The 120,121-nt window shown below is 39.3% G+C and overlaps 8 protein-coding genes and 2 long non-coding RNA genes across 16 annotated transcripts; 5 read left to right on the forward strand and 5 right to left on the reverse strand.

The window, feature by feature from the left end:
- Positions 1-411: 411 nt before the first annotated feature.
- Positions 412-10,982, reverse strand: sufu (suppressor of fused homolog (Drosophila)). 4 transcript variants are annotated; one of them, XM_008429696.2, is made up of 12 exons: positions 10,638-10,982; positions 10,135-10,269; positions 9,738-9,874; positions 8,847-8,989; positions 8,320-8,405; positions 6,967-7,039; positions 5,580-5,733; positions 5,376-5,478; positions 4,820-4,954; positions 1,938-2,076; positions 1,784-1,852; positions 412-1,688 (listed from the first exon to the last, which is right to left on the reverse strand). In XM_008429696.2, exons 1-12 carry the CDS (start codon positions 10,784-10,786, stop codon positions 1,599-1,601), a joined length of 1,413 nt encoding a protein of 470 aa, XP_008427918.1. In that variant the 5' UTR covers positions 10,787-10,982; the 3' UTR covers positions 412-1,598. The 4 variants fall into 4 exon arrangements, with proteins under 4 accessions (XP_008427918.1, XP_008427917.1, XP_008427916.1 ...); XM_008429695.2 differs by having other exon boundaries at positions 5,580-5,736; XM_008429694.3 differs by having other exon boundaries at positions 9,738-9,892; positions 10,638-10,972.
- Positions 10,983-12,044: 1,062 nt separating this feature from the next.
- LOC103476936 (uncharacterized) lies at positions 12,045-15,062 on the reverse strand. The gene is made up of 2 exons (XR_535566.3): positions 14,814-15,062; positions 12,045-13,648 (listed from the first exon to the last, which is right to left on the reverse strand). It is a non-coding gene; the product is annotated as an uncharacterized LOC103476936 (long non-coding RNA).
- Positions 15,063-18,202: 3,140 nt separating this feature from the next.
- mettl18 (methyltransferase 18, RPL3 N3-histidine) lies at positions 18,203-21,850 on the reverse strand. The gene is made up of 2 exons (XM_008429700.3): positions 21,600-21,850; positions 18,203-19,349 (listed from the first exon to the last, which is right to left on the reverse strand). Exons 1-2 carry the CDS (start codon positions 21,702-21,704, stop codon positions 18,387-18,389), a joined length of 1,068 nt encoding a protein of 355 aa, XP_008427922.1. The 5' UTR covers positions 21,705-21,850; the 3' UTR covers positions 18,203-18,386.
- Positions 21,851-22,012: 162 nt separating this feature from the next.
- Positions 22,013-26,539, forward strand: zdhhc16a (zDHHC palmitoyltransferase 16a). 2 transcript variants are annotated; one of them, XM_008429697.2, is made up of 11 exons: positions 22,013-22,160; positions 23,022-23,279; positions 23,491-23,685; positions 23,788-23,876; positions 24,342-24,370; positions 24,480-24,613; positions 24,747-24,830; positions 24,934-25,019; positions 25,242-25,365; positions 25,809-25,879; positions 25,962-26,539. In XM_008429697.2, exons 2-11 carry the CDS (start codon positions 23,046-23,048, stop codon positions 26,062-26,064), a joined length of 1,149 nt encoding a protein of 382 aa, XP_008427919.1. In that variant the 5' UTR covers positions 22,013-22,160; positions 23,022-23,045; the 3' UTR covers positions 26,065-26,539. The 2 variants fall into 2 exon arrangements, with proteins under 2 accessions (XP_008427919.1, XP_081472450.1); XM_081616324.1 differs by lacking the exon at positions 22,013-22,160 and adding an exon at positions 22,183-22,923.
- Positions 26,540-28,184: 1,645 nt separating this feature from the next.
- ubtd1a (ubiquitin domain containing 1a) lies at positions 28,185-37,758 on the forward strand. Of its 3 annotated transcripts, none has more exons than XM_008429701.3 (5): positions 28,185-28,574; positions 28,998-29,084; positions 35,917-36,144; positions 36,456-36,641; positions 36,932-37,758. In XM_008429701.3, the coding sequence occupies exons 1-5, from the start codon at positions 28,523-28,525 to the stop codon at positions 37,144-37,146; spliced, it is 768 nt and encodes a 255-aa protein (XP_008427923.1). In that variant the 5' UTR covers positions 28,185-28,522; the 3' UTR covers positions 37,147-37,758. The 3 variants fall into 3 exon arrangements, with proteins under 3 accessions (XP_008427923.1, XP_081472451.1, XP_008427924.1); XM_081616325.1 differs by lacking the exon at positions 28,185-28,574 and adding an exon at positions 28,595-28,701; XM_008429702.3 differs by lacking the exons at positions 28,185-28,574; positions 28,998-29,084 and adding an exon at positions 31,280-31,895.
- Positions 37,759-38,293: 535 nt separating this feature from the next.
- On the forward strand, positions 38,294-50,493 carry rrp12 (ribosomal RNA processing 12 homolog). Its single transcript, XM_008429703.2, has 34 exons — positions 38,294-38,522; positions 39,422-39,651; positions 39,769-39,852; positions 39,984-40,060; positions 40,148-40,253; positions 40,341-40,457; positions 40,569-40,707; positions 41,297-41,424; positions 41,515-41,613; positions 41,698-41,789; positions 41,874-41,985; positions 42,084-42,184; positions 42,276-42,390; positions 42,474-42,616; positions 42,718-42,839; positions 43,147-43,211; positions 43,807-43,969; positions 44,062-44,216; positions 44,295-44,362; positions 44,470-44,563; positions 45,792-45,950; positions 46,041-46,121; positions 46,205-46,310; positions 46,392-46,499; positions 46,599-46,756; positions 47,375-47,466; positions 47,545-47,703; positions 47,779-47,948; positions 48,037-48,147; positions 48,222-48,268; positions 48,360-48,438; positions 49,730-49,797; positions 49,882-49,964; positions 50,044-50,493. The coding sequence occupies exons 1-34, from the start codon at positions 38,384-38,386 to the stop codon at positions 50,144-50,146; spliced, it is 3,873 nt and encodes a 1,290-aa protein (XP_008427925.2). The 5' UTR covers positions 38,294-38,383; the 3' UTR covers positions 50,147-50,493.
- A 1,445-nt stretch (positions 50,494-51,938) lies between these two features.
- Positions 51,939-81,026, reverse strand: antxr1d (ANTXR cell adhesion molecule 1d). The gene is made up of 18 exons (XM_081616309.1): positions 80,677-81,026; positions 73,371-73,442; positions 73,220-73,291; positions 72,812-72,893; positions 72,307-72,337; positions 72,141-72,214; positions 71,230-71,298; positions 71,067-71,147; positions 70,873-70,933; positions 66,580-66,678; positions 65,573-65,642; positions 61,893-61,971; positions 61,550-61,645; positions 61,390-61,428; positions 60,786-60,884; positions 60,520-60,684; positions 60,350-60,430; positions 51,939-53,802 (listed from the first exon to the last, which is right to left on the reverse strand). The coding sequence occupies exons 1-18, from the start codon at positions 80,838-80,840 to the stop codon at positions 53,500-53,502; spliced, it is 1,737 nt and encodes a 578-aa protein (XP_081472435.1). The 5' UTR covers positions 80,841-81,026; the 3' UTR covers positions 51,939-53,499.
- Positions 80,724-81,323, forward strand: LOC103476941 (uncharacterized). Its single transcript, XR_535567.2, has 2 exons — positions 80,724-80,848; positions 80,969-81,323. It is a non-coding gene; the product is annotated as an uncharacterized LOC103476941 (long non-coding RNA).
- Positions 81,324-82,670: 1,347 nt separating this feature from the next.
- On the forward strand, positions 82,671-87,814 carry znf488 (zinc finger protein 488). Its single transcript, XM_008429704.3, has 4 exons — positions 82,671-83,172; positions 83,756-83,975; positions 84,131-84,359; positions 85,583-87,814. The coding sequence occupies exons 1-4, from the start codon at positions 83,162-83,164 to the stop codon at positions 86,674-86,676; spliced, it is 1,554 nt and encodes a 517-aa protein (XP_008427926.1). The 5' UTR covers positions 82,671-83,161; the 3' UTR covers positions 86,677-87,814.
- A 2,402-nt stretch (positions 87,815-90,216) lies between these two features.
- Positions 90,217-97,426, reverse strand: gdf10a (growth differentiation factor 10a). The gene is made up of 3 exons (XM_008429705.3): positions 96,683-97,426; positions 92,437-93,539; positions 90,217-92,337 (listed from the first exon to the last, which is right to left on the reverse strand). Exons 1-3 carry the CDS (start codon positions 96,885-96,887, stop codon positions 92,146-92,148), a joined length of 1,500 nt encoding a protein of 499 aa, XP_008427927.1. The 5' UTR covers positions 96,888-97,426; the 3' UTR covers positions 90,217-92,145.
- Positions 97,427-120,121: the final 22,695 nt, after the last annotated feature.

Genomic DNA, 120,121 nt, shown 5'->3' on the forward strand with positions numbered 1-120,121 from the left:
TAAACCACTGTAAGAGTTATTCTGTCTGAAGGTTTTCTTTCAAACAATGTAAACAAGAATGAGATCATTTAAAATCCATTAACAGAAGCTAGTTCCTTGTTTCACTTAGTGTCTGGCAATCCCCCTGCAGTCAGTCTGAACCTGAAACCTAATTAAAACTAAACACACAAGTTCATACAGCAGAGCTTAATAAAAAGTGCAAACTAATTTGCACTCATTAATATTCTTCACATCCTCTGTCACTACTAATCCTTCATAATTCAATTACAACCAACACACTTTAACATTTTTCATTTTATTTTCTTGCATACTTAGGATTGCTATTCATAAACTGTTGAAGGCAGTGACAACACTGTGTCCAGCATGAGCATTCAGACACATCCAACCACTCACAAGAACCGAGATGCACAATGCTTTTCAATCAGTGATCCCGATTTATTTGTGTAATAGCTACACTCTTTAATGCACTTAGGATTACAGCCAGCCGGTTCACTCATAAAAAATAACAAAAAAAAGACATTCAGCATCTGAACTTTTCTTTCATTCTGAATGATAAAAAAAAACATAAATATGCCATCACATGCTGCATGAGCGTACTTATACAGTTAAGACATCACCAAAATATGCTGATTTTACTTTACATTTCCGTGTAGATGGGGGAATGAAATATGATACTTGGCAACTTAACCAGTTTTTTTTTCTTTTAATTATCAAGCAATGTGTTTTTTTTTAAACAATCAGGTGCTGTATATAAACGGAAAATAGCTCATAGCTCAAGGCACAGAGGAGGTCCCATGTTATGGGAAACTGATATTTTTTCTTTGACATTTCCTGAAAACCTAATGCATTTCAACTTTTAAAACAACACACCTGGTTGCATGAGGAAAATAAATGTTATATGCAACACTCTGTGGGGTAAGGCTCTTGGCAAAGAGGGAGCTACGACAGCAGCGTAGCTAACCGAAGCTCTGCGGCTCGCTAAGGCAATGCTATTGAAAGATTTGAGACACAGACGGTATTGGCAGCCACAAACTTTGGTGTGAACACAAACACATAAAAGAAAAATGTCCAGCATTTGTAAATACTATACAAAAAAAAAGGAGTAACTGAAAACAAGACCGATAAACTGGTTTGCCATTTTAAGTCCCTTTTCTAAGGCCACTTGAATAAATAGTAGTGTTTCATAAAATGTAACCCAGTTATTGCTTCAGACAGTCTCTGATGATCAAGGATGCCGTGTCAGTGATGTATATTTTAGTTGTTTTGCTTTTTTTTTTTTGTTTAGTTTTTGTTTGAGCAATACAAGCATCCCGTTTGCCTCGCAGCAAAGTTCTCACAGAACAACCATCTGAACGAGCTGGTTTGAGGCTGGGTTGCTAACCTCAAGGTATTCGCACCTCAGAGAGAAGTGGTAAACAATGGGCCTAGTCTGAGAGAAGAACACAGTAACAGTCAGAAATGTGTGGCTGATCCCCAGGATCGTCCTCCGGAGCGAAGCAGTCCCCTTGTGGATGACGGTATATTTCTACATTTTTTCGATTTGCAGCTCGTTCTGGGAGCGATGCTCTTGATAAACACTTGTCTGCATTTTCTCTGCCTCATTGCAACGGGTTATCAAACACGGAGTCTGGCAGGATGGAAATCTTCAGCTTCTTCTCTGGCCAGCTGTATTCCTTGGGTAATTTTGACTGAACACAAGGAAAAGGACACAAGAGGTGAGGCAGCTAAGCAAACCGAAAGTAAAAGATAAAGCACAAGTTGTTTTTTTTTTGTTTTATGTTACCTCATCACGAGAGCCGAGCTCGTGTAAATCCCCCAGCATCTGCTCAACAAATTCTTCAGTCAGCAATATCTATGGGGGCAAAGGACAAACACCAATTAAATGCTTTGAGTGTAAACAAAGCGCACAAAACAACTCAGCCCGTCTTTGTGCGTACCTGGAGCCAGGGCCCATGCGCCGCGTAGGGATGCTCTTCAGTGGCAAAAGCTCCTTCGACTCCAGTGGAGACAAACGTGATGGCCGTGTCTCCGTTGATGCTTTTATACGTGAAGTGTCTCCCGTGGAGTAACCTGCCCCTGCACACGATCATAGACAACGCAGCATGAGTCCTTTAGTTCATCCGATTACACCCGGCTTCATCTGATCCGGCCAAGTAGCAGGGTGTCTGCAAGTTCTGACTTACCTGCAGCATCATCATTATTTGAGTTTCAGGTCTTCAAGATTAAAGAAATAAGTGAAATACAACTTTTTTATTATTTTCCTCTTTCCCTCTGACTGCAGTATTTTTACATGCAGACTGCTGAATGTAGCAACTGTTGGCAGCTTTTAGTGATAGTGATCACTATTTTATTCTGTTTTCAAGTCAAATCTCATAAAAGAAATATTATGGAAGTGAAAAACAATTATTTTGCTTTTGCTTCCTTAACCATTTGTAATGAGACAACATCAAATGCAGAAATTTAGACCATAACAAGCAATGCAAATGTTGATGCATTTATTACTAAAATTAAGATAATTCATTTTTTTTGGACTAGAATAGCGAATTGAAACTATTTCCAGTGATAAAAAGCTCTAGCAAGATTCCATTTGATCCGAGTTTGAACCTGAACGTAGAGCGAACACATCACTGGAAGTGTGCGACGAGAAGCTGAAGATCGAAGAGGTGGAAAGACGAGAGCAGCAATCTGTCAGCAGTCACCGGGTCAGCAGTCTGTTTACTGGTTGCATTTCAGGAGAGCTCTACCTTGTGTGTTCAGCTGCTCCAGCTGAGCAGACGGACACAAAGCTGAAGGGAACAGCTGCTTTGACTCAGACTGGTTAATAGAAACACGTCACAGTAAAGAGTCGAGATATCACATCGTTCCACAGAGAAGCTGTTCTTTTTTTTTTTTATTTTTATTTTTAAGTGGAGCTACATAGCAGTTATCATCGCAATGTCAATACTGGAACTGCAAAAAGCCTGCTTTGTCGCCTTAGTGTCAGGCTAATAAACTGTAATTTGAGGATTATAAGCCTTTACTGTTATCATGCGTGGATTTTTACTGTTGAGTTTCAGAAGGCTGGACTGCTGCGTGATGTAGAGGACGAGATCAAAAGTGAATTTGCCTTGAGACGAAATTGACATTGAGAGTGAAAGAGAGGCTGAGGAAGTGTGTGAGAGGCTGTTCAATGGGGACTGAAATAGACGACCAGTGGTTTTAGTGTGCCTGGAGGAAGATGAAGACGGCGATCGATTGCTTTTATTTTTTTAAGTAGCTGTGCTACAGGTACTGTTTGGAAAAAGTATTCATGGTACACATTTCATTAAAAGTAAAAAAAATATATATATATTATAATAATTTCCAGTTGTGAGCTGAGAACGTTGCTCTGCCACATAGCAGCATCATAAAGGAAAACAATGGCCTGATGTATGTTTTTGTAAACCACCATCCCAAAACTATTTTAAGTGGCATTAAGATGATGTGACCTTAGATGATCTAAGGGATATTATGTAATCTGCTGGGAACTTCTCATAACAGTAAAGCTGGAAGCCATCAGGACCGTCCGCATCAGTTTTTATCCTCATGTATAAACGTCTCATATTTGGGTGCTCTGTTGGGCGAGGGTGCCTCAAGCATCTTGGAAATGTGGCCTTTTAAGACATTTTTTTGTTCTTTTGAGGTCTGCGCCCTTCTCTCTCAGATGCCGTCTTGTGTTTATTGGCCTGCAGTAGGCCAATAAACACAGTGGGAGCCACATTGTTTTGGCTCAACCAGTTTTTGCTCCTGAAGCCACAGGATCTTTTCAAACATTTAAAAATAAAATGACTGCCTGACTGGGTTCAAACGCTGCAGAGAAGTCACTCTGTGAGAGCTGCCACAATCCTGCCATGTTCAAAGACAGAAAGCCTTTTTTACTTTTAGCCATGATGCCCGACCTAAAATGGCAGAAATTGATCGATTTTGATTGTTTAAGCCATTGTCATAAATTGTTGATCAGCTGAAGCTCCTAAGATTAAGATTAAAACCTAAAGTCACAAACTTTTTCAGCAGGAGTTTATGAATTGTTAGTAGCATATTTACTAGAAGGTGCTTAAACAAATATTTTGAGGTCATCTGCATAGAAGATTAAATTTAAAATGTGTGCAAAAACTGTACAAAAACACAATGCTGAAGTGAATATGCGCTTTGACGCTTCCAATTAAAAGGCTCAACTAAAGGACAATTTCACAGCTTTTAAGGAGTCTGGACAGAGTTCAATTCCCTCTAGTTGCAATTCTTAAAGCATCTAATCAGTTTTCAACAATCCTGTCCAAATGTAAGTTTGTGATTTGTGGGACCTTTATGACAAACCCCCCCCCAAAAAAAACTCAGATGGATTCATCTTCCAAAAAATAGTGCTGGAAATCTTGTCTCGACTCACGGATGACATATTAGTTGTGTGTCTATCCAGTGACGCATAACTTTATCTTAGGAAGTCGTTTTAAAAAGACAGCATTGTTTTTATCTTGGCACACTTCAAACTGGCTGCTCTCTGTAAAACTAGTCTCTGGTCTCCCTCTAGTATTAAGAAAGAATCCTACACAGAGAAAAGAATAGTTTATGAACACTCTTTCCAATACATTTATAACAATTCGTCAACAAAAAAAAATTGATAAAAAAAAAAAAAAAAAAAAAAGAAAACTAGGCAACTAGGCACAACTGCACCTTTGATCAATTGAAATTGATGTTATCTATTATCACAGCGTTTCCTTATCCTGAAATGAACCTTCGATCCATTTTTTTCCTACATTTTAAAAATGGTGAATTAAGTGTGTGAGTGGTGGCGTTTCGGCCGTACCGCAGACAGAGGGGCAGCAGCGTGCCGGACTCCTGGTTGAATTTCAGATGGACGCTCTCCAGCTGGCGAGTTCGGACCAACTCATGAGGAACGATGGCTGCTGAGCTTTCACTCTCCAAACTGTCCTTTCGACTTCTAAAAAAAACCCCAAAACAACAACAACAAAAAAAACAAGATAAATTGTAAGCAGGGGTCCCTAAAGTGATAAATTTCCTGATGAAACAGTGGAAAAACTGTAGGGCGCGGGGGGGGGAAGAGTGTAGGAAATGGCAGGGCTTTGTCAGCACACGAGAATGTAGACAGATTGCCTCACAATTCCTGTCATGGAACCCACTCTGCAGGAGAAACCCAGTTCTAGAGAAAGGAGGAAATGAACAGAGACAAGCCAACGTAATATGCCGGTATCTTGGAAACAATGGTGATATCAGCTCAGATGTCAGCGGGGTTCTGAGTCACTGCGCATGAAGGAGGCATCTCTCTCTCTCTCTCTTTCTGGGGCCCGTTGAGCTGAGCAGAGCCCATGCAAGTGTGTTGGTGTGTGGGAGGAGAAACTCACTGAGCTCTGTCGTGGTTCTGCTTCTGACTGCTGATGGGTGGCAAGGCCGCCTTGCTGTTAAACTCCAGTCCTTTTCTCAGGGTCTCTCTGATCTGCTCTGTGTCTGTTGAGTGGAATAAGAAAAGAAGAGCTATGAGCTACTGAAAGCCGCTTCCCGCCTCAGTGTTTTAGATTTGCTCCTCTAGTCTTTAGGAGATGCCGCGCCTTTGTTTGAGAGCCGGCGAGGCTGCGATCCGATGCAGATGGACCGGCTGTCCTCCTCGTCGTCGGGAGGTCGGCTCAGGTCGTCCCACACACACTTGGCACTCACGCCGCTCAAGTTAGAGCCCTCGGTTTCAATACCCTGGTCCACTCTCTCCTGCTTGGATGTGCAACAGACATACGCAAACATTAACACTAGCTTAGGTGAAACTCACACGGGCCAAACATTTTAGAAGTGCATCTCAAGAAATAAAAAAAATATATATATTATCAAAAAGTTAAGATTGATTTTATTCAGGAAGCGTAGCTCATTATCTGGGTTCATTTACACACAGATCGATATCAGTGGTTCATGCCGACTGATAAACTGAACGCCGTCCATGTGAACAATTGTAATTATGAATGTGGCAAACTGACCCGACTGTGCATGTGTGTGATATGTCAGGGAAGCAAAACTGGTCTGCTGATCTCTCATCCTGTAAGATGACATATCAGCAGGAACATCAACAGCACACGGCTTAGCCTGTAGCTTTACCGTCCCAGCTCCACGCTCGAGAAGAGCAAGGCAGGTTTTACAGCAGCCGGCGGGGATGTGAGAGGGGCGTCCCGTCAGGCCGTCAGTTCCCAAAACCACGGGAAAAAAACAAACAAGCAGCTCATAAAGGCGCATGTGGGGTCAGTCTGACCTCTCAGAGAGAGTGGGAGGCTTAATTAAAGTGTGGTAACTTCTCAGGCATTATTAGAAGCTGCATGGGACCATTCTGAAAACACTTCTGTGTTTGTTTTCATGTTTAGCACAGACTGAAAAACAACTTCTTCTGCTTTTTTTTTAGGGAAATATTACAACTCTGCATGTCACTACTTTTATTCAGAATAAAGTCTGTCTTTGGTACCTTTGGCAGTGATCACATGTGCCAACACCTGATTGGATTAATTAATTTTGTGCCCATATGAACGATTCATTCTGAACATTTAATCTGAATAGATTTCAACCCAATCAAGAAATTTTTGCGTACGTAGACACAATTCAGCAGTTTTACCATGATTACAGAGGTTATAGGATTTTCTGAATTAAACATTTGTTGTTGTTTTTTTGCAATATTCTGATTTTCTGAAAATGTCTTTTTCAATTAGATGCAACTAGAAATACTAAAGATTAACTGACGTCAATGCGACTTACAGCGTATCGCTCAATATGAGATGAACGTTTGACTTTTTGAATTAGATAGTGGAAATAAATTAACTTTTTAATGCTATTCTAATTGATGAAGATGCACAAACAATTCCTTAATCTACTCTCAATAAATTTTTAATTCATAATCTTTTAACCTTCAACCAGAAGCAAAATGCAGGAGTAACAGTATGTGTGCAGATTTGAATGAAACCTTACTTGTAGATGTGGATCAATTTCAAAAATGGTTTCCCCTCTCCTCATGTCAGTGATGAGCCAGGGGCCGCCAGCTCTGCAAACCAGACAATCAATACTTTTTTAAAAATTTTACTCAGAACTGTAAATTTGTCCAGCTGTCCGGTCAGTTTTGCAGAGCCAGATGATTTTTATCCATTCCCTCACAAGATGATCTCACCTTGGCACTCACTACATTCAAAGTGTTTCATCACCAATACGGTGCTTCGTTTTGACTCATCAACACCCACGTTACTGAAAGAAGAGCTTCTCTGTCTTTCAACTTTAACCTTTTTAGCTATGAATCAGAACATTAAATTGGCGTCAGATCATATTTTAACTCATTAGCAACGCCGCAGTTATTTTTGTCGGGTTGTTGCGCTCAAATGATCTACCAGCACGATGCGTCAGATTCATCTGAACAGTTATGAGATAAATTAACGCCCACACTCGCTTCACTTCAGCAGCTCAGACTTCTCTAGGTAAATGTTAAAGTTCAGATTAAATATGTAAAGGTCTAATTTATTGATGCAGGAACCTAAAGCTGCAGCACAAAAATGTATGCATACCGAGCACATACCCAGCTGCAATTAGGCTGAATTTATGTTTATAAGGGACAAATTTTTTTTTCATTAATTAATAATGTAGCAACAAATTATTAACCTGAACAGTGCAGCAACTCTGATGTAATGTTTCTCAGGTTCTCTAGAATAAAACATGCATCCCATATTTTCATATTCCTCTAACAGCATCTAGTGTAAAATATTTTTGCAGCCCCAAAAACTGCTTAGGGAGAGTCTACAAAGAGTTCCAGATTTCCATTAAGTGTGCATGCACGCTTCCCAGATCTTCCAATATAATGAGGTCGCATTTAATCTGCAGGAAGCAGGTTCAGTCCTAAAACACCCCGCCCAACAATCCACAGAGACTTAAATATCTACTGCCAAATGTCCTGTAGCAGTTACTTCAAGCCCCCTTTCAATATTATTTCAACAGCTGAACAGATTGCTTTTGCACTTCAATAAGACAGTAACTATTATGCAAACAAAACTCCTTGCTTTCAGCAGCTGCAGTTAATTAGCAATTTCAACCTCAAAAGTATTATTCAAAGATAAAATATATATATATATACCTCAACGTTTGTTTTTGGAAACTGTTCAGAATTATGATACCAACATCCATAATCCTAAGAGCTGATGGTGCTGTTTTCAAGAATCTGTTCTGATTGAAGTTAGACATATGCAAACTGCATCAAATTCTATAAACCAGTCAAAAAGCTATGCAATAAATCAGGATAATGACTGGGATTTTTTTTCCCCCTTCAACAGTTTTACTTACACTTTGATTCCACGCATCAGCTCCAGGATGCCCTGTCCATTCCACTGCTGGGACGCCTGCAGCTCTTCCGCGCACACGCCCACAATCTATAGAGAGCGCAGAATTTCATAAAGTATAGCAGGAACTCATGCAGCATGCAGAATGTTGTTTATCGTTTTCTTCCCCCTTTTGTTTATCAGACTTGATAGACCTGACTTGAGGTAAAAAAAAAAAGCAATTCGAACTGTGCATCTCCACATAACGGTATGAAAGTCTCATGTCAAAACAACTTTTTTGAATGTATTTTTGGGAGCTACAGAGGTTAAATCTGCTGACATTCAACTCTGTCTGGATTCAGGAACCTTGTGTTTCTCAAACTAAGTGCTACCTTTTCTTCTGATGGATAAAAGGAACGGCAGCCAACGTTTGAAAGCACTGAAAGCAATTCGTCCCAATCTCCTAATTAAGTACGACTCCCCAGCCTCTTCTCAAGGCCAACGCTGTACGTATAGTGAAGTTGTTTATTCGTGTGAGGTATTGAAACCCACCTGGAGAAAGCTCACGGTACCAAACGGAGTCTGGATGGGGTGCATCTGTGGGTCTTCAGTAAGCAACATGTGCTGAATGCGAGACTCGCTGTTATCCAGTGGACTGTGCCATGACACATGATCTCCACTACAAAATGTGTTTTCTACAGAAACAAACAAACAAAAAAAAGAGAACATATGTTTCATAAAGTGAGAATTGCACTCATCTCTATTCTTAATTCCCCAAAGGTGATAAAGAAAGAGCAACAATAGAAGAAAAGTGTGAGAAAAAAGAACAAAAAGAAGTGAAAACAGGGATGACACTGGGGTCCAGATGTGGAAACACATTAAAAATGGATTTCCATCTGACTGAATCCATCTACTTGGGAGGTAATAAACACCTTGGGAGGTAATAAACACACTGTCTAGAGAGGAAAGAAAACCAAGGGAGAGAAGATGGCCAAGAATCAGCATTGAGTTAACTTAAGGGCCCACCCACAAGCAAATTGACCCCAGCTGGAAAGCAACGCAAAGAACCTTAGATGTCCTCTCTTTCTGCAAGACTTTATCCAACTTCTCTCTGGTCGATAAATTAAATTTTTGGACATTAAGTCAATAATTGAACTGAAGCATCAAAGGGGGGGAACACAGGCAACAAGACTTCCTGGGAATCTGAGGTGCTGATGACTCTTCCATCCAGGCACATTGAAATATATCAGCCTAAGAACATATTCTGGAAACATGCATATAGAGGCAGTTCTAAAATTAAAATTATCCAGTGAGTCTAATAATGGCTGAGCAAACACAAATTAAAGTCCAGAAGATATCACTGACTACTTCAAAACTGCAGAAACTTTTTTCCCCCCACTGTACTCTTCATCAGAGCCATTTTGTAAGATTTATAAATCTTACCTGACTGGAAGACATAGCGAGCCAAGCCTTGCATGAGTTCTGCAGGCCACGTTGGAGGTGCTGTCTCTCCCACTTCTCTCTTGAGCCTGAAGGTAAGTTCAAACCCAAATCCGCTGGGCCCGTCCGTTCCTGTAAATCTGGGGGGAAAAAGTGGCCTAAGAACAACAACAGTAACTCCATGTTTGTTTAATCTTAAGTGCAAGGGATTGCTAAAGTCACGATGCATGTCAAAATCAATAAACTGCCATAACAATAGGTGGTTATTATGTAAAGTGTTAACCTTTCTAGGTTTTCTCCCCACACAAAATGCATTAGTAAAAAAAAAAAAAAAAAACTCATAAATTAATAGAGATAAATTATGTCAAATGTAGAAAAATAGTACAAAAAATGAACTTACTCGTGGACCCGATTATCTCCATACAGGTCACTGAGTCCAAAGCTTACATAGTGCCAGTGTTCCTGGACGTCCTGAGCCGCACAGCCCATGTTCCTGTACATGCTGATATAGTCTAAGGGGTCTGGTCCACCAAGCCTGGAAAAGGAAAACCACTGACCATGTAAAATTTTCTTTTTGTTGTCAGTGGACTGAGCTTCTACAACAGCCGATTTCTTCTTTCTAAACGCTGTAAACCACAATATAAAACTATAAGTAGGATTAAATAATTAAATATTGCTTATTGCTTTCATATGTAGTGTTTGAATCAAGTTTGTGTCGTTTTGAACTTGTTTTCTAAAGATATTCCTGGATGTTTGTTAGCTTAACTGTAAACGTTAGCATTGTGCGCTAAGCTAACTTAATGATATTTCTTAGCCTTTGACACACAAACTTTTCCTACTATTTTCTAGAATATCTACTTATGAATATAACTCAGACCAGCTACAGCATATCGTGTTACCTACCAATATTTAACAATGGCAGTAACTTGCAGAGGGTTGGCCTGATCGGGGTAAAGTCGCCGACATTCCCCATATATTGCCTGCAGTCCGGGAGGAAACAGTGGCACCAGCCCGTGGGCTTGCGCACCACTGTTAGGCCGTATTTCATCCATACTACGGCCTCGAATAAACCGGGTTGTTCTCTAAAAGTAAAACCAAAGTGTATGGAGTTTGTATCGGTTCTCCCCGATGAACAAAAGTAGTCAAAACTACACCATAAAAGTCCCAGAAACAATAGTGCGACCACTTTGCTAAACTCTTGTTGCTCCTGCTACACAAAAAAAGCTCTAACAATTGGTTGGACAAGGAGATCTACGTCATAATACTGACGGGGAGTTTTAACCAATAAAACATGGAGTATAGGATTAGTGGCTGATTATGATTGACTGATTCGCTGTGAGTGGGCGTGTCCAGTAGCAGGGTTGGGATGGTGGGTTGGGCATTGAACGTGTAGAAGCTTCTCCGGAAACTGTGCGTTGTTATTCGTGGTGGTCGAACTGATGCTTTCATAAAGTATATCAAGCCCTATTTATTAATTGTAAAAAGAAAAACAACTTCCCTTTTTGGAAGTTCAAATTAAACATGAATTAAACGTGTTTGCAAGGAAAATAATATTACGTTATAATATAATTATAATTAATTAATAACTATGTGTAATTATATTATAGGAAATAAAAAGAAGCAGTCATGTTCAGTAAATTGGATTATTTTATATTAACTAACTCAATTCACTAAGTGAAATGCATTAACTATGCATAAGGGTGTTTTCAAACCTTATTTATTTATTTTTCTACAGTCAATAAAAGTACAGTTTAAGATTAGACCAATAAAAAAATATTTTTACAGAAATGTGGCCTTAAAATGAGAAAGTATAATTATTGATTACTACTGTAAATATATTCTAACATCGCAGAATAGTTACGTATAAAATAATTGTCTTAACTGACAATATGATGACAATTGTAAATGGTTTATATGATTAGTAGTTCATGTTATATTAAGAATCTATCACATTTTGTCAATAAAAAATTAATTATGGCATTTGGCTTTTTTAAGTGATGCATTATTATAACTTTTACATTTTTATATGAATTAAATTATTATATATTCAATGTATATTAAATTTTGAATGTATACCTGCAAATTGTCCTGGTTTATTCTTTAGGTGATGTTGTACATATATATATGTGTAAAGAAAAAAAATGTAAAGAAAAAAAATTCTTGAGTCAACATGAGGTTTGCATTCAGTTTAAATAGTACCAGAATGATTAGGACATCTGTTGTGAAAGTCCAGATCTACGCAAAATATTTTTCTGTACTCAGACAGGCCATCGTTTTATTTAAGATAAGTAAAGACAAGAAGGAAATTGATTTTTTTCTTTAAAATATTTTATTTTAAAAATCTCATGTCACAGGGATAAAATTAACAACACATACATAAGTTAAAGAAGCTGTTTCACACCCTTCCTTCCTTGATCAGAGTTGATTGTGGTGTACGTGTTTCACAGAATCTTTTACTAACAATAGCAATTCAACTTTGTGTAAATGAAACATGGGGGGAGGGGGGTCAGACTTTGTGTGAAAAATGCTGCACCAATAAAGATTAGTTGAGTTGCTACCATCCAATTGTTAAAATAAAACCTGAATAAACCCGAAATTAAACTCTAACTATGTTAATTCTTTACAGGTTGTTTACGATAAATTTGGTGTGTTTCCATCATGCAATGATTATGCATGCAGTGGTACAAGAGAAACCACATTTCCTATGCCACATGATAAATGGGGTATTCAAACACAGAGTACAACCCCCATGGCTGACATCCATCTACAGTGTAGCTCGATCTGTGTGAAATAAACTGTATTCAAGTTGTACAGTCACTGTATCCACCTCTGATTTTGTTTAAACTGTGATCAGAATGGTAGAGAATTGTGTAGGTTCACAGTGATGTTTACACGGTTAAACCAAAAGGTCACAATTCCTATGAGTCAAATGCCCTGAGAGAAGTACTGTGTAGTAAATGGCAACAGCTGAAACTGTAGCGACAACTCATTTCGTACGAGCAGGCCTAACTTCTTTGTGGGTGGAAGTGAATAATAAGGTGAAACTACAATTAATAACCTTCCAATGTGAAACATTCAGCTTTGATCTCATGATGTGGCAATCCTTACGTTATGATTCAGGAGGATATTATGAGTATAACATCGATATTTGCTGTTTCAGTTTTCATTGCGGTTGGTTACAAATTAATAACATGAATATTCTTTCCAGCTACGGTGTTTCAGAAACTACATACATTTCTCATTGCTCTTGTTTTTAAGCAGTTTTTGCGTATATTGTTTCATCTGCAAAAACAGCTAGCAAGAGCAATTTTCAATTTACAAACACCTCATAGAGTCCTTTGCGAACTTTGTAAAACTTTGTAAACAACAGATTAAATCAGTTGTAATTTCTGCTTACAGTTTTTACCTGTTGTCACAAATTATAATCATAGTTGTCACAGAATTCAGTCCCAAATACCACAGGAAAAGCAGGAACAACACATATGAGGCAATATTGCATCATAGAATAAAAAAGAAATAAAATGAAATACAATTAAATAAAAACCAAATGTTACACACTTTTCTGAAATGCAACAAAAACATTAATTATTTACAATTATTATTCAATTTCAACTAACTGCCAGGAAAATAACTCAGGATTTTAGGCAACTTGGACTTCCAGTTCAAACACACAAATACAAAAATAGTCTGTATTCAACACTTATAGGCCTACCGGTATTAATCAATTTAGATGATCATGAGAGCTGCTGTCGGACTCCGTACAACGTGCTGGACAAACCAGTACCACGCCAAAAGAACTGGATCCATAGATGACATCTTTACATGCCACCATCTATGGAATTCAGTTCTCACAGCGGAGCACTTATCAGCACGGCGTCCTCAGAGGCGTCCTGATCCTCGAACGGCAAACCTGTCTGAAGAAACTCATATGTCAGTATAAATTTGTTTAGATTACCACTCAGTCAGTCAGTCAAACACAGCAAAAACATCACAGAGTATATATATACTGTTCAAAAAAATAAAGGGAACACTTCAGTGTTCACTTAAATGTTAAAGTGTTCCCTTTATTTTTTTGAGCAGTGTATATAAATAACCGCAACATAACTTCAGAGTTAAGCAAGAAAAAGCTTGCTTACATGGCGAACAGAGTGACAAAGCGCCCATCCCCATTTCTCAAGAACAGCAGTGTGAGGATGAGATGATAACATCAACGCAGCTTCTTCCATGGTAAGATTGAGCAAGAGACGATTACTGTGGTGACTAAACTCAGCCTCACACAGCTAATAATGATTGTTAGTGGAGTATTTATAGCAAATATAGACATGCTGTAGCTTCAAAGTTTAGGATATGTTTTATCAACGTGAGGCGCAAAATTGAAATGTGCATGAACAGTTTATGGGCCAGACCTGATTAAATAGATTCCATTCTGGAGTTTGGAACGCCCCATTTCAGGACCTCCAACTTCTGCTAAACTCAAGTGTTCCTGGAAGCTCCGCAAAAACGAAAGTTTGTCCACTAACTGATGAGGGTCATGGTGCTCCGGTCAGGAGATGAAATGAATCATCAGTTACACTGCCAGGAAAGGAACTTGCTGTGGGTCCGTGTTTTACTGACACACACAGTGTAAGTAAATGAGTTTGATATTAACGTGACTGCTCTGGACTAAGCTGAAAAACTTCTCATCCAAGGCCTGGAGTCAATATTGATAGAGACGGTCGAGATAAACGCTAATCTCAAAGCTATTGCATTGATGATGGTTTATGTATTAAAGTCTGTGCTCTCTGAGGGTGCAGTACAGTATAGAAATCCCCCTAAGGAAAACCACACCTGAGCACATTTGGGAAATTCAAACCTTCCTGGCAGTTAAACAAGGAAGCAACCGGTTCTGCGGGCCGGCTACTTGACAAGAAACATCCATTCATTAAGAAATAAACAAGAATTAATCGACGAAACGATAAGAGTTCCTGATGGCATTCAAAAACTGTTGCATTTGGTTTCGTTTTTTAAAATTTTTTTTATAGAAACTCTACACTAATATCCACATCAAAATTTAACAATGTTGGATGTTTTACCACGTACCTTAAGAATATCTTCCCAAATCCTGGCTGTATCAGAAAAGTATTTCTTCATTAAAGCCAGATTTTTTCCCGTGTGTACACACACACACACTTCAGGAGTCCTTGTTTGTTCCACACACACATCCCTTCAAAGATTCACCTGCCTTTCCGGCTCTCCCTGCCATGACCTCCAACTCTCGAGAAAATATGAAACACAGTGCCTGACATTCGCAGCAAAAGTGCTTAAATACGGACCTTTCACTTCACCCATCAAAACCTCCCTCCTCTCTGTTTTTCATACACTCCCTCTGTACGGTAAGCCTGACAGTCACTTCCCAGTAAGAAGGAAGCAGTGGGTGTGAACAGCACGCCCCCTCACCATGAATCAACACATAATAGTTTCTGAGGAAAACCATCTGACTTGCCCTGCCCCCTGTTCCCATAAAGTAAGCAGGGGAAAGGCTGTGTCTACTCGACGAACCAGGAATTCCCCCGCAGGCCACAGAACAGCTGTCAAGATGAGAGGAGATGACGAAGTGGACACACTGGAAGTTTGTCGGTCAGTTCATGCAAACAGAAACTGTGCTAGGACAACCCTATGTAACATACTTGTTGAGTGCCATTTAACGCATAAATGTATTTGCACAATAGGGAACTGGAAAGTCTGCTCATACTCTCGTGGGTGTTTAACAGTACAGTCATGTAAGAGCTGCTGACATAATGTTTCCAAAAGATTACTGTAGTTCTTTGAGCAATAGCTGCACGGATGAATGTGAAAATGCCTATACTCGGATGGATTTCTACCAAACTGTAAGAAAAACTAGGTCTCCTATAACTTTGTTTGCTGCTCAGACAAAGTCAAACATGATAGTTTGACTTTGTCTGAGCTCTATGACTTCTTCATAGAGTCCTATTGTTCAGCTTAGTAATGGGGGAAAAAATAGTTGATTTCCTCATCCTCCTCACCTGCCTATCTTAAGTACAAGCAACTAGTCTGGACTTGGTGTGTTCTTCCTCAGAAAAATCCCTCTGAGATTTATTCACTGGATTTCCTTGTTCTGCACCAAAAGGGGATTCCAGAGAGTTGGGAAACTATCACGTAGTTCCCTACCCCATGCTTGGCTACACGTCTATGCACATTTCCTGGATCCTATACATGCCTGAAACGTGTCAAGACTCATTGTTTTGGAGCAGGACCCATTAGGGTCATATATCCTGAAGAAGAAAAAAAAAAAGGCAGTACAGAGACCCCAAAGAGATCCCCCTCGCTATTGATGCGCTGTGACGCCAGCATCCACTTTCAAACTCTGTCCCTAGGCCTGCGGGATAAGTTGCAATTGACATTTTGCGCTGGATGGCCGAAACAAGCTGGGCTTTCATGCTGGTGTTTGAACACTGGGGAAAACACTTGCAAAGGTCACTGAGCCCATTTCCTTTCTGTCTTCCCCATGCATCTAAAGACCTGGAACACCACCTTTTAACATCACTTTAGTTCCTGGCATATTCAAATTTCTTTGTAGGAAGTAAAAAGTCGAAAGAGAAACCCAAGAATGCATTTTTTTTAAAGTTTTTTTTCCTATTTCTTATTGAAATTCTAAAAAAAATTATATTTCTAAAAATAAAAGATGCAACGAGAAATCGGCCGGTGACTGGAATGGGCAGAGTTTTTTGCTTGAGTGGCTCTCATTGGTGTTGTTAGTTGGAAGCTAAAATTCAGATTTTTCTTTTTTCAAGGTTTTGTTGACTCTAGTGCCTTTATTTGAAAGTAGTTTGACAGGAAGGAGGGTTATGAGAGACGAGAGGGGGAAGACATGCAGAGAATGTCACCAGGCTTGGAATTGAACCTGCAACCACCAGCATGAGGACTATGGCCTCAATACATGGGTTGTGCGTTGCCCCTGCACCACCACAGCACCCCTATAAAATTCAGATTTTTCTATACGTTTTTCTGAAAGTTAACGCACAACACCTAACCCCCTAACAGGTCGCACTTATAACACTCCTCTGTGTGGATGTTGATACTGAGGGAAAATGATTTTGCTGGAGGTTTTTGTCGGTATCAGTTAAGATGTTTCAAAATGTCGTTAGAGGAAGCACAACAGGAGAAACAAGCTACTAGGAAGGAAACCATTTTCTGCAGAGGCATGCCGGCTGTTCATTCATGCAAATACTTTCAAGCTTTGGGGGCTGGGAGCATTTCAATAAACAGCAGGAAACTGACGTATTACAGCACATATACACCAATTGACCCTTTTAAAAAAACCAACTATGCTTGTCAGGGAACTTGGTGGAATAGTTGGCAAACTTTTGGGAATTTTACACTCTACAGGAAATACACGCTAATGTCTTCAGTTACTATCGCTAACAGCACTAGCAATACTGAGCATTAAAATATGATGCTAACGAGAATTTAAAGTATTACCTACATAACCGTAGCACATTGAGGTTTGTTTTTATTGTCAAACGCTGCAGTTTTACATTTAAGCTCTCTTAAGTACAAAGTGTAATGTCTTTTGGTCTAAATATAATTATTGGTTGTTCACAAGGGCTGCTATAAATTTCTCATGGTAAAAACACCAATTTCGGTGCATAACATAAAGATTTTACACCAACATGTTTACAATGACCTGATGACTTTTATTGAAAAGTGAATGCAAACCAAACTCCCCCATATTCAGGTTTACCAGAATAGGAAAAATAGATTCCCCTCCTTTAGTTACAACACCATGACTGTCCGTATTGTCGGGAATATTTCGAAACAGGCACTTTGTTTTGTTCTGTAAGTAAAAGAAACGCCTTCTTTCAGCCAGCTGACTGGCTTACTCATTCTACATGGGTCATCCCTGGGATTTGAGGAAGTTTGTTTGAGCCTCATGACATAAGGCGTATTTCTAAAATCTCATTTTAAATGGTCCAATGGTAATGGTAAATGGCAAATTTCGAATTATTCTTCTTGGAAAAAGTTCAATGGAAACATTTTTAGAATTTTAAAACGGTTTTTTATAACCTCTGTATAAAAAGATGTGTAGCCATGCAGTGTCTGTTTGTAACAAAAGTCTGCTTCATGTTCCTGTCAAGTTACAATAAGTAACTCTAGCTCATAATTGTAAATCAGAGCTTTCTTCCAACTTGTACCTTGTAAAATAAAATAAAAAATTAAAAAAACTATGCTAAATTTAAAAGGATTTGGTACACGTCTACATATTGAGTTTGGCAAAAAAACCCAAAAAAAACAAAGTTAGTAAACTATATCTGGACTTCTACAGGAAATTCTAATGTTTTTTTTCTTTTTATTGCAGAGAAACTTCTCCGCCACAACCAGTTGTACCACGATGCAGACAGCCTTGAAACATTGGGCTGCAATATTATTATCCAACATGTTACTACAAAAGACTTCAATGTATTCAAAAAGGTTTTTAAAAAGGTTTTATTTTTTATAGTCTGCAGAGACAAAACTGTATCAGTCAGCCACAGCCAGAGCTTCACAAAATCTGTGACTGGAAATCGGCTATGAAGACTCTGATTAGTGCATCTCTAACACACTCATTTAACAGTTTGTCCATTAATAATTTCAAAACCAGCTGACGTTTCCTTGTCAGTTGTCATTTTGCTTTTTAAAACGCAGCACCACTACATGTCTCTGCAGGCCTTCGGCCCCATCCCACAGGTGATCCAGGGAGAAAACGCCCCTCTGCTCCACAAATGTCTCAAACAGATGTAGCCCACCACCGACACCAAAGTAATGTGATTTGGTGGCCAGGTAAACCAGACCGCTGGGTGCCAGCAGTTTGTGCAGCGTTTCATGTAGGGCAGGGTAGTAGCAAGTGTTGTAGATTGTTTCTGATGTGAATATAATGTCAAATTTGGGCGGTGGTTCTTTCTTTAAGACCAAAGGAAGAAATGTCCTCCAGTCCCCAGAGTAAAAGAGGCACTTCCTCATTAATGGGTGCTTGGATAGATCTGTTGCTCTTTTCTTAGGAGGGGGGCTGCCAGACTTCAAATCCTCTTTCCCTTTCTCTACACAACCGTCTTCTTGTTTTTTTCCCTCACCCTTCCCCTTTTTCTCACCATCACCCTCTACCTCATCATCCTCTTCACAGTTTAGAATTACGTTTGGCACAGTGAGCTGTTCGATGACTGTGCTGTTATAGTCTTGAAAAAGGATCTGCCTGGCTCCTCGCTTCAAGGCCAGTATTCCCAACAGCCCCGCTCCACAACCCAAATCCAGCACTGTTTTCCCACTGAACGTTTCTCCCTCTTTTTCCATTATCTCCAGAATGTCATAAGTGCACTCCCACACCTTCAGGCCGCCCTCGTACACACCAGAGATGAGATCAGAGTTCTTCTCCTCCCTGCGAGACAGGATTTTCTCCCTGTCCTCTCGCTCTGAGGCCGTCCTCTCGAAAACGGTTTCGTTGAGGAAGTGCAGAGGAGGAAGGGTTCCGATGGTAATTGTTTCAAAGACTCCATCAGTGAGGAGGAACTCGGGGTCAGATGGAGGAAGGTGCTCTTTAGCCTCTTTTACTGGACCGGCTGGTGTATTATCATCAACTTCTGCCTGCAACAGAAAGCAGCATGCTTTAGGGAATGAAAGAGCCGACCGCGAGTTTCAGTCAGAGACAATGTGTTTGAAATTCAAATGAAAACTCTAAAGAGAACATGAAAGAAAAACTGATTGAGATTTTGACTTGAGTAATGGTCTAGATGTTTTCCATTTTGTCCAAAGGCCCTTTTAGAAGCCTCTGTGAAATCATGGCAGCACATTATGACAGAAAGTTAAGAAAGCCAACGCTTTGCGGCTTTGGCTAACACCAAATTCCTCTTAGGTGGTTAAAAACTTTACATAAACAAACACAGAGTAGAGATCCATCACCACAATTGATCAAAACTAAGAACTCATTTTTAGTGTACAACTATTACAACCAACTTTGATGTGTTTTTTCAGCGATGTGTTTTTTCATAGCATGACAGCGGACAACCTTTGATTTTTAATTCAGTACTATTTTCCCTTTGTCGTAATCTATAAATTAATCAAAATTAGAATTGACAGGTCAAAGAAAACCGATAATCAGTATCGTTCAGGAAAAGCCTCACAGCAAAAATGTTTTAGATTTCTAACAAGAAACCCTAAATACTAAAGAGGGCATTTATGTAAGCTGTGTTTTAGCTTTAATGTTACAGGTAAAGCTAAAAGCACATCTAATAGATATACTAATTTAATTTACAACATTGACCAGTGAACGTGTTAGCCCAAATTCGTGAGTTTTTCTCTGTCAGCTTTCTTTCCTACTAATAATAATACTAATCTAATGATGACATAGTGAGCTGGCTGACTGGTTGCTAAACTATGACATGAGATTGCTGATCAGCCTTGTGATTCATTATGTGACTTAAAAACACTTTGCATATGTCATGTGGATCACACCCACAGCCACAGAACAATTCTGGTAACAAAAAAAAACACAAAAGCTTCCATCATGCCTTAGTAGTTTAGTGTCTGCACAGCTAATAATGATTCATAGAGTCTACCATCAGTAAGAACGCCAACGCAAACTGATTTTTTTTCTCTTTAACCTTTCGGTGTTACGGGTCTCCTATTGGAAAATAAATGAACTAACGCTCTCTAGTGGTCAACAGCTGACATTTCATTACAACTTTCCTTTTTCTGTAGCGCAAAAACAAGAACGGTTTCACTAAAATGTCTGAATTGCAAGCTTTTGTTGTCTTTTTTCTATTACTAAGATACATGGCTTTAATTTAAATAGCGTGTTATAAATAACTAAGGTGGAGAAAGTATGTAAAAGATTTTGCTATATCAATAATGTGAAACCACTAAGAGGTTCAATGTAAACTGACAGCTACTGGTGGAAAGTAAGCCAAAGGACTTTTAAATGCTCCTTCCCTCATCAAAATAGTTTAAAAGTCAAGAAGGGCTCAAAGCATTTGATGTAAAAAGAATAGATACTTTCCATCCATATAAATCCTGTCCCTCACTTTTGACTGATTTCTAAAATATTAAGATACACATCGTCATGTAAGAAAAAAACAGAATGAGAGTGAATACTGCAATCAAAAGAGTAGCCTACAGAAAGAAGACTGCAATCAATAATTTTTTTATGTTTTTATTTGGCCTTTATTTATGAGTCTGGTAAAAATATTTAAAGAAGTATTAATGAATTTGGGACCTCCAAATTTTAAACACAAATGATCTGGGTGAAAATTTAAACATGGAGAGGCCTGGGCCAAGATGAAAAAAATAAATAGTAATAATTAAATGAATTTCCAAGTTTATATGCTTTTAAAAACTACATTATTCTGCAAAATGACCAGTAGGCAAAACATTACTAAAATAGTCCTAAATTTGATATATATGTTTTTTTAATATAGTCTAGAAATATATTTTCATCTAAAAAAGTTTAAATGTATACCATATGTATTTTTTAAAAATATGGCATTTCATATATTCTGTTATAAAAAAAAACAGCTTAAATTTGATAATTTTTTTGATTTCCAAACACAGCAGTAGCTGACTCGCCAGTAGAGGGGGCAAGCAGAAACCGTGGGTAAGTTCTATTTATACAGCTTTTATTGTGGAAGTAGACTACCAAAACAAAAGCTGAATAACAATCTTATTTCCATGCTAGCTGGTACGTCGTGAATAAAATTAGAAATAAGTTTTCAAATGCAACTTAATAATCTGTTAGCCCAGTGCTATCATTATCTTTCCAGCAAATTAGACTTCTGCTACTCTCCCGGGCAACTAAAATAGGCTGTAAGAACGTAAGATTAAGAAACAAACATTACTCACATATTTAGCTCCATCGTCTTTGCCTCCGCTTTGCACTTTATTTCCATCCACTTCTTGAGAGGCGTTAGTTTGCCCTGAAATGTCGAAGTTAAAACAAAACGACATAATGACAAATCAACCACGACAGACTGCCGCTAGCTAGGTAGAGAGACAACTGCACATGTTGACCACTCGGGAAGACTTCAATTCCCACAATTCCTGAAGCAAATGACCAGTTTTTAGATTATTCGTTGATTTGACAAACTTGTTGTATGATTTTTTTTGAATTATATTGGATTTATAGTGATAAAAAGATAAAGGACAACATTCAAAAATAAAAATTAGAAACGAAAATTAAAATCTGATGTGAGTTTAATGCGCAGTTCCTGACTCAGATAACCATGATGCATCGAAATAAGTCTACAGAGCATGCGCAGTAGTTCCAGGTCAGGATTCAGCGGCGTTTACTGACAGGTCCGATAACCCACTCTGGCACTTAAATAGCAACAAACCCGCTTTATCTTCACTTTAACTATGACGTTCTTAAAGGTTAATTCGACTTATTCCTCTTCACCATAACAGGTAAGTTCTGCAAATTTCTATTAACGTTGTCGTCAAATGTCAGTGTGAGCCGCAGTAAACACTGGTATTCAAAAGCTGTCTATGACATTCAGACAAAAGGGATTTGGTAGTATTTTATGTCGCAGGGAGACAGTTAACTGGCAGCATGAATTACGCACAACATACTGTTATTTCATAAAGAAACAATTAAATGTGATTTGTTGGTCATTGTTGAATATCCTGCCATTGATGGATGAAGTGAGTGTGTTGGTGACAGAAATCTGCTGTCCAATAGACCACTAACTCTCCCTTTCACCTGCGCAGCCACAACAACCTCCACCCAGAAACCACCCTGTGGGAATGCAGTCAAGCCGGACTGCCTATCCCGTTTTTTTGAGATGTTATACAAATATTTGCTTTATACTCTATTGAGAATTATTTTTAGTTAACTTTATGTCACTTGTCTTTCTCATCTCCGACTTTAAAATGTTTTAATGTGCCTAATTATGGTCAGTTGGGCTCTGAATGAAATTGTGAAATAAATTTAACAAGGTTCAAATTGATTCTAAGACAGGTTTCATGACATGATCAAAAAGATGATCCTTTTCAGATATTTATTAAACTGCAAAAGTATGTTGTTTGATGCTTTTATGGACTAAAATGCTGGGCGTTTTTATTTTTTATTTATTTATTTCATGAATATAAAGTTAAACAAATCTAGTTGATCCTCCAATCGTTAATCAAAGCCATGATGGGACAATTGACCAATTTACAATAGTTTTGTGTAAGTATCACAGCTTTAATGGCTTTAAGGTTTTGATTTCTTTATAAAACGTAAGTTTTAAAGACTGTTAACTCTGCATCTTTATTTTTTCTCTGCAGGTATCTCCTCATCACAAATGCAGAATGCGGTGCAGTCCTGGTTCCGTGCTCCACCTGCTTTTCAGCGGGCGTATACGATTCTGCAGCAGGCGAGGGAAGAGCAGACTCCCCCCGTGGCTCAGGAAAATATGGGCCTACGTGAGGCTGCTGGCGCAGTCGCTTTGTTTCAACACCCTCACAGACTCTGATGTAGTGTTTGACTCCATCTTTGAACCAGTGTTTTGGACTGTGGATTATGTCACACGCTGGTTTGGCTTGGTGAGTGAGGCTGTAAATTTAACTGTGTGTGAAGACTTCTCTTGAAAGAGTATCTCATTCTTTTCTCTTGTTTTGGACAATGGAGATGGTAGATTTAATTATTACTGAATCAGGAATCTGGGAGGCCGCTTTTAGGACGGCTTTTCAAAGGTCAAAATTATCCTTAAAGGCAGAATTTTGCATTCATTATTGTGCTTTTTTTTTTTTTTAGGTGTTCGTTTGTCTGGTTGTGATACTGACCAGTTCCATTTTGGTGATAGCCTACATAGTGCTTCTTCCTCTCATCTTAAACACTTACTCCCCTGCATGGATTGCTTGGCACATTTGTTATGGACACTGGAATCTCATCATGATCGCTTTTCACTACTACAAAGCAGCTAAGACCTCCCCAGGGTATCCCCCCACAGTAAGCTCTCAAAATCTGCTTCTCTGCAGAACAACCAGTTTAGCTGTGCTGCCTTTTTTTTTTTGCTCTTTAAAGATGCACAATGCTTTCTCTTTCTCGTAGGAAAAAAATGACAGGCCGTTTGTGTCGGTCTGTAAAAAGTGCATCATGCCTAAACCAGCAAGAACACACCACTGTGGTATCTGTAACAGGTGAGTGAATGTCTTTACTCCTTAGTGGTTGATGTTTTTTCTGTTTTGTTCAAGTTATTCATGTGTATGGCTAAATGTTTGAAGGAAAATTTTGTTTTGTTGTTCCACTTTGTCTTATTTAAAGTGTCTGGTGCTGCAGTTCAATTTTATTTTTAATTGTTTTTATTTTAAATTGGTTAAAAAAAACAGATTTAGATTATATTAGTTTATAGTTATTATTATTAATTATATTTATTATTTTCCATAATTTGTATTCATTTTTTCTTATGCGAGTTTTTTTATTTGCTTAGTTTTTATTTGTTCAACTTGGTAACCAAACTTGTATAAAACTTTATTTATATTTTTTTTTCTGGAATTGTGCTTCAGACCATTATCTGTGGAAGAGGCTGATTTTGAATACACTTGGAATAAAGAACTTGCCACCGCTGACTGCTAGTAAAAGTACCTTTTTTGTTGTCCTTGCAGGTGCATTCTGAAAATGGACCATCATTGCCGTATCCTTTGTCGTTTTTAGCTCCATTGATTGTATAAGCTTTTTCAGAAAGTTTATTTAGAGCCTGAAAGCATTTTTTGTTCTCGTTTTCCTCAATTTCCACCTGCTAGCTTGGTTAAATAATTGCGTGGGTCATTTGAACCACCGCTACTTCTTCTCTTTCTGCCTCTTCATGAGCCTGGGCTGTGTCTACTGTAGCATCAGCGGCAGAAACCTGTTCCTAGACGCATACAGCGCTCTTGAGGTCAGACAGCTGGCCTGCTGCTTTCTCCTTGTGGTCCTTGCACTTTTTAAAATTTGTTGTTGTTTTTTTTTTCAATGAGGTAAATTTTTTGCTGCCTTTTTGTCTTTCACACCTGGGCGGGCTGCTCTTTCAGCGGTTTAAGCATTTGGATTTGGAAAAGCCAGGCATTCCTGTAACAGGGATGGGACTTCTAATAGGGCTTCTCCCGTCTGGCCAGGTATTAGCTCAATAACAAAGAACAGTCATGTGATTAAGCTAAGGAGTGGTTCCTTTATTCATTTGATTGGTGATTCATTTGTACTTTTTTCTGTTTTGATAAGACCAACTTCCACACGCCTGCACCTTCATACACCTTTAAGGACAGGATGATTCATAAGAGCATCATCTACATGTGGGTTCTCACCAGGTAAAAAGTGTTTTCGTTTATCAATAATTATAACCTACTCTGAATGTAGGGAAAAGCCTCAAAACAGACTAAAGTCTTTGCTCTAACTGGTTCCACTCTTCTAATACAACACCGCTGTCACTTTGAGATTGATGGCAGGCTGTGGTTTTACTTAGATTACAAGAAGATCTTGTCTTGTTGTTTTTTGCAGTAGATGAACTAAAAGGTATTTTGTTTCTGCAGCACAGTGGGTGTGGCTCTGGGAGCTCTGACTGTTTGGCACGCAGTTCTCATATCCAGAGGGGAGACGAGCATTGACAGACACATTAACAAGAAGGAAAGACAGAGACTGGCAGCATGGGGAAAGGTATTCAAGTAATCAGAATTTAAAAATATATGCCCTATATTTGCCTCTTGATTTCTTATGTTTTATCATTTTTGTCACATGCAGTTTTTTCCCATTGTCAAGCTAATTTGAATTTCACACAAGATAACCTAAGTTAATACAAAATGCTGAACCTGAACTCTAATTTAACTAATTAGTTAATGGTAATTGGCTACATTTTTGTAGCAGCAACAGTATTTGTACTTTTCTGTGGAAAAGTACAAATACTTTTCCACAGAACTGTTCCTAATAAGAATTCCTAGAAATGTGCTTGAGTTAATCTGATAATAAAACACAATTTAAACCCCATAACGCCAATGGTTACAAGTGGTTTCTTTTCAAACTGGATGAAACCGTGTTTTTATTTTATTTTATTTTATTTTTTTAACTACTACTTTTGTTTGTTTTTTTTTCTAATTTGGCAGGTTTACAGAAACCCTTTCAACTATGGCAAGCTGAACAACTGGAAAGTATTCTTAGGAGTGGAGAAAAGAAGGTGTGTTTTCATTGTTTGTATAAACTCGCCGCTCAAGTTTTTATCTTAGATGTGATGTTTGCTTTGTCTCTCTCGTGTTTAGTCACTGGGTGACACGCGTCCTGCTCCCATCCGGCCACCCACCACATGGTGACGGTTTGACGTGGGACATCTTCCCAGTTAGAAAGGACTTGATACCTGTATGATGGACTGCTTCAGCAAACCTGTAGCCTGAAATCATTGCTATATCAACCCATTTTTATCCAGCTGGCTCGCATGGTGGCTCCACTGGGCACCATTGACCTCCATTACCTCAATAAGACAGGGACTGCATATGAATTATGCAATATAAATATTTCTTGCAAGCTGATGCTTCTTGAGTTGGAGCTACAATGATGCTGACTGAATTATTTGTTAAAATGTCTTTAAGGTAAAATATTTAAACTCCCCCCCTTCCCCCCAATTTGTTCAGTGTTTTAAAGAATGTCAAAGAAACGCACTAAAGTTGAAAATGAAGTGGGTTGTTTTTGTTTTTCTATTCCTGTATTTTCCATGTTAACTTATGAAAAGCCACTCAAATGATAACCCATGCTTAAAGCATTCAATTTCATCCAAACACTACCCTGATAATGTTCTCTGTACTTTGCATATCTTAATAAAATTTTATTACTTTTTTAGAAACCTTTTGTCATTTTTTTAATATTGTTTGATATGATCACTTTTTTTTTAAAATTTTTTTTTAGAAATGTACCTTTTAGCTCTGCTACGCCATGTTTCAGCTCCAGTTGCGTCATTGTTTTGATCGGAAGCCAGACTGGGTACGAGCATGAGGGGGAGATTACAAGAGATGCACTCTGCGTTTTTATTTATTTATTATGTCTGAGATCAGCAATGAAATACTGTAGCTCCCTTTCCAATTTAGATTGGTTTATTTTGTGGATTTAGTGTATTTCAGTTTGTAATTTGTGAATGTTTAGGGCTTGCTGTTGGAGGGGGAAAAAAAGTGCAGGCCTTGGTTTTAAAATAAAGATGAGAAGGCTTTGGGCTGATGCTATCACTCTCATCCTGTGTATCTCAGCTGCACATCTGCCTGTAAACTGCAAGGATGAGATGATTTAATCTTCCAGCAGATGTCAGTCTTTCAAGCCATAAATTCGTCCAAAATCTTAATGAGGTGAACTTGGAACAAATTGTGAACCTGCTGTTTTTTTTCCTCCCACTTGTCCTGTTTCACTATTTACGTTTGTGTTATATTTGATTTGAGCAATTGGCTGGAGTTGAATGTTGACTGAAATTTTTGGCTCGGTTTCATTTCACCACACCAAACAACTTGCCACATTTTCAAATTGAAATTGAAAAATACTTTATTAATCCCAAAGGAAAATTAAATAAGCAAACGAACCCTCCATGTGCGTATGAGTGCAGAGCCCTGAAGCTGCAGACTAACCCCTCATTATCCACCTTCTAATGTTATTTATAGTGTCAGGTGTTTTCATCTTCACCCAATCCGCACCTTACAGGACCTTTTACTATCTTGGAGACCACACAGTTTAAATGAAGCAGCATATAAGCTCCACTGAGCTGACTGACTGTCTGTGCCAAGGGTAAGTTTGGTGGGATTACTCTGTTCCCAGACCAAGATACAACATAAGCCTCTTCAAATGTAAACGCAAGTTATTTTTTCCTTGAGGATTTGAAATAAACCTGAGTGCATTTTTATCTGACAGCATAGAATCTTACAAGTAGCCAAAAGGTTCATCTTGTTTGTGTCTGATAAAAGCGTCTTAGTTTGTTGTGTCTCTTACACCAGTAGTTTACTAAGTTAGGGCTGAGATTTCACTTAGGCTCACTAATATGTCAGTCATGAGATCTGCCTCAGAAATACTTGAATAGTAAAAAAAAAAAATATAAGAAACTTATTCCTTTTAGAAATGATTAAGATTTCGTTGCTTGCTCTCAGCAGTGACTTTCTTTTTGCTACCTTTCCATTGAGGTAGGATTCTTCTAGCTGAGCCATGGATCACTGTAGCTCCTCCAATGTTGCCATAGAGTTATTGACTGCGTTTCTGGTCATTTTTCACATTGTCTGCCATTCAGTTGAGGTGGCCACACATATGCCTTTGCACATTTGGAGTTGTGGCATAGTAGCTCTTATTTTGATGGGTTAAAGCTTCCTTCAACTTGACAATTATTAATCGTGTTGGTCTACTAAATAAAACACCTACAGATACAGTACAGTTTATAGTTGTATCATAACGAATTGTGCAAAAGCTTGAGAGGGTGAATGCTTTTGCAGTGACTATATTTTCCTCAACAGATGCTGTTATTCTGAAGGAGTCCCTACTCCGTTTCCGCTGTGTTACTGAGCCTGTTTCACGCATGCGTGCGGGGCTTTAGAGCATTAATTCTGAGTTAGATCGGAAACGGACTACCCGAGTGGGCTTGCCTCATTTTCAGCTGAGAAAATTTCGCTTTTGTTTGTTGCATTCTTGTAAAGAGAAAAGTAATTTTTTGTTTGGACTCTCTCAGCGCGCCCATCCATCACCGGAGTTGCACCGACACTCTTCCCACTGTGGTCTGTCATCCTGCAGACTCGCAGCTTCAGCTGACCCGTCACGTCACGTCAAGATCCGGAGATAAACTTCTGTTTGCCAACAAGTTCTGATGTGGCAAGCAAACTGCAGACGGATGCATAATATAGCAGACTGGATTTCAGGTGATTTGTCTTTTATTTTAAATCTATAGTAGGGTAAATATTCTGCGATTTATACAACAATATTTCGACTGAATGAAAAGCGCATCTGTTAATTTAGCACGGCTAACAACAAGAACAGTGGACTAAAGTGAGTTTTCTTTTTTTTTTCGAAATTATGAATGAAAGATGGGAAGCATGGAGACATGATGCTGTGCGTGTTCCCATCAGCTGGCACTACACGTGACACAAACATAGCAGCTTGTCTGACCTCACAGGAACATGCAGTGCTGAGCTGTCATTTTATCTCAAAATCATTACTCGTTTCTTGCACTCTTCCCTCTCATTTTAAAGCTCAATGAAAAACATATCTATTGTAAAAAAAAGTAAAAACAAAGTTAAACATGATTTAAATAGTTACATTTTCCTTCTTGTTCTGGGACACAGGTACAGTGATGGGAGGCTGCGTGGGGAGGAGCAGGATGGATGGACCAGGGAGTGCCCATGGCTCCACAAGGACTAAAAAACGTGGAGGTAAGAAGCTGGAATACATTCAAATGCTTTATTTAAAGTGATGTGGAGCCTGGGATAATGCTCTTCCTAATGCATATTTAATTCTGCTGGATGATGTTGTAACTAAGATAGAATATATGTCCGCATTATGGTGAAGAAGGGCTTCTCAGATCTAGAGAATCTTCTTATGCTGCTGGAACTATTATTATAATTAACATCATTCATTAGCATTCAGTTCATGGATTGAGATAAAATAAAAAAAATTCAATAAGATATATGACATGGGTATGGTCCGTAGTTTATGATTCACATGGCTTTTTCATTCTTAGACCTTATATGAAGGAAGGCCTGAATGATTACGCACTGGCTAAACTGTATGAAAATAAAATAAATTCCAGTAGAATAAAAATTTAGCTTAAGTATTTGACAGTTTTTGGCATTAAAACCTTTTGCCAGAACAATTTACTTCAGTTGTTTGCAGAGGATAAATAGCAGTAGTGGTATTAATGCCTTTCAACCTATGTTTGTTTTTATGGATCAGTTTTCAAAATGTGTTAAACACTAAGCCGTTAGTAATCAGATTTGTGTAACAAATGAAACATTAGTAATAAGTTATATTAAGTGAATCTTTACACAAACCAATGTATTAAAATCAGTTTTTTTTTATCTATTTGCTCTGCACATTTAGTTGAAGGTTGCAGTTCAAATATGCATTTTTTTTTGTTACTTATGAGTTGAGTTTTTTGCTTCCAGGTTAGAAAAATAAAAACATATTGTCATTCAAAGTTAGAAATTTTCACTGACCTCAAACACTGACCTAAAAATCCAACATGGCTGTTGCAATTAAAACTTACTTCTAACTACAAAAACAAACAAAACAAAAGGCAATTGAACAATTGAATCATATTTGAACCTCCTGAAAATGTACATTTTATGAGTATAGTCTAAAATGCTGTGAAAGGAATTGTAATTAGCTTATTTTTTGTAATTTTAGTTAGCCAAACATATAAGCTAGCAGATCCCGATGATTTTCTGACTTGCTGCTGGAGCACAGTTATGATGGGTGTAACGTTATTCTCTTACATCAGTTTCCCAACTTCAGAGGTATATGAAACACAGCATTACATTTTATGTTTTCTTTGTAAGTTATTTTTGGGTGATGCAGAAATCAACTTGTTTCAATGACAACAAATTGGTTTTGCTGTTTGAACTCATTATCCCTACATCACAGTTTATGCGTTGTTCATTGATTTATAAAATAAATCAATGATTCTAACATTTCCTTAGCATACCACTAATGAGAGTCCTAGTGCTTCTTGTACAGTAGTTTGAAAACCACTGGAAAACATGTTTATTTGTTGTAATTCTTATCTCAAATGTTGTTTTTGGGTGTCGACCAAGCACAATACTCAAATTCTTGCTTTTTGACCTTGTGCAGCTTGATTATTGTGCTCAAATTTCCTTTTCATTTTTTGCTACCGTACAGCTAAAAAATGAATAAGTAATATTTTAATAAATCTATGTGAATTATTTAATATTTTAATACCTCCTAGAAACCAAATAGCTAGAGCTGCACAATATATCACATTGCAGCTGCGTGTGCAATATTGCAATTGCAAAGGACTGCTTAAATGCAGTATTGGCTGGAGTACTATATTTCAACTTTCTGCATATTAATGATGTATTTGACTTCTTGGACAGACACTATCAGCCCTTCATGCCAACAGCTGTTGTCTGTTGTTAGTGGCTGATATTTCAAAGCTGGTGACTAAAGAAAATACTATTATGCTGCGTATTTTCCTTATGTGGTGCAGATCTACATGTAAACATCACTCAAAGCCACAGAACCTTTTGAAAATGGCCTCACACTTTTAACATTCGTGCAGCTCTTCTTAACAGTTAGTGTGACGAGGTCTTTTCATCCCGCTGCTGTTTGGAGGTCATTTTCAGTCTGCAGATATCTCTCGAACCTCTTAAGCCTTATCTTTTAGTCCTGTATCTAATCTGTACCGATGACCTGACAGATTATTTCGACACTCGTTAATCTAGTATTTTTGAAATATCAACCTATGTGGCGGGGAAGATGGACGTGCAGGACACGTTTAACTGCAATAGCAGCAGAGAATTTTCCCACTCTCTGCCCGAATTGTATGTTAAAAAGGTATTTGCACGTCAGGCTTTCTTGAATTGATTTATCAACTTGAATTTTGGATACACACGCTGTGTGATGAGCCACCTCGCTGTCCTTTCTGTGAATGAAGCCACTTGGAGAAATTCCGGGTAGCACAACATCTTTTTCTTCCAGCAGACTGGAGTTTATAGCTTGCTAATAGCTTTAGTATGTTGCCTTGGGTATTTCCATCCTGTCTTTAAATAGAGCTCAGAGGATTAGGCCTCTTGTGTAAAGGCAAAGCAGCTACCCGCTTGTGAGGACACAAGACTCTTTCTCTGAATACACTGAACGAGTTTCAATTAATTGCTCACCTGGTATTTATGGGGTCATGTGTTTTTATTAGAAGTGTTAAAACAGGAGAAGGTGGTGACATTTTTTAAGCAACTGGAGAAGTGTACCTGCAGGCAAATGAGCTCTGAATCTCAGTTGGCTCTTTGAGATGAACTAGATCAGGCGGATCAGCATTATTCAGCGGACGCAGAAGGGATTCTCCACCTTCTTTGAGGTCAAGCTCTGTGGCTCATTTTGTGAAGTTTTTGATGAACAGAAGCTTGATTCTCAGCAAAGCGCAGACAAAAACACAGCAATGGGAGTTCCTAACTCCAGGGAATGCAACTACTATCATGCTCCAAATGCACCCTTTAAGATTTTGCTCAGAAGTAAGTATGGATTATTTTATCTTCAGGTCAGTCCGGCTAGTGGGACATATGTGATTGTTGCTGCTGCTTTTGGGATCAGTTTTATAGGAAGCCTCATTGGTTTGTTGTGTGTTTTTTGTATGTTCCATACATTAAAACACACCGATGCACGAATCTGACTTTTCCTTACAGATTTCCAGTTTCCTTTGAGGTTTCACCTCTTGTCTCTCATTTTAACCATTTAACTGACTAAAACTCATGAAAAAAGGAAATGAATTGCATGTTCTTTAACTGAATTAGATTTAATTCAATCTGTATTAGTTTTAGCTTTTTGGAAAAAAAAATCCCCATAGTATATTGAATTATTAAATGCATACCCTCATAGGAATATCCAACACATTCATGGATTATTAATTTAAAGGATCACTGTGATGGTTACAAAACTGTCTATCCCAGTTGCTAAAACATAAATATATCCAGGTGTGTTTTCAGTATTTTCAGCATTTATGTTTCATAAAATTCTTCAAATCTGAAATTGTGCGTCAGTATTGAGATTTAAGTTAGAAAGCTTTATTTATACCACAGCTGTCCCACAAAATAGCTATATGTAGCTAACATCACAACTTTAAAGTCATATCTATATATTTTTATTCATAAATTACAAGCATTTTTCTTTTGTAATTTTGCAATATTTGTAATTTCTAAAATTACAAATATTTTTACATATATTTTTCACCAGACTTCAGATGCTGTTATAGGCTTGCAGTTCAATAGACAATATTAATTTGTTTTCAGGACCTCGAGACCCAACATCTGGCTCTGACAGGTTACTACGTCCCTCTACTAATTTAAATAAACCAAAGCCAAAGTTAGACTGCACCACATCAGGAACACATTTATCTTTATGGTTAGATATTGTACCGAGATAAATTACTATTCACCCACATTTTCCTTGTGAGCTTTAGCATCTCAGCCACTAAAAATACCCATCTGCTAAAAATGTCCATCCAACAGTCCTGATGTGTTAACGGGAAGCATAATTTGCATGCGTGGCTCTTGAAACATGACATCCTACCACATATTGGATCCTCCGATATTACAAATGGTGATATTTTTGATGATGTCCTCAATTTGAGATAAATTGCATACTTATGTGGCTCTCCCAATCGACAAATGTGTGCACCTCGAGTAAAAATATAATTTGAGTTAGATAATAATTTAAAAAAAATGTTGGTTATTCAGCTAAGAGAAGATTCCTTTTTCCTTCTATGCTAATTTTAAAGCTGCTTCTCATTGGATGTTTAAGGTATAACTATCATCACCATGTGATAATTACTCAGTAAAATGATTTGCACTTGCATTTAATTTTGGCTGTGTTTGCATTAAAAGAAGCCAAATTGAAAATAGACTCATTAATTTAATGAAACTCTGTATAAAAGGTATGGATTGGTCTTCATGATCAATATATACTAAAACAGTTGATTGTGCGTTTAAATAAATTTGCAAACTGAATCCTGTGATTTCTGCACCCTTCACTGACACCTTTACCATGCCACATACTTTGTGATAGAAGCAGAGCTAAATACTGCAGTAGAATATGAATTAGATTAGAAGTGCACACATTTCATGTAAGATGCAATCAGACGATTTATTTAGGCTAGACATTGTTGTATAAATGTCTGCTTTCACTCATTAAATTCATCCATAAAAATAAACCATCTTTGTTCTTAGGCATTCATATGAGAACAGAGCATAAGTAAAGTTTTACAGAAGTGTGAAGTCATTTTAAACGGAAAGGCTGTTGATTAGTTTTGTTTCCAACAAAATATGTGTATGAATTCAATCCTAAAAGCAGTCATTTTACTGCTGTAAAAATGTAGTAACAAAACCTTAAAGAATGATTGCTGTGTTACAATTACACTTCTGTACTTCCCTCCATGTAACGTTAGGACAAATATTTGCAAGCCGGTCTTGTTTCAAGTGTCACAAAGAGTATCTTTGGTGTCCATACTGGTGAATTTGGAAGTTAGTGTGTTACATAAATATATGTTATGTAAGGTTTTAAATTCCGCTCTACTAGAGAAAAACAATCTAAAACAAACAAAAAACAGTCTCAGAGCAGATAAAACATGTTTTTATATATCTAAAAAAGTCAACAGATTAAAACATATTTTTTTCCCTTCCTAGCTCTTTCTAGTGGGTTTGCGTTTCTATGCAGGCTGTTGGAAAGGTGTTTTTTTTTGTTTCTCTGGTTCTCATTGGTCAGAGAATGCTCATCTCCTCTGATGCCCAATGGGATAGTGGCAGATAAATCCTGTTATGTGGAACCTGATTACAGCCTATAATCCATTGCCGTGTGTCTGTGTGTGTCCATGCACATGTACAGTACAGTCTCTGTTACTAGCGACTGCAATAATCCACTGTGCTATAAATAACAAGTTTGATTTTCGTCTAGCAGTGAATCAAACCGACTTTGTGGGTAATTCTGTATAACAGATATGCTTTATATTAAGGTGTCGCAATCCTGCATAAGCTGCACTAACAATTCCAGATATCTTAATATATCATATCATCATGTGTTAAAATAACCACATAATTATCTTTGCTTGACTATGTATGCATTGTACAATTTTTATACTTCACTTAATCCATTTTGTAATATATCCCCTAATATATCCCCCAGAGCATTTCTCTTTTATGTTATTGCAAAAGTGTTTTCTGGTCATAATATGTTGCTTTAATGCAACATCAGAGATAAATTATATATTTGTGTGGCTCTCCCAATCGGAAACAAAAGCTTAGGACAAACAAGTCTGCATAGGACCTCAGAGCAAAATAAAAACATTACCTAATGCTCAGTGGCCCCAGAGGTAATGGAAAAGAGCTTAGCCGTTTTTAGATCAGCCGTGACGTGGGTCAACGTGGCGGCTATCGCCGCACTAGGCATTTTGTCTAGTTTGTGACTTCATTGCCGTTAAGATTCTTGTTAAGAAGTCCAGAGCTGTGTAAAAGTGTTTATTCTTGTTGATTGTTTTTGTTAAATTACTACCACCAACTCACATACATTTTATTGGGATTTTATGTGACAGAGCAACACAACAAAGTTTATAATTGTAGAGGTGGTGTGCATTTGGATTAATCCCTTCCTGAGTGAATACTTTTTAGATTTAAGTTTCATTGCATTTACTGCTGCTGCTCTTTGGGTTTGTTTCTACCTTTATTAAATTTTTTAAATAATAGTTTTTTGCCCATTCTCTCTTGCAAAATAGTCTTTTGCAGCCTCTTCCTTCTAGGAGCTCCAAGTATCTTCCCATCAACTCAGACCATCTTGTCTGTCTCTGTTGAAGAAAAGCAACTCCTCACCATTATTCTGCCGACACCATGCTTCACTGTGTGGTTGGTGTGTTGAGGATGATGTGCAGGGTTCTGTTTTGCATAGAGCCCAACTGCTTGATTTTGGTCTGAGGTGATTTAAGACCTCTTTCTTCCACATTTTGGCTGCGTCCCAGACAAACTGCAAACGCTTGTGGAAAACTTGAAACTTTCTTTCAACAACAGCTTGGAAGGTTTACAGTTGTGTGATCTTTTTTCGTTTTTCAGATGATGGCTTGAGCAGTACTCCATTAAATGGTCAAAGCTTTGGATATTAATTTCACCTTTTCCACAACTTTATAATCGACTTGTCTGCTGTGTTGCTTGTTAAATATGAACTTTTTCATTTGCTCACTAATGTTTTCGATCAAACCTGTGAGTCAATGGGCGTGTAACTTGATTTATGCCAAGATTAAATCACACACACATGGACTATTTACAAATTTTGAAGGTAGTTTAGGGATATTGAAGGAAACTGTGCTAAACAGATATGTCTGTTAGACTTCTCAGATGTAAAGGATTTTGAAAGATGTGCTTCCACTTCACTACTCACGCACTACTCTTTGTTGGTCTTTAACATGAATCCTCCAAAAAAAAGCACTGTAGATTACAGCCATTTGTAGATAGAAGCAACAATCTTTTCAATCTTTTTGTCATTTCTCTTTTACAGCACGCAATGAGCCTCTCAAGAAAGACCGTCCTAAATGGAAGAGCGAGTACCCGATGACCGAGGGCCAGCTGAGGAGCAAGAGAGACGAGTTTTGGGATACAGCTCCCGCCTTCGACGGACGAAAAGAGATCTGGGATGCGCTGAGAGCAGCAGCCCTGGCTCTGGAGTGCAATGACCTGGAGCTGGCCCAGGCTATAGTGGATGGAGCCTGCATCACTCTGCCACACGGTATAAAATGCTGACACAATCCGTTTCCTACGTGAAAATATATCACACATATCTAAAGCTTTAGACGCGCTGGAACGCCCTTGTTGAATAGTAATTCTCTCAATGCCATAGAGCGGTTTGCAGAATCCAGCGACTGATTTGTAAGAGATTACTGTTGTAATTATGTAATAGTGCTGCGTGACCACTAAAGGCAGATACACCCAAAGCTCTGGGATAAAGCACAGCGTGCTCCCTCAGAGGAGAGTACTAATCTCTAATCTTTGAAGGTTTTTGAGAGGTGGGCACTTACTTGGGTGTCCTTTCCCCTGCAGGGTCTCTCACGGAGAGCTATGACGAACTGGGAAACCGCTACCAGCTGCCAGCATACACCTTAGCGCCACCTGTCAACCTGATCACCGAGACGTCTGGCGAGAGCAAACTGTCTGAAAGTGCACAGAAACAAGCTCAACCTCCACCGTCTAGAGAGGAGTTCCAGCTGCGGGTGCGATTATCAACAGGTAACACCGTTTGTGGACACCCAAAACATCTGACCTCAGTCACAGCTTAATAAAAAGAAAAATACTGGAAATTAAGATAAAATTATGAATTTGAAGTAACTTCAAAATGCTCTCTTTCATTATCATTGTAGTTAGCAAGCAGAAATTATTTTTGGATGATCATAAATTACCAAAAACAAGACGAAATGGAGGAAAAAAAACATTTTTTTTACATAAAATTGACAAACATTTTGCCTCAACTCTGTCCGGAAGCATTTAAATATCTACAACACAGCACATTCCTGTTTCAGGGAATGATGTGCGTCTGACGGCCAGCCTGGCGGACTCCATCGCCGTGCTGAAGAAACAGTTGGAGAAACAGGAGGACATCGAGGTGATCCGCCAGCGGTGGTTCTTCTCTGGGAAACTTCTGACAGACAAGACTCGCCTCCAAGATGCCAAGATCCAAAAGGACTATGTCGTCCAAGTGATCGTCAACATAAATCCTTCAGTCATACCCAACTGAGGGACGGAGGTCAGAAAAGGACGTGCCAGACAAGGCTGCAGAAACAGGAGCAGGTTTCCAGCAGGGAAATTTTATGTACATTTTATATAATAAATTATTGCTTTTATATTGTTCCTTTTTCTATTTTTCCCCTTTTTCCAAATAAAGAGATATTACTGAAAAGCACTGAAACACTTTAGGTGATAATAGAGCCCTGATATGCACCTCCCAGTGTCTGTCTGTTTCTGAAGACCTCGACTTGCAGCTCTATTGTTTACATGGGTTCCTCTCCTCATCTTGTTTGTTTGTACTTATGCTTGTTGATGAATTAAATGCAGCTCACCTAAGGAGAACAAATAAGGAAAATCTACTCTCTTTTTTTTCTCTTATGACAAATAGATGAGTATTTCGAATTGTAAACATCAGATTATTTTTTCCCCCATTTCTCTGTGTGAACAGCACATTTTGACTAGACACTGAATATAATAAAGGAACCTTTTATAAGGTAGAAAAAGATGAACGTATCTGATTTTAGTTCATCCTTTCAAACAACTGTACAAACATGCAATAGCTTTCTGTCTAAAATTATGCACCCTGTAATGTCATTTAATAAATGTTATAAATTTAAACTCATCTCTTGCTTTTGGGAATTCATTTCATACTGATTGAATGTTTTCATCTTTCCTTTTTGTCAGTCCAAAAAATGGGGAAAATCTTGGGTCAGGTGACAGTTTGTGTCATAGATCAGTTTTAATACATTGAAAGGGCCATTCTGCCTGTGCTGAAGAATAAAATACCCTTAAAATTAATATTTCAAGAAAAACAACAACCTCAACAATATAAATAATTCAGCAACATCTTTGTTTCAGATCAACGTTATTAACATTATGAAGCCACCAAGCCTAGTCGCTGCTGCACCTTGGTCAAACCGAAAACTTGCTGGTTGCGATTAAACACAGTGTTTCTGAGGCAAAACCAAGACATTCAGAGAAATTGTGGAATCAATTCTTGCAAAAACCAAGTGGAACTTATTAGCTCGTAAGTTGCCTGTATGGCTATGACAAATCCTAACGGTACAAATAGGACGGAGCACTGTTTTTCCACTGTTGTTTGTAGTGAACAGCGCCATCTACTGGCATACCAACATAACGTCGAGTCGGACTCGCAAGCAAACCTCTGACGTCATCCGATGAGCGACGGAGTCATCTGGAGCTCCACAGTCAGCAGTGGAGAAACGTGATTATTTTCGGCCCTGAAAATGGTGAAATCAGGGAAACTTCGGTCGGGGACCGGGGTCAAGTTGAAGCGCTGGAAGAAGGGACACAGCAGCGACTCCAACCCGCAGACCAGCCGCTTCCGACAGGCGGCGAAAAGCCGCTTTTTCAGCAGACCCAGCGGTAAGAGATACACACGTGGGTCTCGGAGAGCTAACATGAGCCACATTAGCCATTTAACTTGGATAACTTTATCTGTTCCGCTGCTTAGCAAACACTCGGTATCGTCCTCTCAGGAGTAAATCCCTCTGACCTTTCTGTTCAGTCGGTCTGTAAACTCACTAATCCTAAATGGAGTTTGTAAACACTGAGAAACACACTGGTCATTATTTGACATGATTACTTCACTGCTTCAGTTTACAACACAGAGGAATAGCTGTACATAAGTTACAGATATTCATGTATTTTTGCCTTTTTATCACTTGCCAAATGTGAAGGAATGCAGTTTTGAGACATCGGCCTCTAATATAACTCAGGACTCACAGGCCAGTCTGGATAAGCATGAAGCTTTATTAAAGTATTTTCTATGTTTGGATTAGGATGGAAAAATCAATGGAACAAAAATAGTAATAGTTTCACTTCATCCTGTTTTCTGAATGATGTAATCATAGATTGTTTATCCACCCATTGTTTATCCACTCATTCACCAATCCATCTGATTCATCTGTTTATCCATCTAACTATGATTAGATGAATAAACATATCTTTGTAAGAGTTGTTTGTAAAACAACTCTTACAAAGTTGTTTTCTTGCATATTCCATGCTTCTTTTTTTTTAAATGAACCATTATATGTGTGGTGTAAAAACAAAAAAAAAGGAAATGTTAAACTTTCATGGAGAACTTGCATAGAAACTATGGATATAATTGTCTAAACAAGCCTGTAAACACAATAATAAATAATTGTTTTTTATCACATAGTAAATCTGACCCTCTTAGCTCTTTTTGTGAACAAATGTTGAAGTTTAGTTTGGGAGTGACAGCAAAAAATTGATATCTTTCTGTTTTGTTTTTATTTGCACAGCGAAAAGTGACCTGACTGTTGACGCTCTCAAGCTTCACAATGAGCTGCAGGCTGGGCCCCTGGAGCTTAATGCAGGGGCCCGTAAGGATACTCAAATGGAAGAGGAGCCCGATGAGAGGCTGTCGGAGAGAACGTCGGGCACCTTCCTGAGTGGCCTGTCCGATTGCTCCAACCTCACATTCAGAAAGGTGCAGCGCTTCTGGGAGTCCAACTCCGCTGCACATAAGGAGGTAGGACTGCGGGTGTATTGCCTGCCCGCTGCATACTCCCAGTTTGTAAACTTAGCACGTGCGATATTTTGTAGCATATCTGCACCTGCTGTAACTGTGTCTCTTGATGTTTGCCAGATTTGTGCAGTTTTAGCTGCTGTTACTGAAGTGATCCGAAGTCAAGGCGGGAAGGAAACGGAGACGGAGTATTTTGCTGCTTTGGTGAGTGTTTCATTGGTTTACATTTTGTTTAAAGTTTATGGTAAAAAAACCCAACAACAACTAAAAAGCAAGGTTATCCCCTCAGGTTTATTAGCTTTATTTCTAATTAGTCTGTTTTTGATTTTTGCTAGATGACGACCTTGGAAGTTGTGGAATCGGAAGAATCTCAGGCTGCAGTGGCTTATCTTCTCAACCTTGTCATGAAACGGTAGAAATTAGAAAACCTTTGTCTTTTCCATGACTGAACATATTACACCTGATTAATACTAACTGCTCAGCGTTTGGGTCTCACCAGTGTTCCAGCTCCAGTGCTGAAGTCCAAGTTCTCGGACACCACCAAGGCTCTCATGGACGTCATGTCTAAACAGGTTTCCTCTGATGCATCTTCAGCTCTCAGATGGGTGAGAAGATTTTCCGGCTTACCTTTGTCTTCCTCTGTTTTCACTCTGTTTTTAAACTCAGATTGTTTTTTGTGTTTGCATCTTTAGATCTTGTCCTGCTTGGCCACTTTGTTGAGGAAGCAGGATGTTTCTGTCTGGAGCTACCCATCTACTCTGCAGGCTTATCATGGTCTGCTCAGCTTCACGGTGCACAGCAAGCCAAAGGTCACTCCCACAAGTTTAAATAAACAGACACCTTATTTACTTTTCATCCAAAAATTTTAATTCAAGATTTTTCTAACAAGTGACTGTCTATTTTATTTTTTTCCCTCTCAGGTGCGTAAAGCAGCTCAGCAAGGCGTTTGCTCCATTCTGCGAGGCAGCGACTTCCTCTTTACTGATGACGCTCCGAACCATCACCCCGCTGCTGTCACTACAGCCAAGTTTTGCATCAAAGAAGTAGAGCAGGCAGGAGGTGAGGCATCATGCTTGTTAGTTTACTTAACTGATGTAAATAAAATGTTCACTTTCCGGTTAAAGGATGGAAGTTTATATCTAGTAATTAGTTAAAATTTTGTACACAAAGACAGTCAGAAAGTGAATTAAGTAATATAAGGACCTGCGTTTAATGTATATTGTTGGAAGATTACACCATAAACCAACACAATGTATTCATAATAGTGACGCAGACTGCAGACAGGTCAAATATAAAGCTGTAGAGAAGTTTAAAGCTGGGTTAAGCTATAAAAGAACAAACTGTATGCAAATGTATGCCACATTTTAGACACAAACGCAGTTATGATGTATGTAGTTTTCTTAATCCCATTGTGCATTAATGTGACAAAATGCAAACTAGTTCAACTGGTATGAATGCTTATGCAGAGTCTCAACTGGTTATACTGAAGTAAGTTCCTAAATGGCTGCAGAAAGTGTTTGGAAGACCAGGTCTGGTCCAAATGTTTGCTTTTCGAAAGTTGTGGTGAACCAAAGTGAGAACATCCTGTTTAGCAGTGATATTAAAATGTGTCCGATGATCCATGAATCAATCTTTGGCACCTCGTCAGGCAGCAAAGAGGACACCACCACCCTCCATGTGCTCTGCCTCCTGAAGGAGCTGATGGGATCATTTCCTCTGGGATCCGTTAAGTCCTGCTGCGAAACTCTGCTGCGCGTCATGACTCTGAGCCACGTGGTGAGTTCTCCCAGCCGAAGCTACTTTGGTGCTTCTTTGGACTATTTGTTTTTTTAAAGCAATGCTTCTTCTATTTGTCTCGGCTGTAAGATGGTAACAGCCAGCGCCATGCAGGCGTTTCATCGGCTCTTCACTGCGAAGCCGAATGCGTCGTCCCTCTCCGCAGAACTCAACGCCCAGATCATCACGGTGAGACAAAAAAAAAAACCCAATGTGCCCCGTTACTTGTGGCGTAAAATCTGCTAAAATCTCACTCTCGGTTGTTGTCCTCAGGCTCTCTATGACTACCTTCCCAGTGAGAATGACCTGCAGCCTCTGCTGGCCTGGCTTACCGTCATGGAGAAAGCGCACGTTCACTTGGCGAGGTATAGTTGGTCAAGATTGGAGAGCGAGATTAAAAGGACTTTTTTCAGCTGCGTCACTGACCTTCTGTGTGTGTTTCGGTCCAGTTTGCAGAGTTCTCTGAGTTTAGGTCACCTCCCTCGGCTGTTCTCTGCCGCCATGTCCTGCCTGCTGTCGCCACACACACCTGTGGTCTCTGCAGCCACCAACACACTTAAGGTAACAGGCGCCGAAACCGACTGCAATGAAACTTTTCGGTGTTGTTTTTGGTGGCTGCACGGTGCTAAATGGTTATGTACGATGTCTTTATATCTCAGAGTTTGTTGACGGAGTGTGTTGCTCCTCACATGGAGGAAATGGGGATGATCACCGCCACCGCCTCGGCAGGGAACCCCTCATATATCTGTAAAATGTTTCGGTAAGATCGCAGATGGTTGTTTTTTTCTTTTTTACAGTTTTTCCATAAGTCACTACACAACTACTAACTGTCTGTTCTTGCATTTTTCCAGCATTGTGGAGGAAGGATTATCCTATCGCTTTCATGCCTCCTGGCCCTTTGTGCTGCAGATCCTTGGTTGCTTTTACAGAGTTGCAGGAAAACAAGCTCACCCCATCATGACTAAGGTACAACCTTGACGTGCTGAAACCCTTACGTGGATAAAGAATAAAATGAAGCGGACTGACACTTCTTCCCTTGCACTGGGCAGTCCCTGCAGTCCCTGTCAGACCTGCGCTCCATCCCTCAGTTCTCCTTCAGCGGGGAGTTGGACCTGGCTGTGGGAGGCGCTGTGGAAAGCATGGGGCCTGAAGTGGTGCTGGCTGCTGTGCCTCTCAACATCACCGGCTACAAGTACGACGCCAAAATGACAGGATGCTCTGCTGTCTTTGCTGTGATTTTATTAACTTTTGCTTGTGTTTTTGTTGTTGTTTGTTTTTTTGTTATTTTTTTAGTGATGACTTGGAGTTCCCTCGCAGCTGGTTGGTTCCGGTCATCCGAGATCACGTGAAAAACACTCGCCTCGGTTTCTTTGCTTCTTATTTTCTCCCTTTGGCCACAACACTCTGGCAAAGAGGTAAGTTAAATGTTTATTGAGATAAAACTATTAACTAGATTTAGCATCTTGTATTAATGAGCGGTACTATTAACATTGCCAGTAATCAGTTTCCAGATCTATTCCCTACAGAATGTAAATCCTGACCTTAGCTTTGAAGTTTCCAGGTTACTAAAATTTCCAAAATTAGCTTTTTGTTGGAATAAGACCAGACTTCCTGTTATCTGTTGAAAGTCTCGCTCTCTCTCTAGCAGCTTGAATGAATGTGGACTAGGAAATTAAATGTTCTGTTTTTTACATGCTTTAACTGACTAATCCTGTTTTGTAGCTGAAGAGTTAGAGCAACAAGGAAAGAAGCTAGAAGCAAAAGTCTACCAGACATTACAGCTTCAGGTAACAAAAAAAACCCCCAAAAACTTGTCTTGTTGCTTTAGCTTTTCACTTAATTTTGACTGGTGTTATAAGTGTTGAGTTCTGGAGTTATTTATTTAATGTTTTTTGGATCCGGGACAAGAGGTAAAAAAAAAATCTACATTTAGGGGGAAAAACAACTGTTATTCACAGACTCTCTAGCCTAAGACCTCTGACAATGTCAGTTGTGATTAACCTTCATTTTCTGCTCTCTTTGCATTTGCTTCTAATGTTATCAAAGAGGATGCGGTTACAGTGGATAGAAACGGCAGGAACTCCAACAGAGTGGGCTAGGAAGGACAAACAAGAAAAAAGAAAACAATCATTGATCCAGAATTACTTACTCCTGAGGTTAAAAAATGTCCACAGATTAAATGACAATAGAATGACAAGCTAAACACACAACCTCTGGGCCAGGACTTTGTTCAATAGTAAAAAAACAAAACAAAACAAAAAAACAAGGCTAAGAAAGCTAAATGCATAGATAGGTAGAAGAATGACTTCATCCAGGATGTGAGCCTGTAAGGCCAGGTGTACTTTCTATGGTTACGATGCTGATCTAAGTTCCGCATTTCAGATTTGGACCATGCTTCCTGGCTTCTGCACGTGCCCAGTGGACCTGATGGCGTCCTTCAAGGGCGTCGCCCGGACGCTCGGCATGGCCATCAACGAACGGCCAGACCTGCGCCTCACCGTGTGCCAAGCTCTGCGTACGCTGATCAACAAGAGCTGCTCCACAGGTGGCTAAAATGTTCACAGAGGCCGTCTCTTTGTGCAAACCGTTGGCATCGTTGCGGTGTTCTAATCCTTCCTGTATGCGATCATGTTGAAGCGGAAGAAAAGGCAGAATTGGGACGGTTCTCCAAAAACTTCCTGCCCATCCTTTTCAACCTGTACACCCAGCAGCCTGCAGACGGGGACTCCGGTGCTTACAGGATGGCCGTGCTCGACACCATCAAAGTCTACTTGATTGTCACTGATGTGCAGGTAACATTTGAACGCTTCTGTTGTGCTGGAGAGTGTCGAAATGATCCGCTTATGCAATTTAACTTCGCTCATCCGCAGCTGATCTGCACATTGCTGCAAAAAGCCTTTGACCGACTGACCAGCACGGAGAGCGTTGAGTTCACACGGTAGGACATCCAACCGGGATCCACTGGGTTTGATTTCCATCAGAAAACGATTGATGTATCTTCATCAACTGTTTGGTGATCCTGTTCCGGTCCGATCTTCTTCTCAGGCTTGCAGTGATGGACCTTGTGGTTGCCATGGCTCCCTTCGTTGATGAAAGCACTATGGCCAAAACGTTTGAGCTCATAAGACCGTATATGGAGGTATGGTTAATGATGCATCAAAATAAAATTAAATGTCATTGAAAAGTTACTTGAATCAAAAAGTAAAACTCTGACTTTGTCTCATATTGAATAAAAACCCAAAATTCAGTTTCCCAGAAAATTTGAAACAAATTAGACAAATAAAGAAGCATTTGTAAAACAGAAATGTTGACACCCTGAAAATGACTTTCATCTACTGCGTATTAGCCGCCCAGTTAGAGCTTCTTTTTGCTTCAATTACTGCATGAATGCAGAGCGGTTTGGAGCCTGAATGAACGAAGCCCAGGTTCCCTTTATAGAGTCCTGCAGCTCGTCTGCGTTGTTGACTCTGGTACGTCCCATCATCCTCTTGACAACCCGCTGTGGATTCTTTATGGGCTTTAGGTCAGACGAGATTACTGGTCAGCCACATTAATCACGTCCAAAAGAGTAAGCATTGTTGCCTTTGGCAGTGCGTCCAGGAGTCGAATCCTGCATGAGAATCAGATCAGCTGCTTCACAGACTTTGCCAACACAGGGAGGCATGAAGTGCTCTCGAATTTCCGGGCAGACAGCTGTGCTGACTTTGGACTTTATAAAGCACAGCAGGCCAAAAGCAGCAGATGCCACGGCTCCCTAGTAATAACACTGACTGGAAACTTGGTAGTGGTCTCCACTCCTCCAGAATCAGGGATTTCGATTTCCAAATGGAATAAACTTCCTTTATCTGAAGCAGTTGTAGTCTAAGTCATGCTTATGTCTATGTGGGTTTGCTTGGGTGCCTTTTTTTTCCCCCCCACAGTTTTTTTTTTTTTTGGCTAAACTTTCTAATAATGTATACCGCACTTTGGAAGTGCCCGGCTTCTTTATTTCCTTATTTTTGAGTAAACCTGCTTGTGAAGAGGGTCAGTATCAAGTTAGCAGCCTTTCCCATGACTATGTAGGATGTACCGTTTCTGTTTTTAACTACTCTTAGTTGGTCCTAAAAAATTATATTTTAGTTTTCAGAGAAATAATTTATATTTTTATTTTTTTAGTAGTTGTGAGCGAAAAGTGATCAAATTTAACCAAAATGTGTCATTCTGTGTAATGAATTTATTAACAAGATTTTTAACTTTTTAAAAATCACTTTTCACTGATTTCTAGAGAAATGTTGGCTGCCCTTGCAGCTTTTTAGTACAGGCTCTTTTTAGGAAGGTTTCTTAATTTTTTTTGATTCTTAATTTTTTTTGATTGTGTTTGTGTTCAGGTCAAAGAGCCGGGCATGCAGAAGAAGGCGTACCGCGTGTTGGAGGAGTTGTGCGGAGCAGAGAGAGACGAGTGTAAATCCTTTGTCCTGTCCAACTTGGAAACTCTGAAAACTGTCCTGCTCGACACTCTTAAAAACGCTTCTTCACCCGCAAAGAGGGTAAAATCTTTACACACGTAGAGAAACGTCCCGTGCGCCCGACTGTTGTGATTCACTCCCACCTGACTGTTTTGGTTTTGCTTTTCTCAGCCAAGACTCAAGTGTCTGATCCATATCGTGAAAAGGTTGAACGAGGAGCACAAAGGCTTCATCACTGCGCTGCTGCCGGAGGTGCAAATGCAAATCGGAGCTGGTGACAACAGACACAGACGGAGCTGATGTACTTGGTGTTCATGAGGGTTTCTGCCCTGCAGGTGATCATCTGCACCAAGGAGGTTTCAGTTGGAGCTCGTAAGAACGCCTACAGCCTCCTGGTGGAAATAGGAAACGCTTTCGTTCGCTTCTGCGGGAACAAAAAAGGTGTTGCGTCGTTTCTGAATACATGGAGGTTTGAAACATTGGAGTTTACAAAATGGCTGACATCACCTGCCTCGATTATAGATGCGATGGAGGAGTATTTGGCTCTGGTGTATGCAGGACTCACCGGATCTGTCACCATGATCACTTGCACCATTTTGGCATTGACTCGTCTTGTGTTTGAGTACAGAGGTGGGTTTCACTTGTGTGTTTTCACCTGGACTTCTGAAAAAAAAAAAAAAAGGACATTTGTATGGCAGACTCAGTTTTTCTTTTTGCATTTCTTTTCAGACTCGATAGACGTTTCCACCATGGAGCAGCTGCTGCAGAACGTCTGTCTGTTGCTTTCGTCTCGAACCAGGGAGGTCGTCAAAGCGGCTTTGGGCTTCATCAAAGTCATCCTATTCGTCATGGACCCCAAAGCTTTGGGCTCACATGTTACCCTCATGGTATGAACTGTACATTACCAGTGACAAAAGCTTTCACAGGAGCTCTCCACGATAACCAAATAAGTCAGTCCCTCCACAGAGAGTTCATACTCAGAAATGTTCTGGGTTTGTCCTTGGATAATTTTCTTAATTTCAACAGATTAATATGTGTTGTTTTTTGTTTTTTTTTTGCACTAAAAGTATGAGAACGTACTTTCCAACTCATATTTAACTTGATTTAAGGTAACACTTTCTGAATATGGGAACAGTAGATTAAAAGTTTAGTGTGTAAAGTTATGGGTCTGTCTGCTGGTTAAAACTCCAGAATCCTCTTTTTAAAATGTAAAGATTTGTAAATATTTTTATCTGTTTTAATTCTGATTGAAATAAATGACTAAGTTTCCATCACACTTACATAGTTTAAAGGTCACATGTGCACTGCACACACAGGGCATTTTGTCCAAATAGTTGCCCGTTGATGACCAATCAAACACGTAAGACGTAAAGCGTCTTATCTAACAGTAATTGTAAAGATTTTGATGTAATTGACAAAAAAATATTGTTGATATTTAAACGGTAGATTAAAAGTTTAGTGCGTAAACACATTTTCATTTCACATTTTGTTCTCTCTCTGTTCAGATGGAAGGAGTTGGAAACATCAAGGATGACGTCAGGAGGCATTTCAGAACCAAACTCAAGAACATCTTCACTAAATTCATCCGAAAGTTTGGGTGAGTCTTCTTTCCACCGATGTTATCTGTTAGCGTTACGCTTTCCTTCCCCTGAACGCTCTGATTGTGGGTTTCCAGCTTTGAGCTGGTGAAGAGCATGCTGCCTGCAGAGCACCACAAGGTGCTGACAAACATCCGCAAGGCCGAGGCCCGAAACAAGAGGCGGAAACAGGTCGCAGAGGAGCAGGACGCGTCGTCGGAGAGCGAAGACGAGACGCCTAAACGAAAAAGCCAAAGGTACGACAACAACAACCCCCCACACGAAACTCACTTCGGTTTAAATGTTTACCACGTTCCCTGTTTTGTTTCTAGCATCGAAGACATCCTGGCTGAGTCCGACAGCGATTTGTCTGAGGATGAAGGAACGTCTCGCAACACCCAGAAGAAATCAGGCAAACGGAAAGGGAAAGCGTGGCTGAAGGAGGGAGAGGGAGATGATCCTTTGAACTTCTTGGATCCAAAAGTTTCACAAAGAGTTCTAGGTACCACGGCATTGTGAGGCTTCTTGCTTTAGTCGGAGAACAATCGTGAGGTTCAGAGGCGCTAAAATGACGCTTTGCTGTTTCTCAGCCACAAATCCGCAGCTGAAGAAGAGCGCCAAGGTCGAACACGGCTTCAAGGTGACCTCAGACGGACGGCTCATCATCAGAGAGGACGACGAGGACGATGGGAAAAACAAAGGTCAGAGGAGTCCGGCGGTGTCGTTGCAAGAGCTTGATGTGTGAACACACTGACGGCGGTGCTTCTCTTCACAGGTGGAGATGAGATGAACGATATCCTGGAGGAAGCAGGAGTGAAATCTGTGAGTTTTACAGAACCTGGTGTTTGGGAACATTTTGCTGTTTTGCTTACAGTCTGCCTTTTTTTTTTTTTTTTTTTTTTTGCATTTGCAGAAAAAAACCCAGAAAAGAAAGTTTCGAGATGACAATTTAGACGAGGACATGGATGTTGAACCTCAATTGAAATATAAAGGTAATTAAAGAAGATATTCCAATTGATTACTGAACTGCCTTGGATATGAAATCACACTCTTTACCCTTTTTCTCATTTTGTTATGTTGTAACCAGAAATCTCAGTGGTGTTGTTTTATTTGTATTTTAGTGTTGATTTTTTGTGAAATGGAAAGATATTGATATGTGTTTTTAATGTGCTTGCATGCATTCAAGGCCCTGACTCAGCACTTTTAGTTCAGTGTGGTACTAGAGATGCAAGCCTTCTGAGTTAAAGTCTGACCCACTTTTCTTTCACAAAGTGGCTCAGATTGGACGGAGTGGATCTGTGAACATCAAGACTGGCTACAGATTACAAATTTGGTTTTATTATGGTCTTTGGTTATGCCATTCTGACAAATGAATGCACTTTGATTTGATATAAGCCACTCCTTTTAGTTCCGACTGTATGTTTCGAGTTGTTCTGGTGGAAGGCGAGCCTCTGCCTCAATCTCAATCTTGTGCAGATTTTCTTCAAGGATTTCTCCCCTACCAGGCTCCTTTTCCCTGGTGAAGAAAATCATTCCTGCAGCAGACTGCTGCCACAGCCATGCATCACAGTGTGGGTGGTGTGCACAAACCGATGTGCATTGTTAATGTTCAACCACACAAAGTGTTTTGCACATAGGCCAAAAGACTCTTCCACATTTGCTGTATCCTGCACACAGCTTGTGGGAAACTGCAGACAAACAACCGTTTCTACCTTCAGTCCAGCTGAATAAAACTCATTCAGAGTCATAAAAGTTACCTGATCTTTTTGAAGAAAAATTTTTTTTAACACATATATACTTTAGAAAATGTGTCTTTTTTTAAACCACTGCCATTTTTCTATATTTGAAAAACTCAAAACCTTTGCAAAATAAAACAAACAAAAAAAAAACAAAACAGGATGGATACATGTTCTTTCATGGGGTGTAGAAAAAATATGGTGGGAAAAAGACCCAGTTTTCAACCTAATGACCAGAAAAAAAGTTCTACAAAATAATATTACTGGCTCTTTTGGATTATTCAGTGGATATGCAATACAATTATTGCATGAAAAGAACCACAAAATTGCTAAAAACATCGTATCGTATCCAAATCTAAAAACATTAGTTGGTTCTTTATCATTTTTAGCCCAAGTTATGAAGAGCCGTTACGGAAGGGCTACAGGTTGCAGACTCGCATAAAATCCAGTTAAAGTACATTACGGTGTGCATTTGAGTTGTGTCAAGGTTCAAATAGATGCAAACACTTGTACGTAGCACTGTGTGACGATGATGCTTTTTACACAGCCGGCGGCTCTGGTATCCACAGACCTCTGGGACGAAGCCAAGATGTCGGATCCGATTATAAATCAAAGGTGAACAAGAACAACAATCTGCAGCTGCAGTGAAGTTTCTTGGGTCTACGCTGTCATTCTGAGTGTCTTTTTCTAACTTGACAGAAAGGAAAAGGAGATGTGAAGAAAAAAGGAAAGCTGGATCCTTACGCTTACATCCCTCTGAAGAAGGACCAGCTCAATCGCAGGTATGAGCATAAGCTCATGCCACCACGCTGATTTGTAGGCTTAGACTTGGAGCCTAAAGTTTTTGCTTTACACCTACAGGAAGCGAGCCAAAATGCACGGTCAGTTCAAAGGCATGGTGAGAGGTGTCCAGAAGGGGGCGCAGTCTGGAAAGAAAATGCAGAAGAAAAAAAGGAAAGCATGAAGAAGATGACTTATATTGTTTGTTGGACTGCTTTTGTAACGTGTGTATCAAAGTGAGAGCAAACCCTGTATATGTGTGTGTGTGTTTCAAAGATGCTCTGAACATTTATCAGTTTTTACATCATTCAGTGGGATGGAAATGAGCATTTTATGCTGATTCTGCTTCCCCTGCCTTGTTACTCAAGTGGAAGGAAAAAAGAAAATCATATCTGTACTCATTTCGACATGCCTCAAATTGTTCGCATTCATACAAACGCAACAGTTTTGCTGTAATTTCCTCATTTGGCCACTTGAGGGTGCTGCAGTCTTGTGTACTGTAAGTTGTGAATAAAGCATTCACTAATGCTGTGAGGTTCCTTCAAGTGTATTATTAAAGTGAATTATAGAGTGAAAAGTGAACTTGCTTTTCTGTTTTGCCTCATCATAAACCTGAGAAAAATCCCATCTTGAACAGGAAAGTTTTGCAGCTCAGCTTCGAAACTTTGGTTGAACAGTTGTAGGTTGTTTTTCTGACATACCGTAGTGCTGATGTGATTCATTTTCCCGATAGGGTGAAGAAATGCGAGTCATGTAATGACAGGCTGACCTTCGAGTCACTCTTCTGTGTTCAGTATGTCAGCATTTCTTAGGGACCTGAAGTACGAGGCAGGACTTGGGACAAAGATTAAGATTTAACCCTGGATTTCCATTGTTTTGTATGTGGGAAAGCATTGATTTGCAAATACTACTAATAAAAAACGATTAACCAAAGTCATTTACATTTCCCTTGTGTTTTATATTCTACATGGATCAACACACAGCTCTGCCTTTTTGTTTTTACTTTAGTAAAAAAAATAGATAAAGGTCAGAGATATGGTCTTCAATCCATAAATAAGAGTAATGTTTGTAGATTCAAAGCCACTTTTTATCCGTGATTGTTGCTTTTGATTGTGGATTCAAAGCTATTAAAACAAATAGGTTTGTTCTTGCTATTGATATCCAAAGAAAATTAGACTTGTAAAATAATACACTGCTCAAAAAAATAAAGGGAACACTTTAACATTTAAGTGAACACCGAAGTGTTCCCTTTATTTTTTTGAGCAGTATATTTTAGTAATCGAGTACTCTGTAGAATATTTTTACGATTATCCGAGGAATCTGATTTTTCTCTCCGTCAACCTGAATTTAGTCTAAATCAAAGACTAGTTGGTTAATATTATTCTGATTTTTACGCACAAAGTTCGTGTGTGTAAGCATATTCTGAAATTAAAAGGGTTTCTATTTCCCCACAAAATGCTTTATGTATTTACATATGTTTATTTATATATTTCTGCAATGAGATTGAAAGTCCTGGATTCCTAAAATGGTCTGGATGACAAAAAAAAAAAAGTCTCACCAAATATTGCTTTTAATATTGTGTAACTTTATAAAGGGTGCCTCATAGTATGTTGTTCAAAAAGGGAGCTAAAATATCTCTTTCTATTATTATATAACTTTAGGAATATGAGCACTGAACTTTATTACTACAGAAATATATCTCCTGGTAAAGACTTAAAAGTTGCTTCATAATTTTTATAGTTTCCAACATACATTTCCTGTGTGGTTTATAACAGCTCTGACGTTTTGTAATTTGCTTAATTCATCTGATGCGGTTTTAAGGCATTACATCAACAAGTGCTAACAAAATCCAATCAGCTAATGACCATGTAATAAAATCTGTTGACCTGCTTGTTCCTCCGCTGGTTTTGAGTTACACCATCGCGGAAAAGACTCGCCTCTAAATACGTAAAACAAAAACTACGAGAGGCGGCGCATAAAAAAGAAATGTCTTTATTGAAATCAGACGTGTTAATATTGAAGAAATAATACAAATGATTATTTCAGTCAGTAAATGCAGTATACAAAGAGCCCTGAAGATACAATTTTTGTCATTACAATCTTTTACTTGAATGTGTTCAAAAGGATCTCAAGCACATCAGATGCCATGCCACAAAGCTCGCTAATATCTGCCACGGTGCTCCCCACCATGCAATGACTTTGAAAACCTACAACCCTAAGAAGATGCTAAAGAAACGAGGGCCTGTATTACAATAAATAACATACTGAGAAACTGCCCTGCAGTTGCAATAAGACTGATGAACATTAAAACTACACTTTAAGTAGGTTGCAGTAAAGGTTTCTTTGGTTGAAAAGGTATAAAAATGTATGAATTGTTAAAAAAAGCCAACATAAATGACCCTGCTACCACCCTTTTTTGTTTACTACATGATGTATTTCATACCACCTTCTCCTTATGGATTAATATTGTGCTGCATTTATATATATATAAAAAAAACATTTCTGCTTACTTTCATAAGCCATCTGTCACTAGCTCACTTTCAGCATCACTAAAGTTTGATAAGCACTTACAATCACCACCTACTCTACAACACTGTTACTGTACAAACAGTCCCAGTTGAATCCATGGTCTTTTTGTTGTTGTTGCTTTGTATTTTTTTTTTATAAAGGTTTTGACATCAGATTGATCAATTTTGCTGTCCAGCAACAAGACACAGCGCTCAGAAAAATATCCGAGCTTCTGGCCTGGAAGATTTTTCACTATGACGTTCGGTTTTCTACCAAATTAGTTCAGATATGAGTGTAACTTGCATAAGTATGACCTGCCTTTGAACTTCTAACATTTTGTCATGTTACAACAACAAATTTTTATTACATTTTATAAGCATTCTACAAGTGCTGCACGGCTGTGAAGTAGCCAATACATCAGAAATATCTGATGTGAATTCAGTTCTCTTCTCTCTGATCCCACAAAATGAAATCTAGAAGTGTTGTTAGCAGTTTGCCGCCAGGTGGAAGAAGGTGCTCTGGTCAGCTGAAACCAGAGTTGACCTCATGTAACCCCGATGTGCAAAACTAACACTGCACATGATGTAGATGACAAGATTATAAGACTAATTGGGCAAAGTAAAGAGCAAAATCTATTTGAGACAGCAAAACATTTAGGAGGTGGGTTGTGTACTCTCTGTCTCCCGTGGACACATTAAAGACATTTCCACTGTGAAACACTGCGGTGGCAGCGTTATGCTGAGGGTCACCTTCCAGGAGGAAAAATGAATGTCAACAGCTGCTCTGTTGTCTATCCAGCTTGAGAGATGAGTGAATTTCAGACACAAGATATGGACGATAGTAGAGAAATAACCCAAGTAGACTTGCAGCCGTAACTGCAGAAAAAGAACATTTTCAATTTCACAATTACGCATTCGCAATGACATACATCTACGGTGATTCTTTAGTCGTAACATGACAAGGTGAACAAGCTCAAGTGTTAAGAATACTTCTGCAAAGCTCTGTATTTGCATGACGTTCTCTTCGTCATTACAGCCTTGGCGGAGGCCGGGAGGGAGGGGGTCCGAGGGGCCCGGGCGGAGCACGGGTCGGTGGTGGGCCGGGCGGGAGTCGTGTCACAGGAGGGGGCGCGCGGGACGGAGGCGCTGTGAGCGAGGACGGAGCAGTGCGCGGTCCTCTTGACGGCGGTTTCGTACGGGGGACGGAGTTGGAGACTAAAGGTTGCTCCTCAACTGGGGGAGGAGGAGGAGGAGGAGGAGCAGCAGAGTGAGGCATTCGGGGAGGAGCCTGGCGATCATCATCTCTGACCCGCTGGAAGCGAATACAACGACCCTGCAGAACGAGGAGACAAGGTTTCATCACAACTGCTTTTATGCAGAATAATGAATCAAATAGTGGCTCTCTTGATAAATACCATTACCATTATAAAATGAGACCAATTAAACCAAATTTTTTTCACATATTGAGTATTTATCCTAATCAAATTAACTAATACACCAACAAATCTCTTAAACGTGGAAGAGGGAATGTAAAAAAAATTAATAAAAACATGGAATAACAAATACTTAGTTTCACCATTTTATAATTATATTGATTCTAATCAAGATAAATATTATATGTCCTAATTAGGAAAAAAAAAAGTTTATGAAGAACCAGAGGGATTTCATTGTCTCAAGGTATCAGTCAGAAGAAGGGCAGAAATCATTTATCCATATTCCACACCACAATAAAGACAGTCATAAACAATTAGAGTAAATGTGGGGAAACAGGGACATTCAAAACTTTATGAAAGATCATTAAAAAAGGCAAGGAGACTGAAGGAACCTCCAACAAGGATGTGTTGTGTTTTCAATGTGGCAAAAAATTTTCTGTGTATTAAAGGAGTAGAGTTGCGAGAAACAAACCTTTTCTCAGAGAAAATATGCAGTCCTGACTGCAATCTATCAAAACGTTTGTTTTCTTCAAATATGTATTTTACAGTTCAATTAAGGAACTGTGTTTCTATTTTGACTTTTAGAACAATAAAAAATAATATTTTGTCCTTGGTTGAAACTCGGTGTTGGAAGCATCCACTTGCAATTACTTTTTCTGTTTTGTAGTCAGGAGAGTCTGGAGCTCACTTTCTGAAAATGAAGCCAAGTGGTGCAGAATTAGAGAAAGTGAAGCTTCATTTTAAAGTGCTGCTATATTTCCTGCAACCTCTAGGTGTCGCCTGAGTTTACATGTTTCCCAAGTCTCAAAGAGAACGTGATGGGGCTTCATTGGCAAACTGCTACTTTTCTGGACTGTTTTCTTTTCTTTTCTTTTTTTTAATTTTTATAAGATAGATTAAAATATGGAGTTTTAATACAAACTCTCCAGGTGTCAGGTAATAAACTAAAAAATTATTTCACTTTTTAACATCACACTAAGGACATGTGACCCAAGTCAACATAGACATGTATTCATGAGAGGAAAATGCAAGGTTTGGAATGGCCTAGTCAAACCAGGAGAACTTTATCTAAAGAGAACCTTGTGGGCTCATCTGATAAAGGCTGTGAGCAAGAGAAGTCACCATAGTTTGGTGGATTTGGAGAACTGTAACAAGGTAGAGTGGGATAATATTTTCAAGTGAAGATGTGGTGAGCATTAGTTTAAGGGTGTGTACAATTATTCAGCTCTGCTTTTTAATTCCCTGCCTCACAGATGTATTATTTTTCAGTCACATAAAAAAAAAATGAAATAATTTATTATGGTCTAATTTTTTTTCTTACATCACAAAGCCCTGGCCTTTTAGCTGGGGATGTGAACACTTTCCAGAAACAGGGAAAATTAATTCCTTGTACCCAGCGTTGCAGATAAACACAGGAGCGTCTGATGTCTGAGGCCTCAGGGAGCACACAGAGAAGCTTCTGTTTTCCGTTCACACCTGCACCACAATAGCTGCGATGCCGGCTCTGACAAAGTGCTTTAGTCTTCCCTTTTTTTCTTTCAGGAGAAACCGCCACTGCGATTTGGAGTCTTTAGATACCAAACAGAAAGCAGGTTATGTCCCTTATGTGCTTGATTCGAAGCCATATAAAGAGAGGGATTTATATTTCTTCATACCAGCGTTTAGCATAATTTACAAGTCTTGGAGAAAGGGATGAGTCTCTCATTGTCCCCGTTGATGAGTTTTTATCTCTCCTCGCTCAGTCGCTGAGTGAAAGATGGAGGGTGGAGTCTCTGAGTGGCAGACCCTTGGTGGTCTGATTATAACACCTTATTAAGCAGAGAGGCCCTAAAGTCACACAGGGGCCATTAAGAGGACCCGACAGCAGAAGCTTTGTGACTGAAGGGGGCCATTGTGGGTTCAAGCGTGTATATATGAGAGGTGGGTAATTGATTGAGGGCAGCTTGGTCGGGAGTGCCGGGGTGGACGGAGAGCGGGGCTCTTTGGGGCTGTTGCTGGGCGGCCATGAAAAGCCAGTTTGTGAGCAGCAGCACAACAGGAGAGACAGCATATGGACACAATGAGAGGACAAGCTCATGAATATGAGGATGTTTATGTGTGTGTGTGCGACTGTAAGCATGGTTCTACCACAGCATATGGTCTGAATAAAAGAGATGGAGGATGGAGGGCGTGGAGGTGCATCTTCAGAGTATTTGGTGTGAAGCGTTTCGTCATGACGGTCAGTCTCCTTGTGTGACCCCCCCGGGGCAGGGGTCAGCAACCTGCAGCTCCACAGCAGCATGTGGCATTTTGGGCTCCTCATGGTGACTCTAAATAATTTTGGTCACAAATTATGCAGCACAGAGAAGGGTTTGTTTTCTTCAAATATGTATTTTACAGTTCAATTAAGGAACTGTGTTTCTATTTTGACTTTTAGAACAATAAAAATTCAACTTTTACAATACACAGATCCACCAGACAGACAAGTCTAATAAAATAAACTTGTAACATTTTCTCTGTTTGACTTGGTTTAACAAATTCACAGCAGAATGAGCCTAATGGAACATAAAACAACTAACTGAATTTTTGGGTTAGGATGCAAACTACATGCTTTTCTTCATTTTCCTTAATCAAACAATGTTGAATTTTCATTGTTCTAAAAGTCAAAGTAGAAATACAGTTCCTTAATTTAAAGGTAAAATACATATTTTTTAATATAGTAAGTAGGTACATGTACAAGTACTGGCCATTTAAGCTTGATCATTTTTTTTGAGGGGCTTTATTGCTCACTTGAACCGAAAGCAGAAATTGCTCTTTACATTGAAGAGGTTGCTGACTCCCGCCTTGGGCTGTAATATCTGTCACTGTGATTGTTTGTTTCGATCCTTGAACATCTGCTCAGAGACAAAAGCAAACCCTGACACACCTCAAGCATCCCCTTTACTTTTATCTGCTCTCTATTTCCACTTCAAACCCCAAAGACTTTGTCCTTCTTACTAATGCAGACATAGAGGGGAAATTGTTTGTGGATATTTACAAGTAACTGGTACACACACACACACGCGCGCACGCACACACACACATATGGATATATGCACACACATTCAACCATCATAGTGAAGAGACGGCAGGGGACGAAACAGGAACGAGACACATGTGAAGTGACAGCTCAGCCCGTCAGGTCACACGACCTCACAGCTCACGCTTCACTCACATATGGAAACTGTTGCATGGGTGCTTGTATGATTCAATGTTTTTCTTTTTTTTTTTTCTTTCAGGAAATGCATCTCTTATTCATCAGTTAGAAGCGTATGATCAGGTCTGAGGTTCTTTATGTGCAAAACTTTTTAAACATTCAGAGAATGTTATCTAAATGTTCAGTTGTTAAATATACAAAAAAGTCCAATGCAATCTGCGATACAACAACACTAATGTAGAGCTGTGGGTTCCATTCCACGCAATTATATGAAAAAAAAATGTAGAAATGAACACGTAATCTTAAAAATTTATAAGATAATACTAAAATCTTAAAATCGCTGGGGATTGGGAAGTTTTTTAGAACTCAAATGGCAAATGGCAGATCACACTGACTCAGGTTCTGCTGGAAGTTTCTTTCTTCCTTCCTAAAAGGGATTTTTCTTTTCCATGTTGCCACATGCATATTCATTTTGAATCATTTCTGCAACTTTGACGATTAGATGCAACCGACTGTCCATTGTCTCCATAAGCTCATTCAGAAAGAGGGGAGATTGCTGCAAAGTCAGTTGTTGTTGGACGCAATTCCTTAGAAATAAAACTTTCTTTTCTTTTCCACACGAATGCATGTTTTTGACTTTGCATCTATCAGAATGATTGAATTGAAATTGATTATATATGTCTGGATTAAAAATGTGCCATAAAAAGTGCCTTAATGTGGCGTTTGAGATATTCTAAATATAAACTACCTGCTTTTGCTATGCTCTCTTTCAATACAGAGAAAATGTAAAAACCCTTAAATATTAACATGCTTCCAAAAGACTTAACACTCTTTGATCCTTAGCATTTTGTGTAATTAACTCAAAAATATTGCACAATTGTGAGGAAGCCAGAAGAGTCGTCACAGTAGTTAAAATGTTTTAACAACTGTTAAAACAACTGTTAAAACACCGTTTTACAAATCAGTAAAACGGTCATGTTCATTTTTATTTAGCCCCTTTTATGGTAACGACCCAAAAATAAATCAAGCGCAATTACATCCAGAAACCATCATTAACATAAATAGATCTATCGATAAAACACATTAAAGTTTGTGTTTATAAAATGACCAGAGGCCTAAATGTTGTCAGAAACTGTAAAAACAGTTCATGTGATGGTGCTTAAACTCTTTTCTTAGGTTATAGCCTTATTTTTATTTTTTTCTAAATTTGTGATGTTTTGAATAATGTTTTGAATTCAGGGTTTCCTGAATACCACGCCCCTGTCACTTAATCATTGAAATCTATGGTTAAAAAATACTCAGGATAATTTTGATTTTATCTGAAGAATTTTTTGTAAGTGGAGAAAGCAAGGGGGCGATGACGACTTCGATGGCCATCAGCTCTGGGGACAAAAGAAGGCAATCCCGTCTGTCATTATATGCCTCGTGGTCTTTTAGCTCCCCGTCTGTTTATGTGACTAACAGGAAAACTAACACAAATACACACACACGCACGCATACACACACACACCCACGCACATTCATTAGTGAAAAAAATGAAGTACAAACAGGAAGCGTGTCAGAAACTGGCAGTCCACTGATGGCCCTACACAGACAACGTGATTTAATCAGTAATGAGTGGAGGAAGCAACACAGATTCCTTCTCAGCTGCGGTTTAACAAACCACACAGATATACTTTGCTGTCTTTTTTGAGCCATCAATCTTCTGCAGAGACGTTCGACATTCACTCACATTCAATCTCGGATTTTAGATCAACTTTAATGCACCATGTCCTGCACCAGTTCTGCACAACTATCTCCCTTGGAACAAAAGTGGGCTTTCTGCATCCATTTTATTTCTGTCCAGCTTTTCATTTTCCCCACTTAATGGCGCGTGAAGGAAACTGGGTCCTTGCTGAATGGCTCTGTGAACCACACTCCCATAGAAAGTGACTGACAAAGACTCCAGAAAGTTCGACGCTGACAGACACTTTTTGTTCTGCCATGTAAAAAAAAAAAAAAAAAAAAGAAAAAAAAAGAGAGAAATCCAGCACAGGCAGAAGAGATAGAAGCACCAATGTTAACCAGTTTTACAGACTTTGCATACAGCAGACACACACTGACACACTGAGACAGGGTAAAGATGAATCATGCCATTCAAAAGCATAAATCAATAAGTGATATGTGAAGCAACAATGACACCATTTACGACGGTGCAGATGTTTCACCATGACGACCAGTATGATGGTGAAAACATGACTCCAGGGTTATGGGATGCCCTTCACGGGGTCAAGGTTGGAAAACAGAGAGCACTTTGCTCATTCTTCCCTCTGACACTTGGAGGAATGATAGAGATGGCACAATTTAGGACTCGCAAGTACAAGAGATAGCATTTAAAAAAGTTAATTCTGTTTTGTACACAATCAATGTTTTGTCTTTTAGGAATAATGATTTTTTTTATTTTTTTTTACATTTTCTGACATAAAAACCACAAATTTCTGTGCAATTTATTGAGCTGTGTACATGTCAGTTCCGTAAGTTTATGCCCATTCTTCTTTTACAAAACAGCTTAAGATCAATCTGACTGCAAGAAGAGTATTTCTGAACCTCAATTATCAAATCTCACCACTGATTAGAAGGGCAATTCTAACACCTGGATATGTTTTAGTCTAACTTATTGCTCTGTAGCTCTTGTGATATGTTCCCCAGTCTCAAGTCGTTTGCAGTCTCTAACTGGTTTCTTCAGGATTTCATTCTGCTTTTTCCATTTTTTTCCCCCATCACCTCTCAACCAGTGCTGCTGAAGTAAACACCCCTACCATGTTTAACATTGAGAAAAGAGTATTTGGGGTCTTAGTTTTCCACCAAACACAAGGTGTTTTTTTTAAACCTTGACTGAAACCTTGCTATTTGGAGGGAATTTCAGGGGAAAGCACAGAAAACAAATGAGGTCCTTGTGTGTGAACAATCGCAGCTTTGACAAGACGAATGGTATCAACGAGTCTAAGACTGAGTGTGAATCTAAGGAGTGGCGGGGGAAATCTGAACTGACCTCTACATGTAACATAGAAACAGTTGTTAAATGAGTAAGAAATACAGATCGAACCGCATGGTCTGTTATTCACGGCTGAGCAACAACAACAAAAAAAAACAGTCTGTACCATGTAACTTACTATTAAAAGACTCCTGGGTAGTTGTTAACAAAAGAATGAGCCTCTAGATTACACCAATTGTTAAATTACAGTTTAGTGTACAGCTCTGTGTGCTAAGATGACATTTAGAAGCAGGCTCACCTGATCTCCAGGCTGCGGTCTCATTAGAGATACTTGGTCATAACCTCTTCTGAACAGAGCCCACAGAGCATCTAGTTTCCCCTGGAAAGTAAAAAAAAAAAAGTTACAAGGCAGATGGGGAAAAAAGATAAACTAAAAATGAACTATGTATGTAGCTGCAACACACTGACCTTAATGGGTGAGTACCACTTCTTCTGCTGCGGGGGGCGGCGTGGAGGTTTTCTAGGCTTGGGTTCATAAGGCTCAAATTCCTGATCAGGCATCTTTACGATCGCGTTTTTAGGTTTGTCCAGCTTGGCGCCTTCCTCGGTCGACCCTTTTTCCCCCCATCGTACCTTCAATTTATAAGGAAAAACAACTCAAATACTCCGTGCGTAATGTTGTTTTTAGTTTAAAAAACAAAAAACAAAATCAAAGCATTGAGTTTGAGTTTTACCTCCATACGCTTGATGCCACCAACTCCTCTTCCTCCATAGTATGAAGCATCCACCGTGGGCCACTTCTTCCTGGGCATCCCATCGTCCTCATCTGATTCCTTTGACAGAAAACGTCATTGTGATGCTTATGTCATTTAGCTTGTACTAAGGTTGAATCATTTACAGCACAATTATTTATACTTCTTTCATTTTTGTTAATATTTTGTCTAATATAACCAGTGTATTTAACTGTGATTTTATGTAGTAACCAATACAAATCAGTATGTTGAGAATAAATAGTTGACTCTGTTTACTGCTTAGGTGATTTCTTATGGATTCACTATTAGGGGTGTCAGTGTAAAGGAGGCTAGGGTGAATACATACATCAGATTTTTATCATTTTCTTTCCAGTTCATAAAGATGTGTATTTTGTGTTGGTCTGCCACATTAAAGACCAACACACATTTCGCACATTTCACATTCTTGTGAAATGTGTGAAAGCTGAAGAGATGTGATTATTTTCCAGGGCACTATTCAAAGACTGCAACTTATTTTCTGCATACTTTAGAAAGCTTCAGCAAAACAAAACAATTATTTTCTGGCATGTTGAAGGCGCTGACTTACTGGCTCGGGAGGCGGAGGAGGTGGCGGTTCTTTGATTACCTGACGCAAAAAGGACGCATAAATATGAGTTAGCCTGGGTGTTACTGGCCTAAAAATGCTCTCAGAAATACCGATTGGGTATATTCGGAGCGATGGAACTTTCTGAAACGCTCACACTTACCACAGTGCAGCAGAGAGGCCAGAACCACCACATCAGCAGCAGAGCCAAGAGCAGGAACACAACCAGCAGTGAAATCAGCACGATGGTGCCGTCAAACTACACAGAGACGCGGGAGGAATGCGCAACGATTAAACTCAGCTTACATGCAACTATTTGCAAAACCAAAAAGAAAAAAGAGGGGAGGAAATGAAAAGTACTCACTGCCCCCTCTGATGACAAACAACAGAGAAAAGAGGGGAAGATAAGAGAGGCAGGAGAAAAATAACTTGGAAGAAAAATTGTTTAAGTAAGGCAGAATGCCAAAGACAGATATGTGTTGCGCTTCCACGCAGGTTCTACTCACACATTCAGTAGTTGTGATGTGAACAGAGCTGGTGATGTAGGAGAGGCCTTCGTTCATGCTCACCTGCAGGTAGATCTCCCTAAGCAAACAAATAAGAAAAAAAAAAAAATCTGATCATCTCGTCTGAAAACACTCAAAGATGTCGGCATGTGTTAACACATTTATGGCTGTCGAGGCTCGCCTGGGGTGTCAAACGCATTCCTCTATCTAATGGAGTTGTACTTACTGCCATTTTAAGCACACAAATATGCTGACAAAACTCTCAGCTAAAGCAAATGGGGAGGTCAAAGAGCTCTCCACCCACAAAAAGAATCTCCACTCCTTGGACTAGACCCAAAGCTCTAATGTGGAAACCGCTGAAGGATAAACTTTCTTCTTACTCTCCAGAATCTACCACTGCATCGAGATAGGCAGGGTGGAGACAGGAGACTAGAGAAAAACAAGCAGATTAAGATCTAAAACCATTCAGGGTTTTAGATGTGAAGAGGAGATTGGACATTTACACAGCTTTACAAACGTATTTATACACCCCTCAGATTTTTTTCACGTTTTATGAGTTAAAAACCACAACTTTTATTGTAATCATCAAGACTGCATGTGACACGCTCACGCAAACTTGTGCGCAGTTGGCAAAACAGAAGCAAATGTTTTTATTTTTTTTATTTTTAACAAACAGAAGCCTGCATGGCGGACATCAGCTCCGGGTGATGGTGTGATCAGGTTTTGCACACCGGCCACAGTCTTTAACTTAGGTCTGATAGGACCTGAACATCTTCTTCCGCATGTTTCCCCCTACATTGCTAGTGGGAAATTGCAGAATCCTCTCTGTTATTCAGGAGTGTCAGTGTAAAGGGTTGAAATACCATTGCACGCCACACTTTCCAGATCTTATTTGCTCATTATTTTCCTCACATGTCTTGCGTTAGTCTATCGCAACAGGTCTCAATAGAATATTTTGCGGTTTGCGGCTGTAAGACGACAAAACGTGAAAAAGTCAGGAACACTTTGGCAAGGCGCTGCATAGTTATTACGGTTTTAACGACAAACCAAAGAAGCAAACTGTTGGACTTGAGCATAAAACAGCTGCATGTTCTTATGGGAGGCAGAAACAACAGCAGGCATTGAGCTTTAGGTTAAAATCTGAGGAGAGGTTGACAACACGGAGGTCACTGCAGGGTGGCAAGTGGGAAGAAGAGAGGAAACAGAGCGTGGGGGATGGTAGGGAAAAAAAAAACCTTCTCCCATTCTTGGTCCTCCTTTAAGAGAACCCATGTACACTTCTGCAGTGGGTGACTGCTGTCTGCAGCTCACGGAGACATTGACTCGGGAGGATGGATCTGGAGGTGCAGGTGCCACTAATCTTTCTGTCTAATTATTCCCTCTGTTTTCTGGCTGGCCTCCCCATCACATGGCGGGCTTTCCTTTCAGGCAGGCAGCAGACATGATGCTATCAGCTCCACTCTGACAGAGAGATCTCAGTCCCTATCAATCATCAATGCGCCCACTGTATACATTTTTTGCCCTGTGCGAGTTTGTGTGGGCATATTGCGCAGGAGGAGTATGGTGAAGGTTGGGGGTGGAGGGTCTGCGTCCGGAAGGTTCCCAGTCAAAACAGATTTATCTGACAGCGACCTCAGTGACTTCATTACATGCGACAACGCTACTACCATGAAGAGCCACTTCAAAACCTTAGTTTTCACATTCTTTAAGAAGTTTGCGAACTACATTGCGTTGCTCGGGTTTAGCAGAGAGCTTCAAGAACCGCTACCCAAAGGCCTCAGTAAAAGAGAGAAAGTCCAACCCACACAGGTTTTGTACTCGTTTACTTATTCAGCACCATGAACAAAAATATTAACGTCCCATGAGAAGATATGCACTGCATCAGCTTTGGTAGCTGGCCACGTTCCAACAAAAATCGGAAGCAAAAGCATAAAGACATTAGCGGGTGGTTTTAAAACGAGTGCACAGAAGGGTGACTTTAAACCTCTGTTATTAAAACTTTTTTTTATTTGTATAGCATAATAAAATGTGGTTTTAATGGCAATGTTGGCACTATCCACAGATTTATGCCAGGAAATGCTTTCTTTTACACAACATGACTGGTTTTCCAGTGGAGTGACAAAATGGTGTTGATGTATTAATTTGGGTTTTAGATGTGGGTCCTTTCTTGGAAGGCATGGTAAGGAGTGCTGATCTCTCCTGCTGGATTCATTACTGGTAGCTTTGCCTATTACAGGGATATTGAGCTGCGTACGCACAAGGAATCAGCAACAGCAGATGGTGGATTATGTCAAGGCTAAAAACCCATTTGTTCAGAGTTGCCTCCGATGAACAATAACTGAGACATAAAATAATTTTAGTCTGGATTGTAACTTTTCATTCCTCTTCTTTGTTTTGCCTCCGTACTGTCACACTTCATTCTTTCTTTTATATTGCGTCATGTTTTATCACGTAAAGCACACTGAATTGCCTTGCTGCTGAAACGTGACATACAAACAGACATAATACTATTTTTGCAGCAAAAATCGCAAAAACACACAACTGAATTTGGGCTTTAAAAATGCACACTGAAGATTTAAATAAACACGCGTTTGTGTAAATGCAAATAAATTATTTAACTAAATCCATAAACAAAACGTTTTTTTTTTTTTTTTTTTTTTTTAATTAACTGTAGGTAAGGAAAGTGTTTTTGAATCGCCAGTGCAGTTTCCTGCTCTCTGGATGACATGTGTCTACGTCTCAAACTCATCAGCCAGATGTTGGCCATCTCTCCGGGCCCTTTGGCCAGTCACAGCTGACATCCTCTTTAGCAGCACTCAGGCAGCTAAGCTCTGCTGACTCTGCTCTGATGGGCCCTTTGTTTCCTGGATAGATGCTTTCTTAAGGCCTTACTGCAGTATTTAATGATGTTCTGCTCTGGTCTCAAATAAAGCAGCTCCATGTGGCACAAATGTCTTCAATCATATAAAACACCCTAAATGTCTACTTGAGTTTTGAGAAGTTTTTTTTTTTCCAGTCTAAATGAAAGTTAAAAAAATAAAAAAAAACTTCACTGCTACAGATTTGTAAATTTAACAAAACAATACGCAAATAAAAATGACTTTCTTCCGGCCCAGGAGAATAATTTCCCTATCATTTTTCGCTGGGGACAAACTCAAACTGTGGTAGACATCTGAGTGACAGAAACAAGACAGAGGATGACTAGGAGGTGTCTGAGGCTGCAGGCCCAAATGTATAATTATGTACTAGACTTGCGGGCAGCCGTGAAGGGAAGGCTGCGGCTGCCGGGTCTGGGCTCCGCCAAAAGCAACGCTCCGTTTCCCCCGAAAGATAATGCTGTGATGAATTACTGGGAGCAAAGCTGGGAGCCCTCAGAGGGAACTTTTCCACTGCCTGCTGTCTTCGCTCACACTTTGTCACTCTGAGATTAAATGCATCAAACCTACAAACACATCCGCGCGATTCTCTCAAGCAGGCTCTCATTAACTCGTGTTCCTGGGATCTAGTCCTGCCGTCCCCTTGTGATTGGTGTCTGGCTTCGTTAGCGGTGACAAACATTGATTGATCATCAGACACTCGGCGACTTTGGTCCTAATTTCTTCAAGGACAAAAGTCTTCTGAGTCCACACAAAACTTGCGGTGCAGCTGGTAAATATCAGGACCACAGAAAGAGAGCTTACCTCCCCACCTCCTCTATGACAGGAGCAGGACAAAGCAGGAATGTGTCCTCTATTCCAGTGGGTCTTTCATCTTCAGAGGAAAGAAAAAAAATAAAAAAGAAAGCAAAACCACTCAGTAATGTTTCTTTCTTGTGAAATGCAAAACATTTCAAAGCCTAACAGGCATCCAGATTTAAATAAGGAACAACATAAGCTTTGGTACCAGCGCTTCTAAGGGTTTTCTCTGTAAAATCATTGCATCAGATTTTTGCCAAAACCGTTGGAAATTCTTTATCCAGGTTAGTAAACATGCAGTGCCCCAAAATGTGTATGTTGTTCACTGTGAGAGTATTAAACACTGTGTTGTTCTTAAAAAAAACAGCCTATGCAGTTAATGGCTTTGGAATCAACTGGTACTTGCTGGTAAAATTTGACAATAAATGTACTAACATAGATCATATTTAGTTGATGATTTAATTGAGCTAAATGTGACTTCTGACAGCTAAAGAGCAAAACCTTCTGTCTAAAAATACGAGTCTAGTGTGCTCTGTCCATCTTCCCATCCATCCTGACCAATCTCCTTCTCCCTGCTGAACAAATTAATGCCCACAGCATGATGATGGCACCGCCATGTTCCACCATTGGAATGAAGGGATTTTTTCTTTGCATGTAAGACAGAATGTATAATTATTCATTCCAAAATGATTTCCTTCTTACTATACCTTTATGAAGTCATGTTAGTTGAGTACATTTTATCCCACTTTCCAGTTATTTCCCTTGTTTTTCAGGGCTATCAAACTAAAGGGCGCTGTGTGCCACGTAAAGCGCAAATGGGGCGAATACTTTTGCAGGGCACTGCATAAACTTAACACCGTTCTGCTCCCCTGGCTGCACAAACACATCCTGCCATATGCAACCACGTAGAAAATTTCAGTCCAGCTTCAAAAGACAAAACTTTTAAAGATCCTTTTTGCCCTGTATGAAAGTACAAATCTGCTTGAATGAATGTCCACGTGTGCAGAACTCACCCAAACTATGCGTATCATTGAGTTTGAAGCTGCAGAGGACCTGGTTGATGTTTCTTGCATGGAGGAAACCATTGCCTCTAACGACCACTTGGAACCTCTCTGGGAAACAAACAGAAGGCAGACCAGCCATCAGGAGAGATGGATAACATGTACATTTGTGGTAATGAGCGTATTTATATCTGAGATAGTCATAAAACATCAAGATTGTTCTCACATTCCGATTACACAGAAAGTAAATCGTTCAGTGTGCAATTATGGCGAATCCTGACAGCCGCTCCTTTCTCTGATGCGCTGCAGAAAGCTGCAGAAAACCTGCACATGCTTCATTACTGTTTGTTTACATCTGTGTGCTTGTGCGTGCATGTGTGGAAAGGCCATGATATGCTCCGATGGTGCTAATGTTGAAAGGGCTGCTATTCACAAATATCCCAGACAGAGCAGCAGCCAGCAGGAGTGTGTGTGTGTGTGTGTGTTCGAGTGTGTGTGTGTCTGACCTTTAGTCTCCCCAAGGCACTGTTAAAGTGCACTGACAGAAGCTTGCCAGCATATGCTGGAGTGTCTATGTGGCTGCTACCCAGCATATGTTAAAGAGCGAGGGGGGAACCGCTTTCCTAAAAACATGCCTGCAAGGCTGACAACCGCACTGTCAAAGTAGGTCTGACCTTACCTATGGCACCATGGCATACAGGCATGCACACATGTCTGTATGGAGGCAAACATGTGTCTATATTGTGTTTTTTAATTTTTTCTTTTTTTTAAGGAATGTGTAAGCATTTATCCTCTGTAATTGCAAGCAGGAATGCGAGTGTGTCTCTCTGTGGTCTCTGCTTGTGCGCTGAGGTTTCCTCCAGCGGTATCTTTGCTAATAGAAGTGAACATTTGCCACACCTTTATCATTTAACGCGGCAGCGTGAAGATCACTGAATAAAAAGATCACTGGGAGAGGGTGTATACGTGGCAGCCCTTCCTTAAAGGTCAGGCAAGCTGCTACGAAAACTATAACGCACGTTTATGTATGAAGAAGCACAGCTGACAGCACAATCCCCCCCGCAAAAAATGTAGACGAGTGAAGGACTGGATTGAGAGGTTCTTCAGAGAAAAGAGTGATGATGTTTGAGATTCATCAAAGTAGGGATATAAGGCAGCGTTACAACAGACTGTAGACCACCAAGTCACTGCAAAGACTGCACCTCAGTTTCAGAAGACGAATCCGACCTCGACAAGACCCCCCCCTTAGGTCGCTTTTCTACTGTCCTACAGTTGTTCACAGAGCTGACCTCATCATGCTGAATGGCTTAGCACATGTGTGCGCAAACTCAGTTGCAGATGTTCAATGATTTGCAGTCACTGGTTGCTATTTCCAGCTTTAGTAAAATCTAAATGTGTTGACATTTAGACCACATGACTGTGCATCGCCTCCAAAACACATAGATTATGTCATTTCAATAAATGGATACTTCTAAAATAGATGTAATGCATAACATCATATAGTATAATACAATATAATACAATACTATAACTAATCCATATACATATTATACATTTGTAGCTTTTTTATAATTATATGTATTAACATATTGGTGATCAGTGTATTTACATATAATTAAATTTATATTTCATTGTGTTATTGGTTAATTTCAAATCACTGTTATACATTAATTAATTTTAACGTATGTTTTTACACTATACTTTTTTGTGTGAGTGGTGTTTCCTGTTTCATATAATATAATATAATATAATATAATATAATATAATATAATATAATATAATATAATATAATATAATATAATATAATATAATATAATATAATATAATATAATATAATATAAGGGGTTAAGAGTAACACAGTTTGGCTGAGTCAGTCATCATCCTCTCACACAGTGTTACCACTCCAGTGTGACACTTAGTGTGAAACATACAATGTATTCATTAATCTAGCACAGCTGACTATTATTAAAACTACTAATGTTTAATCATTCCAAACATTTTTTGTTGTTGTTGCATTTATTTATGATTTTTTTCTTTATGCACATTCCTTCTCTTGGCTAAACACATACCAATAACTTTTTTTTTTTTAAATGTCAGACAATAGTCCAACTGAGCCCTTTCTGCAAACACTGAAAGACGACAGGCTGAAAGGTCAGGGCTGTCAGACACATGGTGGGCACACACTGGTGTTACCCCGCTGACACGCACCACCCGCATGGCTCTGCTTTCCGCTGCCTGCCTGCCCTGGCGACCACAAGTCCCTTCACATCTACACCTGAACGCCTGACATGGATTTGATTGGTCTCAGTGTGCGTCTCTGTGTTGACACACTTAAGCACATACAGTATGCATGTATGTCCTTTTGTCTGAGCATGTGTGTGCGTGTAGAAGACGTGGCACGACTTGTCTGAACGGTGTATCTTCAATCACGCTAGTGAGAAAGGACACTGAAAAGCGGGGAGGGGCATAAAAAGGAAGGGACAGCAGGGAGTTAAGGGTCAGACGTTAATGAAAGCAGCAATCTCTGCTGTCATGTTGGATCTCAGGCCGAACCCTCGCTTTCCTGTGCTTGTGTGTGTGTGTCATGCAAGGGGGAATCGGTGCTGTCACGTCAGATAGTGTGGCCCGGTGTTCACTGTCCGGTCTGATGGCCTGTTCGCAGGCAGCTCGGTCTGGTCACTTCACATCAACGTGAGGGACATGTGTTTACGTGCTTCAAGAGCTGCGTGTGAGCGTGTGCGTTTGACTACTGCCGACTACGAAGCATCCAACCGTGTGTGTTAGTTCAGAAGATGCGTCGACATGCTTGCATGGACGCAGAGGAGGAACCAGACGGTGTCACAACATGCATGAACAACGTCAGTATGTTTGCAAATGCAAATGCAAGGGATGTGGATGTAGGATTACAAACTAGTGACTGATTTCTGCTTGAAAGTAAATACTTAATAACAGTGGTACGTTTTTATGATGAGGCAGAAAATACTCTACTCTTCAATAGCAAGTCAGTAAGACCTGACTTTTTGAGACTTAGAAATAAAAAAAACTATTTTATTCCAGTCGAGTAAACTTGCATTGAAACATAAGAATGATCAACCTTTAATTTAATATAGTGTAGTTAGTTTATTACCAGAAATTGATAAAGACATGGAAGAAGGTGTAGCTTCATCTCTGAGTTGACTTAATCTATGTTTTAGATTAATGGCCTATTTAAAGATCTATTGAAGAACTATTTTCACGTTGCTAACAGAGGTCACCAGATTTCTTTTTAACAGATATATATATATATATCTATCTATCTATATATATATATATCTATATATATATATATATATATATATATATATATATATATATATATATATATATATATTTTGTATATATATATATATATATATATATATATATATATATATATATATATATATATATATATATATATATATATACACACAAAAAAAATATATATATATATATATATTTGTTACAAATCTTTACCAAGGGTTGTGAACAAATCTGTCCAGTTCTGTAGACATTGAACTACAAACAGAGGCAAACAATGTGCATGTGGGTATAATCTCCATCAATTAGGCCATAATCAGGCTTTGGTCTCTTTGTTTCTTAGTTCTCTTAGTTCACTGAACATTATGAGATTCATCAATCGAATATGTCTAGTGAGACATGCCCAGACTCAGAAACAAGAGACGGTAATTATATCTGGTAATAACAGAGTTTTTTTTACCGTGTTTTACTTCTAAGGCAAGATATTTCTCCAGTCTCCTCCTCTAACATGCTTTACTCATTCATCATAGCCCATAATGCGAGGTAATCTCCATTAGCGGCCCTGGTAGCAGGCCCGCAGACGCACTCTCTTAAGTGAGTCCTAATAAGGTCATGTCAAAGCTCATCCATCGTGCCGGTCGCACATAAAGGATCTCTCAGCCTTTCCTCCACTGGTTCTGGCTTCCTCAAGCATCATACAGGAAACAGCATCGCTGGAGAAGGAGTAGACAATAGAGCTCGAAACAATCTCAAAGGTCTGTTTAGCATACACAATGTGGCAAACTAGGCCAGAGATGCAGCCATGCTTAAAGATTTTTTTATTTTTTTTGCACACATGCTGCGCTGGAGCGGCCATGCTAATTTCCTCTGGCTGTGAGTGACAATACGCTCCCTGTCACTCTGCGGTCATGAGCATCCATGCAATTACTTAACCTCATGTTCCACTAAAAAGGCTTTCGATGACTGACACAATTGCTCACCCCATCCCCTGCTTTAACCAAGACCCTCACGGCTCAGACCTCTTACCTCCCGCACACACACTGGATGGCTCGGCTGCCAGAATCTCAATGCAAGACTTCTTGATTATCTGAGAGCCACAAAGAGGGGGGGGGGGGGGAAATCACATGTGAAATTTCGGGACGCAATATGCTTTAATGAGTCTTCCTGTGTGGGCGGGTTTTTCTATAACATAGATGTGGTGCTGCATGCGTGTGTCATACCGAGTCAATAATTCCTCTGAGGGCTTGGAAGCCTCCCGTTACTGGAAACACATGTTCCATGGTATCTGCAATAGTTGCAAGCTGCAAAAATATCGAAACAGGACGCAAAACTGAGTAGATGCTTTAACGCATTTGCGACATTTTATTTCTATGTGCGTCTTACCTGGGTCTGGTTGAAGTCTTTGACTCCTACACAATAAACAATGGCTCCCAAAGACCTGGCTCTTTGTGCCTGCAAGGGTTGGTCGAACATTTGGTAAGATTTTCTCTGCTTTTCTGCTCATCTAAAATGGCCTTAGAGATGTTAATATGTGAGCCAAATGAACTTTTAGACTATTTCTCAAAGTCTAAAAGTTATTATGAGAGACTTTATACAAGTCTCTCATAATAAAGATGAATTACTGACACTTTGAGCTGTTTTTGTGTAATTTTGTTCTGACACAAAACAACAAATAATTAAATCCTAACCACTACATTTCCTTTTAATTTTGAACAGTCCATAATTTATTATCATAAAATTAAATGCTGAATATCCATTTTGTTATAATTCTTCAAGCGAAACAATTATTCTGCCAGCCGTTTCAAGAGTGACATATAAACAAAATCACCCCCTGTGGGAGCTGAGATTTTTTCAGCATAAATCCAAGTCATCACAACCTTCACTGTTCTGTTCCTGAGGCTCAGGCCTCGTTTTCTGGATATTCAACAGCTTTGTTCCTTGCTTTTTCCTTCCCCAAACTTCCCTTAAAAATTGATTTATAGCCATAATATGGAATCTTAATAACTTCTTTAGTTTGTTATTAGTGGTTAGTAGATGTTGATTTTATGTCATTTTTCTTTAGCTGCCGCTGTCAGATCAGGTCATAAATTAAATACTTCATTTCAGCCACTTCCACTCCCAGCAAGGTTGGAAGCAACATTTAAATTGGAATTTCCTAAGTTTAAGCCACAAATTCAATCGATCAACAATTTTCTATAGTAAAACTGATGGCAACTAGAGTGGTAATAATCCACAACAAGGCTGCATGCCATAGCGCATTTCTTCCCGCATTAACACGCATTAACACACATTACCTCACGCTGTGCTGTGTCGTACTGCCTTTCCTTCAGTTCCCCATCTGTCAGAGCAATGATAACACTGGCAGTCCCTACAAAAAACACGGAGCATATATGTTTTTGTTTTTGCTATTATATTTAATTGTGCTAAAAAAAAAAAAGAGACATTTCAGATGGACCTTACCTCGGTTCTCATGGTAAATCTGTGCATTAGCCTGTAACAGGAAAAAACCGGTATCAGTTAATATGCCATTAAAATTGTTTCACACAGTAAAATGGTGAATTCTAGCATAATAATTATGACTGCAGACATAACCCTGCACATCTAAGTGTTCAAACCACAGGGAGTTAACCTCTGCCTGCAAACCGTCCAGCTTGTTTTGTTTTGAGACTTTTCCAAACTTTACTTCATGATGTCATCATTTAACATTTTCGCTTACTTGCTTAACTGTCCTATGTGAAAAAAAGTAGCTGTCACTACCAATTACTATAAAGTGAGCTGTAAAAGAAGGGGTTCTTAAAAAGACAGGCGGTAAAGTGGAGTGCTTTGGACACACATACACAGGCAAAGCAGCAGTTTACAATTTTCTCAGATTCAGGTAATTCAGCTAAACCTTTGTTTAACTGAATGATATAATCATTGCGCCACAGGGGAGGCATTTAGTACACAAAAACAGAATTAGTCATACCATCTCTAGGCCGAGGTTCATGCATGTGTCTCCTCCAGGAATAACATCGTTCAGAGCCCTCAAGCCTTCGGTTATGGCCTCCCTGAGGAGTAAAAGACAAACTTCCAGATTAAAAACACCCTAAACAAACTGAGGGAGAGTTCTTATTAAAATAAATAGAACAGAGTAGGCAGAGTCAACAAAACAATGTTTTTGAGTCAGGTAGAACCTAGCGTTTGGATGGATGGATGGATGGATGGATGGATGGATGGATGGATGGATGGATGGATGGATGGATGGATGGATGGATGGATGGATGGATGGATGGATGGATGGATGGATGGATGGATGGATGGATGGATGGATGGATGGATGGATGGATGGATGGATGGATGGATGGATGGATGGATAAAACACTGAGTGTGTTACCTGTTCTCGGTCAGCTCCATGATGATTTTTCCTTGTGTGGAGAAGACGATGAAGGACATCCTCAGCATGGGGCTGCAGACACAAAGTTCAGCTTTCAGTAAAAACATAAACAAACCATCCAACAATTTATGGGCATCGTCGTCCATTTTACCTGATAAACTTCTCTGCTAGGTGCTTCACAAAGGAGTAAATCTCGTTCCAGTGATGCTTCACGCTGCCAGATCTGAAAATCAGCATTTTTCCCAGTTAAAAAACAAACAAACTATGATTCCATGTATACATAACAGTGTTCATATTGTCCTTCGAAAACATGCAAATGTATCCCACATGCTTCAGAATAAAAGTCACCCCTGTCTCTGCCAAAGTCAACCCTCTGATGATTTAGTAACATTCCTTCAGTTTGGACTGCAACCCGTCTGTGAGCTGCTGGTTAGCCTGCTGCATGATGCCATAAACGGAACCGTCTCTTTAAAGCCCGTCTCACAGTGCTGCTAATGGGAGCTAATTGCTGCTGGGCCACAGGGTTGAGGTTAGACAGGGACAGATGCAGCAGCCTGCCTCTAAACAGGGACTGCGTAGCAAGCAGCTGGCCTCTGTATGTGTTCGAGTGACAGTGTGTGTGTGTGTGTGTGTGTGTGTGTGTGTGTGTGTGTGTGTGTGTGTGTGCGTGTGTGTGTGTGTGTGTGTGTGTGTGGGTGTGTGTGTGTGTGGGTGTGTGTGTGTGTGTGTGTGTGTGTGACTGTGAGGGGGAACAGATGGTCCCACTATGCACGGCCAGCCCAACAACAGGTTGGGTGTCCGTCCGCTAGAGTAGAAAAGGCTTTGACATGAACAACAGAGGGAACCATAACTAACACTCAGCAGGGGGGAGATGTCTGAATGTGTGGTACAGGAAGTAACATCAAAGCCCTTTAGGAGCGAATCTGCATGAGTTTTAGAGGGTCATAAGCAAAATGAAACACAGAGCCTGTTGGGTTCAAGTGGGACTATTTGTATCTTCTATATAAATGTAGACTTCCCTCATCTTCTGTGGAAGTATCTGATAAACAGAAAAGCAGCAAGAGGAGCTTCCTGTTTGATCCCTATCTTATTGAGAAACTTTGTGCACTAAAGCTCAACAGAAACTCTGCGCTATTTCACTGTGTTTGTGAAAAGGATCGCATAAAGTTAAAACAGTCCAGCTGATGCTCTTTTAAGCAAAATAAGACCTAAGCACATTTTTCAACCTACGTGCAAGCAACAGTAATGTGCAGAAACAGCTAAAGCGAAAGAACTTCATATTATTAATGTTCTATAATTTGCAAAGTCAGAATATTGCTGCAATTTATTGTTTGACTTTTAAGTCAATACAAGACAAAACATGAAGACAATATTTTGAGATGGGGAAAAAAAAAACAACTTACAAACATGTTAGCCGCTGATTAACTTGAACACGAGTATGTAAAAATGTAACTGAAACCAGACTGTTATACACACTAAGACTTTTTTTTTTCCTCACTGTGAGACTAAACATTTCCTGTCAGCCTTGATTACCCAAATAATTTTGCAGTTCTTAAACGGCAGAACAACGAGAGGGAGAAATCTTTTTAACTTTTTTTTTTTAATTTATGTCTTTTCTTGATATTTGGTTTCATTTCCATTAAACTACATGACTTGGGCCAAACATGTTGGGTGTCCTTTCACAAGCTTCTCACAACAATTTGCTGGACTTTTGGCCTTTTTCTCCAAACAGAGCTGGTGTAACTGAGCCAGGTTTGTTAAGCTGCCTCACTCACACATGCCTTTTCTGCTTTCTGTGGGACTGAGACCAGGGCTTTGCAATGGCCACTCCTAAATAATGACTCTGATGTCCTTAAGACACCTTCTAACTAACTTGGCAGTCTGTGAAGGGTTATTATCCCCTTGGAAGACCCATTTGTGGTTTAACTTCCTGGCTGATGTTCTGAGATGTTGCTTCAATATTTCCACATAATGTTCTTCCCTCAAGCCATCTAATTTGTGAAGTAACCGTTCCTTCCTGAAGTAAAACATCCCCATGACAAGTAGGGGTGCACTGATTGCAGTTTTCTGGCCGATCGCCAATTACCTATCTTTAAAAAGCCAATACCTGTTTTTTTTGTTGTTTTTTTTGCCTGAAATGTTGTAAATATAGAAAGATAGTTGCTGTGTTGGTAACGGTAGAGTGACTAACATGCAGACATGACCTGGTGGGCTTATCTACCAGTCAAACTTCTCTCACATTAGAGCAGAAGAAGACCATGGTTGATTTTTGGACCCTCGCAGAAGTAGATAAGATCAGAGGATATGATCCAGATACATGTAGGTATCGGCCGATCACCAATCTCCCATAATTAAGGAAATTTGCACCGATAAATCTGTGCACCCCTAATTCTCAGGCTCTCAAGCATAACATTTTTACTGTACCTAAACACTTAAACTTTTGTTTAATTACATTACAGGACATATTTTCCAAAAAGTAAACGTATTTGTCTCAATGTTTTCTAACTACAAATCTGACATTTTAAGTTGCTATTGAAGTAATGGCCTTCTTTTTGCTGGGTAGGCTTTCTGCCCGTATCCAAATGACACTCTCCTACCAGCTTCAACCAGCCTCCTTACAAGGTCTTTTACTTTGGCTTCAGGGTTGTTATGCATATTCCTCACCAAAACACGCTCATCCCTGGGACACAGAGCCGGTGTTCTTCCTGAGCGGTATGCCGGCTGGGCATCCCTGCTATGTCTATACTCTCTTAATTATTTGAACAGATGAATGTGGTGCATTCAGCCATCTAGAAACTGTAAAGGATGTACCAGACTGGTAGAGGTTCACAATTCCTCTTCTTGATATTTCACTGATTTCGTTTTATTTTTCAATAACGTCAGAGGAGAAAGCTGTGTTGTCTTAAAATACATGCATAGGTTTGAATCCATTTAACTCAAAGGTTGTGAATTACTCTATCCGTGCTTCTTGAAGTCGTGACATTATCTCTGGACTTTCCGAAATTACTGAACGGCAGCGTGATCTTATGGTCTGAACAGCTTTTGAATTTAAAGTAAGTAAGAGGAAAATTGGGGTCTTTAATGAGAAGCGAACAAACAGGAAATCAGAGAAAAGTTGGAAGATGTGTAAAAAGTTGCCCAGAGGATATGATTAGTTTCCTCTGATCATATCCTGGCTCTATTTGCCCAGATCGGCAAATAAAGCCAGGACAACTGTGGTGAGGTACATGCTGTACCAACTGAGCCACCCAGCACCCAAAAGAAAGTTCTTTAAAAACATGATCTTACTCAATATTCTGCCATTTAGAAAAATGTTTGCAAATAGGGCTGAAAGTAACCTAAAAAAAGGAACACTGTTTTTATTATCTTGTTAAACATCCGATAGTTAGGAAAATCTGACTATTTGAGTTTTCAACAATGTATGTAAATATTTGGTTTCAACTACATATGAAAATTTGACTTCACTTTTTTTTCAGTATACACAACAGACAGCCATTATTACTGAATTTGTGAAGACCCAGACTGAGAGGACAAAAAAAAAAAAACCTGGTTTTAAGTGAGGATCAGACATGGCTTTAAGAAGGTGGCACTCATGGTAATTTAGTTTTTCTGTTGCTTGCAGTTATGAGCTCATAACCCTGTCACACAGCCAAAGTCAAACATGAGGGACAGACAAACACCGATGAGGTGATGTCTAAAAACTAGATGCACATTTGCTGTTTTCAGGTTTGCTCCGCACTCTGCCACGGAAATATTAGACTGGGTCACTGGGTGGCATTTAAGATCCGCAGAGCGTGGAAACGAGACAGTGCTATCTCGGAGGAAAGATCAGCGGCTTCCTGAAGGCCTGATGAAACTTACAGCTCCAGAGGCTTGGCCATGCATGATGTGCCGCACTCCCGAGGCTCCGACTAAACTTTTTGAAGCAAAGGGTAAAAACTGAACAGTGGCAGACAGATGTCGAGGTGGACATCTGAAAGTTCGCCCAACGTGTCTAAACCGGACCTAAATGTCACTCAGTTTGTCTACTTCACAGCTCATGGGGCGGTTCCACTGAGGACACTGGAAGACGGGCGTTCTTTCTCAAGCTTATGCTTGCAAGTCTTGGATTACGTGCAGCGTCGCCTCAAACTCAATCTTTACTCCATTAAAGACTTGTTGTAATTTTCATCTTTTGTCAGATTGAGCAAACAATTCGATTGTGGTGTTGGGTGTTTGTTTTAATTTTTTTTTCCTCTGCTAAGACAGCATGTTTTGAAAAGCCATAATTTCAGTCCATTTGGCTCATGATGTGCATAAGCAGCACTTTTTTTTGGTGTACTCACCAAAACAAAAACAAAAAAAAGTGCTTTTGTAGCAATTTTTAAAAAATCTAACTAAAACAATCTCAGCAACCCACAAGTTGGGAGCATGTTGGATAATGGATAAATATTCTAATCTATTTGCCTTTTTACAAATTCAAACCCGATAGTGAAAATAATCAAATCAGCAACATGAATGGGGTGAATAGAGGGGCTACAAGATGAAAAGTTTGATGTTCCTGTGTGAAAAATTTATTGTGGTCTCAGCAGAAATTGCAGCATTTTCTCGATGGCCTATTTGGCACCAAACTCTCAGTGCCTCAAGATGACCAAGATCCTTTTCTACAAGCCACATCACCGCGTTTCTGCCAACATCCACTTCGAGTTTTGATGATAAAACTGAGCTTGTTATGATATTTAGCATGTTATCACATATTAGACAAAGACTTGGAAGAAATGTTGGAAGCAATAACAACTGCCGGGTTGATTTTGCTGGGAATTTTTTCAGTGTGTGGCTTTGTCTTGGCCTTGTTGCAAAAGCATTTTTGCTGCACTACATTAAGGTTACTCCTAATGGTGTGTGAGGTTAAAAAAAACAACAAGATAATATTGTTCTTGGAGAATCACTAGCCGTGCTCAGAATATATCTCCCTCCCCTTCCTTTTTTATTTTTTATTTCTGGCAATATTATCACCAGCTATTAGCGTGGTCTGTTATTTCAACATTTCTTTTGTTTATGTTTTCTTTTAATGACAGAGACTCTTGAAAATGTGCATGTAAAAGTGAATTTACATTAGTGTATTCAGTGTCTGCATTTCTTTTTAAGGAATGAAGTGTAATGCCATACGCAATGTGTCTGAAATAATAAAATTGGTCTTTTTTTTAACTAATGAATATGCTCTGCTTTGGTAATGATTTGCAGTGTTTATTAAATAAACACAGATGACAAATGAAGTGAGGTAACTGAAAAAAATAAGCTGCAATTGAATTTGAATTAAACTAAAACACTTCTATTTAGAAATAAAAAATACATAAGCAAATAGAGGGCGGACTTAGCTGGAGATCACAACACTACATAAATTCACTCTAAGGTAAGGAGAAGCATCGCAGTGAAAAAGAATGCCGACCAGACAAATCAATAAATACATAAATTATTTGTACATCACTCCATGTTCTCTGCTGCTAACTGGTTTCACCTGATTTCAGCTGCTGTACAGAAGTCTGGATGAGAAAGTGGATGGTAACTAGCATCGGCAATTTCTTCATCAAAAGAACATAAAACAAACATAAAAATGTTTCAAACAAACCACTTTAAAACTATGTGCTCGCTAAATGAAAAGCAGCTGTTTGTGTGTGGAGTCGTGAACATGGGCAAGTTGGCTAGACATAAATCAATGCTCAAGACCTGAATTTAAATACAGCTCAGATAAAAATCTCAACATATGTATGAGGTTGATTTTTAAGATTTTTAAGTCTTTTGCAGGTTTTTAGAACGTTTTCTTCCACGATTTCCGCGTATTTAACTCATCTGCATCATCCCGTCAGCTCCCATGTTGAATAAAATCACACAGCACAATGCTGCCACCACTGAGTTTCATCATATCTACTTAGTCCAGAAACAACATAAGCCACACTGCACTTGTAGATGGATAAAAAAAGATCAAATGGCCTGCTTTCATAAAAAAAAAATTATTATCTAATGTTGACTTAAAACCTGTTTTAATACAAGGTGATCTCTTGGCAATACCTTCTCATAGACACTATTAGCTATCTTAGGACATCAATTAACATTTTTAAATATACTCTCTAACATTAGGCTAATGTGCATAACTCCAAATATGTATTTTATTGATATTGTCCTGTCAAATAGTTGAACTTTCTTACAATTTTTCATAGTGAATCCTTAAGCACTTTATTGGTCAGTTGTTAACACTTCATTGCTGTCATTTCTCTGTCAATTTTACTGGAAATGAAAAAAAGTACACACTCACCATTTATGAAAATAGTTCAACTCTATGATGCTCAAAAAATACAAGAAAAATTAACTCGTTTAAGATTATCTAAGTGTTCCTGTTGCTTAGATTTATTATTTAAAAATTAAAGTAATATTCTTCAATGAAAATAATGACTTATGATTTAGAAGGGGCTGGATTAAATAAGCAGAGCTACTCTTTTGCTTGACTGTAAATCAAAAAGACTGGGGTTGCACTTATGCTGCTTTACTTTATCTGACTTTATTTTGGTAATATCTTTCCCTTATTCTTAAAACCCATGTCATGTCTACATGTTCCAAATAAAAGGAAATTAATTAATCAAAACTGAAAATGAATTGAAGGATGTGGATGGGAAAGATGCGAATGATTTTGCTGCAATCTACAATTTTGCCTCTAGATGGCACTGTAATAAATACTGTTAACTTAAATTGCACCTTTAGGTATATTTTACACCCCCTTTGTTCTAAATTTTACCATTTTACAATTAAAGATTTCAGCCAGAGTTTAAAAAAAATGCTGTTATCCAAAACACAGTAACTTATATCTGTGATCTTGCAGAATTAAAGAAAGAGTGATCATTTAAGCCAGGGCATAAGTGAAAAGAACTCGTTGAGGAGTTCACCGGGCCATGCAGGCAGCACCGCTGCGGGCAGCTTCTGCAGCTGTGTCCGCAGGCGTCATCAGCCTGAAACCCTATCCTGCTCGCCCTGCCCACATCCGTGGGTAACACAGCCTTTTTTGACTCACCACTTTCAGCCAGACAAAAAGAAAAACACGCTCCGAAATCCAGAATATTCTCTCTACTTGAAAAATCACTACAGCCTGCATAGTTGAACATATCTAAAACAAAGAGAAGTGGTTTTAGGTGTGTTCCTAAGCAAATTCTTCCAGTAGAGTTTCAGGAGGAGGGGCGGAGGGGATAGTTTTGTGACACATAGGCACTTTTATCCTAGCACTGACTTTGTAGAATAATAAACCCTACGATGCAGATGTTAAAATTTATAAGTCACACATGACGCCGCGCTTTGAGTAGTTTTCTTCTCTAAAGCACCGTTAGGCCACAACAGGACGATTGATGCGCTCCACGTTTCTAAGCTCGGTTGCATGGCAATGCGCAGCGAGCAGAAAGTAACAATGCCATAAATAATATCAGGGGACTCACTTGTCCAGAACAAAGTAGAGGTCAAACGCGCCCTGACAGGACATGGTCTCCTCCTCCTCCTGCTGCTGCTCTCTCGGCGGCTCCCCTTCCACCGGGACGCAGAGGAGGAAAAATCCAAGCGACGCAAAGGCGAGGAGCAACAAGCGAGCCTGTGTCCACGCCATCTTTCCAGGTTAGCACTTTACTTCTCCAACACTGTAACCACTCAGGATCTTCACATTTCTCTTTACTCGTCTGTTTCCAAACAGACTGTTGATTTTTTTTTTTTTTTTTGTATGTGTGTGCCTTCAAGGAGGAGTCAGCCCTGGAGGAGTGTGGCTCTGCTCAAAGCCGGGCTCTTCAAGGCTTCTCTTTCGGCTGACGGGGTAAAAAAAAAAAAAAGCATGAAAGCGGGGCAGGATGAAGGAGATGCGAGAGAACCGAGAAGAGGAGAGGAGCGACACCCGAGGAGAGATGCAAAACTTCACTTTTTCCATTTGTTTCCAAACAAGAAATCCTCTCTGTTCCAATTCGGGGGCAGATTGCCACATTTTGTGGATTACGCATAACGCACAAACATTACAAAAAATACATTTGCACGACATCTAAAGATTTTAGCCTTGATGTTTGTATTTTCGTGTAATAATAATAAAAACATTAACAACTGACCGCAAGTAGCATTGGTTTTGTTATAGCTTTATAGATATTCATATTAATATGACTTAATCACGTCATAGTTTGACATAAAGCAGTTGGGTGTATGAGCGGTGAGGGTTTCCCCTGCCATGCTTATCCATTCATTATCACGCGTTATAATATAAGTCTTCAACATTTCGCCCCCACATCAAAACCTGAAGAAGTTGTGACTGATGTTTGAGGCAGAGCCGGTCTAAGACTGTCTGGGGCCCTACAGCTTATTTCACTTGGGCTCCAATTCCACTTTATGTATTACATGAATACCATTAAATAAATTGTGAAGAGCCAATCTAATGCAGACTTGGATCAATCAGGAACGTGTAAGTGACTGTCAACTAATTTTTAAAATAATGTGACGTTGCATTCTCCATGAGGGGTGAGACACAGATTTAACTAGAAACTTACATCGTGACTGTTGCCATGTAAAACTGTTGACGTTTCAGTCAGCATGATTACTTATGTCCTAAATAAATGTAAAACTGAATCATTTTAAGCTCCTTTAGTTTTTATTTTGAAGATGTTTGAGGCCAATAAGCGTTGTCAGAGATCAAGTGCTCATTATGCCCCCGTTTGCTCGCAAAGCTGAGCTGGAGAAAAAAATAATTATTTCAGTCATTCACATTTTGCAGTTTACCAGTAGATTTGGGACACAACTTATTTTCATGGCCGCTAGGGCACTCCATAGGAGATTGGTAAGTTTCCAAACATCAGTGATTGTCACAAAAATAAAGAAAATCACTTTAACATGACAAGCTATCGCAAGCAGAGCAAGTCCTCGGTGACACAAAGTTAAATATATATCACAATACAGAGAGAGGTTGTCACAGTAGTTCTCATGAGGTCGCCTCATGAGCATCTACTGTGCTTTTACACTCAATTTTGTCAATTTTAGTCACAAACTATCTCAGATAACGGAAGTTTAATTGAAATGGGTTATATTAAACATTAATAGTAAGCTGTTCTTATTTCCAAATAATAAATATATAAGCTAACCAACAAAAATAAATAAATAAATGATTAATTCTTCCACCAAAGCCCCTTTAATTTATTAAGGTCATTTGATAGTTGGAGAAATTCCAAGGAATCCTTTCCTCGGGGTTTTTGACTTTCTCATTATAAAACAAAAAGTTGGCTCAGAAACCAGCAGGATATTTAGGCCACCCCAAAATTGAAAGCTCTGATGCAGAATAATCATTAAATGCTCATTAAACAAAAACATTTAGTTATGAATAATGCATTGGCCCGTTGGCAAGCCCAGACCCTTAAAGGCGCACACAATGGCAGCCATTGCATTTTCTTTGGCCACATTCTGCCAAACTTACTGTTTTTATAGAAACGAGACCAAAAGGAGCGGTTCTGTTGTGAAATAGAGCATATGATTATTTTTCGAGCAGAGTTAAAAAGTCATAATAACTGGATTGATTTATTTTACGCACTGTGAAATATCACAAAGTACAGACCGTAGTGCAGTCGCACGTTTAAGCACAAGGCTAAATTGAACACGATGAAGTAGGAATTTGCGTTATTACACACCAGATTAATGCCAAAATCCTGTTTTCATATGGAAAACACTGTAAATACCGTATTATCACTTTAGATGCTGCAGCAAACGGCGTGCGTGAGCGCCGTGTGACCGTGAGCGCGCACGTGTTATAATGAGTGCGCCGCACTTCAGGCTTCAGTTTGCTCTGGGAGAGGAAGAGGAGAGAGGCAGCAAGTGAGGAAGAGCTCTCAGTCGGAGAAGGAATTCGTCCAAGGGAGCTTCGCTTCTCAGGTCCGCTGCACCTGCTGGAACCAACAGCATCCCTCCATGTTCGCCGGGTGAGTCCGTCAGCAGCATCCTTCATCCACGTCTCCTCTGCAGCAGGAACACCACGGACCAGTCACAGCCAAACCTGCTCATTATAGGAACGCATTTTTTTTTTTAAGAGCGGCACCAAATTCTTCCTATAGGTTATCGTATGTTCATATGTTTGTGCAAACTAATAGATCGGCATTTTGCATATACATGTTTCAATGAAGGTATAAAATGTTTTTTTAAAAGCCGCTCAACTTCTCTTGCGCACAGAGGAGCCAGTTGGACTCCACGGCAGATGCGGAGACAAAAGGAGTAACCGAGTGAAAAACCGAAACAAAGAACGTTAGAAATTATTTCACTCCAACACCAGCTGTGTCTGCCTCCCTCTGGGATTTTATTTTTTCATAAATATTTCAAAAGGATTTTTTTTTCTCAATCATTTGTTATCTGAAACCCAGTTCGCTTCACATGTTACAGATTTAAAAGATTTGTTTTCTATAGCAAATTACTTGATACATAGCTTTTATCCACGCCATTTGGGTATTATTTGATTGTAAAAAAATACAAATAAAAAATCAGTATCTGATTCTGATGATTCTTCTCCAGCTTAGCGATGGATCACGCTTTCCAGACTCGATCCATCTGGTCCAGTGACACTAAATTCCTGCAGCATCCAACGGATCTGAACACCAGTGTGGTGGTGACGCGCTGCATCCCTGCAGGAACGTGCTTTGGTCCGTGCGTCCTTCAAAACACTTTCTACGAAACCATCGCCTTTATTGCCCAGAAATGCAGCGACAAGACGGCCAAGTCCTACATGTTCAGGGTGAGTCAAAGGTCAGGGAGCGTGTACAAGTGGACTTCAAACGACTTATGTGTGAACTTTAAAATAAAATTTAAAAAGCGGCATTAAAAACAGCAACCACAACAAAACAAACAACGATAAATAAAGACGCCCTTTTGATGGTGTCGTTCCAACAGGTCGACCCAGAGGCCATGCGCAATTCAGCTCTGGTGCTCTCCTGGCTGCGGCTGGTGCAGGCTGCGCGTAACGCAGAGGAGCAGAACGCGGAGGCATTTCTGAAAGCTGGTCAGGTGTATGTGCGCACCACGCGGGACGTTCAGTCTGAGGAGGAGCTGCTGGTGTGGTACGACCAGGAGCTGTCCGACCTGCTGGGGTTCACAGACATGATCAAAGGGCTGAACGGAGGTGAGTCGCAGCTTTTTGTGAGTACCGATGTCTAGGCTGCTTGGATGGATTGGATTAATTAATGGGATTTAAACATTTCATAAGACTGATATTCAACAGAATTTTGAGAACTTCCTATAATATATAACGGTGATGACAGTGGACAACTGTGTAAAAGCTATTTGCTGGTGTGTAGATGTTGCAGCTGCACATTAGATCCAGAAAAAACAACAACAACAACAACAACAACAAAAAACAAATACAACTTACATTTTAGCAAAAGATGTTTTCTGGACTTTATACACAAGATCAACATGTTAAGTGGAAGTGAGATGGATCTAGTTTATAAGCATGAGTTCAAGCTGCAGGTTTTTTTCTTGGTTGCTTTGGGAAATTTTATTAAATATTGGGATTTCTTCCTAAGGTCTGCGCTGTCCAGCCAGACTGAAATTTAACATGTTTGTGAACTTCAGTCTCTTCACACACAGTGGACAGCGATTCAAAGGTCTTCATCTTGTATGTGTGTGTTGTACATGCAAATATAATTATCTCTCCATTAAAGTGGATGTCATCCATCACTGGCATTTTAACCAGCATTTTTTTTTTTTGCCAATGCTAGTAATACTATTCTTGTTAATACACCAAGAGTAGTGACTGTTTCTACAGATGCTTTTGCTGTTAGGCTAAAACTTGCATTTTTAATAAAAATATTTATTCTACACATAAAAATAGATGTACATACACACCTATGTACATTTTGGTCTTTTTGTACTTTATTTTAGTTCCTCTAAAGTTAATGTCTTTATGCTGGGAGTGCGTGAGACTGAAGTCAAATTCTTTGTTTCTGCACTCAGTCATGGCAGCTGGCTACATGAGTATATCAGTCACTATATTTGCTTTGTATTTAGAGCTACAAACAATATTTGTGTTACTTTAATAGAAACATTTTTGTTGGAACACAAAGTTCACAAAGAGGGTTTGAAGAGCCTAATGGAAAGAGCTGAAGGACTGAAGAATAAATAGGAATGCCCAAAGCAAGAGGTTAGGGATGAGGATACATTTATGACTCCATTAGTTTAACAGCAATATTTTTTGCATATTTCAGCCAGTGCACAGTATGTTTAGTTTGTCATATTCGAAAGTCTAAACACACCAAGTGAAATAAATAAATACATTAAAAAATGAATAAATAAATAAATAAATCCCAAGTGATGTTATACATGCATTTTCCCCCTCTTTTCTAGAATACAAATGCGGGAGATGCAACCAGATCTTCAAAAATCCGAATCCATTCGTGGCTCATTGCAGATTTCTGTGCACCCAATCGAAGAGTGACGCCTGGAACCGTGAGGTCTATGAGCTCAAGCACGTGGAAAACAAGAGGCATCACCGAGTGACCGACTTCCACAACATCGCCAGAGATCTAGAGCAAAAAATATCTGGAGGAAGCGACGAGGCGGAGACTCCCTCCAGAAAGAGAAAGGGCGAAGATGCTCCGGTCCCCAAGTGGCGAAAAACGGTTCTGTTAGAGAAAACGAATATTTCAAACGATGAAAATGTCACCCAAATGGGTAAGAGCTGCGACCAGGCTGCGGATGACTCCTCCTCCTCCTCCTCATCTCCTGACAAACTCAAAGCTGACAGGGTCAAAGCAGTTCGTGCGCCGCGAGGAAGCGCTGATTCAGCTGAAGTTGGGGAAGTCAGCGCAGCTTTTACGCACCATAAAGTGCTTGACACACGTTTGGGGACAGGGGAAGGATCTGGTGTGCTTTCGAGCGGCAACAGCGCGTTTTCTCTGGTTCTGTCGAGCAGCCAGGGCGAGCAGAAAAGCGCGTTTTGTAAACCTGGTAAAAGGACATCTGCTTTGAACCAGCAGATCCAACTGAGCAGCGCTCCAACAGCCCCCTCTAGCCGCGTGGATGAGATCGCTGACGCTTTCACCAACAGGACTATTCTGGGATACAACAATCTGATGGCATCCAGCATCGTGGGCGGTGACATGCAGACTTTGGCCTCCCCGATTCCATTAGGCAACGCTTTCCATTACGCGCCGGAGCACTGGTCCAGAAACCTCCAGACCACATCCGCCCTCACGGTCCTCCCGCCGACTTTCACCTCCTCATTCGGCGTGTCGGTGCAGAACTGGTGCGCCAAATGTAACCTGTCCTTCCGCATGACCTCGGATCTGGTGTTTCACATGCGCTCTCACCACAAAAAGGAGTTCGCGGCGGAGTCTCAGGTGAGGCGTAGGAAGGAGGAGAAACTCACCTGCCCGATTTGCCACGAATACTTCAGAGAAAGACACCACCTGTCGAGACACATGACTTCTCATAACTAACAACAACAAAAAATATTAATTTAAACTTGAAGACTTTGATGTGTATAATGAATGTATGTAATTAAATACGTGTCCGTTACAGTTTGTCCACCAGATGGCAGCAGAGGAGCGCGTCTTGTCTTGGTGGCCCTGTATGTTAAGCAGTTTAACAGATTATTTTGTGCCTTATGGGACTCAGGAGGTTGAAAAGATCTCCGGGAAAGCTGACGATTGTTGAAAATGTCTCTGTGCAGTTTCTCCTTTTATTTATTAGCTGTTCTTTTTTGGAATCTTACACAAAGTGTGGCTTGTGTTTGCTTTTAGAAATCAAATGTTATCAAAAAGTTTTTATCTTGTCACTAAAGATCATTAGTAATTATATAGTTGAACAAGCAGCCAAATGAGTCAAACCTTTATGCAATTATTTTTTGTTTGCTGAAACATTTTGTAACAAGTACCAACTCAGTGAAGGTCTGCACATTATCCACAAGAACAAATAAAGCTCAAAGTGGAAAAAAAAGAAGAAAGTTTGATCAGGAGGCTTCATAAGAGCTCAAGTGCAGAACTTCTGAGAAGTCTTCTTAGCATACATCAGTAGTAACCATTTGCACTTCATTTTTCTGACCAGTCACACAATAGTTGTTAGAGAGGATGCAAAAAATGAAAAAAAAAAAAAAAAAGGTTTGCAGAAAAAATTAGATATTATATGGAGTGTTGTTCAGTGGACCCAACAAAGGAAGAAGGTGAAGGCCCCCTAAATTGACATGTTTTCTTAACAGTTTTTATCAGCTGTAGAGCATCATAATCAAAATCAAGTACAATAAACTTTTGAAAATGATTTAATTTTTTTTTTAAGTTGAGATTTTCAAATTTTAATCTGGATGAACAAACAGAATAGTTATTTCAAAGTCCAAATTATAGCCAGAAAATCCAACATGTTTGTCTTTAATGAAAAGCCTAGCTGTGGTGAAAACAAAAAGATGTGTTTTTTCATATGTTTATCTAATTAATCGGATTCTTAACAGGAAGAGGAGCACAAATCAAATTCTATATAAGTGCATGAGGACTTAAGCAGAGTTAACAGGTACATTATACATTTTATTGTACATCTATAGAATCTCCACTGCTTTGAATTTGTGATTGAAATCCTGTCTACCAATCAGCTTGTTGCCTATTCAGACTTAACTCTAGAATAGCCTCTCATGTGAATGTAAAACCTTTATGACAAAGGCCCAAATATGGGGCTTAATGGGGGGGCCATAAAATTTGATCAAAAGAAAAAAAAAACAATCTGCAAAAAGATTTGAAACAAAAACAGAAGCATCAAATAAAACTGAAAATAAAGATTAGAAATTGAAAGAAAATGTTTTGAAATGAAAAGAAAAGTGAAACTAAAAAAAAAATTTCAAAAATACTCTTCAGATTCAAGGTTTTTATTTTCAGATTTAATTAAAGTTGTGAATCAAAGCTTGCTATATTTGAAAATTTGAGATGGATGAAAGTAATTATGGTAAATCTTTAAAAGTTAGAAACAATCATTCTAATCTTTTTGGGGCTGAATTATAGAACATGCAGCAAAAAGAAACTTTTGTTATTGTTGGTTTAATTTTGAAGCAGCTGAATTTCTCCTTGGATGAGGAAAATATTTAAAAGAAAAATTAACCAGTTCATATTTTTATACAATTTCTACACATAGGATGAGATTTCTTAAAGTTGCAACTGCAGACTCACACGATTAGACAGATTAAACAAGAGAAATAGTAGCTTTTGTACTAATAAACAGAGGTATTGCTCTGTGCTCAATAACCAGACCATTTTATCCAGGTACAGAAAATTCTCGGTTGTATTTTCTGTACTAAATAATAAATAATTACTTTATTGCTCCCCTATAATTTATCCATAATGCGGTAGAAGGGTAAATATTATTCTTGGTTCCCCACTTGCCTTGTTTCACTTTGGTTTCCACACATATTGGCCCATTTGCACAAGTCTGCTGTGGTTTTCTGGGCTTTCCTGTGAGAGTGATTGTAGATGACATGCAGTTCACTTTCTGATGGCAGAATGGAGGCAGAGACTGTAAAGAGGATCAGTCAGGAAATAAGTAAAAAAAAAGGGAAAAAAAGTAGATATTTTGCTGTAGTGAGGGCTGACACACTTTGAAGCTTTGACACAAAGCAAACATGATTTATAATAGCTCTAATTGCAGCCATTATTGCAGTTATAATGGTGGTTGGACTATAGTTCATTCATAAAATGCTTAGTTTATTGCTAAACACTTCCGGTTGTTAAAAAAGAAGCAACATTTTCTCACCCTTGTCAGTTTTGGTTTCATACTGCAGCATATATTCAAATCGATGTCTTTATTTTACTGTTTCGTCATTAGATGCAATAACACAAAGATGCCATTTGCCATTAAGTTATGGTTTTCTATAATGTTTGCCTGGTAATCCATGGAAAGAAGTGGCTCATAGGCATTGTTTCAAATCTGAAAACAACTAACACTTTACTCTTGTCCATGCATAAATAAATTATTTTAGGAAGAAGTAGACGAAAGAAGTAGAGAAAAGCTAAATAAGTAAATAAATATAAAAATGGTAAAAAAAAATAAAAATAATAATAAAAACAAATCTAAGAGACTGAACAAAAATATTTCCAAATTAAAGGCTAAACTAAGTAGGCATATCAATATTTACAGAAATTAGAAATTACAGTTACACATTACAACTTTAGAGTAAATATAGCAATCTGAGTTGGTTAACATAATAATTTACCAAAAATAATATAATACCCTTTGACTTAAGATGGTACTAACTTATTTTTATCAGCACTTCTCAGCAGACAAAGATATAATCAGAACACATATTGCAAATGTCTCTTAGAAATTACATACCCATGATCCATGAACATGGCAAAAATACCACTAATTTAAATTTGGACAGCAATAATTAATCACATTAGGGCCTTTTATATGCTTCCTCTCTGGAACACGTAACTGTTTTTCGGGCAGTTTTCTTTCCAGGTGTTTTACACATAAAACATTTGGTCATTATGAACAGACGTATCACACTGAAGCCGTATTTCTGAGTAGTAATTGGATAGTTAATAAAGATTGGGCCTCTTTTCCTGTTACTTTTTTCTTCTGTGAATAAAAGGGATAAGCAGATCATCTCGACACAAGATGATCTGTCTGCAAGCATCTGCAGGAAGAAAAGAAACACACTTGGAAATGCTCTTTGAATGAGCAGAAAAGGGGGAAGTGCTCTATGTTTTGAAGTTCAAGTGGCTGACGTCCTGATGGCTGAAGGCTTGCTTCCTCCATCAACCATTTATCCGTAGCAGCCCACATCCGTCACATTATTCGCTGGACGGCTGATGCCTGAGCTTTTGGCGTGGGGCAAGAATGGGTTCAAAGGGCCCACTTCTGAGAGGAACCTTCCTGCTTTTGTACACCAGTGATGCTAAAACCGTGATGTCCTTTTTATTTTGCTACAAAACTTCACATTCTGAAATTTCCTAGAAAAATCTAGTACTGTGTAAAATAATAATATTACTGCAAGGCCAATGGATTAAATTATTTTTATTCTAATTCTTATAAGGCAAAATTTTCATAATTTAAGCAATACACGAGTAAAAAAAAACAAGCAGTATAATCTGAAAAGTAGCAGTACATAATCTAGTTAGGGTTAGAGTCATATTAAATCAGATTTCACATCCAAAATACCAAACGAACAAAAAGAAAACAACTTACAAAACACATGTTTTTATTCTAAGATTCTTAAAGTGTTAGAGGGGAGTTGCTTGGTGTGAAGTGCTCTCTACAATTTGTTTCTTTATACAACATAAAACAACACATTGTCTGCAAACAAAATGACACATATGAGGGTAAAAAGTATGCACAAAATCAGAAATGTTTAATAATCTTGTTTGCTGAATGAGCTGCCAAATAATAATGTGCTTTTGTAGTCAAAAATTTCGCCTTCACCAGTATTCTTACTCCTTTTTACATCTCATCACATTAGACACAAAAACTTGGATGTACTTTGATGAGATTTTAAGTGACAGAACAACATAAAGTAGAACAAAATGTGTGAGGATGTGTGTGGAAATGGGTTTACTATTTTTATTAGTTTTATTATTGTGTTTTTAAAATTAAAGTATGAAAAATGTGGTTTGGTACATCAACTCAACATAAAAAAAGCATGGAACAACTGCCAACCTATTCAAAGATCTGACATCAACTGGAACAATATAAGTTTTGTGATCCACAACTCTGGCAATAATGGAAAAATGGGAAGAAAATATGCTAAAAGAAAGTCTTGAAAAGTTCCATTTACAATTTACTGCAAGGCATTCAGGGATATGAAGAAACTCACTCTCATCAGATGAGATTAAAAGAGAGTTGGGGGTAGGGGGTGATGTAAAATGGTGAAACATGTTTAAAACGTTGAAACATCGTCCTATTGGAATGCTTTTATTCAGCAGGAAGAGGGAACTTGCCAAGAGTTGATGGGAAGATGATTGGATCTAAATATGATTGGATCTAAAGATGATTGGATCTAAAGATGAGGGAGTTCTGTAAGAAAACTCTTAGAGACTGCAACAAACCTTAGAGACTGCAACAAACTCACGATTAGGGATGAAGATCACCTTCCAGGACACCAAAATTAGACATTCAACCAGAATCAAAATTGGATGGTTTAGTACAAAGAGTGTATTAGATGTATTATTTAAATACATCTAATACATATAAATGTATTAGAATTACTTAGTCAAAGCCCAGAACTAAATGTTACATTTGAAATTGCTTTTCAACGATGCCATCCTTCTAGTCTGCTGTGTTTGATGGATTACTATGCAAACACAGATCTAGGTCTCTAGAAGTTGGAAGAAACCTAAAAGTGGTTATCTGATTCTGACTTGAGGGTTCTGAATACAAATGAACACCACACTTTACATAGTTTTATTTGTAAAAGAAAAAAAAAATCAATAGCACCCGTCCTTGTATTTCCACTTCGCAAATGAGAGTTTTGTATTGTTCTGTCATATAAAATCTCAGGGAAATGCTTTGAAGCCTGTGGTTGTATTGGGAACACATTTTAAAAGGTTCAACAGGTATGAATACTTTTGCAGTGCATTGTAAAACAAAACCACAAACTCAACATGAGCTGTGTTTAAAAGCTTTCTGCTATTAAACAGGAAAACATCTCTTAAATGCTCTTCTCAACTGACTGCATTCAGCAACATATAACCTACGGGTCTTCTTGGAGATACAAAACACTGTCTGTGCTTCTCCTGTCAGTGCAGAGGTCAGTCAAACTCAATGAAAGTGATTCCTTTACATCTCCCTTATTCTTGAAGGAATATTTCAGAGTAAGGTGGCATTTTTTTTTCCAGCATCAGGAAACCTGTTATCCGATGCACAGTTGCACAGTTCTGCCACCTTTACGCCTGTTGTTTTTCCCTTTTTTGCGTTCTCCCCTCACCATTGTTCTATCGGCAGGAGCAGGACTGGACGGACATGTTGGGGTAAACCTTGAGTACCAGGTTTCTGGATTCTTCCTGGAAGAGCACAGCCAGGGGACTCATGTTTTCTGGGACACAGCAGGGCTCGGGAATCCCAGGGATGATCCCAACAGCTCGGACTATGCTCTGAATGGTGGCGTGGTTGGATGGCCTGGCAGCCTGATAGAGTTAAAGGACAGAAGAAACATGCAATTGTGACCAGGATACAAGGCAAAGTAGAAAGAGACAAGAGAAAATCTTCGATGTGTGTACTCCTACCTGAGGCATGGGAAAACCACATGCACCAGCACAGTAATAGGCATCGAATGACTCGGGGGCTATAACCCATTCATTCCAGCCAATATCAGCAAAATCCACTCTTAGGTTCCTCCTGGAACAGCGTCTGTTCTGGCCCCACTGCCGTCTCCTGGCTTTCCGCATTGTTTGTTCATCAAAACTCAGAACAGATGACTGAGAAGGAACCCGACCCTTGTGTTTTCCCCGATTGCTCCGCTCATTCTTCTGTCTGTCACCAAGAGAAAGTGTTGGACTCTCTTTAAGGGTACCTGAATCGTCCGTTTTAATTTGTGCTATTCTTTCTTCTCCTTTGAGGGTCTGAGGTTCGGCTTTGTCTCGCTCTTCTCTGGCCCTGTCTTGACTCTTCCCCGTCTTTTCTTTCCTCTCTGCCTTAAACTTCGGTTTGAATGCGAAGTGCCAGTTGATCTCCCACAGGTCCTCTTTTCTGTATTCACTGGGTCTGAAGTTGACGTCGGGCAACTCGTTGTTCTGGATGGTGTCAGGGAGTGGATCTGTTTGCCTTCTTATGCGTCCCTTCAGTCTCGGTGAGGAGTTAGACCTGTGCAGGACTTCTGCTCCCTCACTTATTGGGTCATATCTCTGAAGGCTAGCAGCAACACTGTTTGGCTCTGCTAAAGCTTGGTCATTGGCATACAGTAACAGGTAGGGCATGCTGACAGCAGAGAAAACATCCCCCTGTTTTTTGTGGGGCTGTTGTCCAAAGTCCAGTTCCAGCGACAGCAAAAACTGACCCCTAGCTTGAGCTTCCTTTATTAGCTTGGTCACATCTTTCATCTGCCAAACCCCTTTCCTGTGGGGGTAAAAGGTCACGTTACCTAGAGATGACTCCACTGGCTCAGATCTAACCTCCGACCCAAAAGAGAGGGAGCGAAACATCAAGCTGATGGGCGGAGAAGGTTGTGTGAATGCGGAGTGACATGTTGGGCTCTTGAAGCGTTTGCAGAACCAGGGCCTTGTAAGTGTGTGCTTATCTAGCAGGAAGTGGAATGTTGCAGAGAGGATGACCTCTGATTCCTGAAGGGTTGTTAGGTTAAGTCTGTACACAATCCTGTGGTCAGCAGAGTCTGTAGAGACATTAAATCAGAGAGTCAGCACAAAATCATTGGAAAATCAACTAAGATTTATGAATAAAATGACATTATTAAGTATATATACGCAAATATTTATATGTTCTATGAGTAACTAGCTCATTTTTTTAAATGTACAATTTATTTTTAAGTTGATCAGAATTCCTTGGAACTTTTAATCAGTTCGTGCTGACTTGCTGCTTCCCTGGGCAAAAGGCTTTCTTTTGTTTTCATGGCAAACTTAAAGTAAACACAAGTCAGCTTGAAGTGTGTTTACTTTACTGGGGATCAGTAAGCTGTAAATTACACTGTGCACAGTGCAGAACAGAGCCACAATATTTTACCTGAAGGTGAGAGCATAGAGACTGCTGTGTGTCTGTGTGAGTCTTTTCATGGTTCAGCTGATGTCCATGCAGATGAAGTCTTAAAGGGGACCAGCTATTGATAATGTTGACCCTTCCCTGGCTTTAAATAGTAAATGACTTGTACTTGTATAGCACTTCACATTACAATCATGCACATATTTACATGCTGATGATGGCAAACTACTGGATAGTAGCCACAGCTGCTTTGGGTCACGTTTACAGAGACGATACTGCAATGCACTGACGACACCAGGCCTCTGACCACCACCAGCAGGCAAGGCAGGTGAAGCATGTTTCCCAAGTGTCTTGCAGAACAAACTCCTACCACCGTCACCACCATCATCCCAAACTTAATAGTCATGCCTTTAGCATCACTGGACCAAATGTGTCTTTATATATTTTTTGAAGTTTTGTTTCTGAAGCCCTAAAGTGGAACCCCTTTTGCAATAAAAAATTAACCAGGATCAATTGAAAATGCTTTGGTTGTTTTTTGGCTTTATGAAGAAAATACGACAGTCGTGACCAAACAGAAAAACAGAGCGGCTGAATCGTATTTGAACTCGGTTATTTGAGATTTTTTTTAGATTAAAGGCAATACATTTAGAAAAAGGAAAATCTCTGAGCCAAAGGCACTTATGTGTGGTTAAGTTTCCCTCCCAAAATAGGACAAAGGCGTTTCCTTACGTTGTTACATGACTGAACCCTGAAACTGTTGAGCAGCTCATTGGTAGGATGTGAGAAGGTGTGCCCTTAACAGGAACCAGACTCTGGGTGAGCGGCAGGCTGCATATTCATGATCAACATTAACTTCAACAGCAGAGTTATTGTTCATTGTGTAAGAGTTCAGCGGAAGTGTGGACTGAGTGAAAAGATATATTTTACCCCGAATTCAGCCTGCATATGGAAGTGCTTATCCTCAGTTTCAGTTGAAGCTTTCCTTTAAGCTTGCTACAGCCTGCTCAGTCTCTGAGATACAATCAACTTTTTCAGCAGTCCTCAAACCGTTGTGAAAAATCTCTTACATGTCTCCTTGGATTACATCGAGCCTCTGCAGTAAAAATACACACATGTTATGATATGCTATCTGAGAGCTCTGCAGTGTATAAATGAAGAGTTGCATTAATAAAAAGCTTCAGACAGAGAGGAAAGAATGTGCATTAAGCCTCCTGTTTCCAGGACGTGGAGTCGCTCGTTCCCCTCAGGACCAACTAACTTAAACACAGAAGCCACAACAGTGACCCTCCTCTGTGCACATATCTGCCTGCCCCTGAGTTTTTTTTTTGTTTTTTTTTTAACTGTATTGTATTTTACTGCACATGGCTCAAACACATTCTTGTGAGTCTGTCTAGGGTAATTGATCGGACCCTGCATGCGAGTGGCGCCGTTGCTTCCAGAGCCCCAATGAACTCACAGCATCCTGAAACTATTTAAACGCATTCTCAGACTGATCCAAAACAATCCTAGATATTTAGAGTGCAGAACCGGCTTTAGATTGTTTGGGGCCCAACGCAAAAAAGTTTTATTTGGCCCCCTGAAACTATTTAGAACGATTTACTGAGTAAACACATATGTAAATAAATGTGGAGGCAAATTTATTTATCTGAGTTATTCCGATGGTACGGCAGTCTTGTAGCAATTCTAATTTATTTACTCTAAAAATGTTTGTTATATTACATCACAAATGTAACTGAAATACCATTGAATGCAAACAATTAATCCCCCCCAAAATGCATTAACTAGTGCCATGCTTTCTTATTCTGAATGCTTGTAATTTGTTTGACCAACTAGACAGAACTTTACATTTCATGTTGGCAACACAATATAGATTTAAGTGATCAAGATGCTAAAGCTCACAAAAGGTGGTGACACCATAGTAGCTATAGAAAAAAATCGAGAGGAATGCAAAATTAGTGAAATAATTTCAATATCTGCAGGTTATAAGACAATTTCTTGTTTCTCTAACAAGAAATTGCTAGAAATAATGCATCATCTATCACAATGTCAATAAAATAAGACTCCTTCACAGACACAATAAGCTGCTGAACTGATTTTCAACATTAATTTATGACTATTAATGCAGACTTTAATACACTAATTTCTAAGAATTATTATAAAACAATCAAATAATTAAAAGCTTCTTTTTAGGTTCCATCATTTCTGGTCCACCAGTCACACTGATGCAAACACTCCGGGTGGCGGTAATCCCTCTAGAGTTCACTTTTGTTTTGAGTACTGCTGCACTTCAAGGCTACAGCATCATCTCAATACAAGATGTCTTGCTGTGAACATGAGCTTTAGAGCCACTACTTGCTAATTAGTCCTGGTGCAAGTTCAGAGATAAAATAAATAATTATATTTTTTATGTGTTTGCATGATATGTTTCGACTTATTTATTCAATAGTATTTGGAATGAAAAAAAATATTGCTACTGTGTTAAGTATTGCTATTTAATGCCTCTAATTCAAGACAGTTTTATTGCATTCCACCACTACAGTGAGCTTAACACTTTCCTCCACACGATCTCTTATTTAGTCTTTCAATTTTTTTTTGTAAACATGATTTGGAGCTTTGTTCATGTGTGACTTGGGCCGGCTGGGGTCTGCATTTTGAGTAGCAGTTTATGGAAATAACTGGGGGAACTTCTCATCCTGCACATTTAGTTCTTTGCAATTCCCAATGCATTTTAAAACACGACTCTTATTTTTGCTGCACAGCGACTCCTAAATTGCTTCATTTGAGCGCCCATGCGTCATGCAGGTGAGCTTGTTTACACACCTTGGATGGCTCTGAAACTCCTGACAGTGTTTCCTTCTTTCAGGCGCTTCTCTCTGTTATATTTCTCGTACAACCTATACATATGCCGGGAGAGCATGTCCTCATCAAAGTCACTTGAGAGCTGGAGGAAGCCGGTGTCTCCGGTAACCGATGCAGAGGCCAGGACGCAGATCAGCGTCAGTAGGGACAGGTGCGAGGAAGTCATAATAAGGACTGCCGTTTATGGGCCGAGAATGATCCAGCAAAAACTCCAAAAATATATTTTAAAAAAGAAGAAACGTGCAGAGAAATGTCCAAAACGAATCACAAAAACAATCCACGCTGTATAAAAGCGCGACTATCCCCTTTGCGCTCCGTGCGCACTCTCTCTGCTCTCTGTCGGACTGTGTGGGACCTGGATGCTGGATGGGTTGGTCCGGGCAACAGTTGGGGCTGGTACTTTCACACTTGTGTGATCGCCAGCGGCTTCCAGGGGGGTTATAGCACTGGAGCGGCAAGAGGCGATGACGCACAATCCTGTCAGCCAACGGGGTCCCTGCAGAGTCAAGAGCCAGAAGTAAAGGTCATAAGGCTGACCCCCTTCTCTCCCTGCCCGAGATGTTAAAGAAGACGATGTTATATTTCCTTGCATGCGGTTTTGGATCTCTTTTTGAAAACACAATTTGAACCCATTTGGTCAACTGAAATGCTTTTTTTTCCCTCCTTGCGGGCAAAGTAATTCTACCTCATAATTTCCAGCTCGCCACTTTATTTCCAGTAACTGCTTTTGACATGGCCTCAGTCACACATAATTAGCATAGAAACACCTACAATAATAGTCCGACCAACAACCCAGGGGCTATTGTTAGAGCAGGCCGTTCTGCATTGTGTACAGTGTTTAAGGTGTTTAAGGTGTTGGCGCTGAATTTGTTCATTTCAAGTAGCACACTGGTTTCAAACTTGTAACACTTCGGTCTGTGCTGCATGTATTTTTGTATGTTTGCGCTCACAGTGAGTTTAATCTGGTGTCTGGGGTTCTGTACCAACAATGCTTGTTTTGTGGTGGTGGTCTCCAGCAGAGAGGCTGTAACTAGCTGGGGCCTCTCAGGTCATTTTGCAGAAACACTGTGTGAATCACACACACACACACATATACACACACGCACAGAGGACTACTCAATACCTTTGTGGCCCCCAAGGGCCGCACAGAATACTCCTTTTCACTATGTTCCAGACCAGCGGCAGCTCTTAAATCGGGACCTCTCTTAGGACATCCATGTGTGTTTGTGTGTCCATGCATGCTTTAGTGACAGTAGAGTAGCTCACTGAAGTGGCATGCTTTATGGTTTTGTCATACCGCACAAACACATCGGTTTTCCTTTTCCCATATGGTGTTGACTTATACTGTGATGAAAAACAAACCATGATTAACTACTGTGGTCATTTTACTGAATACATGCAATTCTTCCCCACCCCCCACCCCGTTTCATCTTTGAAGAGAAAAATCTAGTAAGATGATTGACCCCTCTTATGTAAATTAGGGCTTGTGGCTATACAATATTAAAAAACATTGCTGCTGTTTCTTTTGAATTAACTATACATAAAAACTGAAAAATAGTTGCGCAACAACGAGCTGATGCTTTGTGATTATAAAGTCGTAAAACACGGGGGCTGTCTTGTTGCTCTCTTTTGGTGAAGAAAGCAGAAAGTAAACAAAGAGGTTAAGTAGGTATTCAGAAAAAAGTTTAGCCTTGGAGCACATGCAACACGCGTGAGCACAGGAAGGAAAGTTCAAATGTGAAGAAAAGAGCAAAAAGAGCAAAGCGTATAACTGTAAATATGCACAATGTCGTCACTGATGTAATGAGTTAGTGAGCGCTTTGTAAAAGTATTCAGACTCCTTGCAGATTTCATACTTTGTCATATTTCAACCAGAAATTTTACAGTATTTTCTTAGAATTTTATGTCATAGATCAACAAAAAAGTGGTGTATAATTTTGAAATGGATAGAAAATGAGAACTGGTTTTACATATTAAAATGTAAAAAATGCACAGCGAGTTTGTATCTGACCCTTTTAACTTTGATACATCAAAATAAGGTTTAGTGCAAGCAATTGCCCTTTACAGCCTAATTAGTAAAATGGGTCCACCTTGGATGTTTGTTAGTGTTTAGTGAAACATTGAGCGGATCACGGCGTAGGGTTGCTTTTCTTCCTCAGGATCAGGATGCTGATCAGAGGAGATTCATCTTCCAGGATCGTCATGGAAATCTTAGTTTAAAGCACATCCATGTTTAAGACACAATCAGAATCCACACCTAAAAAGATAACCTGTGGCAAGACTTACAGCTGTTACCTCAGCGAAATGTGGTCCTTAAAATGATTAACTAAAAGGATAGAAAAAATTTTTTAAACCATCGATGCTTTTCTTTACACTTCAAATGTATGCACTACTTTGCGTTAGTCAAAACTCAATAGAATAATTTTAAGTTTCTGTGGCTGCAATTGGACAATATGTGAAATAAAAATAAACAGGATGATGACTTTTGCTAAGCAGTGTAGGTACCAAGAGTTGAAATGTTCTGCTGTGAAAATGTACATTTATTTAATTGAAGTGAATTTTTTTTAAAACAAGTTAGAACACAATCTGCTCATGATCCCAAAATTTAGGCCACAAATCAGTGACCTAAGAAATTCTACCAACATGGTTGCATGGATGCATGAAATGACTAAGGTTTCTGGGATAGATGGTTTACTACTGAAACGTTAGAAGAATTGGCCATCACTGGCCTCTGATCTCACCAGCAGCACTGAACTCCTGTTGTATCTGACTCCTCAGGCTCTATTACAGGGACCACACTGTGCTACAGTTTGTTCAACATGGAGGTCTTTTCTCAGGGCTGTCCAAACCAAACAGGAGTTGTGTTCGACTCTCAGTGGGGGAATCGAGCGTTGAGAGGAATTAACCTTCCGGCATGTGTGAAACTGTGTGTGGTACAAATAGCGATTGTTTTGGAATTTCTCCTTGTTTAACACCTTTAGATGGTTTTAGGTCAGACGTGGTGAATTACTTATTGTTCTCATGAACGCTTCTCCTTGCAGAATCACAAGGGGGGGCTGGTGCCTATCTTCAATAGTAATTGGGCGAGAGGCAGGGTACCTGCTGGACAGGTCTCCAGTGTCCAGGGAGACACAGAAACAGACAACCAAACAAACAAACACACACACACCCGCACTGTGCCAACTTACCAACAGTTTTGATCTGTGGGAGGAAGCTGGAGTACCCGGAGAGAACCCACGCATGCACAGGGAAAACATGCAAACTCCATCCAGAAAAAATACCATCCCTGCTATTTGCAGGTCTCTCTGAAGTTTGGTGTGAGTGGACTTTTTTTCTGCAGAATTATTTACAATGCTGAACAAGTTACCAGTCTATCAAAGAATATCACAGAAACACAAAGGACAAACCTTCATCAAAGAATTGCTTTCCTGACAGACTTCAGCTAATTTTAAAGAAATAAGAGTAAAAAAACAGGATATATGTTGAGTACTACACAGACTGCTTGCAACAGGCATTGGTTTTGGGCCAGACTTTGACACTGGTTGAGGGGTTATTAAGGACCTGGAATCCCACTATAGGAGTCTCACCCACTCTGCTTATATTGAGTGTGAGAACGAGCATGAGTGAGTGAGTTTGTGTCTATGGAGACTGTAGTTATGCTTGGGGGTGTAACTCTGTGACCCATTCACATGATTAACAAAACATTCATAGAAGCAGAGGAATGTTATGTTTTTTTGTGTATGCGTGCACACGCCTGTGCAAGCAGTCACGTGTGTAAGTGTGTGTTTGTGTGTCCTCGTGTCTGTGATGCTGGGGCCCCCCTACAGTGACCCCACAGAGTGCACCATTCTGTCCACAAACAAAGGGCCAGCTGTTCCCTCCATTTCACCTATGGCGCTCCAAAACCGCCAACCGTTTGCCACAGAGTTAACCAAATATTTCCATTTCTGCTCTGAATTTGCCTCAACAAATAGTTTTGAGTTTTGGATTTCTCTGTCCCCCTCTGGCTCTTTGATTTTGATTCTGAGCCCACAGGTTGCCATGTAATAAAAACTCAAGAGTACAGCACGGGGCCCTTAAATTCACCAGATTAGAAAAACTGAACAAAAACAATAACCGTCTGATCATTTCACCTCATGTGACGTTTTAAAGTTTGGTGTGGAAAAATGAACAGACAGAGCTGCCGTTTGCTTTGGGAATATTTTTTTCATGTTTAATTGACTGATTCGGATTTGCTTTAGTTCCCTTCTGTCGTCAGTCTGCGGTAAGGCAGAGAAAGACATATTGTATTCAAAATCCCGCTGGTGGGCTGTTTTTCTGAGCATGAATCAAACCACTTGACAGACAGAAAGGCGGGCTGACACAAAATGAATAAAAATTTACCAGAGCTCCAGATTTTCTGCCCAGATCCTCCTTGCAAATCAGATCTAGAGCTCAATCTTGACCTGGTTAAGTAAAGCAAAATTAATTACATGAAAAATTAAACTGTTCAGTCAGTGGAAAGCTTAGACAATTTAAGTGAGTTTCTTTCAAATGGACATCAGCAGCTAATAAATTCCCTCTTGGTGACTTCATTTACTTAAATCCAGATTAGCTTATCCAGAAGGGCTGAAGCTAATAACTCACCCAAGAGGGAACAAAGTGGACCTATAACAACTAAAAATATCTTCAACTCTTAGCAGTTTTTTTCAAAAATTATTTACGGGACCTTTAAACCATCACTTTGTGTGCATAGAAGTGGAAGATTATTTACAGAGGACAAGAAAAGGGGAGGCAGCATGGCACCATTGACTCCTGTATGAGACAAGTACTTTGAATTAAGTATGGAAAAGATTTCCTATCAGGAGTACTGCCAAATATAAATGTAGATGATTGTAAAAGTAAATAAACAAAACATATCACTTCTAAATCAGATAAACGCTTTGACCAGAAATTGTTTACAATCGCCATTCGCAGTATCGCTCTTTGTCAGTGGTTTTGTACTTCTGTGAGTATTTTTGGATACCTTTACTCTTTACTGAAGATTCAACATTTAGTAATAGTAATTTTTTTTGTCTTTGGAACCCAGTTCCTGTTTTATTTAGACTTGTCTCTCCTGGAGCTCAGTGTCCTTTCTGTTGTCCTCTGAGTTTCTGTATCAAATTTTGGTTTATATTTTTGATTCATTGTCTTGCTGTGCTGTGTTCTGTTTCTGTTTCGGGTATATTTTTTCCTTTGTGTTAATTTTGTTTCGGTTCACTTTAACTGAGTTCATGCATTCAGTTACCGTACTCATTTGAGGCATTTCATTAATCCCCCTCAATATGGAGTCATTCTTATTGGATTCTACTAAGCCTCCTGTAACTTCCATTAATTTTCTCTTCATGTTCCCTCTTTGTAAAATTTACATTTATTATTATGAAATGCTATTTATAATGGAACCTCACTTTTGAAGTTATGACTTTCCAAACCACTGAAAGGAATATGCAATCTAGTAGGCTGAACTTTTTACTCTATATTTCCAAGAGGTCATTTAAAAATATTATTTTATTGTCAAAGTTTATTGTCCTCATAAATCCAATTTATGAGGACAATTCAATTTGAGCTTTGTGCTACATTTTTCTTCTTTTTAATTATTTATATGTTAGTCATGTGTCCATTCTTCTAAAAAGCCTTGAAGGAAGCAGTGATACTGAAGTTGTTGAGAGTTTGATGTTTGACTGGAATGCAGATGAATCTATAGAGACGGCGCTTTGAGATGTGACTCATGCTGTACTGTTTTGCTTACTCTGGCACCCATGATGTTCATTATGGGTAATACCATGTGCTGTTGCTTCCTGAACACATCCCACGAGTCCATGACCTTCACCCTTTTGCACAGGCTTCCCCAAAATACCTGAGGTCGGCAGCCAGGATGGAGGAAATTACACTGGGAGAACCCTTTAATTATTCTAATTTTCACAATGGTGACTGAATGTGGCTCATGTATCACTGTGTTTAAAAATATAGGAAATGTCTAGAAATGACCAAATTACAATTTGACTTGAAGTTGCTGTGGTTTTCAAAACTTAAAAAAAAAACAAAAAAAAACCCCAACAACTTTACACCTGGGAAACTAGTGTGTTTCAGATGTGAAACAAATCAAAAGAGTCCAAGTGTTCACTGTGTTTATATTTTACTATGAGTCTTGAATAGGTGGTGCAATTACTTGTATTGAATTTAATAATTACAATTACATGGACTGACGTTTTACCAGAATGTGACATGATCCCTGTGTTTGTTGTCATAGTTTAACCATCTCTAAAATGACATAATCTATAAAGATCCATGTCTATAAAGAGTGGAGCTTTTCAAAGGTCTTGATCGACGTGTCCTATTAACTCATGCTTTAATTTGCGTCTGTCGCCATCATTTAGCGAGAAGTCCTGTGATATTTCCCAATAAATTTACCCTCCTGGTGGAGTAGGTAGCAGCGATATTCATTTCCCAGTTGCGGGGGATTTCAGGTCTCCCGTTGTGTTTCGAACTCTAATTGAATCTGACCGTTGCTCGGGTGAAGATATGTAAATGTGATTCCAGAAGTGAGAAGGCTAGTAGTGGTCACTGACTGATTAGTGAAAGCCAAGAACCCTCAAAATGGAGATAAAAAAAAATATAGAGATGTTTTTATATTTCCAAGTCATGTTGAATCAGTCTGACATTTCATGGTTTTGGCAATCATTCGCAGAAGACAAAACAATTTCTGCCAGAGGGATCTACAGTCTCTGGTGGTGTAATGTATGGGTGGCCAAAAGACTAAACATACAGTGTGTCAATCTCTTCATGCCTGCTGTTGAAAATCAAGGCTAAAGCAGCAGTGGGCAATCACATGGGACTTAAGATTCAATAATATCACTGAAAGAACTTTTCTGAAACCTTTTTTTTCCTTTTGTTTAAAGAAAAAGAAAACCTTCAGTTTTCACCGAAGCAGTGCAGTATATTTAAAAATGTCCATAAAACAAGTAAGAGTTTTATTTTAATTTATTAAAAACAAAAGGTAATAATAATAATAACAATAATAAATTTAATTTGTACCACACTTTTCATTAGAAAAAATCTCAAAGTGCTACACAGAGCAACTAAAATCGTAGATAAAATCAACATCATAAAATCATGTGGAGGCAGAGTAGGCTTGCTTAAATAAAAAAGTCTTTAAGCCTCTTTTGAAGTCATCCAGTTGTTGTGGAGCTCTCAAATAATCCGGGAGAGAGTTCCAGAGACGGGGGGCAGCCACAGCGAATGCCCAATCTCCCATGGTCCTTAATCTGGATCGAGGAAGGTGGAGGAAGCTGCAGTCTTGTGATCGTAGAGATCTGGTGGATGAATGTGGAATGAGAAGGTCTTTCAGATAATCAGGTGAAGTTATGTTTAAACATTGATGGGTAATTAGAGCAATTTTGTACTGAATTCTGTAGGTCACAGGAAGCCAGTGAAGATCATGCAGAATCGGTGTAATATGGGCAGATTTCCGGACTCTCAATAGATTCCTGGCTGCGCTGTTTTGAATGTATTGAAGCTTCTGAAGATGTTTTTTATGGGTAAAGATGTTTACAATGCAAACTGTAACTTCAACTGACTGTTATGCACAACAGAAAGCTGTTTGCAATTGATCGTTCAGAGCTGAGACAGGACAAGATTAGATGTCTTTTTCGTTTTTACTTATCTGATTTGAAATTTGAAATCAAGACAAACAAGTTCTTCTCTAACGTTCCGAACCAAACCGCTGGGGATCCTCAAGAGTCAGTTCTGAGTCATTTATTATTTCCTTTTTTACATCCTTTCATTTGGGGCAGATTTACAGATTCTATCATATCTATGCAATGGATGGATGGATGGATGGATGGATGGATGGATGGATGGATGGATGGATGGATGGATGGATGGATGGATGGATGGATGGATGGATGGATGGATGGATGGATGGATGGATGGATGGATGGATGGATGGATGGATGGATGGATGGATGGATGGATGGATGGATGGATGGATGGATGGATGGATGGATGGACTGCCTGCTTCTCTTCCTAGGACTTCACACCTCTAAGCTCTCAGACATCATCCAGCCCTGTACATTTCAGAGGACTTTACCCCACGGAACCAGAAACAGCTATACAATATGAGTCCAACTGGAAAATGAAAACCTTTTTTCTTTAAAGAGTAAAACAGCGAACATGTCTGTTTTACCTATTGAATGAATTGAGTGTAAATGCATGTCCTCACCATTTGTGTCAGAGCTTTGCCCTGGAAAAACCCATTAAAAAGAACTTAAATCATAGTAAACTGACTGTATGGAAGCTGGAGCAGGAGCTGTGATCTCACTACCAGAGTTGTGGGGCCACATCAGGGAGATAAAGCTGTAAAGGGACTACGGGTTGGTCCGTGACAGTGTCAGGGGTGAGACATGTGGCACACACCAGAGTATGTCCGCTAACACCCTGACGCCTCCTGCGCCTAACAGAGCTCATTGTTTCATGGCTATGAGCCTTTCATTCAGCTCTTCTCTGGTCCATCACTGACCCAAAGGGGACTCCCCTACCCAAGGGTGACTAATGGTAAATGACAGGCAGACAGGGATCAAAGCTGCTCCAGATAGCCCCCCCTCACCCCTCCTGCTACATTTGGGGCAGGGGTGGAGAGGAGACGATAAGTGAAAAGACAGGAGCAGTATGCCCGGTCTGGAGCTGAGCCAAGGATCTGGCATTGCAGGACTTTATTAGCTTCATCAGAGACAATACGCTCTCCACAGTGGACCTCCACCATCATGCCAGATTATCTCATCTCCCTTTATAGCTCGATATCCCAGCGCTACAATGCTGGAGTCCTGGAGCCATGCGGGAAATGCATGCCTGGTTAATGCTGTAGATGTAGAAGTGGGGCCGCTAAGTTGCTATTATCATCTCTAGTTTGAATTTCTAGGAGTACAGAATCATGTTTTTTCTGGAGCATTTGTCATTGTTGTCATATCAAAGGGAACTCATTCTATGCAAGATGTCCATTTCACAAACAAAACAATTTATGGCAATAAGCGTGAAAATACAATCTGATACAGATGGCTTTGTTAGCCACAAAAAGAAAAAAATTGAGCAAAACCATTAGCTCTATGTAAGTGTACCCAACTTTTGTTTTTAAATTGCTGTTCTTGACACATATGTTGGCATTTATAAAATCACATTTTATGTGATTCTGAACATAGAGAAACCAATCTCTAAAATATATATTTGATGTTAGTTTGAATAGTGCAAGTGTACTGTGTAAAGAGCAAAACATTGTTACTGTCCTACTGTGCCAGGATGGGTCACAGGGACCACAAATTATTCCTTGAATAGCTAAAATACAAACATTCTTGAGAGCTAGTCTAAAACACAACTGCCTATTTTAATAAACAGCAAATATACATTGATATGCAGAGGAAGCAATCAGTAGACATTAGTAAAGCTAATGTCTACAGTCTTTTTTATGTCTGCACTTAGAGGGACAGCCAATCACAATAAGGAAAATAAATGACAGTCCTGCAAACACCAGCCAATAGTATTTCAAGTAACATTGAGCCTCGGTACTTCAGCTTCCAAAACTATAGTTCTCTAAAACAATATTTTAGATACTTTCCTATTTTTGGGAGTGAATATTTCCACAGAAAAATCTCAGTAGTGTCTCTTTTCTAATGCAGGAATGAACATTCAGTGCTGTGTACAAAACATATGAGTGTCCCAAACCTCTATTGCCTAAATTATTTAAAACGTGTGGGGTGAGCTTAAAACTGCCCAAGCACCAAATTGAATAAATCTTATGTAAACTTTATCTGGATTTTAAAATCAACCTGTCTTAGAATTTTGCTTATTTTATTGCTTAACCTTGCATTGTTCGTTGTTTTTTTTCTTCTTCTGTTTCTTTGTTTTCTTTTGACTCTTTAGTTTTTGTCTTGGCTGCTCAGAGTTAGCACTGCTGCTCTGCAGCAAGAAGATCCAGAATTCTGTTTAGAGATTTTCCCCATGTAGTCTGCATGTTCTTCCCAAAATAAACTAAATCTTATTTACCTAAGAAACACACACCATATCAATTTGTGGCATGATACTTTCCATTCGTGAAGGGAACTAAAACAATTACCTTGGCCTGAAAGTAGTCAGTAATTTTATCTTATATGCCTAGTTGATGAAAAAATTGCTAGGTAAGGTTTGTTCTATTTTAGAAAGTATGTAATACTTTTGCGGATCTGCATGGCATCATGTTTCTGGTTAAATAATTTTAGAACAGAATCTGTTTCACAAGGATAAAGTAAAGATTTGCAAGACACTCAAGAGATATCCTCTGATGAACTTCTCAACTCTGCAGAGGACTCAGAAAAACTGCTTAAAGAAAATCACAGAGGGCTGAATGGTACGTTCCAGAATGCGAAAATCGCTCCGAGGGGATTTACAAACTTAATAAGGACGCTTTATCCTGAGCTGACACTACTTTGATGCCTGCTAGTAGTTTCCACTACAAGGCCGGGGTTAAGGTATAGGAAGTGCTTTGTGACCTCTCTGGTCTGCCCCTGGAGGCAGGTTTTATGCTGAGCAGCATCCAGCGCTGCACCTCGGTGGAATTGACTTTTTGCATGAGCTCTGCTTTTAGAATGACCCTGATGTGACGGATGAATGAAAGCCACCTTGAAGCAGTCTGGACCCGATTGTGTTTCTCTTCAGCCACCGTGTTGCCAGAACAAATCTGGAGAGGAAAAGACAAACAAGACAAAAGCCAGTGTGGCTTTCAAAAGAAGACATTTGTTGTTGGTTTGACTACAAATACATATGATGTAATGAATAAACCATCACAGTACTTTCTACTATAAATAAGATGCAAAAAAATAAGCTTTCACTATAAGTGTAGTTGTGGCTGCCATTTACCGTTTTGGTCTGCATCTTTCATCATGGGATTGTTTATGTTTATGTAATTATTTTCTTTTTGTATGGAGCCGTAGTGTGGTGTTTTTTTAATGCTGCATTTGATCCAAAAAGCTTCAAACGCGTTCCCACAAATCCTGAGATGCAAATGACAGACCCAGAGGATTGCTGCGGTGCCTTGAGGTCTGAGTGCAGTTTTGATGGGGTGAAATTCAAAAGAATAATCATGGTTTTGAGGGGAAGAAAACTGAAACTGTAGCCAAGCTGGATCCGCTCTGAAGTGCTTCCGTATGCCTCCTGAGTCAAAGGACCCGTTTCATTGTTCAGCCGGTTGAGAATGCCTCCTGAGTTCATATCAGCCCTGTTATTATCCACCCAAATCAGCCCCATTAAACCAACCTCTCCTTATTTCCCAAAAATAGACCCGGTGAAGCTCCAAAAGAATGACTTCATCTCAACCTCCATTTGCAACAACAAAACTGTTACTGTGGCCCCAAGCCTTTCTCCTCGAATAGCATTCAGACACTAAGTGCCTCCTTTAATAGCAGACATCAGCTGGAGAGTCTTTGAAGGCGAATATAGTGTGTTCCTCTGCAGCGTGGCTAACCACAGCTAGCAACTTAAACAGAATGTAAGATCAGATCCGCAAGAAACTCAAATGACTCAAAGTGCCTGTCTGGATATTGTATTAAAAAAAAATATTTATGTTGTTTATTGCAATGTGTCAAAGTGGTTGAATTTAAACACGTTGATGCAATGATCTCCCTGAAAAGAAGGCTGTCAATTAATCTAATGGCGTTTGGATAAATCTGATCTGGGAAGCAGAAACCTAGTGCATGAAAAGAAAAGAAAGCAAATACATTTGCTCCTTTAGTTGTATTTAGTAGCTGGACATAGGCTTTTAAGAGATATATGTTATAAACTGGAAACAAAGCATGTGACTTTAGCTCCAGTTGCCAAGGTTTAACAATTTATTTAGTTTTTTTAGGCCAGATACAACAGGACATTTCCTAATGGCATTTTTACTTCAAACAAAAATAAAAATGCCATTTGTTTTTGTCAGTCAATAGAACATTTGGCTTAAAATCTTGGAGATCTTATAGATAATATTGAAGTCAGATGAGCCTTTATGTCATTGTGGGTCAGCAGTTTTTTTCCTTAAGTCATAGCCACAATAACTATGTGACGAGTGAGGGTGTTTTGGCATTCAATCCGCTCAAACATCGAATTATTTCACTGATTATCACATTTAAAGTTTGACAGTAACCAGCAATACATAAATATATTGAAATGTACACTATGCATTGTTTTAAAGTTTTCTGGATTTTAAAATAAACAAAATCACACAGGATCTTTTTTGTCTTATGAGGAATTTTCACTTTTCTTGAAAGCCGTCATATAAACAAAACGAAAAGTAACTATGAACAAGGCCATTTACTACAAAATCCTACTGGCAGCATAGCATACCACCCCGTCTTCATCTGTACGACTGATCATTACAATTAATTGGGTTAATAGTTTGACGTAATGAAAGCAACAATAAAATCTTTAGGTAAAAACATTTGAGTTGTTTTTATTGAAAATTGCTGTGTTTTTAGCTGCGGTGTTTGATTTATTTTAGACAAAACAGTGTCAAAATGCCTCCTGCAGTCAGTCTGGCCAAAGCCCCACATCCCCAGGCAGCTCTTGAACTCTGCACCATTACATCATTACAACCCCATTATAAATGATTAAAAAGTGTGTGATGAGCACCACAGCGCCTTTCTTCTAAAAACCTGGCTGCTGCACGATCCCCCAGAGGAAGGAAGCAGGACTTTGGGAGAGATGACAGCTGACAGATGCATCTCCCTTGTGCCCACTCGTGCCTTTTTGTGGATTTTGGACCAGCCTGGAGGTTGAGGATCAACAGCCATTTGTTTCTGTTTACTTCAAAGAATACAGAAAAGCCAGGTCTTCAGGACCTTCTTCAGCAACCAGTTTAGGCATACATTTGGCCTTGAAAACTGAGAAATCGTCTCCTTTGTTTTTACAATCCAATCAAGACTCTGTTCTTCTGCTTCGGAACATTTTGTAAAGGCTTTAGCGGTGAAGGGATCATGGGGAACACTTGAGCTCCAGTGTGAATGGCTGATTTGCCAAGAGCCCCAGAAAGGTGATGTAGTTCATCTTTTTTGTTTTCCTCCTTTAATTCTGCAAGTGATATGACCCACAGTTAATTTGAATTCCTGAATCCTCAAAGCAGGCTTTTTTTTTCCAGTCTTTGTGTTTTACATTCTTTTTTATTTATCTGTTGTGAGGCCGCTACTCACTGAAGGAGCTTTATCAATCTCGATTTCCTGCTGGGAAGGTTTCAGAAAAAAACCTGAGTTGAGTCTAATGAGTGCAGCTTGTTCATTTACTCTACTTGAGACTTGAGATCCAAGTCCTTCGTGTCTCTCTTCAAGTAGGTGTGTTTAATTCTTTTTCTTAGGTCAGCTACAAAGGGGGAGAGGATAAAGCCACCAAGTGAGTTTTATTCTGCTCTCAAAACATTCATGCACACTTTGCCCACTCTCACCAGCTGGCAGCCTCAGATTGTGGTGCATGAGGGCTTTGTGACTGGGGCAGCCCGCTGAGTGAGCTCCAAAACACACCCACGGCGCTTCAGGGAAGAGGAGCTGGGAAAGAGAGGCCCGAGAGAACAGAGACTTTCAAAGTAAGAATGGCTGACATAGCTTTCTACAAAAGATCTAAATTATTTCTCCAACATGGTCATAATACGCAAAGAAGGAAGGTGTTGTGCCGGGTTAGAATCGGTGCTACTTTAAGAAATAAGAGATGCATTTTTTGTGGTTAATCCCAAAGTGCTGCCTTCCTCATTTGAAAGAACAAGAAGCCTCATAACAGATCTGTGACTTTTGCAAATTCCTTCAAAGATTTAGACCAGGGGTGTCCAAAATCGGTCCTTGAGGGCCAGCTTCCTGCATGTTTTAGTTCTCTCCCTAGTGGTTGTAACAATCTCCTCAGCAAGTCAGTGTTCTGCTTAGGCCTCTAATGAGCCATCATTTGATGCAGGTGTGTAAAACCAGGGAGAGAACTAAAACCTGCAGGATGCTGGCCCTCCAGGACCGACTTTGGACACCTCTGATTTAGACAAACAGCTATCAGTTACACTGACTGCAGGAAGTATATAATATTCCTACAAGTATCAGTGTTGACTTTCATTTCACACATGGGACAGACGGTTTTACACATGCTACCTTTTTCGGTACAAAACAGCAGTTTTTTTTTTTTTTTTACAGCTGATGTCCAATCTGATGAGAGCAGAGAGAGTGAACAAAAACAGCTAAAACTCTGAGAAGAAGCAGAAGAGTTTGGTGATAACGGCTAGAGAGATCGCCACCATGCAACATGTCTCACGTTAACTTGAATAAATAACTAAAAGCTCAGGACTTCCTTAAAGAGCCTGAGAATATAGGAAAAGGTCAGGTGTTCCACAGGGATGTGTAAATCTCTTTGCTTTTGTTGTCTTTTTTTCCATTAAACCGCAAAATGTCAGTCGCTGCACTGTAAAAGCAATTTGTCATAGAGCGAAACATAAAGCAAAGAACTGAATATATGTGCAAAATGTTTTGAAACGTCTGTGCACCTCATCTAGGGAAGAGAATTAATGTCAAAACCAAATAAAAAAGCAATTCTTCATTTGATTATTTTAGGAAGTAAATTTTTTAATTTTGCCCAACGAGGGGGAACCAGCATGCATAGATAACGGATGGATTGGTGTGTCGTACATCAAATTCTGCTCCTCGGAAGTTTTGCCCAGTTCTTTAGACTTGTGCATAGTGTTAACATGTAACAAAATTTACACTTTGCAGTTCTTCGTTTGTATTGGATTGAACCATGAATGGAGGCAGACGTAGAACTTGTCAGGTGAACCACATTTGAACTCTTTAGCTGTATTTGTGCAGTTTGATTTGTTTCGTATTGATTGCTCCGGTATTTGTCCAAAACACTGAAACAGGTCATCTGTTTGTCCAGACAGCAACACAAGCCCTGACTGTACCAAACAATTTGAAATGTATTTTTAGAATTGTAAAATATTCTTAAGTATTTCACTCAGGAGGTGAAATATATAATAATCATCATGTCAGACAAAGTCCTGGGTTTACTATGGAAACCCCTGAGAAAAGAGCAACGCAATCATACATTTACTGGGTTACACACTGAAAGCACGTGTGTTTTATGTTCCTCCATTAAACCTGAGAATGCAAATCTTTCTTTTTAGTAACATACACTTCATCACCAAGTGAATAAGTGGTTTTAATTAAATTGTCAGTAATTATTAATGGCAATAGTAGGTTTTCACACAAGCTACATGGTGCACGTTTCACATTATAAATAGATAATTTTACAAACTTATACCACTAATAAGAAATATTACCAGCAGTACACCTAATTTCCTGCTGTTATCATTTCTGTAGCGCTGCTGTCACACTGCTTCCTGTAATGCCATATTTGCTTCTTGCTCTGGAAATGAGAACAACAGCTTATTTATTCATTTTTTTACTTTTGAGTTGAGTTTCCAAGTGCCAAGATAAACATGAGCTGAATTAATCATAAAGACAGTCAGGCAAAAAGGTTCACTTTTTTTGCTTCAAGCATCTAATATGTCACTTGAGTGAATTTCATCAGTTCTGGCAGCAGAATGTAGAATAAATAACATTATTAAGTCATAATCATAGCAAAACTAACAGGGTCAAAAAAATCAAAGAGTTTAGAAGTTTAAGATGTTAAAAAAAGCAACAGAAAATGCAACTGGCAGTTAAACCGATCTGGGCATTTTCTGAAAGTGTAGAAAAAAAAAGAGATCTCTCTCCCAGGATTATAACAAAATTCCTCTGTTCTTGCAGCCCTGGTTTGGGAATTTTGAAAATAACAACCTTTCAACTGGGATCACGCATTTCCACCAAACACACATTAACACACATTTCTGTTTCAGAAATATGGAACTTTATTCTTGTTTTTGGCACCTTGAAGAAAATAACACATTTTCTGCAAAGTATTTTATTGACTTGAAAGAAACCAGGATTCATTTGGTCAAGCAAACAAATAATGTTGTGATTCTGATGAAAAATGACCAGAAGAGCTGATGAGAAAAAAAATGAAGTTGAGGATCTGAAAAGAACTGAAGAGCAGGAAGTGTGGAGCGGAGGAAGAAAATAACAAGATAACTCACTGGAGTGGATTCCAACAAACCCAAGACATGAACCAAAAACCAAACTGCAAACTAAAAAACGAACCGCGACAGCAAACCATTCACTGCCACAATGTGACTTTTCAATGCTAACACTTGCTTTAATCCTTAGCAGGATATATGAACTGAAATGATCGCTGTAGTATCATCATGGCTGTGTGCAGTTTTGCACAGAAAAGGCTTTTGTTCCACTTTAACTCTGGTGGTTTCCATTCAATATTTAAAGGCAACCTTTCTGTTATGATGTAAAGTCAAATTGCAGTATTTTCCTCCTCCCTGTACTCATTAAACAGGCTTTAAATTTCCACCCTCTGTTCTCTCTTGGGTCTTTACCTGTTAAAAAGCAGTAACATCTAAATCTGTGGAAAACATGTCTCACACGGGGGAAACTGTTCCCCATTGCCCAGCAGTTTTACAGCTAGCCGACGAACACAGAATAAACAAAAGAACCGTAAGTACAATATGGATTTAAGTGCTCAGAGCAGCAACACCAACATTTCAGCTAATTAGTGGCTTCATAAAATTATTACGTACAAAGTCATATCTTTACGCAGTCATCGTTTCTATTCTGAGATGTATTGCTGGCTTTGAATATCTCCATCATGTCCAAGCATGTCCTGTTACGGTGCTCTTGCTGCAGACCTCCATTATGAGGTTGTTTAAGTCCTAAAAGTGTCTGGATATTCAAGCACAGATACATACAGGTATATTTACTGAACACAAATAAGACTTTTTTCTGAAGAAGACAGATATTAATACCAATAACAGGGTTTCTGCATGTATTTCAGGGCTTCTTAAACTTTTCAAGTCAACCACCTTCAGTAAAAAAAAAGAAAAAATGCTCCAGCTCATATCCTCCACCTCACTATGACAGGATGAAAATCTGGGTCAACTTTAGTTAATCCAAAAGAAAAGAAAAGTCAAACTTCTATATATATATTTTTACATTTATATGATTATTTTTTTGACATTTTAATCACAAAATTTGGACCAATTATTGTATTTTTGTCCTTGGATTATGTTTATTCAATAGAAAAGAATAAAAAAGTTGAAAAAAGAAAATAGAAAAGCAAAGACGTCTCTGTCTTAAAACAATAAAAATACAATCACATCTACGAATAAAAACTCAATATTACTTTGTTATGTTGACTATATTTATTATTGCATGTGTCTGACTACCATCACCCTAATTACTACCATCACCCTAATTTCTTGTTACCTCCACAAGTTTTCCATCAGATTCAAGTTACAAAACTGGAATAAGCGTGCATGAGTTACACTTGCAGTAAATAAATAAATAAAATCAGAATGAGGAAACAAAGACCGGTCTTTTTTGTCATAATACTGCCTCTTCCCTCACAAGAGTATTTATTTTTTTGCTGTGAAACAAATAAAAGCCGTTTATGTGTTTTAAATTCACTTCTAATAATTTCACAGAGAGGTAAGAAAGTTGGGAAATGCTAATTTATCCTATGCAACACAACTCCCTGTATCCTCTACCATAAGACTCACTCACTGAAAACAACATCTAAGGTTGCTGCAGTGGCAGCCTTTTCAAAAAGTGACACCTGTAAATTATTCATATCACATGACCTTTCTAATTTTGGAAATATCCCAGATTCTTCTGTCGATAAATGGGGTTTGAGGTCTAATTTAATGTGTCCATTTTGAAAGGCCTCCTTCCACTTTAACAAACAGAGCTGTAGCCCAGACGGCTACAAAAGGCATTTGATTGATCGAGTGTGTGGGCAGAGGGAGGAGGATGATGAATTTCTCGAAATGTTTTTGATTGTCAGCTCATAGCTCTCTTGACATGCGTGGGAAAATGTCAAGAAGTTTGGGCGAGGTCTCATGCCCTCAACCGTCCTCCTGACGCCATACAAATACACAATAACCACAGTCGACATAAAAAAATAAAATAAACATGCTCTTATTGTTTTTCTTACAAATGAATGATCAGTCATTTTTCACTATTTTTTGTTTTACAAAACCCTAATGTAGTTTGCTTTAGATAAAGTTCTGCCAACCAATGAACATATTTAAAGATAAATAAATCTGAAAAACTAAGAAAAAAAAGAAAAAAATCTGTGCTTTCCACAGCTGTAATCCTGACTCTTCCACCATTAAATATTCCTGAATAAATGGCAGGTAAATGCAAGCCATGAACTCCTAAACACACAGATGTATTAATGACAACTTGCTCCTCAAGCACATCTCAATCTTCACCACTCCGCTCACTGTTACTGCCTGCTGCCTTCTCTTCTCTTTGTGCTTTGAACAACGTCTTCCCATCTTAAAAGAAAGCCTCTCTGGGCCTCCTTGACATGCATTGTTTGTGCAGGAAGATATAGGCCCCCAGACCCCTGGCCGTGGCCCTCGTCTGCTCTCCAATCATTGGCAGGGCTGCCACTGTGACTAATGTCTCATAGAGTCTCTCCTCTGAGTGTCTTGGTGTTAGTACGTGGTTACATGTTTGTGTGTGCATCAAAGACCAAGGAGAAGTGTGACTAATGCCTACAGAATGGTATTTGTACATTAGGGGGCCATTAGTAGTTAAGTCTACTGATGAAACAGTGGGGAGTGGGACAGGCATTGTTGTGGCCACCGTCACCTCTACAACCACCAGCCTCTGTCTTTCTTTCAGGCATCTTTAGGATGTAAGAAAAATAAACACAGCAAAAATTCATCCCGACTTTTGAATTTTGGTGACTTTTTAAAAAAAAATTGAAATGGCAACCAGTGTCAAAAATTCCACCTATAATTCAAATACAAAGCAAAGTATTTATTTATCAAAGCAGAAAGGTAGTTTTACAATCCACAAGTTTGACATAATTAACCTGTGCGATTAGTGACCTTATGGTCCATCTGGTCTTTCCCATCAAATTTAAAGGTATTTTTTATTTTTTGAAGTTATCAACAGTGGGACTCTGAGTAATAGAAGTTAAAAGCCTTTAAAATGTATTAAAAGTATTAAAAGTACATTATATAAATTGTGCAGGAGGGAGCAACTAAAACTGATGTGAGTTTATCCTGTGCATCAGCCAGGACCAATTACACATAATTTCACAAGACACTAAAACTATTTTTTTTTTTGTTTTTAGGACTTTTCAGTATGCAAGGTTTGGCCTCCAGTATCCACGGTGTGTATGTGGATATCCAGATGTGTGGGAGAGGAAGAGAGACACATTAACAAAAGGTAAAAGAATAATAATAATAAAAAATACCATCCCACTCCAAAACTAACCCTCTCTTCCACTGTCTGACATTTACAGAGTCCTGAAGCATAGGGGGGTGTAGCAGGTTGCTTTGTGGTGAGTATCCCTGCCCACTATGTGTATGAGGTTTCCCCTCCACTGAAGAGAAAAGCTCCATTGATGTAAGATGGTGCATCTGCTCTGAGGCAAGTGCAGCGCTGGGTCAGAAAGAAACTGGGATTTTCCACATATAAATAGTTGCATTGTTTTTTTTGTCTTTTCATGTCCCTGCCTGAAAAAACAAAACAACAGATATAATTTGTTTTTTGCCTTTTTCTTCCCAGTACAAAATTCTTTTAACTCCCTTTACTGGAAAAGTGTTCACACTCATTGAACCTTCTTCAGATTTTGTTGTGCGACAGCCACCAAGCTTTAATAATATACTCTACTGGGAGTTTATGATCAGCGATGTAATTTCCTTGGTGTGTCAGAATGAAAATGGCTGAATCACTACACATGTAACAAATTTTAGATTTCGTTTTGGAAAAAAAAAAAGTTGAAAACGCATATCTGATTAACATTTTACTTCACAAGTACTTCATGTGTTGCATTGATCTGTCACATTTATTCATAATAAAATACATGTTGCTGTAAAGATCTCTGAATCCTCTTTGTCTGCCTTTTCAGGTTTTTCCTCACCAAAGAATTGGCCAGGACAAAGTCCTGGTCAGCGTGCATCTGATAAAGTCGCTCACTTTATGCACTGGAGTAAATTACCGCGTTCAATAAATGAGCACTAAGCTTCTTCGCCCTCTGTGGCTCAGCATATTGTGACAGACTGGCAAATAAAGGAGCAGCCCATTCAGTGACCTGCCACGGTTGATCTTCATCACACTGATACTGACCTACTTAACTACCATCTCCGACTGCATGTCAAAGAAATCCCTGCCTGACACCCTGATAAAGGCTTAGCCATTAATCAGGATGGACAAACAACCTTAAAACAACTCCTGGCCAAATAAAAGAGAGAGATTAGAATAAATCTGCTGTCAGTAGCAACAGCTTTTCTGTGTGCTGTCTTTCGGAGCGTAGTTTAATTTCCTCACGAAGGTGGTCAGCGCATAAACACACCCTTGTACGGAGACCATCAAAGCTAATGTCTCAACTCGAATCAGACACAGATTGATGGCGTGGAGGCGAAACGAGGCTCCTTCACCTTATCTTTAACAAGAGGAGAATGTGGGAAGCAGTGACCCGGAGCGAAGGCCTCATCAGTGCCTGTCTCAGCTTGAGACCGCCCTGCCTGTCAAAGTCACATTTTAATCGCAAACATAATTTGAATTTACACTAATGAATACAAATGACTCTCAGGACTCCACAAGCTGAAAGTAATAAATTATTATCGCTGCTAACAATTGCATTTCTCGAGCCTTTTTTCAATTAGATGCCCCTGCGGAGACGATCGTAGAAGACCCACGCAAATGAAGACAAACGACGCCCCTCGCGCCGCCATGGGCCTGCTCCTCTGATTTAATAGGTTTCTAATTTAGAAACATCTTCAATGTGGCGAGGCATTTTGTTCTCCCTCCCGTCTTCCAAACCTTGATGAGAAAGTCCCTTAATGAGAAGCAGGTGTTAATCAACCTTGCTCTGATCTGGCTTGTGATTTAGGAGGGAGTTTGACAAAGAGAACATCGTCCTTGCCACTCGGCGACACAGACCATTCGGCTCACAAAGGGGTCACAGTTGCGCCACATTGTAATTATCGTCAAGACATGTTATTCCTATGACGGAAATTTAACTGCTTAAAAGTATCTTTTATGGGTAACATACCATTTAACCAAATTTTTATTTCTTTTATTGCATTCATATTTGCATTGTCTCTCATTAAGACACAGCGAATCCGAAAGCTTTCGCCTGATGACAGTTGCTCATTTCCTCGCGCCGCTTGTGGAGGTCAATTATAGGGATTTGTGGTCATGGAAAGGTGGATTCTGTAAAATGTCTTGGTCCTCTCGTTGTTGCAGCACACAAACCAAGGCAGTAAGTCATCGTATTGTTTCACTCCTTTGACCTAAAAGACAAATAAATAACGCAAATAAAAACATCTTTTGTCTCTCATTGTGGCGGCTGTGCGATATAAAATAAGATCCCCGCTTTTACGTCAGCACGCCGCATTGCACCATTTCCTGGATCTTCCAAACATCTTGCAATTGTTCTCCTTCACGAAGACTTAGGATGCGTTTAAATCAAAGTCCTTCAGCTTGTATGCTACCATCCATCTCTAATTTAGCCAAAGAAGGACATAAACATTCAGATGAATAATGCATTTAGCTGAATAATGCATTTAGCTGAATTGTCAAAAAATACATTGGTGCAGCGTTTCTTTCAGACTCTCTTGGGGAATAATTTAACACTCTTCTCAAAATGGGATTTTGTTGAGAGGTTAAGATATGTAAGTTAAGATATGTAAGACTGGTAAATGAGTCTTTGGGTACTTTTACTCTGCTATGACGTAAAAAAAAAAAAAAAAAAAAAACAGAAAACAAGCAAAAGCCAAAAAATGGATTGTCTTTACTGAGTTTGAATAGGGCAGATGGTTTCCTAAGAATTATGACAAAGTACCTGAACTCTTCAAAAATTCCAGCCCTACTTAATGAGGCTGCATTGGTGTATTATTGTGGATGCAGTTAACCAAGAGGAGAGCTTAGGAATGGCAGTGGTAATTTATTCATGATGTGGTTCCACTCATATCAACACATTTGAACCAGGACTGCTACCAGGCTAAGTTTTTTTTTTCTTTTTTTCAATTTGATTCAATTGCTGTATGAATACGTGAGCGTGATTGGGTGAATGTGACTCCACTGTAAAGTGCTTTGAGTGATCATTATGACTAGAAACACGATGTCCATCAGTCCTTTTACACAAAAAAAATTTAAACTGTAAAATGCATTTTTTTGTCCTAATTTGTTGGTCAGAAAACATTAAAAAAAGATTTATAGAAGTTATTTGCACACATTGTTCAACAAAGTACATTTATCATTTTTATTCATTCCAAGCATATTGGGGTTTTGCTTCAGACTCTTCTATACCATAATTAACACGGAATGGTTCTAACGTAACTTTTACAAAAAGTCCATGTTGAATTTATTTGCTGTTTCTTTTATAATATTAACAAATGCTCCTTCGTAAAATCATTAGGAAAAATTCAACAAGCTACTTGGAGATGAACATTATTAATCATATCACATCTGTGATTTAGATAAGCTTGGCAAACACCTGCACACAACTTTACGCGACTATAACAGCATCCTTTTACACATATGAAAGGTTTGCTTCTTTTCAGAGATAGAAAAAAGGTGTGTGTGTGTCTGTGTTGGTTTGTCAGCTAGCTCTCATAACAGAGGAACCTACTTAAAGGGTCGATTTACAAAGAGCCAGCAGCGATATACATATAAACGCATTAGTGTCCATTTATTCTACACCTTGAACTCAGAGTAAGAGGATATAAAGACAGCTTTATACCCAATTTCTTGGAGAACAAGTGGCCACAGTGTGATGTAGATGCAATGTATAGAATGGGGAAAATGTGTTGGTTTTCAATGAATTTGTGACTTCCAACCAAGTAAATCTGTATCACATGAGCTTCCACCATCTTAAAAATGTGTTGACTTCAAGAGAGATGGCTAAAGATGAGTTCACAAACTAAAATATAAACTATACTAAACACTTTCCCTTTCAGCCCTAATGTTCATCCATCCATGAAGAGGCGCCCATCTCCAGCAGTCATTGGGCGAGAGGCAAGGTACACCCTGGACAGTAGCCAGACCACTGCAGGGAAACACAGAGACAAAACTAGACGCACACACACACCTAAAGACACATTTTTAGAGAAACCAACTGACCAAGCAGTCATGTTTTGTTTTTGCAATGTGGGAAGAAGCCAGAGTACCCAGAGAAAACCCAAACATGCATAGGGAGAACATGCAAGGTCAGAACCCATGACCTTCTTTCTGCATAACATCAGTTTCAACAGTGATCTATATTGCATTTAATTATTAATTTAGATTTTCA

Source organism: Poecilia reticulata, chromosome 15 (genome assembly GCF_904066995.2).
Source record: "Poecilia reticulata chromosome 15, P_reticulata-male-v2, whole genome shotgun sequence".
NCBI lineage: Eukaryota > Metazoa > Chordata > Actinopteri > Cyprinodontiformes > Poeciliidae > Poecilia > Poecilia reticulata.

Coding starts and splice junctions, on each gene's coding strand:
- sufu (XM_008429693.3), bottom strand. CDS start 10,786: ATGGATGAAATACGGCCTAACAGTGGTGCGCAAGCCCACGGGCTGGTG. Junction 7,040..8,319: donor CTGATGCGTGGAATCAAAGT/GTAAGTAAAACT, acceptor TCTGGTTTGCAG/AGCTGGCGGCCCCTGGCTCA. Junction 4,955..5,375: donor CAGAACCACGACAGAGCTCA/GTGAGTTTCTCC, acceptor GGTTTTTTTTAG/AAGTCGAAAGGACAGTTTGG.
- mettl18 (XM_008429700.3), bottom strand. CDS start 21,704: ATGTCGTTTTGTTTTAACTTCGACATTTCAGGGCAAACTAACGCCTCT. Junction 19,350..21,599: donor AAGACGATGGAGCTAAATAT/GTGAGTAATGTT, acceptor TTTCTGTTGCAG/GCAGAAGTTGATGATAATAC.
- zdhhc16a (XM_008429697.2), top strand. CDS start 23,046: ATGCGGTGCAGTCCTGGTTCCGTGCTCCACCTGCTTTTCAGCGGGCGT. Junction 24,371..24,479: donor GAAAATGGACCATCATTGCC/GTATCCTTTGTC, acceptor TCCACCTGCTAG/CTTGGTTAAATAATTGCGTG. Junction 24,614..24,746: donor ACGCATACAGCGCTCTTGAG/GTCAGACAGCTG, acceptor CTGCTCTTTCAG/CGGTTTAAGCATTTGGATTT.
- ubtd1a (XM_008429701.3), top strand. CDS start 28,523: ATGTGGCAAGCAAACTGCAGACGGATGCATAATATAGCAGACTGGATT. Junction 29,085..35,916: donor AAGGACTAAAAAACGTGGAG/GTAAGAAGCTGG, acceptor TCTCTTTTACAG/CACGCAATGAGCCTCTCAAG. Junction 36,145..36,455: donor CTGCATCACTCTGCCACACG/GTATAAAATGCT, acceptor TTTCCCCTGCAG/GGTCTCTCACGGAGAGCTAT.
- rrp12 (XM_008429703.2), top strand. CDS start 38,384: ATGGTGAAATCAGGGAAACTTCGGTCGGGGACCGGGGTCAAGTTGAAG. Junction 39,853..39,983: donor CGGAGTATTTTGCTGCTTTG/GTGAGTGTTTCA, acceptor GATTTTTGCTAG/ATGACGACCTTGGAAGTTGT. Junction 42,617..42,717: donor CTCAACATCACCGGCTACAA/GTACGACGCCAA, acceptor TTATTTTTTTAG/TGATGACTTGGAGTTCCCTC.
- antxr1d (XM_081616309.1), bottom strand. CDS start 80,840: ATGGCGTGGACACAGGCTCGCTTGTTGCTCCTCGCCTTTGCGTCGCTT. Junction 61,646..61,892: donor ACATCACAACTACTGAATGT/GTGAGTAGAACC, acceptor GTCTCTGTGTAG/TTTGACGGCACCATCGTGCT. Junction 61,429..61,549: donor GGCCTCTCTGCTGCACTGTG/GTAAGTGTGAGC, acceptor TTTTTGCGTCAG/GTAATCAAAGAACCGCCACC.
- znf488 (XM_008429704.3), top strand. Junction 83,976..84,130: donor CCAAGTCCTACATGTTCAGG/GTGAGTCAAAGG, acceptor TCGTTCCAACAG/GTCGACCCAGAGGCCATGCG. Junction 84,360..85,582: donor GATCAAAGGGCTGAACGGAG/GTGAGTCGCAGC, acceptor CCTCTTTTCTAG/AATACAAATGCGGGAGATGC.
- gdf10a (XM_008429705.3), bottom strand. CDS start 96,887: ATGACTTCCTCGCACCTGTCCCTACTGACGCTGATCTGCGTCCTGGCC. Junction 93,540..96,682: donor GAGTTTCAGAGCCATCCAAG/GTGTGTAAACAA, acceptor ATGTCTCTACAG/ACTCTGCTGACCACAGGATT. Junction 92,338..92,436: donor GTGGTTTTCCCATGCCTCAG/GTAGGAGTACAC, acceptor TAACTCTATCAG/GCTGCCAGGCCATCCAACCA.